Here is a 139,984-nt window from a genome sequence, read left to right on the forward strand (position 1 = left end):
TTAAAATGGGTAATAATTTAAAATGGGTTATATTTTGGCGCTAAAACGTCCAATTTTTTTCGCTTAAATGTCCTGTCAATGCGCTAAAATGTCCTCTGCCGTATTGTAAAGACTGAAGTTTTCTCGTCATTCGAATTAAAAGAAAATATCTCAAAACCAGGTCGTTATTATGTAGTAGTTATCTTTTTTGTGATATATCAGTTACCAGATTATGTATGATAAAATGCATTTAATAAAGATAAAGGAATAAACTGACTTGTCGAAGTAAAATGGATGCACACAATACCATTTTGGGTTTTTTTTTGTTCGCGTTGTCTGTTAGTGCGATGTCTAAGTCCACACATGATCCTGAGACCGTTATTGGTAACATGATTTTAGAGGATATTACTTTACTGAGAAAACAACTGACAGATCAAAGCATAGAATTGGCTTCGCAGAGAAAAATAATAGAAAAGCTAGAAAACATAGTCATGAAATTGGTGGAGAACGGTAGTATGAACCTTAAAAACATTGATGAAAATACTGATACCAAGCTTGAAATAAGACAGAACAGATCTAATTGGTATGTTATTTATCGTTATTAGGTAATTGCTTAACTGAAAAATAAGTAAATTATATCAAAATAATGGTTAGATGCTTATCACAAACAACACGACGTTTGCCATATAGGGATTATTATCCTGCTCATCCTCCTTATCTATATCGTCTTCATCCTCCTTATCATCTCTTCCTCCTTCTTCGCATCCTAATACTCCTAATCCCCCTCATCATCATCATCCTCATTATCCACCTCCCCCGCCTCCTCATTATCATAATAATCATCATTGTCGTCCTGCCTGGTTTGTATTTTAGCTAGGACTATTATGTTAGTATAATATTTTTTCCTTGGGTTTTGTCAAATAAAGGCAAAATATACTGCTTTTCAGTAGTCACCCAGCTATTTACGTTTTACTTGATACAATCGTCTATTTGCAAGAAACAACATATACAAAAATACGACGTACAATAGACGAATATGCACCACAATTAAGACAAGATAACCCAAGAGCCCATTACACGTCTAGGATATAAATTACAAGCTAGAATGGACTTTAACATTTGATTTATTTTTTATCTTGATCAACATATGATTTAACCTTCTAGACTTTTAACGCGGTATTTAGATGGACATGATATATTATTTATATTGTGTATTCTTGATTCTATTAAAAATATATTCATTATTTAACATTTATTATAAAAAGGTTAAAAATATTTCGCTAAAATGGGCATTGATAATTTTCGTTAAAATGGGTAATAATTTAAAATGGGTTATATTTTGGCGCTAAAACGTCCAATGTTTTTCGCTTAAATGTCTTGTCAATGCGCTAAAATGTCCTCTGCCGTATTGTAAAGACTGAAGTTTTCTCGTCATTCGAATTAAAAGAAAATATCTCAAAACCAGGTCGTTATTATGTAGTAGTTATCTTTTTTGTGATATATCAGTTACCAGATTATGTATGATAAAATTCATTTAATAAAGATAAAGGAATAAACTGACTTGTCGAAGTAAAATGGATGCACACAATACCATTTTGGGTTTTTTTTTGTTCGCGTTGTCTGTTAGTGCGATGTCTAAGTCCACACATGATCCTGAGACCGTTATTGGTAACATGATTTTAGAGGATATTACTTTACTGAGAAAACAACTGACAGATCAAAGCATAGAATTGGCTTCGCAGAGAAAAATAATAGAAAAGCTAGAAAACATAGTCATGAAATTGGTGGAGAACGGTAGTATGAACCTTAAAAACATTGATGAAAATACTGATACCAAGCTTGAAATAAGACAGAACAGATCTAATTGGTATGTTATTTATCGTTATTAGGTAATTGCTTAACTGAAAAATAAGTAAATTATATCAAAATAATGGTTAGATGCTTATCACAAACAACACGACGTTTGCCATATAGGGATTATTATCCTGCTCATCCTCCTTATCTATATCGTCTTCATCCTCCTTATCATCTCTTCCTCCTTCTTCGCATCCTAATACTCCTAATCCCCCTCATCATTATCATCCTCATTATCCACCTCCCCCGCCTCCTCATTATCATAATAATCATCATTGTCGTCCTGCCTGGTTTGTATTTTAGCTAGGACTATTATGTTAGTATAATAGTCCCAGATTTTAGACATTTGAAATAAGATTTATTTCATATCGGTTGAGAATAAGATTCTCTTATTAGATAAAAAGGGGTCACATGGCATTCATTATTTTTCAGTAATAAATTCCATCGGTCATTAACAGAAAAAACGGACCAGAAAACCGGTCGTTAACGAACTTTTACATGCTAATGACCGGTGGGGCGTGGTTTCCGTCTGATAATGACCGTTGGGGCGTAGTTTTCGTCTGATAATGACCGCTGGGGCGTGGCTTCTCTGTTTAGAGAGATTTACCTTTTATGAAACATGTTCCTGATTTTAATATTATAGAATGAAATTCAAAACAGTGTGGCTGTGGCCATTGATTGACACATTTTAAATTCATCCATTGACTGGGACAATTTAGTGAACGTTTGTATGTAACAACTACTGCTCACTATGTACTTTTTAAAGACACCTAAACTACGGGGTCACCAAAGGTTCTCAACACCTTAATAAAGTAATTCGAAAAACTAATCAGAAATAACACGATGTTTTGATTTATATCAATTATATAACCTTTGGTGACCCCACAGTTTAAATGTCTATCGTAGGTACGTCGTGAACAGTGGTCGTTACAGACAAACGTTCACGTAAATTGTCCCAGTCAATGGATGAATTTAATGTGTCAATCAATGGCCACAGCCACACTGTTTTGAATTTCATTCTATTTAAGTTGTTGACTTGTTTATTATATGTTTTCGTTAAATATAAAATTAAAGATAACTTGATTAAGTATTTATATACTGAAAAATTGCACTAAAATGAATGGCAGTATTACTACGACTGGTCTTCACTCTTTGTCATAGAAATCGTACAACTACCCGAGTTCGCTTTAGGCATTTTGAATTTACGAGAATTTTCCAAAACATGGTTTCTCAATGAAATAAACATAATAGTTCTTGAAAAAACTGGTCATTATCGTGATACATGGACTGCCCGTAGGACAGTGGTATTGACTGCGACAGCGATAATGACCTCGCCTTTGGCTCAGTCATTATCACTATCTTAGTCAATACCATTGTCCTGTGGGCAGTCCATATATCACGATAATGACCAGTTTTTCAAGAACTATTATATAAATATCATTTTTTTTCATAAAGTTTTTTCATTTAGTGCTATGCGTTTGCATGATTAATTAACTCTTACGAATGAAACAGATACATGTGTAGCCATGTGAATTCCTGGTCATATTATTCATTTTCGCGATTGAATGTACTGTAATCAACTTCAGAATGGGCTTAAAATCTTTGCTCTCTTCATTATTAGAAAGAAATATTCATTCATAATTGTAGGTCTGCTTCTTATCAGAATTCTAGTTTTGAAGATGTAATTGAAAACGACATTTTGAATAGAGATGTTGATGGTGAAGGAAATGTCAGGCAAAAAAGGCTTGCAAATTCAGGTAAGAAATGAAAACACTTAAAAATTGCATGCGTCCATAGCAAAGCCAAGGATGTATAAGAACCGAAACATGCAGTTGATGAGCAATGTGAATATCAAAATCTACTGAAAATAGTTTTTTAAAGGTTCACACTCTCATGGCAATATTGACCTTATCTTTTGTTTTCCTTTCTTTGAATATATGCAACTCTGGGTATTGAAATCAATGTTTATAACCAACACTTTAAAATTCAACAGATTTGGAATGTAGTTTATTCATTATATTGAATTTAAAAAAAATCGAAACTTCCAAAAAGTATTAAATTTACAATTAATGTCAAATTATAAATATATAATGTTAAAATATCTGATTATAAATCGTTTTAAACATTTCCCAATTTGAATTTTTCTTTTTTTAAGTAATCTACAGCATTGTAGAAATACTCTGAATAATATTAATATAACCACAACAATTATCAACGCGGTACTGACATTTCTATAGAATCAATGAAGATATATCTTTATTCTCGTAAACTAAAGTACAATGGTAAAGAGACATATACAAATAGATTAACAAACATATTATAAGTTTCAAATACAACTGTAAAGTATAGGGACATAAGTGGTTACGGCTAGTGTGTTTAGCTCGTTCTTTATTTGATCTGATAAAGATTTCAAACCATTTATATTTTCCCCCCGTCACTGAAAATTCGTGATTTCACATTTTTATACATATTGAAAATAGTGTTATACATCTTCCCATTCACTGTATGTAAAATGAGTTTTAACTAAAGACCAGATCTCCAAACTGTATCGAAAGCTTTAGCAAAATCAATAAAAGCACATTAAAGTTTTTTTCTTTTTTGTCTCAGTAGTTCAAATAAAATATGCAAAGTAAATATGCTGTCTTTAGTGAAATAGTCCTTTCTGAAACCAAACTGGTTTTCAATAAACAACAAATATTCTTCCAAAAAATTACTCACTCTTAAATTCAAAATTGACGTCAAAAGTTTACCCATACAGCTCAATATAATTATTGGTCTGTAGTTTTGGGGATTTGAATGGTCACCTTTGTTTTTATAAAAAGGTATAACATTACAAACAAGCCAAAGTTTTGGGCACTTTTCGTGTATCAAAAACAATATTGAGCAGTTTTACCTAGATTGGCATGAAAATCTGAGTGGTGCTAGATCTTAATATGTCATCGCCACAAGCTTTGTCATTCTTGACATTTTTGATGCATTTAAAAAATTTCATTTTTAGTATTATAGCACTGCTTAATAGTGAATTAAGTTCGTTATTCTAATCTATAATAGTTTCTTCACCAGCTTCAGGATCTGACGAATTTAATTTTTTGAAAAATTCAAAAAGTATAGTGATCAACAGGAATATTATTCCTTTTATTTCTTTATACGAGTTCAATATCTTCCAAACTTCTTTAGAATTACTATTTTTTAAAACATTCATCTTTTTTTTCATGGCTTTTTTATGCTTGTTAATAGAAATGTTCATTTGCCTCTTGTATTCACGTTCTGTATTCTTCATCTCCTCTCTTTTTGAACATGTTGTATTGTATTTATATCTTCTTTTTGCTATTCGAAAGCGCCGCCTTTTCCCCAACATATTTGGTCAAACAAAGGTTTAATAACTTTTCTTCGACATTTCTTTTCATGTCGTTTATAAGTAAAAGATCGAAACACCTTTTCGACTGAATCCAGCTTTAAACCATTTACAGATTCAACTATCTTATTAATATTCTGTTGAACAAGTAAACTGCTATTCAACATAGTAAAATCATTATTTAATTGATCGATTTTATTTCTATCGATATTTCGCAGAAAGGAGTAGGTCCGGTAAGGACCGATTTTGGCCTCAAATTTCAGGTTCATCTGACAAAATATTTTGACCACTTTTTAAACACTTAAGTGTCTATTTCATTTGATTCAATAGACCACTTTCGAGTTCATCCGTCACCGGAAAAAACTCGTCAATTATACGCGCCTTTATCATCGTCATTTTTGCGTTTAGGGGCGTCGTCACTTCCTTCCAATGTTGAGCGAGTGGTTGGAAAACTATAATTCTATTTTGTACGAATTATTCGGCAAATTGAATTCTCAAAATTGACAATCAACACTGCTGTCATTAGGGAAATGTCAGTAAGTACCTACAGAGCAACCATTATTTCTAGTTTATCCTGCACAGAGACGATCACTAAGACGCTTGATGAACGTAAATAGTGCAGGGATACAGGCGAGCCCCTCTATCTGGTAAATGACGTCATAAAGGCGTGTATAATTGACGAGTTTTTGCCGGTGACGGATGAACTCGAAAGTGGTCTATTAGTTTATGTGAAATATTTTAGCTGAATTAGTCATTAAAAACGATCCGATTCAAGCTCAAATATGAAAAATCTACCAGATATGCAGAAAAATGTCACTTTTCAGATGGTTTTTGTCAAAAATGAAAGTGGCCGCATCCGTGTTCATCCTCAACCTTTATATATGTTATGTATTATCATTAAATACAACTTACATTTCAATATTAAGGATGAACACGAATGCAGCCACTTTCGTTTTACACGGAAACCGTCTAAAATTTAACTAAAATGCTAGAATTGTGAAGATTTCAGTAATTTAGCATGACTTCATGGTGCTACTACCCGATATATGTGCATTGTATTGTCAAAAACAGCCCATATTTATGTAGCAGAAGCATTCTTCTGTCCAATAAATAACTAAAAGTTTACATTTGAACAATTTTGTAAAACTGCTATATTTTGGGGCTAAAAAGGGGTCTTACTGGACAGGACCTACTCCTTTCTTTTTCACAATCCTATTGTTTTGAAAGAAACAAATCAGATATACATTTTTAATGAATCTTTACATAATTAATCATGTATATTTTTGTATATACAGATGGCCAAGTGGGATTTACAGCCTTTTTGCACAGTTCGATATTGGTATCTTCAGGAAATGCTATAATTTTTAATTACGTGATGTCGAATGTTGGTTCAGCGTACAGTGAATATAATGGTATTTTCATTACAAAACAACCAGGGTTGTATGCCTTTTATATTGACATCGAATGCGCTCCGCATACTAAAGACGTTTACATTGAAATCGTAAAAGACGGTACAAGAATTGCAGACACATATTGCCGAGGAGATGATTTGCACGACAACAGTGGAACTATGTCGGTTGTCCATCTGAACATTGGCGATGCTGTATGGGTCCGTCCTTATGATACCACTGAGGCTATTCATCTAGGTGCAAAATCATCATTTTCTGGATTTTTAACTGGCCATGTCACTCAGAAACCTTAAAAACGTTATGTACCTTATACAAAAAGACCAAATTTAAAGTTTTTATGATAAGTTGTTTTAGTACAACGAATAGAAATATCTAATGCTAGTATATTGCATTTGAAAAAACTATGAACTGCCGTTTTTTTTTTTTTTTTTTTTAAATAATTTAGTATTGTTTTTGACCAGAATTATGATTTGACCATCTATTACTTATAGGGTGGGAGAGGGTTTACAGAGTAGAGAATAATGGGCATATAAAGAATAGAGAAAAATGGAACAATAAATTAAAGAAAAGAGAAAAATGGAACAAAAATATAAAGAACAGAGAAAAATGGACCAAAAAATTAAAGAATAGATAAAAATGAGGTGCTAAAATATAAACAGTTGAGATGAATGAAAAAGTAATTAATGTATGAACAAAAATGTTCGGTTCTTTTGAATAATAAAAAACGACATTTCAATTTTACGTACATACCATTAGAATGATTCCATGTTATCTTTAAAGAGAGGTTATCGATACCAAAGGGACATTCAAACTTATAAGTCCGAAAGAAAATGACAACGCCAAGGCTAAAAATAGAATCAAAGAGAAACAGACAAACAATTTCAGTACTCAAAACACAACATAGAAAAATAAAGACAAAACTGGAGTGATCTCAGGTGCTCCGGAAGGTTAAGCAGATCCTGTTCCACATGTGGCACCCGTCGAGTTGCACATGTAAGAACAACCCCGGTGACTATTAACTAACAATAGGAAATTCAGGTTCTTAATTAAATCGAAATTAAATGGTATGCTTATAAAATACATCAAGTGAGAGGGGAAAGATACCAGAGGGACATTCAAACTCATAAGTCAACACAAACTGATAATGCCATGGCAAAAAAAAACAATAAAAAAAATCAAAACAACATAGAAAAATAAAGACTTCAAATCAACACTACTCCATCAAAATCTCGGGGAGATAGCAATAAATAAATAGCAGATGGCGTACTCCTTGACACTGTTAAAGGAATAATTGATTATGCTAGGTTTAATTGCGCATATGGTCCATTTATGCGACAGTATTGCAAAATTTCAAATACTGAAGATAAACAATTTTTAAGAAGACAAAATAGAAACAATATGAACACTTATTCAGCATTTCATATAGAAAAACAATTTAAAAAAAAACTTGATGCGCACAAAATAATAAATATAAATTGATTTTAATCAAATGACAATACTGAACACGGACTTAAAAATGAGGCGAAAGATACCAAAGAGACATTCAAACTCACAAGTCCGAAATAAACTGACAACGCCATGACTTAAAAAGAAAAAAGACAAACAGCCAAAATACAGTAAATAAACTGACAACGCCATGACTTAAAAAGAAAAAAGACAAACAGCCAACATACAGTAAATAAAACACAACATAAAGAACTAAAGACTGAGAAAAACGAACACTACCAAATACCTCATTCGAAAGGTTATCAAAAGAGGAACAAAAGGTATATATGTCTGTTTAAAATAATTAGGAAAATCCACTAGTTTATTCTCCGAAACTTAACAAACAAATAAAGAGTTTTGATTTTTTTCTCTTTTTATTTGAATATTTGTTAGATAACACCAAAATGACGAATTCAGAAATACGGGATATAGTACTAGTGTCACAGTCAAAAAATATTTTTTTTATTTCATTATTCACTTTTCAACTTGAATACTGAAATATAAACTATTTCATTATGCATTATTCATCACTAAACGTTGAATAGTAAATAATGAACTATTTCATTTTTCATTATATAATTTTGAAAATTTATAATGAATGTAGGCCTACTTCAGCGTGGTTTTTATTTTGCCTTTTTTTTTTTTTTTTTTCGAGCGAAACTGATGAGTCTTTGTGGACTTGATGTCTGGCATACAACATTTCAATCCTGGTATCTTTTTATATATACATATATATATTTTTATATAAAATTTGGAATTTGAGAGTATGTTCAGGTATTCATAAAACTTCTGAAATAAGATATTCTACAAAAGGAAGTTTTTCCTGTAGAACATTTGGATTGATTTTTTAAGTAAAATTGTTAATGTTTGTTGAGACCAAAATAAGTGTGTATATAAGAGGTCCCAATGTGATAGTGTGTTACATCAATAAAAGTGTACAAAACATTCTTATAAATTGCATGCCACAGGGTTTCACTTCACATCGAAATATAAACCTACATCTAAATTGAGCACAGGCAGCTTCAATAACGAGTTGAGAATGATTGTAGGCACCCAGAAAACAAAATATGAAGATATGATAGATAAAATAAATGCATCCGAATTATAAAGCATGCTGAGTGCCTAAATTTATACTGCGATTGGTTTGTGCAATTTGCATTAGACATCCGGTTTGTAGAAACTGGGATTTGCTAAAGGTATATCTACAATACGGATAGCAATTCAATTATCTTGCAAAATCATACAAGTATCTCATGTATGCATGCGGAACAAAATAACCGTAAAAGGTGCATTATCTGACTTGTATACAGTCAGCAAATATTATTTTCTCCAAAGCTTATTTTAATGATTGTTTTATTCTTCAGGTATCCAAGATGGATTTACCGTCTTTAGACCAATGGAATTTCGTTAGTTTCAGAAAATGTTTTTATATTTGAAGATGTTAGAACAAATGTTGATTCTGCATACGACAATCATATATATGCGGTATATTAACAGCAAAGCAACACGTAGTGTGCCCCACATAGCAGTGGCATTGTTATATGGACATCATCAAAAATAATCATAGTGTCCAACGTGTATTGCAATAGAACAAACAACAATGATAATACTGCAAATTTGGCAGTTATTTCTTTGAATATTGGTGATAGGGTTTGTATACGTCCATGGGGGTCAAAGGCAGCGTTCAGTTAGGTGCGAAAACCACATTCTCTGGAATTTTAACCGGTTTTGCAACTGACTCCTCTTGATCTAATTAGGGGCTGAAGAGTCACAGCAGTCCATTCCATTATTCAAAATATCTATTTCATTATTCAAAATTAACTATTTTTTAATTTTCACGCATATTTTGGCATTTAGGTCCTCCGTAACCCCTCTAATGGTCGTTGCGGCACATCTTGTTTATTCGCAGTTTCTTCCTCTATCAATAAGCTTTAATTAGGTGTATTTTTTTTTCCTTTATTAGGAGCTGACAAGTTGCAGCAGTCCATTCCATTATTCAAAATAAGCTATTTCTCAATATTCACGCGTAGTTCGATATTCAAGTCCTTCGTTACTCCTCTAATATACATTGAGGAACATATTGACTATAAACTTTTTGTTCCTTTCTTAATAAGCTTTCGAATGAGATATAAGGTATATCTGTAATCTGTAATTAGGGGATGAAGGGTCACAGCAGTCCATTCCATTATTCAAAATTAACTATATTTTTATGTTCACGCGTATTTTGGCATTTATGTCCTCCGTACCCCTCTAATGGTCATTGCTGCACAATCCACTGGTTATATCTATAATCAGAGGATGAAGAATAGCAAAGGTCTAGTGAAAATTAAAAAAAGACAACGTAGAATATTCTAATTCAGTTGATATATATATATTTAGGTTTTGGTATTCAGATTGTCCATACATTTAACCAAGGAATTTCTGTTAAAAATAGTTAGGAAACCCACTAGTTTATCCTCCGAAACTAAATAAGTAAATACAATTAGAGACTAAAAGATTTTTTTTGGTTTTTTTGTTAGACAACACCAAAAAGACGAATTTAGAAATACGGGATATAGTTATAGTGTCAGTCATTTTTTTTAATTTTTATTACACTATCCTACAGACGCTTGGGTATATGATACAGATATTTTTTATTTTTTTGTTGTTGATTAAAATATTTATTTTTCTATATTTATAATACATATCTATCACTTCTGTGCATATCTCATCTAGTTTCGAGTGATTTAAACGACTCATAGAAAAACCCCAATTTTAAATGTTTTTTTAAATGTTCGTCAAACCATTCTGTGAGAAAGTGTACTATATTTACAAGAAACTAGACTTGTTTCGTCATTTATCACAAAAACACAAGGCATCTCGAATACCCTCGGCCACCAGCGTTGTCGTGAAATAATGCACAAATTAGTTTTTTTTATTACAATAATCAGATTTGCAATAAATGCAATTGCTGGATAAATATTATTTATAGATTTTAGGTTTAAGGATATTTATTGATTGACCTTTTGAAATTTATTCTTCACATTTTGTCTCTAAATCCTAAATATCTCGAGAAAAAAATGTTTCAGAAAATGAAAGTGTTTCTTTGATCACATCGATATCATTGGTTTAAAAAAAAATCGTGTTACTGTAAAGTATTAATTTGGTTTTTTTTTATATTGAAGTCGGGGGAAAAACGTTTTTCCTAATAAAGCCACATGCTCCATCCCTCAAAAGATGAATGATCGGTACAATGCAGGATAAATCCCATCGTGCCATGATGGCTACAATGCAGGATAAATCCCATCGTGCGATGATGGCCACATATTTGAATATTTAAAAAAAATAAATTCCCACCAACAGCTATAACAGATACTATAACATGTATAAAAGCATCCCTATTCAGACTAGTACTTCTGTCTCACAGTTAAAACATTCGTCTCAACTCGGCCAATTCCGTACCCTCATCTGATAGAAGGAGAGTAGCGGATTCTACCGAGGATTGCCGAATGATAGTTAAAAGCATTGTCAACAATTCATCTTTGATTAATTGAACGAACAAGTTTGTCCCAGTCAAAATATTCCACTCCATCTAAACAGATAATAGTACTAAATCTGTCAGCAGATACATCAGTTGATTCCAAGATAATCGGAATTATGAAATTGTCACGTTTATTGGTGTACGAGTGAGATTCGGCTAAGTCTAGACTGTGCATGCACCATCTGTCCTGGTAGAATTCTCTAGTTAGAACCACTAGAACTCTATGACAGTTTTCAATGAGATGGCTAATGCTTTTGAAAATGTTGTCACCTGGTATTGCGTCTCTGTCATTTATAGCGCCTTTAAAACCGTAGACACCTTCAATTTTTTGAATTAACGAATACAAAACCCATTCTCTTTGGTTTTCTGGATACACGACGTAGAAATCATACTTATAAATTTCGTTTCTTGCTTTTTCGGGAGGTTCTGAATAAGAAAGTTTGTTTGTTAGATTTCCACAAGCTGGGCAGGATGCTATTCCGCTATGTTGACTCAATTTACTTCGACGTCTGGTCCAATATTCCATAATTTTGTTCCATTCGACGTCTTCAGTTGATTTGAACGAAGCACTTTGTTGGATCATTTTTGAGATTCTGTCCGAATAGCTTTCTGTTACTGATTCAAAATAAGCACAAAGATGTGCCATGGCTGTCTTGTATTCATCACAAAATCTTCGGGTATGTTTTTCAAAAAGATTTGCAGCTTCCTTTGCTTTAATATCAATAGTACTCGGTACGATTCCTATATCAGTCTGGACACTATAACTTCTTGTGAATTTCGGGTCCGGCTTTTGTGCTTTAGAAGCCTCTGGATGTTCGTCCTTTTCCTTTAAATCTAAAACTTTGTATTTTTTCACAGCGAATCGGAACCAGTAAGCTATCTCGAACAACAATCGATCAACTCTTAATTCTACTTTATGGTCATTTTCATCAACACTTTCACTACTACAATTCGGAAGATCTTGTACTTCTTCTTCGTACATTTGGAGAAACGTTTCAAATAAATGTTCAAAGCTTTTAGTAGGTTTGTTTGCTGTGTCGATTTCCATAGCTCGCTTAAAACATTCTATTGCTTCTCTTTTGTCTCCAAGATCTCTAAGAAATCTTCCGTAACACCTATGGATTTCGGGCCATTTTTGTGTTCCCAACATTTGCACGGATTTCCAAAAGTATACACATGCTTTGGTTATGTATTCATCTTTGTCCAGATCAAGTTCTGCGTCACTCCCGTCTCTCAGTGCCATTAATCGATAAGCATTTGCTAGCTGGCTAAAAATTCTAGAAGTATGGTGAAATGAGTCTGCGAATTCCCAATCACGTATAGCACTTTCTAAATCATTTTTGTTCTTGAAGAGTTGATATTTACTGAAATATATACTCGCCTTTGTAATCCTACCAAACCAATTGGCTTCCGAATCGTCTAATGACAGGGAGTGATTAACATGCTCGAGTGCTTCGTCGAGGCGCTTTCGGTTTTCTTCGGTTGCTTCTTCTTTTTCATTTCGTATATCTCTAAGATAGTTAGCATAACGAATTCTTACTTCCCGATTGTCTGGGTTTTCTTTCAAAGCCTTAATAAAGCAGATTCTGGGGTCTCTAAATTCTTCTGTTCTCCCTGTCTCCTCTACAACCGGTGGTATTATAGTTTTATCAACTTCAGTTAGTCCTTTCTCATTCCACTTCGTATCTGGCTTTTTGAAGAAGAATGTTCCTAAATATGCTTGTGAAACTGCGGCAACGTTAATCACAGTCTTTGTGTTTCTGCAATCTTTGAACTCATCAGTTCCTAGCGCCTCTGTAATCTGATTGATAATATTCACGGCTTTATCAAATGTTTCTTGGTGCTTAATTTGGTCCCTAACGTCCGTTTCATATCTTTTTTGATAGCTCTGCATGGTCCAAAACTTAATTTCCAACTTTATTCTCTTCTTGATATCTTTAACAGATTCTAATTCGTGCAATGCTTCTTCAAATGTAGATGTACACCTATCCCATCGGGGTCTTACATTGTTCATGTAGCAATCAAAGAGATATGCAAACCCACATTCTGCTTTTTGTACTGCGACAGCAAAAGCATTCATAGAACTAAGTACCACTTCCAATTTTCTGTATGTGTCGTCTGCTTTTTTTGTTCGAAATAATCTTTTATACACAAACACCTGATTAGCAAGTGCATTAAGATTTTCTTGGTCATTCTTTAGCACGTCTTGGAAATACTTCAGTGATTCCTCTGGTGCTTTGTTATAAAAGTAGAAGACCCCAACAAGATTCCGAATAGCGTTTGCAGAAAATCCATCCACGTAATCATCTAGAAGAGACTTTACTTTAGCAATGGTGTGTGATAAAGTGGCTTCTGACTGAACTTGTGAAGCGTTCAAAGACAGAGAAAAGTGTCCAAAATCTGTTTGCTCTTCCATTTTTAGCCTTGAAAACCTGTTAATAAAATAAAAATAAATTTAGCCAAATAAAGGTCCAGTTCTTGAAAATTACACAATTCCATCTTTAAACTGTTTTGTTTCATTGAAGTTTGTTTACCTCGCATTTTATCTGCAATCCAATTCATTTTTTTTATTATTATATGTGTGTATGTCTAATTATAGTAATTTGTGTTTATCTTTAACAAATATAATGAATGAGGTGTTCTTTATTGCGTAGATAAGCAAAACATAATTATATCATAGTGTTAGCAATGTCGGTTATTTTTGTGTCGACAGACATGGATATCATATTGACCGAACGTTTTTGATATTAAGCCTCCACCGTGAAGCCTTATGGCTGTCTCAAACCCAATCAATTTATCAAACCAGCTATCCATATCCTAGCTTTCCTTGATGGTTAAGTAGCCGTCCTACGAGTGGTTGTGGCCAAGTTTAGTGAATATTAGTCCAGTAGATTCCGCATAGAAGAAGATTTCAAAACATCGTTAACGGACAAACGACTGTCAACAACAACTGGCGAAAAATATCACAGACAAATTTTGCTCACGTGGATTACCCATGAATCTCACATGAAATTCCATTAAAAAATTTCAACAAGCTTATTCATGAAACCAACGATCATGTAAAATGTTCATGTAAATTTCACGTAAATTGAGATTCAAATGGAAAACTGTATTCCCCAAAAAAGTTGAAACAATTGTTCCCTTCTCTTGTTTAGCCTGCTTTGAAATCTTAAACAAGTACTAGTAATTATTTTTCAATGACAAGTTTCAATGACATCATATATCGGTAACATGCCCCTATAACTAACTGAAAATATTCTTTCTTTAATACATTGATAGGGGTAGGCAGAGGTATGGAAACATTACAATGAAGGACGGGAAGAGGGAGTCAGAGCAGGGACAAGGGGAACAGGGAGGGTAAAACTAAGATAGGCTATTAAGGATATGCTGGAAAAGTTTTGATCGATTTTCGTCCTGGAGTAAGGGGTGGGTGTGGAAGTAGGAGTACGGGTAAGGAAGTGAGAACCAGTAACCCCCAAGTGGCGGATCCAGAAATTTTCATAAAAGGGGGGTACTGACTTCTAAAGTGGGGTCCGTTCCATTCATGCATATAAATATACAAGCAAATGTTTCCTACAAAAGAAGCCCGGACCTACTTCCCATCTCTAAGTTTGCATCTGCTCCTGTTCATCACATTGATCATTGATATAATAAACAGTTATACTTTACCAGACTATAAACACTTAAATGGCTATATGTATTTTGTTCTTTCTATTTTGTATTTTATAAATGATCTTAAATTGTTTTAATTTTCTGAGTAATTGAATGTCATAAGTTAATAGTTCAGTATGGAAATGAAATAACTACGATGAAATGCATTCAAATGTATATTTACCTGATTTTGAACTCTTCAAGGATAAACGATCTTGTTGATTCTCTTCCGGGTTATTTTGACAATCAAGGGAAATAATTTTAAAAATCGATCAATTAAAAAATGATCCTTTAAGAGTATTTAAAATTGAAGAATTTAGTTACAGTAAAAAGCATTTAAGCAAATGATAACTAGATGAGTGTTCAACTTGATAAAAAAAAAACAAAAAAAAAAACAACAAACACCCTCCCCCCCCCCCCCCCCCAAAAAAAAGAAAAAAACCACCAACTAATACTAATAAAAACAAAACAAAAACCTGTAGGCGTACGCACTGTTTTGAAAACAATCATTTTTAAAAGAGTTGAATGCTTCTTTTGTAAATTCATTGTGGTGTAAAAGCGTTGACCGAAGCACATTGTCCTTAAAGGGCAATAACATCCTTAGTTAAGGGGTCAATTGACAATTTTGGTCATGAAACTTTTTTGTAGATCTGACTTTGCTGAACATTTTTGCTGTTTACAGTTTATCTTTATCTTCAATAACAATGACTAATATTCAAGATAATAACCAACTTGAAATCGCAAAATTTCCACAAAATAACCAATCTAGTGGCAGCAATCAACAAAATGTCCTTAAGGGCATACGATACAGTTACAGGGAAGGTAATGACGTTGCTAACGTAAAATGTTATTTTCGCGACGTCAAACTATTGTGACAGTGCAAAAAGCAGCTTCGTTTATTATTTTGGACTTTAATTTAAAATTCTCAATTTTGATATTTAAGACTTTAATTCTTTGTGTTTTATAATTCATTTTATTTTATAATTTCGTTTCTATTTACATTTCATATCCAGGACTTAAAATCAACATGCTTTGATATGCAATTTAATTCTTAGTTTGGACATTGAGTGACATGTTTCAATTTGTTAGCTAATTAGTGACATTTTACCTTATTCATAATGTATGTTCTTAATTGTCTTAATCAGATTATCATTTAATATCTATTCTTCAAGTTCTAAAAATAGTTTAATCTTTACCAGTGAACAATATCACTCAAATTAATTGTTATTTGTGATGTTTATTATTGTCATTTCAATTGTGTATAAATACTTGCTTATAATTTTAATAAGCAAGATTCGGACTCAGGACTTTACACTGAACACAGTCCATCTGTAATAAAAGTATTAGTATTCCATGCTGAATTATTGGTTTATTCATTCGCTAGTTCCAAAGTCTCAAGAGTTAGTTTTCACCAGAGTTTCAGTATCAGAGTTCTCATTGCTATTCAGAGCAATCATTCGTTGTGTGATCAGGTGCATCACACAGTTTCAGTAACAAGAGGCCATTCATTCAGGCTCTTGTTACACACCCGACAAGTCACCTTGTTTCCCCGGTGACAGATTGGTGGACGACGACGGCGTGCTGACTTCTATGCTCAGCACACGATCCAGAGACCTCAAGCAGCCAAGCGAGTTCCCAGACAAGTAGCGTAAACAATATTCAGTGATGGAGTACAGCTTCCGACCACAATGGAGACCATGGAACATCCAGTCAGGTTATAGTCCAGCATGTGGAAGGTGTGGCAAATTTCACAAACATTATATTTGTAACTCTTTCAATCAGAGATGTTACTCGTGCGGAAAATTCGGACATTATTCTAGTAAGTGTTTTTCGAAAGCAGCAAAAGACAACAAAAGTACACCAGTGCGTGTGAAATCTAAAAAGCAGAAAGAGCGCGATACAGCGAGAATACACAGCTATATTCAGAGTAAAAATGTTATACGTGCTTTACCGTTCTCTGGTATGAGAAATTCACCGTTCATTCAATATTTGGATATTTCAAATGTGCTCAAAACAGAATTAAAAAGTGTGAAACAGAAAATTATCAAGGAAAAGAATACAAATCTAGAACATCAAAAGTGCATCGAGGCACTCAAAACTCAATTAAAGAATCAGCAAATCATCGAATCAGAGAGAGACCAGTTCAAGCAAGAACTTGAAAACCTTAGTCAACAGAAAGAAGAAAGTGTTGCGCGTATAAACGTACAGGAATATGTCAATCAAATTCAAGAATTACAGGAGCAATTAATTGAAAAGGACGGAACTGTGAAAATGGTCCAAGATCTATACTATTTACGTTCGACCGAATTTACGGATGAAATCCAATCATTAAATAATGAAAAACAAGCATTGGAAAAAGAAAAGGCAGACCTATGTTCAAAGGTAAATTTTCAAGCGGATTCGATTTCTCAATTGACTTTTCAACTTCAGGACCTTAACCACGAACTCCATCTTGTATCCCGCCAAAACCAACAGCGTCCCAATAACAACAACAGACACTATAACAACCGCAGAGGAGGCCGATTTAGATAGTGCTAAGTCCGAGGACGGACTTAATTGGGAGGAGAGGCATATGTGACAGTGCAAAAAGCAGCTTCGTATATTATTTTGGACTTTAATTTAAAATTCTCAATTTTGATATTTAAGACTTTAATTCTTTGTGTTTTATAATTCATTTTATTTTATAATTTCGTTTCTATTTACATTTCATATCCAGGACTTAAAATCAACATGCTTTGATATGCAATTTAATTCTTAGTTTGGACATTGAGTGACATGTTTCAATTTGTTAGCTAATTAGTGACATTTTACCTTATTCATAATGTATGTTCTTAATTGTCTTAATCAGATTATCATTTAATATCTATTCTTCAAGTTCTAAAAATAGTTTAATCTTTACCAGTGAACAATATCACTCAAATTAATTGTTATTTGTGATGTTTATTATTGTCATTTCAATTGTGTATAAATACTTGCTTATAATTTTAATAAGCAAGATTCGGACTCAGGACTTTACACTGAACACAGTCCATCTGTAATAAAAGTATTAGTATTCCATGCTGAATTATTGGTTTATTCATTCGCTAGTTCCAAAGTCTCAAGAGTTAGTTTTCACCAGAGTTTCAGTATCAGAGTTCTCATTGCTATTCAGAGCAATCATTCGTTGTGTGATCAGGTGCATCACACAGTTTCAGTAACAAGAGGCCATTCATTCAGGCTCTTGTTACACACCCGACAAGTCACCTTGTTTCCCCGGTGACACTATGACATATCGGGAAAAGATGCATTTTTCGACTGATTTTTATCATTCAAACTGATTTAATTTGAAAACGAGTGCAGGGACCCCTATGTTTTAAAGCAACAATTTGTTTCATTTTGCAAGGAGATTATGTGACCCAAATTTTATAAAACTGTAAATAGCGCATTTTTTTTAATTTTGATAAACATGCAGCAAAAAATTACGTGTTTTCCTCTATTCATGAACATTTGATAAATATAGAGTTATTTCGGAATAAAAATTACATAATTTTCAATGATACTTATAAAATACAGAAATTACCGATTATTTAACAAAAAACAATTTGTGTTTATCTTTTAAAGCAAAAAAGTTACGTCGTTCTTTCGAAAAAGAAAATACGGACACAAATCTGAATTTTGAGCAAATATACAAATTTCGACCTCATTTTACTCAAAAAGTAGCACATGAAGGTATATTTTTTATGACATATTTGATTTAATCAGGTAAAAAATAGCCTATATGCAAATTTTCATCAACTTGTAAATACAGGTTCAAAACTGTATCGTATGCCCTTAAAGTTCATGTGGACCCTATGGCTAAAATTGCCGTATTTTCACCTCAAAATTTACTCTGAGTACAGACAAACCTGCGCATTTGTTAAAAAATTCAGGCATAGCATGCCCTAGATAAATAAATTTCAAATATGTTTTATGTTTTAGAAAAATAAAAACTTACCAGGATTTTGCTGTGCACTTTTTTTCATTCCTCCAGAAGGTGCCAAAATAAACTAAGTTGGGAAACAGGTTTGAGAACTTCCCCACAGGTAATAATTGAAGTGAGCTGTATTGCTTGACAGGACATGAGATGGACAATAGATACCTGACAATAATTGGTTATTTAAACTGTGTACATGAGTGGACCATATCAAGGTAAACTCAACTGTTTGTTAATTTTATCATCTTCTACAGGGACGAAAAAAAGTGTACGGAAAAATCCAGTTAAGTTATGAATTTTCTAAATCATACAATGCATTTGAATTCTATTTATCTAGGGCATGCTATGCCTTTAAACTTTTCCAAATGCACAGGTTTGCCTGTACTAAGAGTAAATTTTGAGGTGAAAATGCGGCCATTTTAGCCATAGGGTCCACATGAACCTTAAAACACCCAATTCAGTGGCAGTAACCCAACAATGGGTGGTTCAGTTTGTCTGAAAATTTTAGAGCTGATACATCTTTTAAACTTTTGACCCAATGTCAGATTTACTGTAAATGCTTTGATTCTGAGATATAAGCCAACAACTGTATTTGCCCCCTTTGTTTTATTTTTAGCCATGGCAGCCATGTTTGTTGATGGATCAAAAATTCAGATACACTAGATACCCTAAGAAACCTTTAGTTAAATAGTTTACGACGACAGACGACAATCGACGGACGACGGCGGACGCCACTGAAGTGATGGCAAAAGCTGACAAGGGGCCCTTTGGGGCCCTGTGAGCTAAAAATGGATCTATGAATACACATGCTACATCGACCTTTAATGACCCAAATGCTATTTGCATCTGTCCTCGCTCAATGATCAACTGAAGTTTACAATGCTAATAAGGAGTTTGGTTAATTCTATTGTTCAGTGGCGGTCACCTTGTAATTTATCTTACTGCTTGATTGATTCCATTGTTCAGTGGCTTTTGGTTATTTATCTTACTGGTTGGTTATTTCCATTGTTCAGTAGAGGTCTCCTTGTTATTTATCTTACTGTTTGATTAAGACAGTCTCTTTGGAAGGGGGTTTTTGAATTTAATTGTTCTACTTCGTATGACAGTCGGTTACTTGACATAATTCATCCTTGATATCTATTCTATTTTTGGTTGCAGTCTCTGATATTGATTCTTCTTATAGTGTCTTTCTCCTTGATATATATTTTCCTTTGGGTGGGTGTCTCCTTTCTACTTAGTATTTATTCTATGTTGGGTGGCTGTCTCCTTGATATCTTATCTACTTTGGGTGGCTGTCTCCTTGCTATTTATTCTATTTTGGATGGCAGTCTCTGATATTCATTCTTTATTTTGGATGGCTGTCTCTGATATTCATTCTTTATTTTGGTGGCAGTCTCTGATATTTATTCTTCTTAGAGTGGCTTTTTCCTTGAAATTCATTCTATTTTTGGTGGCAGTCGTCTCCTTGATATTAACTTATTTGACAGTCTGCTGGATATTAATTCTATTTTAGGTGGCTGTCTCCTTGCTATTTATTCTTCTTAAGGTTGTAGTCTCCTTGAAATTCATTCTATTTTGGATGGCAGTCTCTGATATTTATTCTTTAGGGGGCAGTCGGCTCCTTGATATTTGTTCTACTTAAGGTGGCAGTCTTTATGATATTAATTCTATTTTGGGTGGCTAGCTCGTTGCTATTTATTTTACAAAAGGTGGCAGTCTCCTTGCTATTTATTCTACTTTGTATGGCTTTCTCCTTAGAATGTACTATACCTTAGGTGGTAGTCTCCTTGCAGTTTATTTTACTTTAGTTTTTTCATAGATATTTTTTCTAACAAGGGTTCTTTTTGTCTTGATATGTATTTTACTTTTGTTGGCAGTCACATTTTATTCACATTGATAAAAAAATGTCACCATAATATTGGACTGTACATACTTTCCCTTGATAAAAAGTTAATGTTTAAAAATGGTACATCAAGAGATTACTGGTCTATTGTGAAGGTCCAGAGTCACAAGTGTTGCCCAAAACATACTATGTTACAAAAAAAACCCACTCATTTGTGAAAATGTAAGAAGTTTAAAGACCTAACGCCAAATTATAAGACAAACCATCAGGCTTATAGTGTTTAAGGCCGTACTGTGACCTACAATGTATAATGGTTTACTTTTACAAATTGTTACTTGGATTGACAGTTGTTTCTCTGAAGCTCATACCACATCATCTTATATCTATATATAATTTCTTATTAACAACTGAAGAATTTTATTTGGTATTTTTTTTTCTTTTTCTATTTTAAGATTGTTGGGGGCATCAAAGTGGCTTTATACCTTCTCATTGAGTGTATTTTTATCTCTGAATAAACAAGAGTGCACTCACTGAAATGTCTAGCCTGCTTTACTTTTCATGGTTGATATAATGTAGATAGTCCTTAAGATAAATTTTACTTTAAGTATCAAAATAATCCTAATGTTATCAATAATACAATAAAATGAGGTCAAGGTAAAATAATCCAAGCTAGACAGACATATACACATAACCATCATTGTAAACACCAATTATAGTTTACCTACTGCTAATAGAATCTGAGAAACAGACCTAACAAGGAACCTTAATATTGACCAACCAACCATGAAAATAAGGGTCAAGATTAGATAAACCCTGCCAGACAGACATCTAAACCCAACTACATATTTGCTCCTGATCCAAGTCAGGAGCTTCTGGATTTGTTAGTCTTTTCTATTTAAATTTTATTTCATTTATACCGTATACCAGTAGTAGGTTATTTTTGCGGGTGTAAAATTTCGCGATTTTCATTGACTAAGGTATACGAAATATTTTGGCAGTTGTTATTTTGGCGGATTTTTTGACACATTCCACATTTCTACTCTGTATTGTATGTACACCGTGCAATCATTCCCTACCCCAATTATAGTTGACCTAATGCTTATAGTATCTGAGAAATGGGCCTTATCATGTAATTTAAACCCTGGATCACTGATCCATAAATGGTTGAGGTCAGGTGTACCCTGTTGGACAGACATGTAGATATTGTAAGAAACCCATGTACCAGAATACTTAATCTATTGCTAACAATAAGTTATAAATTCACATTTTGCAAAAAAGAACTTTTTTCAAGCAGTTTTCAAGGACAACACAGACAAATAGCAGACAGAAACGTCATTACATAAGGTAACTATATACAAAGTTAATCAAGTCTTCTACCTGAGCACATGAAATCTACCACGGTTTTCTGTGAGGTTTGTGATGCTCAGTTTTTAGTTTTCTAAGTTTTGTACTGTTGTTTATCTGTTGGTCTTTTCTTTTTTTTGCCTTGAAGTTATCATTTCGTTTTCGACTTGTGAGTTTGAATGTTCCTTCGTTTTTTTTAGCTTCTCTTTTTTCTACTCTCTGAAATATAAAGCTCATTGCAACTATAGACCTTGACATGGTACAAACACTTATGTTCAATGTGTTGATTGTTTGCCATTTGAATAATGTGGTCAGAAGGTTTTGAACACATTAAGTGCAGGATGATTTGGGTCTTATCTTTGGTCCACAGAATATTATGTTTCTTTTCCAAATGGCATATACATTAAAGAAAAAAGAGTGCACACACTGAAATGTCTCACCTTCTTTAGTAATCATTGATATTATGTTGAAAGTCCTAAATATAAAGCTTTACTACAACTATCACATAAACTCAACATGATCCAAGAAAATGAGGTCAATGTTATATTTATATAAACCCGACAAGAAATACATGTACACCTTACAATCATTCAATATACCAAACACAGTTGACCTATTGTTTATAGTTTCTAAGAAGCAGCCCAAGAAACCAAGAAAACTAAATGTTGACCAATGAACCTTGAAAATGAGGTGAAGGTCAGATGAACCATGCCAGGCAGACATGTACAGCTTACAATCCTTCCATACAACAAATATAGTTGACCTATTGCTTATAGTTTAAGAAAAACAAACCAAAACATAAAAACTTAACACTGAGCAATGGAACGTGAAAATGAGGTCAAAGTCAAATAAAACATCATAAAATATTTCTATACACCAAATATAGTTGACCTGTCGCATTTTGTATTAGAAAAAAAGACCAAACTCAAAAACTTAACTCTGACTACTGAACCATTAAATGAGGTCAAGGTCAGATGACACCTGCCAGTTGGTCATGTACACCTTACAATCCTTCCATACACCAAATATACTAGACCTATTGCTTATAGTATGAGATATGGACTTGACCACCAAAACTTAACCTTGCTCACTGATCCATGAAATGAGGTAGAAAGATTGATGGATGGATGGCTGTTAAATGTCCAGTGGCAAATTAAATTGTTTTCAAAACGAAGACATCTTACTGCAATATGAGTATGAATTGGTTATGAATTTTAAGACCAGCAAAGCAAGATTTTTAAAGTGCTAGTTCACATGTAACAGTTCATAAGAAGACATGTCATTCTTCCTACAGAAGGAAGGACTGAAAATCTAATTCTTACAAATCAGATGATAAAGAAGAAAAACTTTTTAAGATTAGCTGGATCTAGCCAGAATTTAATTACCAATATAAAACAAATATATAATGAGACACAATGTCACACACTACAAATCTCATACGTCTACCAGACATCTACATAATCTATTTTACGTGTATGGGTAGACACTACTACCTCATACAAAATCACAGATAATAGCTTTAATGGTTTTGATACTCAGTCTTTAAACAAAATAGTGGAATTACTACAGAACTGATTCCAAGGGAGACAAATCTTACTTCAATTTCTAAACTTGTATGTAAGGGGACAAATCTTACTTCAATTTCTGAGCTTTTATGTAAAGGGAAACAAATCTTACTTCAATGTCTAAACTTTTAAGAAAAGGGAGACAAATTGTAATTCAATTCCTTAACTTTTACATATTTCTTTTTAATCAGTCATGGTAGATCTAAAAGATCCATGTTCTGATAATAAACATTGTATATTTCAAAACATTGATTAAGATATTTTTACTTATTGTTTAAGAAAATAAAAAAAAAAATTAATCATCAGGTCAAATTTCTTGTCCTTATATTCAGTTCTGTAGAAATAACACCATCTTCTATGACCTTTCTATCAATAAAAAAATATCAAACAAACGAAAAAGATGTAAATACTGGTGATCCATAATATTTGTAGCACCTAACAACCTTCTATTCTTAAATAATACAACATTCAAATGATTATCTACTGTTTCTCACTTTGAAAAATAATACAAGTTTATGTGGACATTATTTTGTGTGTAAATTTCTTATACAGATTCTAAATATACTAAAAAATCAATAAATCATGAAATTGATTTTAAAATGTTTCTACTGATTCTTAATTTTTTTTTTTAAATAAAAATTAAAAATATATGTGAACATAAGTTTCTTAAAATAGCTTGTAACTATAATACAAATCAATAAATCAAAAACTGATATTTAAAATTATCAATTATTAATATAATAATAAATGTTTGCAAAAAAAAAAAAAAAAAGCTTAAATAATAAAATATAAATAAATAAAATTGTGAGAAATAAAAAACTGGAATTCAGTGACCAAAAAATAGTAAAATATTAAGAATACTGTTTAGGCAGGGAATAAGGAAATCCTAACTAACAATGCTGATTTATATCATTAAATTGATCTATTTTCCCTTTTTCACAATAAAAATGGACAGCCTATATAATAAAATTTACTTCATTAGTAAACAAATGAACCATTTAAAAAAAGGTTTTAAATTTTCAAATTCTAGACATTAGAGAAATTAAGATTTGCTGCCTTATTATAAATGATAACAATTTCTTGATAAATGTTACAAATATCGGTAGAAGGAAAAACCTTAATTTAAGAACAATACCGATATTTCTGGTGTAGATTTGATCCCTTACCCAACTATGTTAACATGATAATCTACTTCCTTGTCTTGATAAACTGTCATGATTGAAACAAATATAACATAATATTCACAAACTATTATTTCAACTAATTTACCATATCTAAAGAACAAGGCAAACATGTTCCTAGTACATTATTTTTTTTCCTCCATAAATATTTAAATTACAACAAAGTGGTTAAGATATACATATACATGCTAAAATCTTTCTTTTAAAAAATAAATAATAAATTTTGGACGGCTTTCAGCACTTTGTTGTATAAAACATATATAAATTGCCTAAAATCTACTTTATCCATTTAAACAATAAATAAAAAGTTCCATGAATATAATGTGGACGGAATGACAATGAAGAGGATGGACTATCGTGGTCGGATTGGACTAGAGATGATACGGCTTTTCTCTAATTGTCCAGATAAGTCACGGACTTTGTCTGCCCAATAATCACTGCTCTGTTGTAGCTGTATAGACAACTGAAAATATAAAAACAAAAAAATATGATACAAGTGTGAGGTTTAGCTAGCTATAAAACCAGGTTTCATTAACATTTCTACAAAAGAAAATGTTTGTACCAAGTCAGAAATATGACAGTTTTTATCCATTTGTTTGAAGTGTTTAAGTTTTTGATTTTGCCATTTGATTAGAGAATTTCCATTTAGAATTTTCCTCTGGATTTGGTACTTCCATAAAAAAAACATTTAAGATTCAATTAAGCCAGTATTAGGAACATATTTTTTTTAAACCAATTCATATTTTTTTTTTTTTTTAAAAGAGAGCAAACAAGTCTTCCTATAGGTTAGAATGTTGTCCTTATTAAATTTCAACAGGAAATTTCTACAAAAGCTGTAAAAAGTTGTAGCTTTGATAATCTTTTTTCTTTGATAAAATCTTATTTAATCCAAACCTGACAACAGTTGACACTTCATGTGAAAAATTGTTCTACGGATTCACTATCATTTGTTGAATACAAATTATGTGGAGGTAAAGATAGAATTTGAATGTTCAACAAAGTATGAATCTCCCATAAGCTTGCATAGAAATTTAAGCAAATCTGTGAAATACATTCAACTTTAATCCACAAGAATTGGTACCACAAACTTAATGAATCAACAGAATGTCAAGTTAGTCACATGCAGAATTAACACTATAATCATCTAGTCCACACAAACTTAACATAAGTTATAACAAATATGCATTAATTATTTCACATGCTGACATAATGCAAATATAACTTGAATTAATAAAACCAAAACCAAACCAATATTTTTGAATAATTAAGATTATAATCTAACAAAGTTGTTAAATTTCGTAAAAAAAATAAAGTTATAAAAACCAAACTAGCTAGTCAGCCATTCAGCTTGTTCTACCTTTTTGTAAAACCATGCAGCTTCATATATATTAGTTACAGAACTCATCAAACAAAAAGCAGGTTTGTCAATAGCAAATTAAAGCGATTATCTCCCTTGATTAAAAGAAACAAACCTATTCAAAACTGCTGGGATATCTCTGTTTCAAAAAGGAAACTTTCTGTCAGTAAACAAATTAAAACCATTTACTTATTGATTCTTAAAAAAAAACCGGTTTTTCCTTACTTTTTGTTAAAAGTTTAAAATGTGATTTTTAAGTTTCAAACACATTTAATGATTGTTATTTTAACTGCGGTTTACTGCATTAATTCATTCAAATAAATAAAAAAAAAAATCTTGTAGCATGATGTTTAAAAATTGTTTTTGGTTTTGCAGGATTAAACTATTGTTATACAAAGTGAATAATTATATCCACTATATCAAGACATAGGTCATGTAAAATTTGAATAACAAATAACCACAAACCATGCTCTTTAATAAAGCTCTGATCATGGAATGTGAAATTAATTTTCAACTCATTATTATGTTATTACCTCTCCAACTCTTTGTATCCAGTAATTTTTATCTAAAGCCGCAGCGTCCGATATTCCTGCATCTTCAATACCTTTACTGTAGGCTTTTTGCTGAAATTAAATTTAACAAATTAGCAAATGAAAAAAAAAAACAAAAAACCCCAACACATCTAAAAGATTGGTTTCTGTTTCTCAATTGCTATTTTTTTTAATTTTTTTTTTGAAAATTCATGGTTTTTTGAAAAAAATATTTGGCTTGTTTTGTTTAGTAATATCTATCTACACAATTTTATGTCCTTAATGCAAAAATCAAACTACAAAATAACAAAATGCTATGAAAATTTTAAAATGTTATTCATAAAGTATTCTAAAAACTTTTATTTCAAGATACTTTTAACTCTACAAAGCTAAAATAATGATACAAAGCTATTCTATCCTGATATTTCTTAAGTTAGTCAGAGAAATCCACAAATTTTAGCAATGTTGTTTTAATTTTGACAATAAAGATTTGACAACTTGAACAAACGATTTAAAAGTAATTTATTCTACTTTAAACACAATGGTAATTGATTTTTTTTTATATGAACTTTCTTTAAACAAAAATGAAACTTCTAATAATTTTTTCAAATTTTGAGTAAGCAAACCATTGCCATGTTTTACTATGTATAACAGCAAAAGTTGAAATTTTTTAGAGAATTCGAATTGCACATCTTTCTAGATTCATAGAATTTAAAAGACTTAATATATTTGAATTATTTAACTGATATCCAATAGAAAATTCATAGATTTCCCAGACTCATATATAATACATGTATATTTATAAACATTTAAAACTTGACAAATATGTACACACCTCTCCCAATAACAAGAGAATGAAGAGAAATGAATGACTTTACTGATTATAAAGAAGTTAAAGACAAGTCTAGAAACTTAGCTGTACAGAGCAATGTTAAACTTACTAAATGTTAATGTTCTTAAATCAAGTAGTTATCATAGTTTGTTTGAAAAATATTAGTGCATTGTTAGCAATGAAAACATTAGTTTTTTTCTTCAGAAAAGGCTTAAATATCACAGTATAACAATTCTCATTTATATGTATAGTTGTATTTAAGATAAAGCTACAAATAAAAGCATCTATTCTGTGATAAAGGTAAATGAGAAAAAGGAAAACTATTCTAAAGACTATGTAATGTCTGGGTAATACAAGAGTTGTGTCCCTTGTTACCTTATCAATATCTACATCAGTGGACCCCATCTGAAATGTGTACTTTAAATCAACATATGCTTCATCTTATATTTTCTATGTAAGTTGTTCGTCAACTCTAGTTAAAACTTAAAATTAATCATGAGCATAAAATACAGCAGCATTTCTGTCACAGCTCTAAACAATAAATATCAACTCATCAACATTTCTAACATGACATCAAATTAAAGAAATACTGTTTTCAAATTGAATGAACTTGCTCCAAGGATTCTTTGAGAGGATATTTACCACATTGCTTTCCTATTGTAAATTGTGATTAACATCACACATATTATTTATTTCCCCATGTATCAAGATTTTTCAAGAAAGTTCTTGGCAAATAGATTTGATTTGATTTTTGGTGTTTTAACGCCACTTTTAAGCACCGCATTCAGGCTATTTCAAGGTGGCCAGTTTTTATTGGTGGAGGAAACCAGAGTGCCTGGAGGAAACCACTGACCTTTGAAAGTTGGCAAACAGAATTCAGATCCATAAACTACTGCCATAAGGGGGTTCATATAGCCTAGGTTTCACACAAAGGATTTAAAGTTATAGCTAGCACTCTAAAACATATTAAATGAAGCAAACAACTTGTGTTACGTTGCAAATCAATTATTAATCTACCAAAAAATAAAACAAAGAGAATATCAACACTGAAGAATGATTGTAAGTCCACAAATATTCACCAATCTGTTAAATAAGCCATTTCAATTTGCAGGAAATAAATGTTTGTGGACTTAAAGTTTTAAAAATGAAAAAGAAAGTTTTAAATATGATTTCACAAATGAATGATAATATGTAGTATGAATTACTGAAACCCCAATGTAAACATATAAACTTTATAAAATCTGAAACCAGAAATCCCAGTACATTATTTGTCCTAACCCTCATATTACTGTTAGTTGACTTTCACCCTAAGACACTCAAAGCTTACTAATGGGACTCTAGGACCTGCTGGACTAACACATGGACATGATGGTGACCGCCTATGGCCAAGTCTTGTCGGCCGGTTCTATTATTTGTGTATAACATAAGTTTAGCAATTTTGAAATGGAATAAGTACATCAAGAATTATTCTAGCTATGAGAAAAACAATCCTATAGTTGATACAATTTGTATGTCCAGGAAAACAAAAACCACTAGATGTTGAAATCAGCTGACATGATTCGATCTTGAAATAACTTGAAAAAAAAAACTTTTAATTGGTAGAGCTCTGAATGAAGAGAGAATATTTAAAAAAAGGTGCAAAATTAAAATAATAACAAAATCTAGTTTACAAAATCTTATTTATACATACCGGTTTTTCCTTTAAAGGTGAACTGTTTTCTATATGTAAATGCCTTCGAGCTTCCATCTGAGATTTTAAACTGTTAATTGTTTGTTCTTTGCTTTCTATTTGAAGTTCTAAAGTTTGTCTAGAATGTATTTCTCTGTCTAAATCATTCCTTAGTCGTTGGTTTTCCTTTTGTAATGAACTCATCTGAAACAAACATAACCAATGTTACTTTAATAAACAGTTAAATATATATTTCAGATATACATACATTTCAAACTATCTCATCATGATTATAGGTTGGAATCTTTTCAAAACTACAATAACAATTACTTATACTGGAGTCAAAAACAAACTGCAAATTAAAAATAAAATTCAGACATTTTATCTTTCAAACCCTGGTTTGTAAAACTCAAAACACATAAAAACCTCAAAATATTTTTTTGAAAAATGCATGTTTAAAATGAAATTATATACGACCTTCATGCATTGTAAAATTAATTCACTGGGTAAAAAGTATGCTCATGACCATCAAAGAAAATTCAATAGTTAATTATTCCTGAAGAATTTGATTCCTTAGTTTGAAAACTTTACATAAAATTTGCAAATCGGATAATTACATGTACAGACCAAAGAAATACAGGTTGTCTCCCCTTAACTATAACACAATATATCTGGTTAAAAAAGCTGATAAACCTATGATAAAGGTAATTTATGCTTTGACTATCTAGTACCTGTTGGTTAAGTTGTTGTATATTGTCCACATTAATCTTCAATCGACTATGTAAATCTTCAATTGTTGCTACTTTAGCTTGAAGTTCATGGTCCTGGTCACTTCTATATAACAAGAGGAAAATAAAATAAATATGTATCTTTATTTTTTATTTTTTTTAAATGTTATAGTGTATAGAATATAATCTCTTTTTATGCATATTGTTAGCACAAACATTTTATTGAACTTAAATTATTCAAGATCCTTTTATTTATTTTCTCATATTATAACAATACTATCAAATGAGCTTCCTACTTTCTTTTTGAATTTACACAAATATCATGCACAAAAATAAACAAACATAATTCTTCTTTTGACTTCCTCAAAATGTCCAAGGTAATTAAATCAGGTTTCACAAAAATGTACAGTAGAATAAAGAAACTTACGCATTATCTTCCAGGCGATTTCTAAGTTGATTTAATACTACTTGTTGATGAGCTGAATGATTCTGTAAAGCCTGATAAAATATAAACATGACAAATTAATTAGGTTTATTTCTTTTATTCATATTTAGACAAATGAACTTTTCTTGTTTCTTATATAGATTAGACCGTTTGTTTTCCTGTTTGAATTGTTTTACACTGGTCATTTTTAAGACTCTTTATAGCTTGCTGTTTGGTGAGAGCCGAGTTGAAGGCTGTACTTTGACCTATAATGGTTTACTTTTACATATTATATATACATCTATTTGGTTATTGAAAGAGGTATTTGAGCAACTATTAATAACTGACTATAATATGAAAGACCAATCTGAACTTTTACACATGACAAAATAAATATGTTTATAGAACTCATTCTTGGAAACATAGTTTAGTCCAATTTCATTGAACACATTAATCCTAGTCTCCAACCACTGTATAAAGGACCAAAACAATGACTTATTCTGACGTGATGACAATGTTTTAGAGATGAGAGGGAAGTTTTTTCATCATAAATGTATAATTACCTTAAATTTGTCAGACTCATCTCTCCTTTCTTCTAATTCAATCTTTGCTTTATTGCTGAATTTCTGTAATTTGGTTACTTGCTCTAAAAGTTGTCTGAAAAACAAAATAATTATTAAATGACAGTTCTGTACTTTTTCAGAGGTCACTTTACTGCATATAACTGACAATGGCCTCTCTCCCTAGGCTGCAAAAACTTCCTTAATTTGGATGAATATAATTCATTTAAAAAAACACCAAGATAATGAATGGAACTAAAATTTTCAAACATTTATTTCATTTTGGTAAACTGCACCAAGACTTCTACATAAGTACCTACATTCTTCTTCCTAGGAAAATTTTAAGATGTAAAATGAACAAACTCACTATTTCAGTGGTTCTGAATATATATTCTTAAACACATAAACCTTTGAATAAAAGTGTGAATATATAAAACACTTACTCTTTTTCAGCAGTGAGAGTCATAATGGCTTTACTTTGTTCTCTGATCTTCTTTCCAAGTTTCTCATTGGCAAGTCTAGTAAAAAAATAAACATAACTTTCAAATAAACAATAAAGCTATAAAACTAACATTCATACACGGTCCATGTTTCACAATAATAAATACATACATCAATTTCTGATGTACAGTATACAAGTCTTTTTCAAACTTTAAATGATTTTTTTTTCCATAAAATTTCACAATAATTTTATTCTGTCAAGAAGTAAAAAATGTCCACTGTTGAATAGCTTCATCATCATATCTTATTTAGTACTCATAGCCTGAACATATGTTCATTGTATAAATCCAGGCTTTCCCTTTGTGGATATTTTTGATCATTGTTTTATTTCCCTTGTGGTTGTTCCTAATGTTTTATTGGATACCTCCATTGATTTCTTACAAGTTACAAATTTCTTTTTTGTTTGTTTTAAGGTTCCATAAACTGTCAGCATGCATAAAGGAACCAACAGGGTTATTAAAAAATAATACTTTGAGGAAAGACAGACAAAACCAATATCAAAATGAAAGTTGTCAGACAAAATAGATAAAGCTACACATTAAGCAACACAAATTCCACATGAGAATCCAGGGGATTGCAGTTCCTGCTCCACCAATGAAATTTCAAGAAGCACATGACATAGAAAACTCTCAAATATTTTAATACCTCCTCATTCTACCAAATTACTTACTTTTGTTCCTGGACCCAGGTATTGACATTCTGAACAACTAGTTCACTCTCCTTGTGAAGCCTGTCACCATTTGACCTTGATTCTTCAAGGGCAACTCTCAGGCCTTGGATTTCATCATTTGCACTCCTGTAGTTGTGGTTCATTAACTCAAGTTGGTTCCTCATATTTTCACTCTGTAATACAAATTTTAATAGCATTTAAAAAATATGTATTATTCAGATAAAAAGGGTATACACATAAAAAGATAAATAGGACATTTGTAGGTATCATTACTGATGACATTTTTACTTGCCCCTTCAATCAACATGTTTATGAATAATTGACAGCCTGTTCATATAACAATTTAGTAATAAGGAACACAACTAATGGTTAAACTCTAATTTGCTAATGAATACTTCAGAAATTATAAAAGTAATAGAAAAACAAAAAAATAAATAATGTTAGAAAAATCTAACTATATTCAAAACACATTCTCTACATTTAGTCATTTTTCAAATTATTTTGTTCACAACACTAAGCACTGACCTCATCTAACTTAGCTTTATATTTCTCCTGTATATTACTAAGTTCTACTTTATACACCACTAATTCCTCCTCCTTAGCGGAGAACTCCTGTAGGCTCTGTCTATGTTTATCCTGACTGTTCAACAACTCCTGTTGGGTTTCCGAAAGTTTCATATCCATGTTCTGAAGCTAAAATAGAAAGAAAAGTTTACAATTTAGAATACAATAATAATTCATCTCTTTCTAAACATATTGATTCAAGCAATTTTTCACACTATATATTTACCCTCATCTTCCATTACTGTAGTTTTCTAAGATAATATTGATAATAGAAATGGGGATCTTGACAAGAAGACAACAACCAAAGAGCAGAAAACGGCATAAAGATGTTTGCTTTTTTTGTTTTGTTAATAAAGTTGTATAATACAAATTAACAAATCAATGCATTTATTTATAATGGTGAACCATTGACCACTGGCAAAAATATGAAATCTAGTTAAGGCGATTGCAAAACATTTATAAAGGAAATTCATAACTGATATCATGATGGGGGGCTTATCATAATTTATGAATTTATGATATTTCTCTTTGTGTGGCTTTTTTTTTTTATTTGTATGTTGGGTTTTTTTTTGAAGATCTGTGACTTAGGAGCATCCTTATATCACCATTCTTATTTCCTTAACTAACTTAACCTACAGCTGGTTGTAAATCTTATAAACTATATTTAAATCTGACCTATCTTTGAAAACATGCCTGCTTTCCCTAATTCTGTGACATAAGAGTTGATGAAGCTATAATTATTGATTTAAATTACCTCATCTTCAGATGCTCGGTTTATTTCCTGCAGTTTCCTAAGCTCGTTTGTCATTGATCTCATCTTTTCTTCATATTCACGGAGCTGTAAAGAGAAAGTCCATAAATCGTAAGATTTAAATCTATTGATGCAGAGGAAATTACTATTATATTACATCATAGCTTGGATTTTAGAAACAGATTTCACCGTTTCAGAATCAATAATCAATAAACTCATTTCCTTTTTATGCAGAGATTTTCATTTTGTTTTCATGTACAGTTTGAAAGATGACAGATTTAAACCCTCAAAATACCTGTACAAAATCATTGGAAGCCATTATATATTAAAATAAGATTGACATGCATGCTTACAGCTTATAAACCTAATTACGATACTGTGATTTCATTATAATTCGTTTGATACCAATTTTTGTGGATGTCATGGTTACCCAGGAATGACAAATTCCAATGTACAACAAATCATAAATTTTCAATAAAATTGTATATAGACTTTGACAAAACTATGAATCAAATATCCACCAAAATGCAAGTTTCCACTAATCCATGAAAGTTAGTACCCACAAAAATAAATAAATTCACAGTAATAGATTTTTTTTTCAAAATTATCTTAAACTAGTCATCAATAGTACCTCTTCTGTGATTGCCATGTTTTGTTGCTGAGATTTGTGAAGATCAGTTTTGAGTGCTGCCAACTGTCTGGAATTCTCTGACAACTGATCCATGGATTCCTTGTGATGACCTTGAACTGTGGTTAATTGAACTTTGAGGTCATGTGTTCTCTGTTCCTGGTCCATTAACTTTAAAAATTCAAAACATGACAATAGACGACAATCATTTTTACATTTATTACTATTTAATATCAGATTAAATAATTTTTACTGCTAGATGTGTAAATTCAATAAAGTTCCATAACTCTAGAACAAGAATTGAAAATCATTAAAACTGTATTTAAAGATCATAAAAAATCATGAGGTTTGGTCCAAGCAATTCTTAATAGTAATACAACTATAAAACCAGGTGCTCCGCAGCTGCAGCTTTATACGACCGCAGAGGTCAAACCCTGAACAGTTGGGACAAAACATTCAAGCGTGATACAGCTCTGAATTTGGATTGTGATCAAATTTTTGACATTACATGGTTTTTTTTTACACAAAACAAATGTCAAGATTTTACAAATCAATTAAAGATTTCTTCTTCAAACTTTTTAAATCTAAAATTAAATAGTTGACACAGTATAGGTTTCTGACACAGAATGAATGTGGTCTAATGAACTTAAAATTTTTTTTTTGCCTTTGAGCAATTCACTATGCTGTTGAATATTAATCCTCTCAAAAAAATGTTTGAAGAAATTTTCTTTTTATTTATGAAATCTGAAATGAGAAAAATTTAACCCCCCCCCCCTTTTTTTTCACATCCCCGTTTCCCTTTTTCCAAAACTGATATCAATTCAAATTTCTCATGGAGTTTGCAACAAGAACTACTCTTTTAAATACATCATAAAATATTAAAATGTAAAATAAAGTGCTTGTTATCACTGAATGGTAAAGATTGGTTGGTAGTAAAAGTGAATATACATTATTATTGTATAAAACAATAAAAAAAACTTCATCAGCAACATTTTATATTGGCAAATTTCCAATGAAGTTATTTACATAAAGTTATTGGCAAATAAAAATAGAAAATGACATCATAGTCATGTCTGGCAAATGTCCAACATACATTATCTAAAAACATTTTAGATAAGATAAGGAAAAAAAGCTTCATCAGCAACATTTTATATTGGCAAATTTCCAATGAAGTTATTTACATTAAGTTATTGGCAAATAAAAATAGAAAATGACATCATAGTCATGTCTGGCAAATTTCCAACATATATTAGCAACTACTATTCTATACAAAGAAAGATAACTCCAATTGAAAATTAATTGCTATTGCACAATATTGGCAATTAGATATTTCTTGCTATTGTGCAATACTGTGCAATTGAAAATTTCTTGCTATTGCACAATACTTGATATGGAATCCTGATTTGGACCAACTTGAAAACTGGGCCCATAATCAAAAATCAAAGTACATATTTAGATAAAGCATATCAAATAAGCCCAAGAATTTATTTTTTGTTAAAATCAAACTTAGTTTAATTTTGGACCCTTTGGACCTTAATGTAGACCAATTTGAAAACTGGACCAAAAATTAAGAATCTACATACACAGTTAGATTTGGCATATTAAAGAACCCATTTATTCAATTTTTGATGAAATCAAACAAAGTTTAATTTTGGACCCCCATTTGGACCAACTTGAAAACTAGGCCAATAATTAAAAATCTAAGTACATTTTTAAATTCAGCATATCAAAGAACCCCAAGGATTCAATTTTTGTTAAAATTAAACTAAGTTTAATTTTGGACCCTTTGGACCTTAATGTAGACCAATTTGAAAACGAGACCAAAAATTAAGAATCTACATACGTAGTTAGATTCGGCATATCAAAGAACCCCAATTATTCAATTTTTGATGAAATCACACAAAGTTCAATTTTGGACCCTTTGGGCCCCTTATTCCTAAACTGTTAGAACCAAAACTCCCAAAATCAAACCCAACCTTCCTTTTATGGTCATAAACCTTGTGTTTCATAGATTTCTATTTACTTATACTAAAGTTATTGTGCAAAAACCAAAAATAATGCTTATTTGGGCCCCTTTTTGGCCCCTAATTCATAAACTGTTGTGACCTCAACTCCAAAAATCAATCCCAACCTTCCTTTTGTGGTCATAAACCTTGTGTTAAAATTTCATTGATTTCTAATTACTTATACTAAAGTTATTGTGCGAAAACCAAAAATAATGCTTATTTGGGCCCTTTTTGGCCCTTAATTCCTAAACTGTTGGAACCAAAACTCCCACAATCAATCCCAACCTTACTTTTGTGGTCATAAACCTTGTGTTAAAATTTCATTGATTTCTATTTACTTTTACTAAAGTTAGAGTGCGAAAACTAAAAGTATTCGGACGACGACGACGACGACGACGACGCCGACGACTCCAACGTGATAGCAATATACGACCAAAAAATTAAAATTTTTGCGGTCGTATAAAAATAAGTAATATAGTCTGACAAAAGTATATTCTTGTATGAAGAATCACTTAAAGAAAGTTCAGAAATGTAGTTTTTTTTAACACTTTAGGTAGCTATGATGATAACTTACATCAGCATGTGCCCTCCTATACTGTTCTTGTGTTTTCTCATATTCAGCCTGAATCTGGGCCAGTGTTTCTTCATATCTTTCAATCTGTAATTCATAAATAAGCATTACTTTTAGGGCAAAAAATCCAGTATTAGAGTGGACATGTATATAGAAATACATGTGGATAACTTACAGTATTGTCATGTAAACCAGATACTACTGTTACCCAATCATCAACTGATTGTTTATTGCAACAGAAGAATTCTATGCAGGGTATCAGTTACAAGTTTTCAACTACTTTTTTGTTTGATTGTTTTGTGTATGTCTCCACTAGCATCAACCATTTCAAATACTGTTGCTGATATACCTTGAAATTGTTTGGCAAAGCAATAAGATAAGGATGTCACTCAATCAGCTACAACCAGACAGATAAGGAATTTTTTTCTTTTTAACTAAGGTACCATTATATAAATCATTTTTTAAAAACTATTGGATTTAAGAAACATCATTCAATCAATCTAGTGTAAACAAATTTGTGTTCTAGATTTTGACCCCTACCTCTTGTGCATGATGATGAGACTGTTTCTGAGCAGTCTGTAAGTTCATCTTAGCTACTCTCAACTGTCCTTCCCTCTCTGCTAACTCCTCCTTTAATGCCCTTTGTCTCTGTTGTAAGGATTCAATTTCCCCTCGGAGCTTGCTGATTAAATCATCTTTTTCTTTAATCTGTAATTTGTAATAAAAAAAACATTCATATCAACAATGGAAGACTGTTATTTCATTTCCTGAAATGACCATATCTTTTCATATAACTTTATTCTTCTCTATTTTAATATAAAAATTTGCTTCATAAATTTTCCCTTCACTGTCTTACTTAGACATACAGCCTCTTTATCAGATAATCATTAGGAATACACTTTGGTATAAACCAATGCTTCTACAAGTACTTACTAAAACAATAAACACCAGTAATAGAGCATAACATATTCAAGTCTCAACCAGGTTTTCTTGAAACTGGTATATTTTATCACAAAGTCCTTAGCTTAAACATATTTGACTCAGACTTAAAATGCACATCCTCTAAAACATTTTGTTACAAACAGCTTTTGATAGTCTTAAAGAACTGACTAATTTAGGGATTATTTTAACCCTGAATGATGCATGCAGTAATTATTCCATGATTCAAGTCTTGATTGGTAACTGCACAACAATTATTTCATATTTTGAAACCTGACTTACATGATTAGTGAGATCCTGAACTGATTTGTTATAGTTATCAATATCTTCCTGTAGATCAGAATTGATTTTCTTGGCCTGATTATATTGTCTGGCAGTTTCTTGGTGACGTTCTCGTTCAGCTCTCAATTCTTGTTGAAGCTGAGTTAAAATCTGATCTTGCTGTTCAACCTATGGTGGAAAATAAAATTAGAATATTTTTTCATAATAAATATCATATGCATTATACATTTGTACCCAAATCCCAATGTAGTGGAAATTTTTCAAACCAGTCAAATTTTGTTCTATTGTACATGTATGCATTCTGATGTGAGATTATCTGGTAATGTTTAAATCCATTTTTATAATCTACTTCTGTTTTAGTCCAATGTTTCAAAGAAAACCTAATATGCAATTTAGTAAAATGATACATCTGTGCATATAATTCATTATTAATTCGATTCCAAATTTTGTACTACTTAGAATTCATACCGTATTCCCTTGATGTCAATATATGTAACTTTTGTTATCTCTTGAAGCATTTGCACTTTTCAGGTGCAGGTATTGTTATGAACAAGAAGAAAAATACATGAATCTGAAGTATTCAACCCTTACCCTGCTTCTATATACTTTTAAAAATTGTTACATCCTAATAATTTTAAGAACTAATGAGTTAACATACCTGTTCTGACAACATTTTCTCCTGTTCCCTGGACCCCTCCAACTCCACCTCTAACTTGTGAGCCTGTTGTTTATAAGCCATTCCCTCTTGGACAGTAGCATGATGCTCTTCTTTGACCTTCACCATGTCTTTACGTAACTTATCAATAATGGTTTTCTGCTCAATGATTTCTTCTTCGAAACTTGTGCTACGTTCCCGTAGCGTCTTAACTTCCATCTGTAACTTCCTGTTGACCTGTTCATGCCGGACGACCTCGGTCACACGCTGACTTAGTTGATCCTGAGTGGTCTGTAGAGATTGTTCCATCAACATCAACTTTTCTTCATGATGTGCCAACTAAATATATCAACATGTAATTTATCAGTAATAGTCATATAGTAATAAATATAAGAAGATGTGGTATGAATGCCAATGAGACAACTCTCCATTTAAGTTACAATGTGTTAAAAGTTAAATTTTATAGGTCAAAGTATGGCCTTCAACACATGTCTTACCTCAGGACGAACAGCAAACTGTAAAGGGCCTATAATGAGCATATGCATACTAAAATATGAATTACAAAATAAAGATTTGTTAATTGAAAGATCTAGTTGAAGATCTAGTTGAAGATCAATTGTTTTTTTGGTTGCTTGGCTAACTCTGGTCAAGCCTAAGAAAAGAGCAATTATGAATTTTGGAGAAAAGTTGAGCTAAAATTTTAACTGATTTCCAATGCTTTCTTCAACTTTTACAGTCAAAGCACTAATGTACCCAACTTCTCTGTTACTCCTCAGGGGTTTAATTATCTTTCATGTTGACTGGTACTTTCCACGTTTCCAGGTGGTACTTTTCAATTTATTCCATGAATATCTTATATAAAAATTCCTACATTTAGGCGGTACTTGTCAATAGCATAGGAGGGTATAAGTACTGGGTACTGCCTCCTAATGAATGGCCTGACTCCTATAAACTTAACCCCTGGTTGATTTATTTTACCAATTATTGATATTCTTGAGATAAAATTTTACTACTTTGAAATTTTGAACTACTTTGAACTACACTGAATGCTCTTTCTTTCTTGCATCCTACTTTTTGGTATTACATTTTAACACTTTGTGTGGGTCTTTTTTATTTCCAATTTATCGATGATAACTATCTTGACCCATGGTGATACAGACAGTATTGTTTTCTAGTCTGCCCTTGATGTCGTTTTTACATCAATTATTCATGTAAAAAATTTGTTTGAACAACCCTTTAAATCTATCTGTGTTCTAAATGTGTTGTAATTAAAAATAATCAATTATAATTCTCTTTCAAATAACGCTTAATTTCAGTAATTTTCTGTCAATTTCAAAAGATGCTATCATTTTCGAATCAATTTCAAAGTATGCTATCATTTTCTGATCAATTCGTGTACATAAAACATGTGATAACAAGATATGATTTTTTTTAAGTGATTTTATCTTTCTGAAGATTGAATCTTTTAAGCAGATATCTAATTAATCTATTCTCAACACAAAAAAAACGTATCGTTCAATTACACTTTACAAAAAACTGTTTCCTAAATTAGAATTAAATACCAGATTAAAGTGTCAAAATTAATTTTACAGAGATATAAAATACAAAGTTGGAAAAATATGTAATGTAAAACTGAATAATTGCTGACTTTTAATCCAGTAACAGCTTGTAATTCATCTCAGACATTATGAAAGAACCATTCGTGTATTTACCTCTTGTGCACAGTCTTTGTACTGTGCTCGAGCTTCTGAGAGGTCATTCTTAACATGGTCTACCTCTTGTTGTAGTTCTGATACCTACAAATAGTACATTTTGTATTAGTATTCTTTCAATAGTATATTTTTTCCAGAAATTATAAATTACTTTTTTATCAGCATTTTAGTTTAAATTGTACATAAAGTCATTTATGCATAGCATTTTAAAACTTCCTGAAAAATCCCTATAATCAGCCTTTTTCAAATCAAATTATTGCTATACAGATGTGAAAAAAACACAATTTTCTAATTTATCTTGTATCCAACTCATAAAAGCTTCATAATGACACTAAAGTACAGTTTATCAAAATCATTAAAGTATTAAAATTATCTATTTGTGAATGCTCTCAATAAAAACTATAACAATTTGTCAAAACTAACAAAATTAACATCATTTATTTTACAAGGACTCCAATACATATATAATACAGCAATTGTGGTTTTCAATATTTAACAAGATTAATTTTATTCATAAACATTTAACGAATTGAATAAAATTAAATACGTTTAAAAATTAAATGAAATAAATTTTTGACAACAATGAACATATTTGTCCCTAGGTGAAAGTGTATTTATCACAGTTTATTACATTGCCGTCAATTCTATGTAATCCAGTGTACGCATTATATCACTTATAATAAAGGTACTATCTACTATGATTATAACGACTTTGATCACTTGTCAAAACACATGCTTTATAACCCCTTTCTTCAGCATGTCTCTTATCTTTTTTAATCCTTAATACAAACTGATATGCATTTACATTGACTTGAAATATCTTAAAAGTAATATTTTAATTTAAACATTTAGCATTTATGGCCAATGTTTATGTTAAGGAATAAAAATTTACTTCACATTAAAATAATATACAAAAAGATATTGTGTTTTCGATTCAGTTGTTCTTTATACTTTATAACTTTTGAAGTACTTCTAAATGTACAGTTACTTTGCAACTCAAAAGAAAGACCCAGGAATTTTAATATATGGTAGAGTAAATCTAAAACTGGACCAAGAAATTGCATTATTACCAGGAACTGAATCTTTGTTATATGAATAAATAAGAAACAGAAATTGAGATTTATATTCTTAAATAACACTATTAATTTTCATGCTCAAAATGGTTTCATATGCATGATCAAACCTAGAAAAATTAAGATTAATTGTACCATTATCAGCTATGTATAAATGCATTAAAGAGAAATCAATTAGAGACTGAATTAGCAGTGGCAATTTCTCTTCGAAATTGTCTGATGATAAAACTAAGACAGAATTATAAAGTATAGTTACACATGCATTATTGTATGTTCAAATTAACAAATGACAGCAGGTATTGAGATAAAAATTGGTTAGAAAATCCAAACAAATCTTATAGTAATTCCAAAGAGATCTGATCTTCCTTATAATGTAGACCTTAGGTTTAAAGACTGATCTTAATTTCAAATTCACCCTTGGAAAAAAATTGGAAAAATACTTTCAATTAAAAAATGCCAAAAATGACGCCTATATATATTGTCTTACCTGATTTTCCGCTCTCTGTTTAGACGACTGTAGATGGTTATTCTCTAGTCTCAGATCTTTAATGTTAGCCTCATGTTTCTCTATCTGTAAAAGTGCATTTTCATACTCTCTTATAGTCATTTCCATACCAAAGTTTAATCCACTAGAATCATGATGGACACTATCAGACAGGATACCGTACCGCCTGTCCATTTGATTTAAAGCTGTTGTGTAAGGGTAAGCCATTTCTCAGTCTATTTTTTTTATTTAAATTTAACCCTCAAAAATACTATTTAAAAATGCCATATTTATAAAGTAAATTCAATTTCAAAACATCGTCATTTTGAGTCACTTATTCCATCTATGAACTTTCATACTGCCATTTCAATTAGTACCAAAATGTTTAATTTGCACATTTCTAAACCACATTTTAGAAAAATTGTTCACAAGCTTTTCTTAGTTATAAATAGACACTTTTGCATTATTTTTTTTTTTCTCTCACTTTCCAATTATGAAATTAATACAAGTATTCCTGCACACAAATAAATGTTAAATCGCACAGTATGGAACTTCCAATATTAATCGACCAAAGTCACTGATGCATAACAAACTGTCATCTAATTTTTTTTTTACCTGAACAAGTCAGGTAACGTAACACTAACACCTATACAGTTGTTAATCAAAAATGTCAACACGTACTTAGTGTTCAAATTGTAAACTGTTAAAAGTAATTGTGATTTAACTTCAATTTACAGGTACTGTTATATTAATTCCTCAAATACCAATTAAAAGACAGCTAGCTAGCTATAGGAACTGGGTGTATTTCCTAATCATTCAATAAAAGGTTATCAAAACAGTTTCATATCCAATTCAAATTTGAACATTTAATTTCCTTTCACAGCAAGTATCCACAAATGATTTTAAACAATTGATTTTTTTTTCAGAATTTAATGTCAATTTTAACCTATCCATACTATTTACAAAAAGCTTTAAATATCATATCTCTGTCCATGCAAATATATTCGTAGAATTAACCTGGATTCTGCCAGTACTGACTTCAAACATCAGGCACGAACAGATTAATCAAATATAAAAAAAAATCCATGACAAAAAGGTTATCACAGGAATACTATGAGCTCCACTTTAATCCAGAAAATTAAATTCTGACATTTTCAATTTTGATAATCTACAATTCCGTAGAATGATAGTTTGTCAAGCCGATTCACTGGAAACTTGACAGCTTAATATTCCATCAATATTGATAATAGCAATTCCTTTTCATTGATAAATGAACATAAAATCCTTCGAAGGAAGTAAAAAAACTTGATGCTGTAATATTCTTTTTCCTATCATGAGAACCATAGACTATCAATTCGTCTTACAAATCAACACTAAATAGAATCTATTGTAGATAGCGATGCAATCGCACTAATCCCAGTAACAAAAGATGCAACTGTTACAACAAAAATCAATGTTATCTGATCTATATGTCATATATCAGAGCACTCATATGAATAAAAGAGCGGTAAAGGGCAAATCTGATACACACCAATACAATATTTAAAGACCCTAGATGAATTTTTACTTATCATAGTACATGAATAACATTTTCCATAGAATGTATTGACGACCTTCCAAAAGGAAGGTTGTAATTTTACGGCAAATATAAAAGGACTATTCACAAACTTAACGATGGTTCTGTAGTTTAACAAACACGTCCAAACAAAGATTATCGTAAGTGAGAAAAGACCTGGAATTTTAATTTCCATTTAAATGTTACCGTTCTGTTACATTAATTTCAAATCATCTTTATTAACGCTTATTACTCACGGTCAACTTTTTATATTCAGCGAAATAGATACATACAATTAAATTTGTAAAAATCGAAGTTACAGTAATTTAATGTTATTTAAAATCAAAATTGATAATGGCTTTGAGAACAGAACTCATTTTCCTAAGTTATTAAGTCAATCTTTTATGCTTAAGCTAAAAGCTATATATCATTTAAATGAAAATATATCGTTATCTAGTCCTTAATGAATTAAAAATGTCTTTTAAAAAGTACTCTAAAACAGTTTAAAGTTTTAAAATACAATTACATTTACTGTATATCATATTTTATGACTGTTTTAAACATTCATATGAAAATCTTCCAAACTTTAAATTCAAAATTTTATTTTATTTTATTTTTTTTCAAGGGGAAGGGGGGTTGTACATTATTGCCAAAATCTTAAGTCTGTCATATTCTATCGAAAAACAGTCCAGGTTTAAACGTGAACAAATATATAAATCATACTTAAGCCGTTATAAAATTCAAATTTCAGGACCTATAAAATATGCAATTCCACTTAAAGATCAAACAACTACCAAGTTGCTAAAATCAAACACTTAAACTTTAATACTAACTGTACACAATATAACTGCAATGTTTGAAGATTTGAGGTTTTAACGATGGCAAACATTTCGTATAAATCAGACACCTTGATAGGGGAAGTCAATAAATTCTTGTAACATTTAAATTTTAAACACCTACATGGAAGTTTGGCTCCTACCGAAATTAAATAATTTGTAATTACTATTTGGACATTGTAGTACTGTACTAATCTCATTACTTATGGTGTAATAAACTTATTAATTCTCATAATTAAATCATTATAAAATTAGATTTCCCATGTATTTTGTTTATTTTTTAATACTAGTGATATATATCTCGTATTGTTTTTGTGTCATGTGTCAAATGTTCTCCTTTAATTAATTGGGTTTATTTAAAATGGGGAAGTTTCCCAGCTTGTCATATCAAAGTTATTAGGATAAAAATGATGACATATTGTTTCAGCATACAATGATTATGTATATTCAAATCGATCAATTAATTAAAAGTATAAAACTTCTTATCCACTCTCTGGTGTAAACAACTGCTTTAGACCAGTAGAAATTAACACATATGACATTAACAATTGATTTAGAAATAAATAATTTGGCCTTTACACCCTAGAAGCACAAAAAGACCTACATGGAATATGTGATATATGTGATAACACAAATGAATTTCAAGGAGATTGGACAGGATTCTAGAAACATCAAAATTAGCCTGCTCTTTTTTTATGACTACTAAAGTGAGAGCTTTTAAGGTTTCACCTTCTTATGCTTTAGGCCCAGGCTTTTTGTATAAATGCAGAACTAATTTGGATGATGGTATCCCCTATCTGTCCCTCTACTGATCTATGAGTAGAGCTAATGATCAATATAAGCCTAAATATGGCATTAGGAAAATGGAATCAAAATTGTACTAAACTGCAAGATATATTCTTAAAACTTAATATTCATATAAACTGAAAAACTCAGGTCAATCTCTGTAGCATGTTAAAATAATTGAACAAAAAATTGAAAAATTCAGCCATGTATTATACATCATATAAGTGATTAAGAGAGAGAGAAGCTGGCCCACTTCAATGACTATATCTGATCAAATTTTTTAATAAATTCTAACTGTTTATAATATACTAATTATATTAATAAAAACTTTAAATATTTTATTTGTAATATCCAAATAAAGACAATATACACTTTAATTTTAAAATAGCAAATGCTTCATTTAGTTTATATTTGTTGTTTCCAGATAAGGACAATATCCATTTTAGATTTAATTTTCACTATTCTAAGTTTAAGTACACAAATGATAGAATTTCACTTGAACTATTCCACACAGTGATTTTAAATATTATCATTTCGTGTTATCTATAGTAAACCAGCAGGTCATTTTAAATAGCCATTGACAATTAAGTAACATGTTACTACAAGTTACAGGAAGAGGCAAAACTTTGATCATGGTTCAGGGCAGGTTTATACTTGCATTGCAGTCAATAATAAAATAGAGTTATTTCCCTTTATTGACAATAGACAGAAAAGATTTACCTCCCTTTTTGTCAGACAAATGTTGATTTAAAAAAAAAATCAAAAATCTTTTATCCAATTTATTTAGAAAGCATCCTCTGATCTTACCAATCTTATTATTATCAAATTATCTTTCAGACACACATTTAAATTCAATTGTATATAAATCTTTATTACTTTTTATAGATTGTTCTTTACCTTATGTCCAGTGGAAAATGATTGGAATGATAGGAAATTTGGAATGCCACTGGAGCATGAGGACTTAGTTTATAATGACAGAAATCAAACTATCTTATTTTGCAACAGTATAAAGGCATATTTAGAAAGTATTTTGTGTTTCAAATTTGATAATAAGTCTCAGAATTAAAAGTCTCACTGCAACTGTGGACCAATTACTCTGATTTGCCCAATAAACAGTAAATCAAATAAACTTTTGTTAATAAAATAGTTGAAAATATTGAGTTTATGAATAGATACATGTATATAAATATATAAATATATGAACTAATGTTATATTTTACTATACATCAATGAACATTGATCAACAAATTATTTTAAAACCAACTTTAAGCAATCACATTCTTGGCAAAAGACGTACAATGAATATCGATAGAAAATACTGTGATGTTACAAATTTTAACCAAAAAATCTCTAACCTGAGCTTTCCAATAAATCTGTTTTCAACTTGATTTGACCACCTTAAACCAAAACTTTTAACATGATACAGGGAAGACTGACCAACAGACAGACAGGAATACATATTCTAATGCAACAACGTTTTGTAACGTACATTGTGATTGGATAATGTCACTTTCTTACATGGCTATGGGACATACGCACAAGCACAGACGGCATATGACAGATTTTAAATATGTTTTTAACGTTGTTTTCTGTCAGTTTCATTAGACTGGAGATAACAATATTGTATTTTAAGCTCTGACTGCATCAATTTGTGATTTGATGGTCGCAAATACTTGTTTACTGTCTCCGATAACGCATTGCCAGTAAACTTAATTTGCGACTATCAAATCCCCAACTGATGCCGTCGGAGCTTAAAATACAATATACTGTGGATTCATTTATTTTCGTGGGTATCAATTTTCGTGGATTGCTGAAAACTTGCGTTTTCGTGGATATTTGATTTCGTGGTTTAGTAAATCTCTGTATACAAAGCCTATTGAAAATATAGTATTCGTTGAATATTTGAATTCGTGGTTTATCTCTTCCCACGAAACACACGAAAATTGGTATCCAACGAATAAAAATGAATCCACAGTAGTTATCTCCTAAATGTCCCGATCTAACTTAGTAGGAGTTAAGGAAAACAAATAAATCCTATTACAGGCACTACTTTATCAAGAACACATGGATAAAATTAACTTATTATCTTTATTTACCCTCAAGATAAAATCTATTAAAAAGTCTAAATAAAAAAAAAAAGATATGGTAGGATTTCCAATGAGACAACTCTCCACAAGAGACCAAATGTCACAGAAATTAACAACTATATGTCACCATACAGCCTTCAGCAATGAGCAAAGCCTATTCCATAAAGTATGCTTACCTCCTCCATCTTGTTTACGATGTCATCTCTACAAGATTTAATGTCAGCCTCATTCTGCTTCAGTTGATCTTCTCTTCGGTTAAGTTCCTGTTCTAAGGCTTGACCTCTAGCCTGGGTTTGGTGAAGGGCAGATTCAAGGGTAGATAACTGTTCCGACATGTTATTAGTATCGTGTTTATGACGTTGATGAGAGCTGGCAAGATTTAACTGAAGCTGCTGAATACTCTGTTCTAATCTGTCAATCTGTAATAAAGATATTTTGTTAGCTACAATTAAACACATGCTGTAAAAAGTTTAAATCAGCCATAAAATTTAAAATATAAGGCTTAAATTACTTTTTTGTCCTGCTTAAAGTTGTGCAAGTTATTTCAAAGACATTACACATGTTTTAAATACATTATATTGGCAAACAAGCGAATCGATATGTTCCTTAACATATGATCTACAACAAAGATTTGTAGATTTGACCATTACTTTTGGCAATATCAAGTTTCGAAAAAACCTCTCAGGAGTGAATAACAGGAAAAGAGATGTTACGATTGGTTTAAAATTCAAAATCTGGAGATTTATATAAAAAAAAACTAGATAAGAACTAAACTGAAAAACAAGCGAAGTCATATACAGACTGAAAACTGGTACAACTTCAAGTTTATGAAAATACAAGCTCCCAACAAAAACTGAGAATTAGTAAAAATAAGCATGTTTGAACTACATTTTCCTCTTGCAAATTAACACTGCATGATCCAATTTTTCTAGGTAATGTGAGTATTTCCAAAATTAAACTGCATACCTCTTTCATGGCACTGTTTTTCTGTTCTCTGACTGAAGCAAGCTCCACCCTGAGGTCATTAATTTGATCTTGATGATCCGAAATTTGACGGAGCTTGGCACCAAGTTCAGATCTGGTTTCTTCAAGTTCTAATTCCAAATGGGCGATTCTGTCTTCTTTCTCTAGATACTGAAATACGTGAGAATAAATTGTCAATTTAATTGATAAAAATGTTGGGTCTCATTTTGTACTTTTATTCTTAATTCTTTTTGGATGAATAAAATTGGACTTATTGTGCATTAAAGCTTATCACTGACCTTAATATTGAAGAAATATTTTTAATAACAATCTTAAAATCAACTTCCTACAAATTACATGAATATGCAGATAACAATTTCTTCTTTCTCTGTCAGATATTCAAAATATATATTGCAAGGTAACAGTAATAAGGACTAAAAATCTATAAATTGTATACTGTACCTCAGTATCTGTATGACTATGTTCTCCTTGGTATGTGAACAGCTCATTCTCTAATTTCTTTGCTCTTTCTTCATTCTTTAATGCCTGTAAAATAAAAACAATTCAGTCAAATGATGAATATTGTTTCTGAATATGATAAACCACTTTACAACTATACCGGCAAATATAAATATGTATTTGATAATGTACTTCAAAAATCTTTTAAACCTAAAAGAGCATCTTTATTATGTTCTGTTAACATGGAAACATGTGTTATTTCATGTACAAATTCACTTTAATCAACCCTTTGGTAAATGTGTTAATACATTGATCAACTTTAATAGCTTTTCAATTTTTTTATCATGTCAACATGTATAAAATCTTATGCAAAATAATGTAAATCTAAAATTATCTAACAGTAACACGCATTGATGTTGCTGTATATCATATTATTTCTGGTTAATCATAAATACGGCTGATGACTTTTCTAGATTCAATTATTTACATTTCCCATGTCTGGGCCTTTTATACGTTACAATGAAATACGGATTTTGCTCATTTTAAAGGCTGTAATGTGATCTATAGTTTCTATAAACATCCATGTCATTTGGTCTCTGGAGTCTAGCTGACTCACTGGGAATCATACATCACCTCCTTATCCCTTTATTCGTACTATAAATATAAATGCATACCTCTGCAGTAAGATCCTGAACTCTATCTTTGAGATTCCTAATATTGTCTTCATTCTCTCTCATTCTAGCCTGAGCGACAGACAAATCCTCTTGTGAGGTACTGAATTCCTGTGTTAATTGTTCGATCACGTCCTCACATTTCTTCACCTCGTGTTTAGTATCTGTGTACATCCTATCTAAATTCTCCATGTCTGTTTTCAGGCTGTCGATCCTCTGGTCCTTGTCCAGTTCCTTGTTACGACTTTCGGCTAGTTTTTCTTGCAATGTTTTTACCGTATTATCTAAGTGTGCAAGTTCGTTCATGCTCTGATTGTATTTTTGTTTCAAACTGTTCAAATTCAAATCTAATTTTTCATTTTCATTCTTAGAAGAATCGACTTGGTCCTCTAAGACAATAACATGCTGTTTAGCATCAGATAATGATGTGTCCAATTCCTGAATTGTCGCTGCCTGGCGGTCAACCTGGGGGAAAAAAATGGAATGAATTTTATAATTTGGTCAAATGTAATCCAAAATAATTTTATAATTTGGTCAAATGTAATCCATATTAATTTCTATTTAATTCCAATCATAGATGTTTTTTAAAAATGCATTCAAACCCCTCTACAATGCATTCTGGAAACCTCAAAGCCGTCATTCATTTATTTGTTCATACTTTGTAACAAAGAATTTCTTTTTGATTTCTTACTTTTTAAACTGGTAGTAGATTCAGTCTTTTTAATTCTAATAAAAAAAAATCTGATTTGGTGAAGAAAATAAAATGAAATCATTTTCATCTTTCCTATTTAACAATATATCCCAAGTCATCACAAATTTAATCTACTGGTACCCACCTCCTGAGCAGTATCTGACTGGATCCTTTGTAATCTCTCTAGCTCATCATTCAGAGCTGCAATGCTAGCCTTTTGTTCCAGAACCTGGACTTGTGTTTCCTTCAACTCGTTCTTTGTAATATTGATCTCATCTCGAGACATGTCCAAATCTTGTTGCATTCTATTCACATCCTGCCCGTGACTGTTTCTTGCCATTTGCAAGTCTGTTTTCAGTTGCTCAATAGTTCTCATATAATTTTTAACCTGAAAACAGTCAAATTTGTGGATTAACATTTTGGCATATATTTCTAGCTAAATAATTCATCAACCTTTTTTATAGTACTTTTATTTAAAACATTTACATAAGGAAATACTTTTTTTTCAAAATCATAATTTCTAAATAACATCAAATTTTGATAAACATTTAAAAGTGACCTCAATAAAAGTGGCAACATTTTAATAATCAAAGACAACCTAAGTGTTCAAAAATGGACAATATTTGATATATAAGTTGAGAAAATTGAGAAATTTTATGTATATCTACGACTTTCTATCAAGTATATTTTGATATATTTTGCAATGTACATTATGAAAAAACTGAGGAAAAGCAAATACATTGGACACCAAAAGCTTGAGGACTTTTAAATTCATTGCAATACCTTTACAGAAATCTCAACTAAACATTTATTTATTTCTTAACAATAAGCAATGATGATTATTTATATTTCAAATGAACTGTTCTAAAATTCAATGAAATTATCCTCCTCCCCCCACCCCCTCAAAAATGCAAAAACACAATCATTCTAAATTGAAATTAGTAAAAACTGAATTGAGCAAGTTATATTATACTATGAAATAAGAATTCCATGCTTTTGAACTTCTAAATAAACCTCTTTTCATGCTTTCATTTTATGATATTTCCTATTTAAAATATTGAAACAGACATCCTCTGTGCAAAATTCCTCAAAACAAATCAAAATGTCACCAACCAAACAAAAAATAAACAGAAACCCTCATGCAAAACAGAAATTATAAAAGCCTTGGTGTATTACCATGGTTACCAGGGGAGACAACTCTAAGCTAACAATCTCATTCCCTGCCTCATGCAGATAAGAGAGCTGTTAAAGAGTTACCTGTTTGTCAATTTCACAAAGTACCAGAAAGTATCGCAGTCATTTTGAATTTCAGATGACTTCTAAACAACTAAGTTAAAACTACTTTTGGTTTTACAGCTATGTTGATTAATAAGTGTTTCCCATTTTGGATTATTTTCACTTAATTATATGCAGATCTTTAAAAAGATGTGTTTTTCAGTTAGAAAGAGAGTTTAAATTGTTTGGATAGTGTCACAGTCTGTACAAATGACTCTTACAATAACCCTGAGAAATACATAAATAGGTCACCTGTTGCAAGGTAATATTTCTGCCCCTACCAAACATACCCTCTTTTCCAGTATAAATCAAAATGTCAAGCCCATATCACTGAGACTCCATTTTACAGAACCTACTTACTAATCTATTGTTAAATTTGTTTTTCGTCCTTAATATGCATGAAATACTTGAGATAACATTAATAAAACAACAATTAATCAATTTTAAATGTTAGCATTTCCCTTTTAAATTTGTTTTAAAAAATTAAAACAGGAGTCAGGTGTCTCAAAGAGTAGGGCTTTGCCTTCTGAATGTATAATTCAGATTTTTTAAATGCTGTCATCATAAATTCACTGATAAAAAAATAAATATCTTCCAATATCTTTTTATTGCAAACATAACATGAATATAAAATATATAAATAAGTCCCACAACTAATAATAAGGCGTATAAATAGTTTTAACAAAAGCTATCATCTTTGGTATAGGGAAAGATGACAAGGTGACTGAGATAAGTTCTGGTCCTTTGTGTCTTTTGAAATGGTCCCTACATCAAACAGAAAAATCTGTTCAGTCTTTGTCATTTATATGCTTGTTTCACTATTCTAAGAAAGAAAAAGACCAAAACTTTCTTAAGACTCAGATAATAGCAAAGCTATGTGGTCATAATTTGCTGTGATTTTTCTTGTAAATAAAACCATGGGAAAAAAGAAAATGTCAAAACAATTAAATTTTTGGCAATATAAACTTAAAAAGAACAAATCATTAACAAGGGAACATTTTTAATCACCTGCTGAATCTAAAATTATTTATAAACCAATAAAGTATTTCTATTATTTGACAAAAAATAAACACAACCAATCTTTTCTCATCTGTTAATTCATTTAATAAAATCTGTATTTTTTATTTGTTATATTGTTCCTATCCACAGCAAATATTAAGAAGTGTTTCTGTCTTTGAATACTTTTAATCTTAACTATATATGTTTGAGCAGAAATTTAATAACTGAAGGTTATTCCTACCTCAGAAAGCTGGATTTCTTGATCATGTTGTAGATTTTGGATTGTTTTCCCATCACTTGACAGCTGAAATATATTATTGATACTTTTTATTTCTGTTTGTCATAAAATTGAGAATGGGAATGGAGAATATGTAAAAGAGACAGCAACCCTGCAAAAGAGTAGACAAGAGTTTTTGACATATATGTTTAACAATATATGCATTATGGCATCTCATTTTATTTGTGTTTAGAAATAAGAATTATTTATTCTAGAATAGACTATAATTTTGCAAAGTCTAGAATAGACTATAAATTATGTCAGTAATTTTTTTTTTATTGAAATCAATTTCATTTGTAAATTACAATTAGACAGTAAAAAAATTTCAAGTGGCTTCTCCATGTAAAATATCAACTGAATTTTACTTTGAAAAGTCACTGATATATATTAAACTTTGAAAAGCGTTACCCTCTGTTCATCTTCATCTATCCTGGCATTAAGATTCCTCATTTCTTGTTGGTATTCTTTGATCTTGTTATTCAATCTGATAACTTCATCTTCTCGTATGTTTAACTACAGAGAAAAAAACAACATGTATCAAACTCTACATTTCTACCAGTCAACATCCATCATAGTGATAACATTTACACAAATTAACAGTCATCATAAAGTTCAGAGAAATTTTATCGTTGAACCAAGTACTATAATGCTTTTGTCATTTCAGGAAATGCTTCATACAATAAATGCTGGCAAAGTTAAAATAAAAGTTTAACACTGTTTAGTGACAATTTTTGCAATGATAAAAACATTGCAAACATTTCTGAATTAACAGTAATGTCTAAGAGAGTAAGTATCAAAACTTCTACACTTCATAATAAACTTGAAATCTATTTGATATTATCTCATTCTAAAAATGTTTAATCTGATTTTTTAACCCTAACATATATTTTTCAGTTTCATTCATCCTCTCTCCAAATGAAAGTTCTCTACATAACAGTCTTAATTTTTTAATTTATTAAATGAATCAATCTAAAATTTAAAATTTGACTTACCTCTTCCATACAACCCGTATATTTTTCTTGGGATGTGTCTAAGTCTGTCTGTAATTTCAGAATCACTTGATCTCTACTTGCAACCTAAAATACAAATTAGCTATTGTTTTACTTTACTTATGGAACTAAGGGAGCTTTACAACAACAATTTAACTTAAATAAAACCACTTAAAGAAGTTTAAGAAACACGGTATTTCCAACATACCCCAATGAATGAAACATCTTTATATTTTTTTTTTTGTTGAACATTTTCTATTACAATTTAATCTCCTGTGGTAAAACATCATATTTACCTCTTTCTGGCATGTCCTGTGTTTTTCCTGTGATATGGTAAGTTCTAACTCCATCTGATTGACCTGTTCTGTCAGATGACCACACTCTTGACCACTATGTTGATTATTACTGTTTAACTGAGAATTCTCAGCCTTTAGATTCTGTATGTCATCTTCCGCCTTCAACATCTGAAATTGTAAACAACCTTGCTAAATCAAAGTTTGGAGACAAACATACATTCCAATTCTATATTATGCTTACGGTACTAAAAACTAAAATTTTTACATCTTATAGTAAAAGGTTTTCCCCTAAATTGTTTATGCTCACAGTTCATTTTTCGTAAAAAATATTGAAATTTTCAATAAACAAACACAAATCCACTACATTTGAACTTTGTGAGATAGTTGTTGCATTGGCAATCATACCACATCTCCTTAATTTTATATGTTTATATTTAGTCAAATATTCAATGGCAGCCTCCATCAATAATAACTGACTGCCACAAAATAGCACAATAGTGTTTAAAGTGGTGTTAAACACCAACCAATCAATCAATCACAATGACAGCATTAACATCCTGTAACTACAAGACTTAAAGTTAACAAGTTAAAAATTGTATGGATAAACCCTAATCATTTAGGAATGAAAGAATATACTGACCTCATTGTAACAGGAGCTGTATTGTGCTTGGGATTCCATCAAATCTTCTTGTAACTGTTTGATAGTCCCATCTCTCCTCCTCACCTGAAAATTACCAAAATCCATCATGTCTATTTCGTCCATGTCAAAAATCAAAACTTGTTAACTGTGATTTATATAAATTAAGCTTATCGTTTTCACTATATTAAGATAATTGAAATTTAACATAAACTTATTAAAGTTTCTTCAATCTCATATGCACTTCTCTTTGAATTTGCAGTCTACAAATCAATAAATAACAGTAAGTAATTGTACGTATACTTATATAGTATATAATCAACACCATAATAATGTGTTTCAACAACAAATATACAAAAGTTTTATTAAACTCACAATACAGTTGTTACAATTTTAATAGAACATATTAAAATTTCAAATAAACAGCTGCGCCATGAGCGCATGATACGCCCGACGTCTTGTGTGGAAGTTTTATGCAATAATCATAAATAGTTTCTGAGAAAGTTTTAACCAATTACCATTTATTGCTTTTGAGACACGGCAGGACATGTGAACCCCCCCCCCCCCCCCCCCCCCCCACCCCACCCTGTTTTTATTTTTACAAATATCACTAAAATAAAATTTTGAATCAAACCAAAAACAATTTATGATTATTGCTTGAAACTGATGATTATTGCTTGAAACTGTACACACTTCTTTGTTATATTAATCTAAAGATTTGTATACTTTTGAGATATGGCGCGACATGTAAAAAAAACCTCCCCTTTTTTACAAAATACTCAATAACTCAATAAACAGCTGCGCCATGAGCGCATGATACGCCTGACGTCTTATGTGGAAGTCTTATGCAATAATCATAAATAGTTTATGAGAAAGTTTTAAGCAATAACCATATATTGTTTTAGAGACTCGGCGGGACATGTGAAACCCCCCACCCTGTTTTTTTTTACAAAAACTAAATATTACCAAAATAAAATTTTGAATCAAAACCAAAAAGTATACAGATCTTTAGATTAATATATCAAAGAAGTGTGTAAAGTTTTAAGCAATAATCATAACTTATTTTTGAGATACGGCGCGACATGTAAAAAACCCTCCCCTGTTTTACAAAATACTCAATAACTCAAAAATAAAATTTTGAATAATCAATAAAAAGTATACAGGTCTTTAGATTAATAGAACAAAGAAGTGTGTAAAGTTTTAAGCAATAATCATATATCGTTTTTGAGATACGGCACAACATGTAAAAAAAAACCTCCCCCTTTTTTACAAAATACTAATAACTCAAAAATAAAATTTTCAATCATCACCAAAAAGTATACAGATATTGAGATTAATATAAAGAAGACATGTGTAAAGTTTCAAGCAATAATCATAAATAGTTTTTGAGATATGGCGCGACATGTAAAAAAAACCTCCCCCTTTTTTACAAAATACTCAATAACTCAAAAATGAAAATTTGAATCCTCACCAAAAAGTATACAGATATTGAGATTAATATAAATAAGAAGTGTTTAAAGTTTTAAGTCATAATCAAGAATCGTTTTTGAGATACAGTGCGACATGTGAAAAAAACACACCCCTGTTTTAGTTATAAAGTGCCATAACTCAAAAAGTTTAAATCTTATTTTCACCAAAAAGTATACAGATCATTTGACCATCATAAAAAACAACTATATTAAGTTTCATGAAATTTAGATAAGTCGTTCTCAAGTTACGGTGCGACATGTTTACGCCGGACAGACAGACAGACAGACACCGGACATTTGTATACCATAATACGTCCCGTCAAAATTTTGACGGGCATATAAAAAGAGAGTTAACTCTACTTACTTCTTCATCAGACTGTTTCTTTATCTTATCTAAATCAACATGAGTCCTAGTTAAAGCGTCTTGAAGTTTCTTCACAGTTTCAGTTGTTTTCTGGATTTCTGTTAATTTGTCTTGATGTTTTGCTTTCAACTTTCCAATTTCAGAATTCAACTTTTGGATGGTTTCATCTCTCACAATCATCTGTAATAAAAAGAAATACTTTCAATTTTGTCCTGGACTGGTAATATCAAACCACTCTAATACAACCTTATTTGTAAGATCAATATTGATTGGACACAGGCTAGTAGCTTATTGATGTTGTGAGAATAAGGTTTATGCAAGAAAATGTGTTAAAATCGATGAAAAAATAATTATGCACTACTTGCTCCAACTTGTGTATTTGTCATAAAATTGTTTAATGGACAAGTATTGCTATACACATACACATCAGCACGTTACTTGAATATCTGAGTAAATATAATTAATCCACTGCTTGATATAGGCAAGGCTAGGTTATAAAGAGTATTAACTCCATTGCACTATATTTTAATCACTCACAAAGGTAGGAAGTAGGCCTGAAAATCTGGCTAAATATAGATCGCAAGCCATTATTTCAATGTGTACAAATTATACCCAAAAACATGTTTTCTACAAGTCTTAAAGAACTTATTTAAAATTTACCCCTTTCCATAGCTTTCCTACAAATATCAATTATTTCCTAGATTTCTACTGCTTTTTTAGAATAAGATAAAATAGTTACCCTCACAATTATCTAACTTACCTTCCCTCCCATATCCTTTCTCTGTTTCTGCAGACCATCAATATCTCCTTTAAGTTGCTGAATCAACTCATCTTTTGTTGTATTCTAAAAAATACATAAATATATACAATTTAATTATATAAAGTCAACAAAACATCATATATGTACCATATTTAATATTCTTTAAACTTCGAACTTTAGTGGATTATTGAAGACTCATACCAACTCTTTGTAACTTTTGATCTCTCAAAAAAATATTGTTCACTGGCACAAATATCTTCTAGTTCAACAGAACTTCCTATGTGTTTTTTAATTCATTTTTTGGAAAGACCCTTTAAAAGTCTTTAGTAGTCATCTCTCTACCAACGTTTTCTGACTGTACAACTTTATATTTAGCCATCTACTTTCTCTGATTAATATATGATCCTGTCCAATTTTTATAATCTTAGAGATGTTAAGATTGACTTACAGGTAACATTAAGTATAAACCATATGAAGTCCATAAGAAATATTTCAAACTCTCACAAAATAGAATTTAACAACAACAAAAACAAAAACAACAAAATTGGCTTGAGTAAAATTGTATCATTTATGGATATTGAAAATCCTTTACTTTTCCTTTAATTAACCCTTTCACCGATTGCTGCCCAGACAGAAGCTACTCTGAGACGATGGCTTCCCTGGCTACTATTGCTCAAGTGGGAGATCTTCATAATAAATGTCAATAAAAACTTGTTTGTAGTTATTTGTGTATTTATTTCATTCACTAACACCATGTTCACAGTTTTATTCATGTTTTGATAATTTTTTCCTCATAAAATATTCAAATTTTCAAATTTTCGGCATTATCTAGGTGAAATTCTCAAAATTCTGCTCTTTGACCCCAAATCGTAATTTTTTAACCCAAAACGGCAAACTTTTGAAAAATTTTATGAGGCTGTACAAATTCCTCACACTGAACGATGTCCATTCCAAGTGTTTTGTACATAAAACGACATTTTATGTCAAAAAAGTATACTAGTTTGGCTTCAATTCTTCCATATTCTTTCAAAAAAAATGTTCCCTCATTTCAAATTCTCGTAAATTCCGTAAATTTCGTCTGATTTTGACACGGTTTTCAACAAACGGAAGCCCCATGTTTACACTTTCATCCGGGTATTCATCAAAGAAAGATAACTCATGTTTGCACTGTTTTGAGTGGGAAACATAAAAGATGTATTCCGATCCCGGTAAAACGGGACTCATCGTCAGTTGTCTGAAGCGTGAATCATGTAAACCGGGACTCATCGGCGAAAGGGTTAAGAAACAGAATCTACAAACATCACAAACTTTTTTGTATAGCATAAATTGTGAAAATGTATGATTATTTTTTAATCAGATTATATTCAACTACTAAAAAGGTATACTGCAGGCTGAATTTTGGTATATTTTTAAGCAAACAAAAATATTGAAAGACAATAATATATGTATTTTTTCAAACTTTCAAAAAAAAAAACAAAAAAAAAGCGTCTTTGTACATCAGAGGATTGCAATTATTAATTTATATGAAGCAAGGAATTGTTATATTCAGGTAGTACAAGTTAAACAGCAAAACCTAAGAATAGGAAACCAGTTCAGAGATTTTTGAGAATGTTTTAATCTCTTTTTTTATTTTTTTATTGCTATTTATTATTTTTTTAAAAGAATTATTGGTCATCTACTTACTTTCAGTAATATTTTAAAGACCAATTCATTTGATGCTACATTTGTAGAACAATTTGGTGCTATTTCATTTTAATATTTAAGTGTGCACGGGTCGAAATAAGAAATACTAATTGTATCATATTTGAAAATAGCAGAATACAGAAATAACAATATACAGTTATAAACTCTGTATAGAAAAAGATGCAAACTTGTCCAACATCTTACCTCAATCTCTAAGCCAGTTACCCTGGCAGGTACCTGTTTATTATAGGGGTATAACTTTAATTCTGTTTTTCAAGATACTTTAGAACAGTATCTAAGCTTTTCAGCATTTCAGCATTTCAACTAACAACTATCATTTATTATTCACGCCTTGTAAAAGTTGTTTTGGCTTATTACTAAGATTTACAACAACTCCTGTTAACAGTTTATACTTCCTTCAACAAAGGCCTTTTTAGCAAAACTGAATGTACACGATTACCAATATTATCCAAAGGTCTCATTTTTTTTGTGGAGGCAATTGTTTAAAACTCACTGCTAAAAGAACCTGAAACTTGATATTTACATTTGAACAATTATTTCTTAGGTTCAGGAGCAAGACTAGAAAACACTTATATCTTGTCTAATCCTCATACAGAATTTGAATAGGATGTAAAATTTACTACAAGTTTAGTCAAAAACTCCATCATGCATTATAACGTGATGTGGTATCCATCAACTCACCAATCAGAACTAAAAAAATACACATATATGCAAAAGACCCATTTCCATTTTATAAGATATTCTAATTAAGATCATACCATATTCATGAATATAAATTCATTATAATACATGTATTCTCAAATATAACCCCTGAACTATAACTTACATTTTGATGAAGCTTGTCAGCTTGTGACTGTACAGAAGCAAGCTCTACATTGAGTTCCCGTACTTGATCTTCTAGTTTCTGGATTTCATCAAACTGATGAGAAGTTCTTTTCTTGGACTCGTCCAGCTGACGTTCCAAATTACTTATCATGCCTGATTTGGTGTCAACCTACAACATCAAATGACATTTTTATTTATAATAATATATAGAAGCTAACTTGCTGTCAAAAATATGGACACTTGAAACAGGTACTGTAAATTCAGAAATTATTTTGAGGTTTTTTTTATTGCAATAGCAAAAAAAGGATTTTTCTCAAAATTGTAAAAATTAAAATAATTAAAGTCTAAAATGATAAAATCGCAAAAATAAATGCACGCAATAATTTTTGAATTTACAGTATTAGTTTTCGCAATTTAACAACTTCAACTAAATTAGTTTATACTCAAAACACAAATTAACTACAATGAAAATTATTAAAGCACTCTCATCATGCTTATAGAAGAAAATGGTTTAAATTCAATTAGTTGAAAAATAAATTATTTTTTTTTATTGATTTACCTACATTGACATGTAAACTTTTTAAATCAGTACTTCAAGATTTTAAGGCAGCATCATTTGTAATGTTTATTTTGATTGGACAATGTCACTTATTTTTATGATATCAATTCACAAATTGATGCTATCGAAATGTACATACAACCACAGACAACATGTGGCAGATTTTAAATATAAGATTTGACGTTGTTTTCTGTCAGTTTCATTAATATAGAGATAACAATATTGTATTTAAAGTTAGATGGCATCAATTGGTGATTCCGAGGTTGCAAATTCAACTTAATTTGAGCCCATCAAATAACAAATTGATGCTGTCAGAGCTAAAGATACAATACATATATCTGTTAAGTATACTACATTAACTTATACTTGATAATCATACCTCAGCCTGTGTTGTTCTGAACCTTTGTTTCAGTTGGTCCAATTCTCTCTCTAACTGGTTAACCTAACAAAATATTGATACTCATATTATCAACAAATATATATAAACTTATGTATTATATCAAGAAATGTTTTCACATATAAAATTGTATGTGTCACCTAGTTATTTCTGAGTAAATGAGTTATTTTGGAAGAAAAACAAGAATGTGTCCCAAGTACACAGATGCCCTACTCACACTATCATTTTCTATGTTCAGTGGACCGTGAAATTGAGGTAAAAACTCAAATTTGGCATTAAAATTAGAAAGATCATATCATAGGGAGCATGTGTACTAAGTTTCAAGTTGATTGGACTTCAACTTCATCAAAAACTACCTTGACTAAAAACTTTACCTTGAAGCGGGACGAACGGATGGAAGCAGAGACCAGAAAACATAATGCCTCTACTATCGTAGGTGGGGCATCAAAAATCAAGCAAAGTTTCCTCAAAATGTAAAACCAAAAGTAATGTTGAAAACTAGTGACAATCTCCTAAATACTTTATCAATTGATTTCATAGAAGTATACATTCCCAAAATCTATATCTGATCCTCAATGTCAATACTTTCGATCTTAAGGTATTGTATTGATCCAAAAATGTTAAATTTTGATAAGACAAAAATAGTCTATAAACAATATAACTTGCAATGGATTGATTTGATGCTTGTCACTGAGTTTTTTTCATAAACATCAATATATGCTATTAAATACTGAATATTTTTAATTATTGAATTACCTTCTCAGCAAATTTGCTGTTTGACTCTTGTAGTGAAACATGTTCCATCTTTAACCTTTTGATAGCATCCTCTCTTCTCTTGACCTACAATATATATCATTATAACTACATGCTTTGTATCTTTCAAGTCCTCATTACATGTTTGAGTGTAATAAAAGTCTGATAATAATTGATTGATTGTTGGTTGCTTAATGTCCAGTGGCAAATATTTCATGCATATTCAGGACGAGAGCAATTTTACAATAAATACTATAGGTAGGTCTTGAAATAATAGAGGCCATCTGGGATAATGGTTGGGGAAATTTGGACTGCCACTGGAAAATGAGGGTATATTGGATAAGAACAGAAATTTTGCCTTCCAACAAGCCACCTACGGACCCCTCAAAGAGTTGTTGCAAGGGTTCTAAACGTGCAAAGAACGTGGCACTCTCCTTACACGAGGCATCGGAAAGTCTGATAATATAACAAAGTAACAGGAATCTTTTTTGAATATATAAAACATAAAACATTATAACGACCATCCATATTTTCTTACTATTATTTGTATGGATAATTTTGTTTGTGCAGTAAAATTTTCTTACATCACCACTAATTAGATGCTCTTTGTTGAATACTTTAAAACTAGTCAGAAATAAACTGTTGAAATGGCTTAACTATCTTTCAGAATGAACATTTATTTCAAAAACATATGACCACCAATGCACCATCCTCATAGGTAGTCAAATACAACTCTAGTAGCAAATAAAAGAACAAAAAACAAATTTCTATTTACCTCAGAGCTAAGAACATCTTGTTCACTCTGTGCATTTATAGCAAATGCCTGAATCCTTGCCTCCAATCTGCCATTCTCTTCTACTGCTTCCCTGTACTGTTGTTTGACTGTTTCCAAATCATGTTCTTGCTGCTGGATAGTTATCTCCCTTCTTGATAGCTGGAATAAATAATAAACCAGTTATCTCCCTTTCACTTATGTGATAACAGCAAAAAACAGATACCTTGCTAGACACTATTTTTTTCAGATGTTCATTAAAATACCGGGTAAACAAATCAATTTTGCTGATAAATCTTTTTCCTGTTTTCTACTTTCGACTTTGCAGAATTCTTTCCTATACATTTTCAAACTTTCTAGTTGTATTTGTGATGGGGAAGCTTGACAAAGTTTGTGATGGGGAAGCTTGACAAAGTTTGTGATGGGGAAGCTTGACAAAGTTTGTGATGGGGAAGCTTGACAAAGTTTGTGATGTGATGGAGAAGCTTGACAAAGTTTGTGATGGGGAAGCTTGACAAAGTTTGTGATGGAGAAGCTTGACAAAGTTTGTGATGGGGAAGCTTGACAAAGTTTGTGATGGGGAAGCTTGACAAACTTTGTGATGGGGAAGCTTGACAAAGTTTGTGATGGGGAAGCTTGACAAACTTTGTGATGGAGAAGCTTGACAAAGTTTGTGATGGGGAAGCTTGACAAAGTTTGTGATGGGGAAGCTTGACAAACTTTGTGATGGGGAAGCTTGACAAAGTTTGTGATGGGGAAGCTTGACAAACTTTGTGATGGAGAAGCTTGACAAAGTTTGTGATGGGGAAGCTTGACAAAGTTTGTGATGGGGAAGCTTGACAAACTTTGTGATGGGGAAGCTTGACAAAGTTTGTGATGGGGAAGCTTGACAAACTTTGTGATGGGGAAGCTTGACAAAGTTTGTGATGGGGAAGCTTGACAAAGTTTGTGATGGGGAAGCTTGACAAAGTTTGTGATGGAGAAGCTTGACAAAGTTTGTGATGGAGAAGCTTGAAAAAGTTTGTCAAAGTTTGTGATGGGGAAGCTTGACAAAGTTTGTGATGGGGAAGCTTGACAAAGTTTGTGATGGGGAAGCTTGACAAAGTTTGTGATGGGGAAGCTTGATAAAGTTTGTGATGGAGAAGTTTGTCAAAGTTTGTGATGGGGAAGCTTGACAAAGTTTGTGATGGGGAAGCTTGACAAAGTTTGTGATGGAGAAGCTTGACAAAGTTTGTGATGGGGAAGCTTGACAGATTGTGATGGGGAAGCTTGACAAAGTTTGTGATGGGGAAGCTTGACAAAGTTTGTGATGGAGAAGCTTGACAGATTGTGATGGGGAAGCTTGACAAAGTTTGTGATGGGGAAGCTTGACAAAGTTTGTGATGGAGAAGCTTGACAGATTGTGATGGGGAAGCTTGACAAAGTTTGTGATGGGGAAGCTTGACAAAGTTTGTGATGGGGAAGCTTGACAAAGTTTGTGATGGAGAAGCTTGACAGATTGTGATGGGGAAGCTTGACAAAGTTTGTGATGGGGAAGCTTGACAAAGTTTGTGATGGGGAAGCTTGACAAAGTTTGTGATGGGGAAGCTTGACAAAGTTTGTGATGGAGAAGCTTGACAAAGTTTGTGATGGAGAAGCTTGACAAAGTTTGTGATGGGGAAGCTTGACAAAGTTTGTGATGGGGAAGCTTGACAAACTTTGTGATGGGGAAGCTTGACAAACTTTGTGATGGGGAAGCTTGACAAAGTTTGTGATGGGGAAGCTTGACAAAGTTTGTCAAAGTTTGTGATGGGGAAGCTTGACAAAGTTTGTGATGGGGAAGCTTGACAAAGTTTGTGATGGAGAAGCTTGACAAAGTTTGTGATGGAGAAGCTTGACAAAGTTTGTCAAAGTTTGTGATGGGGAAGCTTGACAAAGTTTGTGATGGGGAAGCTTGATAAAGTTTGTGATGGAGAAGCTTGACAAAGTTTGTGATGGAGAAGCTTGACAAAGTTTGTGATGGGGAAGCTTGACAAAGTTTGTGATGGGGAAGCTTGACAAAGTTTGTGATGGGGAAGCTTGACAAAGTTTGTGATGGGGAAGCTTGACAAAGTTTGTGATGGGGAAGCTTGACAAAGTTTGTGATGGAGAAGCTTGACAGATTGTGATGGGGAAGCTTGACAAAGTTTGTGATGGGGAAGCTTGACAAAGTTTGTGATGGGGAAGCTTGACAAAGTTTGTGATGGAGAAGCTTGACAGATTGTGATGGGGAAGCTTGACAAAGTTTGTGATGGGGAAGCTTGACAAAGTTTGTGATGGGGAAGCTTGACAAAGTTTGTGATGGAGAAGCTTGACAAAGTTTGTGATGGAGAAGCTTGACAAAGTTTGTGATGGGGAAGCTTGACAAAGTTTGTGATGGGGAAGCTTGACAAACTTTGTGATGGGGAAGCTTGACAAACTTTGTGATGGGGAAGCTTGACAAAGTTTGTGATGGGGAAGCTTGACAAAGTTTGTCAAAGTTTGTGATGGGGAAGCTTGACAAAGTTTGTGATGGGGAAGCTTGACAAAGTTTGTGATGGAGAAGCTTGACAAAGTTTGTGATGGAGAAGCTTGACAAACTTTGTGATGGAGAAGCTTGACAAAGTTTGTGATGGGGAAGCTTGACAAAGTTTGTGATGGGGAAGCTTGACAAAGTTTGTGATGGGGAAGCTTGACAAAGTTTGTCAAAGTTTGTGATGGGGAAGCTTGACAAAGTTTGTGATGGAGAAGCTTGACAAAGTTTGTGATGGAGAAGCTTGACAAAGTTTGTGATGGGGAAGGTTGACAAAGTTTGTGATGGGGAAGCTTGAAAAAGTTTGTCAAAGTTTGTGATGGGGAAGCTTGACAAACTTTGTGATGGGGAAGCTTGACAAAGTTTGTGATGGGGAAGCTTGACAAAGTTTGTGATGGGGAAGCTTGACAAAGTTTGTGATGGAGAAGCTTGACAAACTTTGTGATGGGGAAGCTTGACAAAGTTTGTGATGGAGAAGCTTGACAAAGTTTGTGATGGGGAAGCTTGACAAAGTTTGTGATGGGGAAGCTTGAAAAAGTTTGTCAAAGTTTGTGATGGGGAAGCTTGACAAACTTTGTGATGGGGAAGCTTGACAAAGTTTGTGATGGGGAAGCTTGACAAAGTTTGTGATGGGGAAGCTTGACAAAGTTTGTGATGGAGAAGCTTGACAGATTGTGATGGGGAAGCTTGACAAAGTTTGTGATGGAGAAGCTTGACAAAGTTTGTGATGGGGAAGCTTGACAAAGTTTGTGATGGGGAAGCTTGAAAAAGTTTGTCAAAGTTTGTGATGGGGAAGCTTGACAAACTTTGTGATGGGGAAGCTTGACAAAGTTTGTGATGGGGAAGCTTGACAAAGTTTGTGATGGGGAAGCTTGACAAAGTTTGTGATGGGGAAGCTTGAAAAAGTTTGTCAAAGTTTGTGATGGGGAAGCTTGACAAACTTTGTGATGGGGAAGCTTGACAAAGTTTGTGATGGGGAAGCTTGACAAAGTTTGTGATGGGGAAGCTTGACAAAGTTTGTGATGGAGAAGCTTGACAAAGTTTGTCAAAGTTTGTGATGGGGAAGCTTGACAAAGTTTGTGATGGGGAAGCTTGACAAAGTTTGTGATGGGGAAGCTTGACAAAGTTTGTGATGAATTATATTTGTATTATTTTTCTACTTGTTGAAGTTAAAAAACAAGAATGTGTCCATAGTACACGAATGCCCCACTCGCACTATCATTTTCTATGTTCAGTGGACCATGAAATTGGGGTCAAAACTTTAATTTGGAATTAAAATTAGAAAGATCATATCATGGGGAACAAGTGTACTAAGTTTCAATTTGCTTGGAGTTCAACTTCTTCAAAAACTACCTTTACCAAAAACTTTAACCTGAAGCGGACGGACGAACGGAGGCACAGACCAGAAAACATAATGCCCCTCTACTATCGTAGGTGGGGCATAAAAATAACTGCCTATAAATGAAAAATATTTTTAAAATGTTATTTCACTTATATTAGAATTCCTATAATGCATATGGGTAATAAACAGAATACTGAAAATAACCAAAAGTCAAATAAATTGAATGCTAAATTTTTATCACAGACTATTATTTCAAATCTTCCTACATTATCTTTTATTTGGACTTACTATATCCTCAGATTTTCTTCTTTCTTCTTTAGCAATAGAGAAGTCCGACTCCAGCCTCTGAATTAGGGCATCTTTGTGTTCAAGCTCCCTGTGAATATCCTCCCTGTTCAGACTTAGTCGTTGAATCTGTTCTTCTCTTGACATCAGCTGGAAATACAAAAGATAGGTTTAGCTTAACAGTCATTTGAGAATAAATGGGTAAAAAATGGATGAAATATTTTGCATATAGCAATCTGCTAAAGTCCCTTCATTGCATTTGCAGATTTGTTTAATATTCAGCAATACATTTCCTAAGTGTTTTTCAGAATCACACTGGTATAATTCAGTGTATTTTACACTGCACTTGCTCATTTAAATTTTTTTTCTTTATTTTTAATCTTGAATTTACCACTCTCACCAACTTGCATAGACCAATTCAATACTTTTGTCTATATTAGACTTGGAATATAGAATGGCATCGCATTTAGCTTTGGAATTTTTAGATATCTGCAGGTTCAAAATACACTACATACCTGACCAGAACTCTGAGACAACTTTTCATGGAGTACACATATTTCAGCCTTCAGTCTATGGATGTCTTCTTCTCTATCAGCAAGCTCAGACTTCAATACAGTTTCACCTTGGCTTTTTGTCAGGTCTTTTTCTTGTGACTCTGTTTGGAGACGATCAATCTATAACAAATAAGTAAAATTTGTGTTAATTTCCAGTATTCCACTTAAAAAAAACTATTTAAATAAAAAAACATCAAAGTTTCAGAATTTTCAAGAAACCAGAATTTTAATGGGTACATGCAAACAGTCATTTTAATGTCTTTGTCATTTTGGTCTTTTGTGGATAGTTGTCTCATTGGCAATCATACCCCATCTTCTTTTTTATATATTGAGTAGAAATGAATTCATGCTTTTATTTTTTTTATTCAGTCTTTTAAACTTTTTTAGACTGAGAGAATCATGCTTTTGGCGAGACTAAAAAGTTTGAAAATAAGTCTCATATAATTTAAATTGAGCAGTGTATCAGACATATTATTAAGTTTAAGCAGTTAATAATCTCTTTGCATACCTCTCTAGCCTGTGCAGTGTATCGACTCTGCGATTGCTGTAGGTCTTGGTTCATAGACTCCATTTTTCTCTGGCTTTCTTGTAACTGTAAAATATTAAATTTTTCTGTTAAATTGTATACAAGTATATGAATCATAATAAAAATGGTCAAACATTTCCTTCTCCTTAATATTCTCTTAAAATGTCTTTCAGGTTTGTCTTTGTACCTTTCTTATAGTTCTGTGGTTTTATTATTCATGTATTGCTTTTTTTATTACTTTTTTTATTTGCCACTAAATGCACGTGTTTTTGCAATCTCTTTGTATAACTTTTAAAAACATTATCATCAATTTAAGAGTTCATCAATTGATATTCTTTAATAAAAGTAGCAAAACATCTATATAAGAAGGAGGTTGGAGGGGTCCTGATCCCAAAATCCTGAGGTCCCGAATTTAAAGAAATTTTATTCCTGAAATCCCGAAATCCCTCCCCCCCCCCTGAACTACACTCACTCTGACTTGATATTGTTTGACTTCATCCCTCATTTGTTTGACAACATCACCCCGGTGGTGAGCAGATCCGAGGGCCTCTCGTAACTTCTCTTCCAAATCACGATTCTCGTTCCTCATTTTAACAAGGCTGTCGTGTCTATCAGCAACCTATTAATGTAGATACAGAAAAATTCTATAACTTTTATAAGATCATTTTTGATGCAACAGCTGATGGATGCATGCAAATGTGATTGAAATGACAATGTGAAGGACTAGGACTATTCAAAAGACCAATTTACAAAATAAAAATACAATGAGAAGAAGGATATTAACACATCTAGATTTAAACTGTCAATGCTGTTTAAAACAAAGTGAAAGTAGAAGACCTATCAACATAGATATTTTAAATTTTCAAAGCATCGACATTTAGCACTGGGATTTAATCTGTACATGAAATAATAAGAGGGCTCTTCACATCAAAAGTGTTCATTTTTACAACTTTTCAGGCAGACAAATTTGAATTGATACATTTGAATTATTATAATTTTAAAACTAAATATTTTCCAATTTAATTATATATAGATTGTGCATATACTTGTATACAGACAGGATACTATTATAAATAACAAATGTAAACTTTATATGTCAAATCATTGATCCAAAATCAGACCTTATAAAATCCTTCATCATTATTGGAATATAACATGAAGTTTTGAACAAAATTTGTTTTATTACAAACTTCAGGCTTATTATTGAACAAAAAATGTTGGGATATACATAATAAAAGACATCCTGACTTGTTTATTTTCATTCATCTTTCAAAATTGAAGCAGATTTGTTATAACACACTATAGGTTGTTACTATATGCTGATGAGGAGTTATTTATATAGGGGAGAAAGCATACTAGATATACATAAGGTACTGGTATGTATGTTTAAATGACTGTTTATACATCTATAGCAAAAACAAAATAGTATCTTTTAGCAAAATTAAACAAAAAAACACCAGATATTCATTTTTACATAAGATAGTTTTATCAAGGTTCAATTCTCCTTGATTGCATAATACTTTTTAAACACATTTTAATATGTTCCTGTTTTACATGTTTTTTAACCAACTTCCAAAAATATATCAAAATGCAGCTAAATAATTCCAAATAGTTTAGCATGTTAAAGTATAAACAGCCATTAAGGAAAAGACAACTCCTTTCTAATTGTAAGGGTATTCTATTACTTCTAACTCTTGTTTTAATATTACATAAATAGGAACTTATGTCTATTAATTGAAACCGGAATCCCTGAAAGCCAATTCCTAAAAATAACTACAGCATTATACATAATGCTTTATTCCTTTATAGCTATTGTTCAGATATATTTATATATTCTTAGAATCTTATGAAATAAAAATCTCATCTGAAACAGCTAGAAATCCTTAATGATCTTAAAAGAAAACATTTAAATCATCATTAAATTGAGTTTTCCATGTGAAAAAAATATATGTAAATTTTGTAAAATTCAAATGAGGATTAGATTTGTTGACAAATGATTTTTTCCCCATTTCTTTAAATTTCTCTTTTTTTCATTATTTAATCCAATTGTTATTAAAGTGTAAAATTGAATATGTGCATATAGTAGACTAGCTTATTTCTTAAACACTGTCAATTTGCTATAGCAAGCTATTTCAGATGAGATGAAAATGTAAGAAAGCAAAGTTATGGCGTATTATTTGTTCTGTAGAAGTAACTGTAAGCCAAGCGAAAGAGAAGAAGTGACCACTTACACCATACTGATGAGAACCATACTACGAAAAAATTGTCAAATTTGTTAAAATATTTTTTCTATTAAAATATATTAAAAGCATTCTATTAAATCATTAACTCAAAAATAAAACATTAAAAAAACTGAACTATATTAATCTTCTGTAATTTAAAAATACATCAAAATTCATATAAAACTCAAAAAGATACTACACCAAATATCTGGTTATATTTGACATTAAAAGCAGTTAAACTAGACACATAGCAACAACAAGGAGCTGCACATCTGTAGTAAATACACCAGCAATCAGTCATGTAAACAAACTTTCTTGCAAACTAAAATTTTTTAAATTGAAATCAGAGTTATTCAGTTTAAATATATTGTTTATGAAACCTAAATTCAAGCAATTTTAAGGTAAAATCAATCCATTTTTTAATAATCTAAAATAAAACTAAGCTGACAATTTGCAAGGAAGATTGTTGCATGCAATGTATGAATGTATTCTGTGTTGACTTTTGAGGAGTCCAAAATGTTTAAATCTGTACAGACCGAGAGAATCTTGAATGATGTTTACCTCAGCAGTCAGAGCATCTCTAGTATCTTTTGAAGCACTCTGTAATTTATTCAAAGAAGTTGTCAGTTTCTGGACCTGAAAACACAAAACACAAGATATTAACGTTTTGCGATGATGGCAGGTCCAGATTATTAAACATGTGAAATGTGATAAATTTGAATTCAAATAAATTATTCTTTGAAATATTATCCATAGCTCATTTTTAAAGGCGTTAAACAAATTTCTATACTTTCATATTCAAAAACTTTTACGAAAATGCAGAATCAGGATTGCCAGTTGTTCAAGGTCTAAATATAGCAGACATTGCCAGGTAACATGCATGGCAAGGGAATGATTCCACAGAAGACACAGCTGAAAAATATGTCGGCAACATGCAAGCTGGTGTTAAAAGGATAGATGGAATCAAAAATCTATAAAAGGTAATTATAATCATTATTGTCAATATAATTAATGTAAAATATTAAATTTTCCATTATGAATAGTTTTGCATGCAATTAGATTGGAGTGAATTATCTCCCTTGTGACAACATTTATCTCCCTTTTAGTGATTTCTCTAAAAGAGATAATTTTAAATAATAACATGTGAACACTACACCCACGACAGTTAACAGGGTGATGGTTAAGACTATTAAACATGCATTAGTAAATTAAATAAAATAAACGTGCACATGTGCTCAATCTATGCTCATCTGGCATAAGGTGACAAGCATGAAAGCTAATTTTATCACAATATAATTTAGGAATCTGTATTTTGAATTTCTATCTTTTCTTATATATCAAATGTTATTTTTAGTTTAGATTTGACTGTGAAATTTGTAGCTTATTATTTTCTTCTCTTCAATATTCATGTTTTTCTTTATACTTTTTACTAAAATAAAACTAGTAAATAAATTTCCACTTGGCCTAAATAACTTACTTATTCTTTTGCCAAAGTAAAAAGACTACTGTTGCCATATTAAATATTAAAATTAAAAAGTTTTACAATCAAAAACCACATCAATAGTTGAATCATGCACCCACAACATAAAAAAGCTATAAGCTAACTACACTGAAGCTGTGTGAAACACTCTATATATTTTTCTACCTGTGCCAAAGATTCGGCATGTTGGGCTTTCAACGTTTGTTGCTCCGCCTCTGCTCGAGTTACCTTGGTTACGTTTGCACTGGCCTATGTAACAAATTCTCACTAATTATAATATCATTTCGGTTTTTAACCAAAAACAAATTTAACACAAATTTTCATCCTAGGTTCGTGATTTTTTAAGTACGAGATTACACAAGATATAGAACAAATACTAATTGAGGCATAAATAAGGAAAATTATTAAAAGCAATAGTGGGAAATAAATATTATTAGTCTACATTTTAAGATTATAGAAGGTATTCTTAACTAGTTTTAAGATTTTAATTTACTGCTTTCACTTTCCCCCCCCCCCCCCCCCCCACAAAAAAAAACAACAACTTACAACAGAAACAATTTATGTGTTTAATTTTCTTCGGATACAAATGGTCGCGGACCTCAATGTAAATTTTATCACAGAAACAAAGTTACCTTTCTATACCCATGGCTTTTTCTAGCATTCCCTAAAAGTCGGACAAAAAGTTCTTTCCAATAAGAATGGAAAATAAGTAAGCAGAATTTACAATATCATAAAGATTGCCCTACTAAAATTGGTTTCAAATAAACATAAGTTTTGTGTCAAAACTCCCAAAATGGCATTTAAAATAATGATTCCCAAACCATCCTAATAAACCCTTACGGATATCGATCAGTCTGGCTTCCCAAAATGATGTTAAAGTCATAAGAAACCTCAAATCAAAAAAAAATAATGCATATGATTTTTATAACTCAATGGATAGTTTTCATTATAAAACTTATGTACATATACTTTTTTCTGAAGAAAATTCTTTAATTTATTCATATTTAGAAGAAGTTTACTTTATTTGAATAGCTTCCTTCCAGCAAGCTATTCCCCCGACATATTTTCCGTATGCAAGGTGACCTCAGTGTGACCCATCTCGTAAAAATCCGGTGACCACAATACGCATGGATGTCCTTAAAATAAACTATTATCTGAATTTACATGTTAAACACGTGCTCAATTTCCATGCTTTTTTGTTTATTTTTCGTCAATTGTTGACAAACAGGTGACAATCGTTAAACTTCGGCTTCAAAACACGAACTTTAATTACCTGCCATATTTTCACAACAACACTGACCGATTGAGAAAAAAAATTGACAATTATACGAAATTTACACGAAAAAAATGATAAATTCGAGCACAGAAGACGAAGTTTAGGATGTTTGTATGCATTAGTTCAAGAATTGGAAGAACATTATTTTTCACCGGTCACTCGTTTCTTATGACTTTAAGTTGTGATGGGTAAGTTTAACTTTAGTTAGTTCCACCCTTACATAGAATCTGGGAAAATAATGTTTAATTATCTGTACACTAATATATGCTATGGTAAGTATGCATCTAAACAATTTATAAAAAAAATACAACACTCGAACACATCCATGCAGTGTTTAGAAACTCTTTCTATAGGCTCATTCTAATACTGAGCCAATATAATTTTTAGATAAATTGTTAAAATTATCAACACAGACTAATTAGGTCTCTCAAGGGAATGAACAGGAACCAAAAAAAAACTGTTATAACAAACAAAACCATGCAGGACCTTAAAACTGGGAATTCATAACACAAAACACAATTTTACAAATAAATGAGGTATTAAGCAAATGCTATTTTACTAAAGTAATTGTGCAATCAAAGCTATGTTGTTCCCAATTTATTCAGGATAATTTGCACCCACTTAAAGCTATGAATTCCCGGTCAATGCATATCATATAAATAAATAATACAGTGTTTTGCAAAGTTTTTCAAATGGTCTTGTAAATTTCTACAACAGTAATTACTTATTGTTACATTAAATGAAACAAAGCTGGTCATATATTTTTTTCAATCAAAAGTCTTTTATAACAGAATGACTAGCAAAGTAAAAAACCCTATGACTAAAGTAATAGATCTACAGGGAAAACTTATTTAAGCATATATTTATTATGTAAAAAGAACTTTCTACTTCAAACTGTGGATTTTATTATTTAAAAGTCAGAATACAGCATCCTTTTTAAGAAATTTAGGCTATATTAAAAAACAAGAAATATGTTATAATAAATGAAGTAAATGTTTCATTGCTTTCGTATAAATGTTGTTTCTAGTGGCTAAATAGCTGAAGAAAAGATATACATTTGCATCCCCTTTTTAGAGAAGTGTCTCTGTAAAGACTTGTTTGATATAGCTGTAATTTTTAAATAGATCCACCCCTGGTCATACCCAAGCTAAAGTCACATTTTTACTGTTAAAAAAAGTGGTGGTCTAATAGTGAAATTTCTACACTTTGGTTTCCATTGCGGTTGCAATACACAGGTCTATTTACAAACAAAAATGTTGTGATATTGTATTCTGACTTGGAGTAACAGCTTTAACATGTTATTATATATGGTCATCTGATGGTCATAGTGATTTTAAGTATATCTATAAAAGTGATATTGTGTGATTGCTTACATCAGATTTATAATTTTCGTTCATTCTCCTCAGTGACTCAATTTCTTCTTCTGCAACCTTGCATCTTGCTTCTAATCTGTGCATCTATAAATAGAACAACATTATTCCAAATCAGCAAACTTCCTTATAATTCACTTTAATAGCAATGAGACATAAAAATTGTACATGTTTACTAAAAAATAATACACTTATTTAACAAAATGTTTTAAATAATCCACCAAATACATTATTTGTTTTAACGATACAATGTTTAAGGGGGTAGACCTTGGTTCAGGGAGATAACTCTTTAAATCAGTAATGCGTTTGTAAAAGTCAAGTTTCGTCAATGAATTTTTAGCATTTACCTGAAACAGATTGGAAATAATCTATGTATCCAAGAAGCTTAGAACATATTTATGAAAATGGCTGACACAAACGTACTGATGACTTTAAGAGTTATTTCCCTTAACCTAGGTCTACAACCTTAAAATGGTAACAACCTAAATGTCACTGAGGGACAGCATTTTATGAACATGCACATTTTGTTTTTGCCTCTTTCAAATTCCATGTGTAGATATTTTTTTCATAATTACCTGATCAGCACACATTTCAGAATTAAATTACAAATAATGTATAAACAAAACTTGAAATGATATTAAAACTAAATATTATTAAACATGTATTTATTGAGTGCTTTCAAGTTGTATAGCATGTGTTTGTTTCACAAGCAGAGACAAAAGCTATTTTGATTTTATGATGGCAAATGCAATGTAGCATTTTAAAACTTGTGCCTTCCTGTAATTTTATTCATCTTAAAATTAATTTGGTGATATAAACAGTAAACAATATGAAATAAATATATTTCTTACATGAAATTAAAAGGCAATAAATGCTACATGTAGGTTAAGAATTTCTCGATAAAAATACCTAATTTTTCAATGTGTTACAGCTGTGTGCATGTATTAAAGAACTCAAGGGCAAATTGTAAACAATTCATATCTGCATACCCAAGCAAGATATTTGTATGAACTTGTTTAGATCCAATTTATATAAATGCATTGTTGATAAAGATCTAAATAACACTATACAAAGACAACTATACATCTGGTTAACCTACAAAATTAACATGTAATCAATTTCAAAATAGAAATGGACAAATAAACAACAGAAACAGAATCTACCTTTTGGTGAATTGTAAAAGGGACCTTATCCCTTCTGTCCTCCATCTTGTTTTTTATGCTTCTGGTTGACAACGTTGTTAAGATATTTTATCTATACCCCCACCTTACAATTCATTAATTAAATGGCCCAGTCAATTAATGCTATCTATAATTGGGTCAAAAGTATCACAACAGGTAAGTTAATTAAGACTCCATAAATAAACAAAGCAATTAAAATGAATCTGACAAGTTAATACTTATAAGTTATTTCCATTTAATTATTCAATGTACTGATTAACACATATTTATCTTTTGACAGCATTTTTTATTCCTGTACAAATATGCTCTAGATAAATAACTTTCTGAAAATTACTGATTTCATTTTGAATAACTTGTTACATGTATAAACCTTTATAAAATTTTTATATAAAATCATGTATTCATAAATAAAATGATAAATTTTGGATATATTTTTTTTAATAATATTCACTTGACTCTCACAAGAGACAGTTTTGATAAGTTAAATAATTTTCACAATATGCAAACCAGTAGCACAACACTTTTTTTTATTTTAAGGTAAAACAAACGAAAATCTCAAAATACTACAAAGATATGTGCAATATCAGTTTGGAACATTTCACCTTTTCTCTATTTATTAATAGTATTATTTTGTCTCACATAAATTGAACAAAAGTTCAGGGTTCATTCTATCTTTTATTTACAGGAGCCTGTGATGTTATTGACCTATCACAAAAATGTATACTTCATTCAGACTTTAAGAGAAACATTTCCCCAACTAGAAGCTCATACATGATAATTATTCAATTTATAATTCTGTCTACTGAAATGGGACCAAAGTTCACAGACGTTTGTCCTTCGTGTGATTTTTCTTGATCTAAAAACCATAAAGTTTCTTTACAAGATATGATATCTGCATTTTCTGCACTGATTAAGGAAAGGTATTGAAGATTCATTTATTATTTCGCGGAAACTAATTTTTATCGATTGATGAAAAATTTAGTTTTCATGGTTATTTAATTTGCCAATGTCTGCATAAAAGGCTATAGACAATTTGTTATTCATTCAACAATTGAATTCCTGGTTAATCTTTACCCATGAAATCCATGAAAACTTGTATAAGACAGGCATTAAACTAAAACCAGACAGAGCAGGAATTTTAAGAAGTATAAAGGTGCAGTGCAATGAAGACTATTAATATGAAGCTGCTGTGCAAATAAATCAGTGAGTGGTGTGTAATTTAATATTGGGTTAGTCTATATAAATTAAAACAAAACAAAAAGTAAAAAAATGTTTAACAAAATCTGTTGGAAAAAACAATCTCTGATACAGATCATAATATCTCTTCACCTGTTATTATTTATACCGAGAACCTCTTCTCAAAGGCAGACATTGTTTAAATAATGTTTGAAGGTATGGGACATGGAACATTTACCACTTCAATATGCCAATCAAAATTCATCACAATATAATATTGGTTATATAAATATGTCAAATAATTTCATGACAATGAATACGACTTGACCTACAGAATGTCTACAAAATAGATTAGATGAGCCCTAGTGTTTGAGTAGGTGGCGAAAACTGCTTCTGTTTTTCTGATACCAATAATTTCCACTCAATTCTCCTAAGGATCACTGCTCTAATCCAATGTTTCAAAGTAATTAGAATGACACAAGGTGCAAAATACAAGATCACACAGATTAATATATTTAAAATGGTGCTTGACTTGTGAGAGAATTTTCAATTATTTTTTTAATTGACATCATTATTAAATTTGAAACAAATGATATTTTTTTTATTTACACTATATTGTCTATGGTTAAAAATTAACATGTGCTGATGCATGCATTGCATTTTATATATATAGTGGTAAACATACATTATTATAACTTAATATGTTCATTACCTCTGATAATAACTGTTGAATGTAAAACAAATCAAATTTATTTGATAACACAAAGATCATGTAGCACAAAAACTATTAAGAATTTCCTTCCTTTTCTCATTTTAAAACAGCATGATTTTGTAACTTGAAATCTTGAACTTCATAATTGGATAAAATATCCACTTAAAAAATTATCAAGACTTAATCTCAAAAATTAGATTTAAAAAAAAAACTGGCAATTTTATTGCTTTTATTAAGTAAAGCAAGGTTCCTGACATACATTGTCAGCTAGGTTTAAACAGGTTTAACTACAATAGAAAAACAACCTATATTCAGAGATTTAACTACAAAATAAATGACCAATTAGTGATTAAAAACCAAACCAAAAAAGTTTCAACTTATGACTGTTTCAGAGATTGAAAACTACATGCATCATAATTCAAGGGAGGTAAGTAAGCCAGTCTCCCAGCCATGTGTTAGGTGCAGGAAAAGCAATGTTTTTCTGGTTATAAATGTTGGTTTACCTCTTCCTCCTTAAGTTTTTTCTGGTCCTCAGTCTGGTTAAGGGAGTGTATTTTTGAATCCAGCTATAATAATTAGGCAATAAATGTCTAGCAAAGCTTATCACAAAACGTTCAAAACAATACATAAGCTATTGTATATGTGTATAGTACTTCTTATATCATGAACAAACATGTCACGTTTCAAGACAAAGAAAGCACGATTAATTTGCAGGTACATGTATAAAAAAGAACACATATGAATGGTTATTTACACTTTTAATTATTGTGGATTCATTTATATTCAATGGTACCAATTTTCATGGATTTAGGCAATAATGTTTTTTGGAGGATATTTGTTTTCATGGTTTTGCCAAAGTCAAGTACAAACTTTTAATTTTCATTTAACATTTAACTTTGTGTCCAGCTATACCTGCAAAATCCATGAAAATTTGCATTCCACCAATAATGAATCCATAGTATATACTTTTTATATGTATAGCAAACTTTCAATTTTTTAATATTCATTATTGATTTTTCATGAATCTGTATTAAATACAAAATACAAAAAAAAAGAGTTAAAAAAAAATATACTTGCTTGATCATTTACTGACTAAAATTAACTTCATGTGTAAAAAAAAACAACCAAATCCTATAAAATGATTTTCTATTACAATTTTTGGGGCAATATTTACATATTCAAGAAAATGGTATTCAGATCTAACAATAGTGTTTGTTTTTATTTGGCATTGCATTCTTAACATAATTTTCTTTAAAAGGTGAAAGCTCTACTGAGAGACATACTGGTCTCTGCTTGGATTTAAATTTTAAGTTAAAACAATGAAATACTGAAGTTTTCTTACATAAAAAAAATAAAAATAATTTTGTTCTTCATCATTCTTGGATTTTCTGATTTTTCATAAAATATTTAATTCATGTTGATAGGTAGTCACAGAAACATGAATTTATGCATCATATACATCACTGAACTTTTCTACACTAAAATTACATTTCAAAGCAAACTGCAAATATATATTATGTATTATATAATTGGATTCTAAAAATTCGTAAAATTATACCTCTGAAACTGCGGCATCTCTTTTCTCTTGCAATGCAAGGACATCCCGTCTTAATTTCTGGATAGTCTCGTCTCTTCTTGCCAACTCAGATTTCAAAATGTCATGGTGATCTTTCTTTGAGACTTGAGAATCCCTTACTCTATCTTGCAGAATTCCAATCTGTGAGGATAAATGAAGATACAATGAACTTCCAATGGTTGAGTTCTGATACTATCAACCGACTTATTTTTGCTCCTTTCAAGAGTAGAAAAAAAAAAACAAATATAAATTGGTCTCAAAAATTTAAAACTTGGATCTTTCTTTATCTATCTACATCTAGTGGATTTGAAAATCGCATTAAAAACTGCTGAGTGGGATAAATAGGGCTAAATGTGAAATAAAATATCTGCATATAAATTAGTTGCGGTATATTTTTCAAATATTCTGCCTCATTTCATTTATGTTAAACCTGCCCAGCAAAAATTAAAACAAAATTCATCACACCTATACTAACTGAGAGGTATAAGCTGCATGGTTTTGTTGCAGCAAAAAGAAATTTAAATTAAAATAAATGTTATTAGTAAGATTACCTCTTCCATTGCTTTTCTCCTATGTTCCTTGGATTCTTGAAGATCAGCTTCCAGTGATCGTAACCTTCTTTCATAATGGGGGATCTAAAAGGATTAACAAGTTTACAATGCTGTTTGATTTGTCTTAAAGTTATACCTATTTAAACATATTCTGCAACTGGATTATATTGAAATTACAGCAACAAACAGCTTAACAAATGAACAGAATTGTACCTATCTTTTTCTGAATTTTTTTGGGCAGAGTCGATGTCAGGAGTGCAAAATGTACAAATGAATATAATATATCTTAGCATCGATTATGCATTAAATAAAAAAAAATATCCTGCAGTTAGCCAACTATTGAACAAATAACAGGTATACAAATAAATTTTTGCTAATAAAGTCTCCTGTTACCCCACTTCAACGTTGAGCAATTTGTAATATGAATATTTCTGTTTCCTAACCAGTTTATTTTGGGGTCCTCTTCGCGGTACGCTGAGCCTCACTTTTCGTCCTGTTTCTAAAGCTCATACAAATAAATTATATATTTCTAACAACATACATATATTGTATATATATTGACTCTAACAGCAAGAAGTTATAGCATAAGCACCAATCAGCTAAAAATTTCTTTGCATTTTAACAATTTCTCAGTCTTACCCAGAAAAGAGATTGATCTTGATGAAGATATTCCCTCTCACTCATTTCATATAAACACTGCCATTGTCAAGTCCCAAAACATGTCCTTCAAACCACCTTAATAATATCTACACTGCCATTTTAAGTTTGTCTTTAACGTTAGTCTATTCATCATGTTGCATGTTTTAATCACATCCTGTATATTTTTCCCATTAAAATGATCAAATATTCATTTTAAGTAAATAGTGGTTGAATTTTAGTAACTTAACCCATTCTCAAGTTTAATTCACAGACTCATGAATGGTTTAACTGTATAACTATTTTATTACTATTGATATATTTGAAGTTATACTGGAGTATTTAAAAAAAAATGCTGCATGTGGAAATATAAAATTAGGTGACAAAATTAGATTGGATTTTAAAGAGGTGCAAAGAGGGATTTTGGAAAACAATTCTTAGGAATAAATGGAGTTTCTTTATACTGTAAAATATATATCTTTTTTATGTCATCTTCAGCATTTAAATTTAACAATTTCAATTATCGCAGATTATAAATCAGAAACCGTTACAGGCAAAGTATTCACAAAGAGAAAATTTAATGAAATTATAAGGTAACCTATACTGTCAACAGAGATAACACGATATGAAATTTAACCCAATGGCATTAATGATTTAAAACTCTGATAAAATTATGGAATATTTGATCAATAAAATAAATTTATCAACAATGATATTTTTACAGCTTTAAAATGCCAATACACTAAAGGAAACAATGTTATGTCCTGTCATTGAACAATACTATGATATGGTTCAACAAATTCAATATTAAATATTAAATTAATATTTGCCTGACTTTATATATTTAACTAACCAATTCCTCATTTTCACAGACTACTGCTAATAGGGTATTGTTGTGGGATTATGTGTTTGTTAGATGTGGCATTTAACTGTCTATGAACAGTTCTTTATCCAGAATGACAGCTGGTTGTTATTAAGTTATTAGATTGAGAACAGGGAATAAAGATATCTAAAATTATCAAAAATTAATGTAATCATAATTTTTATTCATTGAAGGTTTTAGATATTAAACAAGAATGTGTCCCAAGTACACGGATGCTGAATTCGCACTATCATTTTCTATGCTCAGTGAATCGTAAAAATGGGGTAAAAACTCTAATTTGGCATTAAAATTAGAAAGATCACATCATAGGGTACATGTGTACTAAGTTTCAAGTTGATTGGACTTCAGCTTCATCAAAAACTACCTCGACCAAAAACTTTAACCTGAAGCAGAACAGAAGGACACACAGATGAACAGACAAACAGACGAAAGAACGGACAAAAGAACAGACGGATGCACAGACCAGAAAACATAATGCCCATAAATGGGGCCTAAAAAAAATCTCAGCAATAAGCATGCAAGTAGGAACTGTTCCAATAATTCCTCAGATGGGATAGATCTAACGCAATCAAATCAATTAAATATGGATGGTACCAATTTCTATATAACTCCTAAAATTATGATAAAGAGAAAATCTTTAAGTTATGGGTATTTGGGGGTCTTAAAAATTGCCCCCTTTGTTCCTATATATATATATGTTTAATTTAAATTATTGTAGAAATTGACTGGAGGAAAAAAAATGAGGATTGTCAAGATTTTGCCACAACACCTTAAAACACTTTATGACAGTAAAATTCATCAAGCACCTGCTGTGTAAAATAAACATTACATTACCTCTTGGCTAGTTTGACTGTATCTATCTTTGTATTGTTGTACATCCAGCTTAAGTTGTCTCATTGTTTCTTCAGATTTTGCCAGCTGAAATCATAAGTATAAATCATGAGTATTTACTTGTTTTCCATACTTTTCCCCTTTTCTAAATTTGCCACTTAGAAAATGTCCATCTTTTTTTGAAATCTATTTATGCCTTCTTTTTTTCTTCTTCAAAATTAAGCCCTCCACCAATATTCAGGTATATTTCTTTTATTCTAGCACCAAATACATTCTATATTCTACTTAAATTATAACAGTTTAAAAACCAGAGATCCAAACTTTAAACACAAAATCCACACTTATCTAAAAGCATTTAAGTCTACTTTATATCTTCCTTTGGTTCTGATTGATAAAATTAAACATTTACATGCAAACTAAAAGCAAATAATAATCTTACTACACATACTACACGAAACCAATTAAAACACCACAAAAACTATCTTTAAAAAAAAATTAAATTCAAATAATCAAAATTGGTGTGCTTCTTTATATCTAAATGGCAATGCTTTTGTAAATTGACACAAACATATTAAAACTTGTAAACTAATACAAATATATTTCTTTTTTTCATCTTCCAAATAAAATATATAACATGTAAGCCACTGTATCAAGCTGTATCAAGCTAAAAGTCAGACAAGTTCTAGCTGCCAATCTAACAGATTTATATTTGTCAATTGTTTATTACCTCCCCTGCAGAGAAACGATGTTTATCCTGGAGTGATTTAATGGTCTGCTGTCCTGCTCCTATTTCTGCCTCCCTTCTAGAGACCTGATTATGGAGGTCACTAAGTTGTGCTTGGAGGGATGAAATCTTGCGTTCCCGATTTGAGACCTGATAGCCAGAGAGAGATGAAGCATGAGAGTATAAGAATGAACAAACACCACATGACTAGCCATTCTTTACTGCATACAAACACATATGTCTTATCAATTCGTAGTTTCAAAATCTAATGCACTCTGGGTAATATTTTGAAAAATCTACACCAAAATGTTGTGATCTGGTTTAAAACGTTCTTAACAATGGAAATACAACCAATGATGTAACGTTATTTCCATTTTGGTGTACGAACAACACGATTACCCATAGTCCTTTAGATTCTGAAAAGAGAATTCTTATAAATACTTAAGTCTCACATGATCAAGTTTAATCAGTGAATGTCGGGAAATGCTATTTACATTTAAACTGCAAAAAAATATTGCTTTTGAAGATTAAGGAAGAAATCAATAATTAATTTTCATAGAATGTCTTTTATATAGAATTTCTTTGAATTTCACATGTAAATTTCATCATTTTGTCTTAACTACTTTTCATAAATCATATTTTCATCCTCTTAAACTGCATTGTATCAGAAATGAAGAATAGTCTAATAAGAAAAATCACAAACAACGGTTTGAGCTTAATTCAACATTATTTCTGAAGTACTGTATTTGTCTTATGTCCCCCTTGGGATGAAGTGGATTAAGTCAAGTCACTGTATTTGCAATGTTTCCTTAGTTTTCAGTCTTTCACTTAACTCTTAGTTACAAAGATCAGTCAGAATAACCCTTGGATTTAAAGTTTGTAAATGTGTACAAAAACAGCACTTTCTGCCAAAATTTCTTTTAAACTAGTTTCATAGTCAGACAGACTATGGACATATGAGCAAAATTATTGAAGCAACTATGAGCAGTATGCAGTAAACTGGCTTTTAAAAAGCAAACAAATAAAGCAGTTGTGAGGTCACCATTTTGCCTGATTATAAACATTATCCAACACCATTTGTTCTATATATAATAATATCTGAAGATCCCCATTCCTCTTTGAACTTATACAGCAAATCTTTTAAAATTAAAAAAACATGAGGATGAACATGAAATGGTACTTATTACATACTAATTGAATGTAAACTTGTACTGAATTTAAAGTAAAATATTGAGCATGTTGAGTGTACATGTGTAGACTTCAGCATTAGGTTAATGGAAAAGATACTTTTTGATAATTTAGGATGAAATTTAACAACATATCAACTTCAACTTATTTAGTGGCCCCCTACCCCATCCACATCAAAAATTTGTTCCTAGACTTAAATATAATTAAACAGGTCTCTATAAATAAATTCTTTCTTAACAATAATATAAAATATCTTTTCCTTTTCAAATGCCAATTCAAATCATCAATTTTGTGGTCAATAATGATAAAATCTTACATCAGCAGTCAGATCTTCTGATTTTTGTTCCGCTCTACGTAAATCGTTCTTCATCTGCATAATGGTAAAGTCACGTTCAGCTATTTGTCGAAATGGATCTTTTTCTCCTGTTTTCTGTAAAACAATTTTACACAGATATCAATCTATCAATCTCAAATCTTAGTCAATAAGGTTGACTTTGAACTGCCGGTTACCACATCTATATAAATAGGGTGCAAACATTAATCCACCATTCTGCCTCTGATGAAGGTCTATTTGGACCGAAACAGGTCAGGCTATGAAACATCCCAGGCGCTGTTAATTATGTGTATTGGCATATATACTATATTTTTACTCAAATCTTAGTTAAATTGCTGATCCTTTAAGAAGCTAAGAATCATAAACTATCCACCGCTACCTAATCTTTCTATTCTTCTGCTTCTAAAGTACCAACTTACTTATTTGCCTCATGATCACAAGCAGTTCTAATTTTAGACCAGAACAAGGATAGTTTTGAAAAGAACAAATATTCTTGCAAGAGATATACAGTTATTTTGACTAAGTTGCATTTTATCTAGATATTTGTGTAGAACTGTATAGCAGGTTATTTTTGCGGGTGCAAAATTTTCTATATCGTTCAATAAGGTATACAAAATATTTTGGCGATTATTATTTTGGCAGATTGAAAACTTTTATCAATACCTTTGCATGTACACTTTTAATTTGGCGGAATTTATTTCGTCCATTTTGTTTTATCTGCAAAAATAAGCGAAAATGACCCGATATCTTAGTGTTTTTCTCTTTCTCTTTTTCTTTAGTTGTATATTCATTATATTCAAATTATGAATATTTTCCTCTTTCTTTGGAATTGGTATATCAAGGAAACAGATTTTTTTATAATGATATATTTGTAAAGATGACCAATAAATATGTCTGAACTAAGCAAACTGTAGAAGAAATAGTGTTCACAAAAAAGTTATAACATGTATAATGCTCCTATATGGTTGATTCATGGTCAAACAAATTTACAACACAATGTACTGTGGAGTCATTATATTTCATTGGATACCAATTTTGGTGGATTTTGTGGATACAATGGAACCATGAATTTAAAAGTTCAACGAAATACAAATTTTCTATAGGATTGTATGCCGACTGTGCCAAAACCATGAATTTAAATATCCATGAATATGTAAGTTTTCCTCAATCCACGAAAATTGGAACCCACGAAAATAAATGAATCCCCAGTATGTGTAATATTTAAAGTGACTATGATATTTATAACTTTTCATACTTCATCTTGGGAAGCCCTGACTGAAGTATTTTGTGGTTGAGATCTTTGTAAGGAATCTATCTGCTCATCTTTCCGCCGTAATTTTTCATTCAGTTCTCGAATTCTTTCTTCAAAGGCACCTTCAGAATTCCTTCTAAAATACAAACAATATGAAATTTGAGTTCATTATGCATAGAAATAATCTGAAGGACAACTTTTCTTTTTAAAGAAAAAGAATTTTCAAATATCAATTTGAATAGAATGTGTGTTTGTCATTATTTTGACAATGTTTTGTTTATCTTCTATACAAAAGTCTAGAAAACATATGAGTAAGGTTAGGGGCCAGTTGAACATATCTTTAATCACACTCAGCATTTTATCAGAATGTATTCCTGTAAATTCAGAAATAATTGTGTGCATTTATTATTGCAATTTTGTCATTTTACACTTAAATGTGATAATAATTTTTACGATTTTGAGAAAAATCCTGTTTAATTCATATAAAATATTTCAAAATGAGAGTTTAAATTATTGTGTTTACAACTCTGTCGCATTTTTCGCAATAATAAAAACCTTGCAATAATTTCTGAATTTACAGTAGTCCTTTTCATCTAAAAGCAAATTTTGATAAAAATAATATCTATCAAATTTTAAGAAATTCAGGCTTCCACCACTTTTGTGATTGTAAGGTTCTTTCTTTTTAATTTTTTCTTATTTCTAAATAAAACTTACATTCCAGTTAACTGTTCATGCAGGGAACCAAAAACTTGATCCATAGACAGCTCACGAAAATTGCAATTTATTGTCTGAAATAAATAGAAGCAATGTAATTAAATACGCTTGGTAAAAAAAATCTTCTGTGGATGTGAGATTTTATTTTCATGATCCATCTATTAAAATGCTGTCTTATAGATGGTGCTACATGAAATCTGTTTTAAGTTCTGCAGGACTAACAATTTTTATTGGTAACTAGTTAAATAATTTAGATTCTTGGAAAGATTTTAAATTTTTGCTTCCAATATCTTCCTGCCACAAAAATTTAAATCTAAATTAAAAAAAAAATCTTTTAAACTGAATTTTACTGTGCATATAAAATGTATAGCTGTTTGTTTGTTTATTCTAATTTGGCTACACTGGGGAGGGTTGACATATCACAAAACATGTTTAACCCTGTACCCTTTTATGCACTTGTCCAGGGTGTCCTAAATCAGGAGCTTCTGCCCATACTAGTCTTGTATATTTTCTTAAAATTTTAGTTCATTTATATCTTTCAGAGTTTAGTGTGACATCCATTTTCACTGAACTAGTACTCTTTTTGTTATGGGCCAAGCTGAAGCCAGTCTAAAGAGTGCACGGTTTTCTCACTGAATAAAGCCCCATTGGTAGCCTTGGACTGTTCTCTGCTCTTTGACACATTCTCCATTTCCATTCTCAATAATGGCCTCGGTGGCAGACATGGGGTAATCGTAATCAGTAATCGTAATCAGCTGTAATCAATTACATTTTGCAGAGTAATCCTATGTAATCAGTAATCATGCAATTTCTGATTACATGTAATCGTAATGTAATCGATTACATGGCAAAAAACAGGTGTAATCGTGATTACTTTTAGATTACTTTAAGATTACATTCATATGATTACTTGCTGATTACAAATCTTGCATATATATGAAAATAATTTTTGATATACAAGATGAAAATAAGAAAATGTAAAGCTTGAATGAAAAATCATGAAACTAGTATTCCCAATGATGGGACCTTGTTTAATGTGATAAATTGTATAACAAGTTTGTTTAACCAAGTGTTTTATTTTGTTAACAGTTTACTAAAGAAAATTGCCTCTCCAATATTTCTTTGTGAGATTGAGCTCTTATGATACAAGAATATGCCTTGAAAGCATTTATTTTCTTTTATTGAAAACTTCTGATATTAACTCCAATCTCATAAAAGTTTACCCAATATTTTTACATAACTACATTGAAATTCAAATGCAGAAAACATTTAGTTCCTATTTGACTTTGATGGTCGACATAAATAAATGAGCCCACTTAATTCAAAATGGAAGTTAAAACCAGATTTCATTTATTGATTTTTTTTTAGTTTTCCATGAATTTGTGTATAATATGTGCTTTCTAATTTTTATTCTTTATTAACTTTGAGTCTAACGGCTCATCAGTATAAACAAGTACATGTTCAGTATATACATATGACATAATTTTACAAACAATATGCACAGTAAACAATAGCAGGTGATGTCAGAAGTTTCACCAATACAAAATATCTTTTATTACTCTAAACTGTTTCTTAATTTAAAGAGAAATGTATATACTTTCCAAGTTACAAAGCTGTTTTGTGCTTTCACCTGACAATAATTCTATTAATTAGATTAAAAATAAAAAAAATTCAAAGAAATAATGACAATCAAGCACTTTTAACTTTATTGATATTGTTATAAAGACATTGAAATTTTAATACCCAAGCTCACCTATTGTTTGTTAAAAATTAGGAAGTAGCGATTAACACCTGTAAAAACATTCATGGATGTGTCAATTATGTCCCAACAGACAATAAAACTATACTTAATTAATTTTTCCTTATTTGTTCAAGTTTTTTGTTAATTGGGGAGTTGGTTAAAATTTGTAGAAAAAAAATCAAGTTATATCTTTTACATAAAGAAATGACACTTGTCTATAGCTATTTTATCAAATACAGTGGAGTCCCCGGTGTCCGCGCGGCCCTTGTTATCGCGCATTAGCTAATTTCGTCATATCAACACAGTAACACATAAAAAATCGTTCTTGTTATTGTTTTATCCTTCCGAAGGGATAGAAAAGAATAAAATTGATAAGTTCAAGAATTAATTAATAATTAAAATCCCGTGATTTACCATATTTGGCCAATTTCCATTAAAAAAAATTACATCATCAGATAAAATTAGTTTTATTTACATCAAATTAATATTAGATTGAAATAATTTTTGCTCTGCATCCTTGGCAGTGTGTTTGGTACAAACGGAGCTATATTTCGTAATATAAAATCTTTCCTTTATTCCAAATAAGCTATTTTTGGAAGGCATGCGCGAAATCACCGGACATTGGAGGAACTCTCAGAACAGGGGCTTCCCTAATTTTGGACATACATTACACAAAATCCAGAGGATGAAACCATACAAACAGAAGATTTTATGAAATAAAAGTATATTATGAATGTGTTAACACAAAATTATCCAATTATTGGTTTTATCAGTTGAATGAAGTGAAGTCATAAGTCTTAGGTGCGCGGATACACCGGACTGCACCGTACACATGTTACACTGTACTTGTCTTAATTCTTTTAAATAAGATGAATAAATTAAGGCTTTACAAAAATCACCAAAATTAGCTTTTTTGTGAGGATAAAAAGTTATAAAAAAACTTTGTTATTGCAATATACAATGTAATCATAAGTAATCTAAAGTAATCATGATTACTTTGAAGAAAAGTAATCTAATGTAATCGATTACATATGAAATAGGGTGTAATTGTAATGTAATCGATTACATTTTATTAGCAAAGTAATTGTAATTTAATCGATTACATTTTAAAGTAATCGACCCCATCCCTGCTCGGTGGCCGAGTGGTCTAAGTAGTTACTACTGTAATCACTAGCCAGTCAACACTGAGGTTGTGAGTTCCAATCCTCGCTCGTGTGGATGCACTCGACTCCAATCTTAATTGACCAGGATTGTCAGTTTTCCTATCAAAGGTCGTGGTTTTCTCCAGGCACTCCGGCTTCCTCCACCAATAAAAACTGGCCGCCAAGAAATAGCCTAGATGGGGTGTGTAAAAGTGGCGTTAAAACACCAAAAATCAAATCAAATCCATTCTCAATAATAACCTTACCTCCCATCGTCCTGTGGTTCTAGCAGTACTGATGACAGATATTAACTGGTTAATGTCATGGTTCAGGTTAGAATTCTCATCTCGTAACCTACTAAGGTTTTCATCCTGTCTCCCTAATCGATCCTGCATTTCCTGGTAAATATAAATAGCTATCATTCAACTACCATTGTTATTATATAATAAACATTTATAATTAACCATTTTAACCGCAGATGGTACAAACAAATTCCAAACTTAATAGTATTTATGATGTATGATGATGTATTAGGCTGTTAAGAACATTTTTCATAGCGGACTATGCTGTATGGGCTTTGCTCATTGTTGAAGGCAATAGGATGACCAATATCTGTTAATTTGTGACATTTGGTCTCTTGTGGAGAGATGTCTCATTGGCAATCAACATCTTTTATATGTAATGAATAGGTTGAAGAAACACTTGCCTGCTAGCACATAGCTACATGTATACAATTTTGAAGACAGTAAGTACATTTTCTTTTAAATCCCCATTTTTCACCACTAAAAAATAATTTGAGAACTAACACATTGGTATTGGAGGAAAGATAAAAGACCAATTAAATATATGATGAATATGTATATACAATGCATGATTAAGTACATGCGAATATAATATGAAACATTGAGTATACATTTTGTAGTACTAGTGCAACAAACAAATAACTCAACTGTCCAAAAATTAAAATCTGCTTTTGCTCACACACTTAATAGCATACAGTCCAGTCCACATTCATTTTACTCATGCTTTTTTAGTAAGAAAAGTTCTTCTTAGTGTAGCAAAGTTAATATCAAGGATCAATGCAATAATATTGAATATCTCTTTTAAATATAATACCAGAGGAGCACATTTTGTTTTAATACCTTTTTAATGAAATATTTATTTTAAAATCTAAAATCTGTCCAGACATATTAAAATTTCTGTGTTCAACCATTCTGCATATATTTAGTTTACACGATATATTTTTAACGATTCTCACAAAACATTGCAAAGCTTTAACTTTTTCTACATACAATAGAAAAATGATTTTATCAGAAGTTTCATTGTTAAACTGTTTTTACTAATACAATTTGCAATTTAAATGAATGGAATAGCTTTCCCGTGACATAAGAGTGATTTCTAATCTGAGTGCAGTGGGATCCTTTAAAGTCATGTTATCATTCTATTAACGGACAGCTAACTTTTGACTTGTATAAACATCAGCATTTAATGTGTTTGTTTCTAAATCAAACAAAATCAATTTTTCATGGTATTTTAATGATAATATTGTCCCTATCTGAATATTAATTATACTCAAGTTTAATCCTGTTTAATTCTATTACTGGTATACCGTAAAATTGGGATCAAAGATAAAAAGTCAGGAGATTTTAATCTTGTTTAATCTATTATGCAGTAAAATTGGGATACATATAAAAAGTTAGCAGACAAAACCAAAGCCAACAAAAATTAAACAAAGTGTAAGTTTACCAAAGACAAAAGAAAAACCATTACGTTTTCAGCCCCCTCTAAAGTTTTTTATTTTTATTTTTTTTCTACAAATGCTAAATCACAGCATATATGTACATGTATTTCCTGTAAACTGCTTTAAGACATGTGCTCAAAGGCAGATTTAGAGGGGTTTTCAGGGGGTCCGAGGCCTCCCCTTTTCTGGGAAAAAATTGGTTGATTATATAGGGAATCACTGAAGCATGACTGAAGCGGGCCCCCTTTTAGGCAGTCAGTGGGCCCCACTTATGAAAATTTCTGGATCAGCAACTGGTGCTTAACTATACCGAACAAAGTTGCAGTGCTGTTCAAAATGCTTAATGTAGGCATTTCGATTGTGGCCATGTTAGTTTTCTTTACAATTTACTTTAGTAAGCAGTGTACATGCACAAACATTTTTATCACAATTCACTGAAATATGCACTATTATAGTAGACAGCCAAAGTTTTTCATCTGATAGCACATTTATAAAGCAATGGTGGTGTATTAATTTTGATGTTCAAATCTTTTCTGTTAATGTAAATAGTCATGTGGCTTCATTGACTATACAGTTCAACGCAGCATGCCAATGTTTCAGCCAATCTGTAAAATCGATCATGCGCTTAAGAAAATATTTCACCTTATACGGAGACCACTGAGTTTCTATCCTAAGAGTCCTTCGTTCCTGTGGTAACAGAATAAATCTGACACTAAATAAATACAAGAAGATTGATGCTGAATGACTGATTCAATAATTTTTTTCAAGAATACTGTAAAATTGAGATGGAAATAGGGAATATTTCAAAGAGACAACTAAATTGCCTTCAAAATCAAACTGAACTTTTAATTTTTCATTTCAATGTGATTTTTTGTTTTACTGTTTAGTGTGTATGCATGTCATGCTGCCTACCAAAGGCCCTTGATTGGAATAATAAATATTCTTATTCTTACTACAGCCTACCTCTATCATTGCTTCAGCTCTTGTTTTCTCTATAGTTAGAGCTCTCAACTCTCGTTCTAAGTCCCTTGCTTTGTTTACATATTCCTGAAAATAAAAGTATAGGGTTTAGATTACATCTATGTTATATTAGTCTTTTATTTATAATTTCTCTGTATACTTTAATTTATATATATTTGACCAATACAAAAGGAAAGTAAACTGACCGACAAAGTTATATGACACTTACTGAAATAAATAGATCATACCAGAATCTTATGTTGCAGTTTATGGCAAAAATAAATTATAAAATAATGACCATTTTGTGTAAAGAAAGCAACAGATAAAAAAAACTAGAAAGAGGTTCAATAGATGCCTGTGAATGTATCTATATTATTCAAAGCAATATATCTCAGATTTCACAAAGCTAATATCCAAATTATCAATTATGTATGAATGCTGTTAAAAGTCAATAACACTATAATATTATTAAATATCATAAATTTTTGAAAATAGACCCTTTAGCAGAATACAGATTAGTTTTCAGACAAATCATCTAAGAATTACCATTCATCATACAAGTTAACCCCTTCAGATACAATCAATAAAAGAGGGTCTGGAAGGGAGTCCTTAAATTAGCCGACTAAAGGACTATGGGTAATTTCTTTGTTCATATCCCAATATGTAAATAAAGTTAAGTGGTTGGTTGAATTTCTGCTAAATTTCTGATGTTCAGAACGTTATTAAGGTTACCCATCATCATGTATTCTTTTGAAAATTTAACCCAGAATGCATAAGATTCTGAATAGGGATTTTGTATTCTTTATTTTTTTCATCAATTTTTCTCAAATGATTTTTAAGCTCATTCTTGTCTATTCTAATTTTTCAAGCCCATTTTGTGTAATATTAGCCCAAGATTATTCTGTCAACCCCCACAGATTCAATCAATACAAAAGTCTGATCCATAATAATGTAGTGCTTTATTAGTAACAAATGTCATCACAGACAAGGAAGGTACCTAATGAGGCATCAGAGCAGGTATCTGACTATCTCACAGTAAAATTAGTCTCATGATAAACTGCTAAATCAATTCTTAGAAAAAGATAATCCATAAAGAGTATTGACTGCTAAAACTTAAGATTCACCATGCAAATTTTTAACAAATGTTTTTGATGAGAGGAACCGCTGCTTTTCGTGACATTGGTATTACTTTTATTTTTGTACTTAACTCAATAACTGTTAACATGCAAGTATATCCAAGACTTGGTAATGAATTATGGTAAAATCTTATTGCTTAATGTAGGCTATTAAGAAACATACATGTAGATGTGTATTTTTTAACTGATAGTCTGTTGTGTGATATTAAAGTACTCTGCATAAAATGAAATTCTCAAATTTGAGGTAGTAGTACATTGTACTGTTTTACATTTCTCAAAAGTTGACAAAACAATAGCCAAAATATATCACGACATGTAAATATCATTTTAACGTAACATCGTTTGTAACATTCATTTTGATTTGATAACATCACCATTTTTCATGGCATCAATTCACAATTAAGGGGGAAAAATAATACAAAAAAACAGCACAATATTTGAACTCAGTGGAAGCGATTTAATTTGAAATTCACTGAGTACGTTTACATTAACCAATTTCATTGAATATATTTATTGGTCAAATATTTCTTTACATCAATACCATGTTAGTATACATTAAATATATAATATAGATAATAATTTCTTATCATCATGTCTTTCAATAGCAATTCAAGTTTATCAAAATTCTTACAGGGTTTAAAATCTTGAAATAAGGATTTAATTGTATGAAGAAATGACTTTGGTGCAGTTTTATGAAGAAATGACTTTGGTGCAGTTTAACAGGTTGAAATTTGTTCACAAATACATGTATAGTCTGAATAAAGAGATTCATTTTGACTAAACTATATTTGAAATTTTGAATAGGCTCATAACCTTATTACTGTATCATAGAATTCACATTCTTAGGTAATTTCTTTACCCAGATCTAGACACAAAATGAAACAATGTGACAAAATTAGTCAATTCACTTTATCAAGGCTAGATCGAGGTGAGTCTATAGCTAGGACATTGTTCACCAATCACAATACTTTAGTGTACTCTTTAGAAAGTATAATTTAGGAGTTGGAATGTATAGAGAAAATAAAATATGTACCTTCATTTGAGTACAACAAAAAATATTACATATATACTTGAATGACAATAATCAGTCTAATATTTTGGTCTTAGTTCAACAATGGCAAAAATAAATGCACCCAAAAATATCAGAAAATACAGTACTCAACTCGTTTAAAGTATAAAGACCTGGGAGAAAGAAAGCCATTTTAAAATATTCCAATTACACCTTCATGACCTTGAATTGTAACAATCTAAAGGGTCAGCGAACCAATCTGATTTTAATAATTAGATATTGTCGTTAAATTGCAATTAAATTTCTAGTTTTCACAATAAGTATTTTTCTCATTCAAACCCGATACAACTTAATCTACTATATAATGTGCATTGTTGAGTAACTTAAACTAAGTATAAGCCTTAATCAATGTTATGCCTGTTCTAACATGAAGGTGATGTTTACTTTTTAAAGTATTAAATCCTTCCTTAGTCATTTTATCTAAAATTATTAGGTTCAAATATTTTTGTCAAAACTATTAGGTAAAGATATTGGTACCGTAACCCTGAAAAAAAATAATAGAATCCAAAGTACAGAACTGTGGATCAATCAAAAATTTTCCAAATTTACATGAATGCATTGATGCAGCATGGCTCAGAGTGCATTTTGTCATATTTATTTTTTACGAAAATTGTTCTGTTATAAATTAGGTCATTAGTTTTCTCGACTGTATTCAGTTACAAATTTTTCATACCTGGACCTTTCCTAGCCGACCATACAATATTGTTGAAGGCCGTACGGTTGCCTATAATTGTTTACATCCACTTCATTTGAACTTTGGTGGACACTAATGTCTCATTGGCAATCATACCACATCTCCTTATTTTCATATAAGCCAGTATATAAAGAACAATGCGATTTCAAAAAGCATAAAATTATAACACCCCATTCATAATTCATACAGTGTACTACATGTATTATAGAAATCTCACAAAAATAGCACCATATTTGGTTTTCTTTTAGTGAACTTTGACATAGGCACTGTCAAATCTATAACCAGTTTAATTTTACCTAGTTTATGACTTTAACTCTTCGAAGTACAGGCCACAACTTACAGGAATAAAGATAATATGGGGTAGTTGTTGATTAGGCAGCAACCTAACTCAGTGGCTAACAACATAAAAACATTTTCAGGTCAACAAGCCCTCTATATCAACAGACAAGTGTATGCAAGTAAAATGTTTATGGCCAATAAAACCATATAAAATTTTCATTTAAATTTCCCCCCCAACAACAAATTACCTTAATAATATCCATAGATAACTCAGCCAACAAGTGTAATATTATGGAAATTTAATGTAAGCTTATGTATGGTCTTGTAATAATATTAAAGATTTTATCCTCACTTTTATTGTCCAAAATATAATGGTACATTTCTTTATTGCATTTTAATACCGTGGAAGAATAAAGGTTTGAATTGTTCCAACAAATTCCAGCCATGTTTTCTTTTGTCAGACTGATAATATTTATGAAAAAGACAAACTGACCATCTAATAAAACTTGAATAAAGATTTCATGATAGTAATAAAGTTAAAATAAATATTGAACCAAGTAGGAAATATTCACTGAAGCTTTGAAATGAAATTGACAAGCCTAGGTTATAAATGATGAATTTGCATGCTGAAATCAATTACTTAAAATAAAGATTATGAATAAAATATCATTTTCTCTACTATGGCATGGAATAATTATTAAAAATAAGATTTCTGCACCATTTGTAAATAGACTATTCATGAATTTTTAATGTATTGTTTTTCTATTTCCTGTTTTTTTTTAGATAACTGTAACTAAACATCTTTTTTTAGATTTATCTATGATAATAACTAAAATTGTTTTTATTCTTATTCTTTTCCCTAGATATTTGCAGTTTCTAAAATTTGTAATTTCAGAGATGGTTATAACCAGTGGGACAAGAATTTTTCAATAACCACTTTGAAGCTTTTCTAGAGCAAAGTTGGGATTCCTAGGGAGACATAGTCCCTCACCTAGCCTGATGTGGTTACCACTGGTATAGATCCTGAATAATACCATATTGCAGGTTATTTTCGCAGGGTGTAAATTTTCGCTTTTTTTCGTGGATAGAACAAAATTGTCAAATTAAATTCCGCCAATTTAAAAGTGTACTTGCAAAGGTATAGATAAAAGTTTTGAATCCGCCAAAACAATAACCACCAAAATAATAACCGTCAAAATATTTCGTATACCTAATTCAATGAAAATCGAAAATTTTATCCCCGCCAAAAATAACCCGCTATACAGTATACTGATTCAGACTTTTACTGTAAGCTTTCTACTGATTGAAAATTTTGGTTTCACCAATTTTGTGGGTATAAAGTAAACCATGAATTTAAATATTCAACAAAGTATTCAATTATCTACAGCTTTGTAGGCAAGCTTTGACAAAAACACCAGTTGTAATATCCAGGAAACTACAGGTTTCCTTTCGATCAACGAAAACTGGTATCCACGAAAAATAAATCAATCCTCAGAATGTGAAGTAATATATTTCGATGCCAAATTCAAAAAAAAATTAACAATGTATCAAAGGTACAGAATAATGACTGCCCCTGCAAAAAAATGGGTGTATGGGATAGGGGCATCATAAGGACCCCTACAAGAGTTGTTCTTAGTGTGCCTAGAGCATCCCACACCAGGTCATGCTCATGTTATTGTCAAAAGACAAAATAAAGCTAAAAAGTCAACTTAGCCACTTATCTAGTAGTAAACAATGTCAAAACCACAAAATATCCCCCTCTTACTTTTGTTTTGTTTTCAAACCACTAATTCTTATTGTAAATTTTGACAAATAAAACATACATTTGTATTTAATTCAAAGTTTATAACAGTTTTGCTTAAAAGGGAAATATAAATATTTTCTGGATTAATTCAACTGAAATGGCCCATTTAAAAATACAAAGAATTTAATCGTAAATTGTTATCAAAAGAGGATTAAATATTTAAATGCATATCTATGCTGTCTTAACTTATTGCAAATAAATGTTAAGTAGTTGTTGGTTGGGTCATTAGTTGTAGCTTGGTTTCAAAGAGGGAAAATTTTTACATGTACATGCACATCTCACTTGTAATTTTTTTTTAAGGATATCAGTAACTGATAACAAAAATTTCACCAATGATTCATTGCTCTGCCTTTTTTAATAAGTTTGCTCAAGCCTTTTCTTACCGATTCTGATAAAGATATAAGATATTCTTTTAACGTCTAAATTATGATACTTTGATGTTTAAATTGAGAATGGAAATGGGGAATGTGTCAAAGAGACAACAACCCAACCAAAGAGCAGAAAACAGCCAAAGACTATTTCTCTCCCAAATCCTGTTTTCACTTCAACTTTTCTTTGATAAAATATCCTTTTTTTAGTCAGAAGTTTGGTCTAACAAGCTAACTGTGGAAATGTAGCTGCTCTCTTGGCCCTTTTGATATTTTTAACAATTTGCATGTGTCCAAAGTACACGGATGCCCCACTTGCACTATCATTTTCCATGTTCAATGGACCGTGAAATTGGGTAAAAAATCTAATTTGCCATTAAAATTGGAAAGATCATACCATAGGGAACATGTGTACTAAGTTTCAAGTTGATTTGACTTTAACTTCATCAAAAACTACCTTGACCAAAAACTTTAACCTGAAACTCTCACTTTCATTTTCTATGTTTATTGGACCCATAAATTGGGGTCAAAAGTCTAATTTGGCTTTACAATCAAAAAGATCATATCATAAGGAACATGTGTATTAAGTTTCAAGTTCATTGGACTTCAGCTTCATCAAAAAATACCTTGACCAAAAACTTAAACCTGAAGCTGGACAGACGGACGAACGAACGGACGCACAGACCAGAAAACATAATGCCCCTCTACTATCGTAGGTGGGGCATAAAAAATATCATAAGGACCATTATTGTAAGCTTTGGTTTTGCAGCTATTCCAAAACAGGATCGAGTCATGCATATTCTTAGTCTTGCATAAGATATGAAAACTTAAATTCAATGATCATGACCAATGGATTAAAAGCGAGAATAATTAATGTGATATTAAATAATTTATCTGTGACATACACAAGTAATAATGTTAAAATAGAAAAGTGAAGTTTAACTATTGTGAAATACGTCTTAATTGCTGTATGTATTGGAACTTAAACTGAATTTACTTTATTTGCGGCTTACTTGTAAAAAACATTCATTTACTAAAATTTATTTTTACTTTAAAAATCACTTACAGAACTGACCACTGCATAAATATTTGAATTGAGTAAAGAATACAAAATCAACACTTCACTGTTATATCAACAGGGTAAATGTTCCTGAACAAACAGCTAAATACACAAAATCTTAAGGTGTAAAAATATTGATATGCAGTGGCTCTAATCAATTTAAAATGAGGTCTATGAATGCAGGCCAGGTCTAGGCCCTCGGCATACTAGTCTACAATTTGTGAAAATTAGATAGGGTATGTAAAGAAAACTTCAAAAGGACTTTAGAGGGAAACATTAGCTTATTACTATACCCTATCAAGAGCCGACTTTGAAGAATGTACCCAAGACTTGAGAAAAATATGTTTGAGAACATCAACTGTTTCTTCTTAGTACTTTATGTCTTCAGTAAGTTTAATTGCGGCAAGAGTCAGGACTATATATAGCTTCATGTACCTCCTTTGTCTACACTGCTTAACATTATATATATATTTGAATGTGTTCGCTTAATACAGATATTATTTAAAGCAGTCTTTTCTTTTATAAGTCAAAGGTCTTAATGGAATATTTCTGCATGGATATTTATAAATCTCCAATCAAAAATATGCAAATTTTACATATATATGCATATTATAAGTGTAATTGTTTGTACATTTGTTTTTGACAATTAGTGCATATGGTTGTTATAAACAAAGTAAAATAGTAGGTATTTTTTTTCTTTTAAAGCAGTTAACCTTCCATGAACTTACCGAGTTTGCTCCCTCAACTGGGTCCTTCCATGTGACTTTTTTACTCGACAGCGGGCTACGAGGACTAATTGGACTACGAGACAAATATTCCCCTCGCCTCTCCATTTTTTGAAAGATATTACTTCACACAAACTAACACACAAAATTCCACTTCAAATTATTGCATGCCAATCAATTAATAATCCAATATTCATTTATTTCCAGTTTATTTCATATTTCATTAAACTTCATGCATTTCCTATAGTATTCTTAGCTTCATTAGCTACCAAACTATTTTACTAATTACAGGCAGTGTTTTAAAATATTGACACATATATCCCCTGTCTACGATCTAATCCAATACATGAACCCCTCCGACTTCTTTCCGATGATTTTTTTTACATCCTTTGTACAAATAACAATAGGCTAAGTACAGGCCATAGAAAGTTTGTTGATAAATATTAGAAATTATCCACACATTTATCTATAGCCTATCAAGCGAGGCGGGAAGTCTGAACGTGTAATATACAACATGCTCTCACATGCCCTTTACCTACCATCAGACATATACCTGAGTTTTACCTGAGTGACTTAAATATTCAATCTCGTTAGGACTTTGCCTATTGTTTGCTAATAACTCTAGTGTTTCTGTAAACTTATCATTTTCACATCTTTTTGTCTTTAAACAGATCAATATCTAAATTTTCAATGAAAATAGGTTTAAAGTTGTAAAAGACGATTGCTTTAAATTTATCTTGAATGGTCAATGATCCATGTAAAAGATACCATTATGTTCTTAAATTGATTGTATTATAAAATATACCAAAAGAAACCAGCAGGTTGGCTAATTTTTTTAAGCGGAATGTACATTTGTATATTGCCTTTTCAAATAAAAAATATTTAAAGAAATTAAGTGTTTATTTTTCACACTCTTGTCACAAATGTAATCTATTTATCTATCTATATTCAATTCATTTCTTAAATATTTGATAATTCATTTGAAGATCCATCTTAACCTTATTTCTTTTCGAATAATTTTCATTTATAAAACGAGAAATAAATCATTGATTACCAGATGTACATCTGCTTACATAAGATTTAACATATTTGGGCCAAATTTTTACAATGCACCAGAGATTACCGGTACAGTATATAACATTTTGTAATGTTTCAAACAAAGTTGCCAAATTGATCTTACACCCCTAACAATTACATGTACTCTAAAAAATATAAATAATAATAAAAGAACAGAGTTCCAATGTCCCCTGCATTGCACATATTTTATATTTTCAAGGGTCATAAACTCTTAAAAGAAGACGATCAACCACCACTATAAAACTCGTCTGAGATATTGCTAAATTATATCAACAGACAACCTACATTTGTATTGTACAAGTTTTATAAAAATCCAAGTCCATGTATTTCCATATCCCCCACAATGAATCCCTCTTAAAAAAAGCAATTGTGTGCTAAATAACAAATAAAACTTGGATAATAATGTTTACTTCATGAAGTCTAGTAGGAGCCTGAAGTTTTTTTAACAATTGTTATTGGACATCTGTTTAAAAAATTACATGTACACCAGGAACAAGATGCAGCACATCAAATTTGCCTGTTCAAAGTAAAATAGTGGCATCTAATCCAAAATCCATATCTGGTATTGATTTTTTTTAATTTTGAGTGAAATCGAGTGAAATTTTCTGCTGTGTATTCACTAGTTTGGATAATTAGGGTTCTCTACTTAAATCTGTATTTGCTCATAGAAGGAACAATATTTAAATATTTTACATTTTTAAAAGTGCACAGATTGAAACCAATTAAAATATAACAAGGAAACTATTTATGTATCAATTTCAAAACAGGTGTACATAATAATATGACCTGTCACAAAAACTATTTATAATGAGGAAACATACATGTAATTTACACCTAATACACTCCTGCTTAACTCCAAGCAGACAAAAGGTATTAAATTTAAATCAACAATACTGTTTTGTATAATCTTGATGAAATTCAAATAAATATAAACTCAATATTTAAAGTGTATTAATGAAAAATTCTCATCGGGCTCCAATATTAAAGGGACATAACTGCAATATCTTTCGACATACTGTTGAACTGATTTACAAAATTTTAAATTTTTTCGAAAAACTAAGGATTTTCTTATCCCAGGCATTGATTACCTTAGTCGTATTTTGGCACAACTTTTTGGAATTTTGGATCCTCAATGCTCTTCAACTTTGTACCTGTTTGGCTTTATAAATATTTTGATATGAGCGTCACTGATGAGTCTTATGTAGACGAAACGCGCGTCTGGCGTACTAAATTATAATCCTGGTACCTTTGATAACTAATTACAATAGTGTTTACCTCTTCCCTACTGTTGCAAATATACATACAGTGTAACCTGTGTTATGCGACACACTGGGGGACCAGAAAAAAATGTTGGATTAAGTTGGAGGTCGGAATACTGTGGATTCATTTATTTTCGTGGGTATCAATTTTCGTAGATTGATGAAAACTTGCATATTCGTGGATATTTAATTTTGTGGTTTTAGCAAAGTCTGCATACCAGTACATTTCTTTAGACATGTTAGACATGAATTTGTAATTCACTGAACATTACAATTTGTGATTCCCTTGTACATGTACCCACGAAATCAATGAAAATTAGTATCCAACGAATATTAATGAATCCACAGTACGCAGGTTTTTTCAGCAAGGATAGACATATTTTGGGACAAGACAAATGTGTCCGTTAAAGCAAGATGTTGGCATACTCAGGTGTTGGATAAGGCAGGTTACACTATATGTGCAGTGCTATCAGTTGCTTAATCACATTGCTGGTAATTGAAGTCAATGTTTATGTAATGATCCTATGTGATGAAAACGTTGGTGTGTCAAGATTTTCATACATGTACATGTCTGGATTCATGGCAGGTATATTTTTCCCTTATTTTTGTGGGTACCAATATTCAAGAATGAAGGACAGGTGGAAAATATGTATTTTTCCTGAATACTTAACTTCATAGTTTAGACAAATTCTGCAAACAAGCATATGGGAACTATATGTACTTTGTCATGTTTGTTGAACATTTAAATTCATGGTCAACCTTACCCATGGAATCCACAAAAATGGTAACCCCAAAAATTATAGTGAATTGACAATGGTTTAGATCTGTCGGATGGCTAGTAAAATCTGAAAGCTAAGAAACAGAAAGATCTCTCAAGTAATTTCACATAACTCTTGCCAAATTTACCAACATCTACATGTACATCTAGAATGACTACTTTCATAAATCAAGTATATATTACCTTAGTTGACCCAGAAACTTGTTTTAGTTTGGACTCCAGGATGTTGACCCTTTCATTGGCTTCTCTTTCTAATTCCTCTACTGTCTGGACTAACACTTCATTCTGTTCTGTCAAATCATTTACATAGGCTTGCATAATTCTCACCCTCGTCTGGAAAAAAAGGACTAATATAATGGATTACATCATTAATTTACCTAAAATAACACTGTTACATTTTTTGTAGTTACATGTACCATTAAATTAGAAATTATGCTGCATCATGGGAAAAACTTTGTTCTTTAGTTCTGATTGGGCAAAGTATACAAATGTGAAGATCTTAGACTGATCATCAGCAAGTCATGAATAAATTGCTTCGCAGAGTGCAGATGGATACGACCGCAGATGTCCAAGTTGGGGCCAAAATGGACACAATATTCATTGGTTGATACAGGTCTGAATTTGGATTGTAATTCAAATTTTGACACTTATTAGGTTGCTGACACAGAATAAATGTAGTCAAAGAACTTTCTTTGGTTATATGATTTGAAATTATAAAAATATATTTAATTATTTTCTTTTGTGCAATACACTATGGCGTTTGAGCCATAACCCCCCCCCCCCCCCCCCCCCCCAAAGTCAATCCTAACCATCCTTTGAACAGTGTTCTAGGATTCCCATTACCCGTTACCCGGGGTAAGTGGATTAGGACAACGGGTAAGTCATTTTTTAGCCTTTGTCATCCGGTGGTAAGTCAATTTTCAAGTTCGGGGAAGCCGAAAAACTCTTGAAATTTCCCGGTCCTCTTCAATTTTCCCATATCTGCTAGGTGTAATCAAGCGCAAAAGAGACCACATTCTTCTCCTATCATTCTAAAAGTCGGTCACGGTGTCGGTAAAATCGGAAAATCCGGATTGATAACGGGTGCTTAAATCGGGACATAAACGATTTTTTTTCTTGTCATCGGAGGAAAATAAACTTACAGTTGCATTTATTATAGCTCTTAATAAATGACATAGTAATAACTATAAAATATTTGTCAAATTTAGTAAGAAATCGTTTTTTTTAAATTTTGTACAAAATTCAATCGTATCCGAATCCAGCTTTGTTCCCAGTCCCCCGGCCATAAGGGCGGCGAGCTTGCTCGCCGCAGCGGACGGCGCTTTGCGCCGTACGCATTGGTTGGCGGATTTAACTTTTAGATGTGGGTAAGTAATTTTTTTATTGATCTTACCCGGGGTAAGTCAAGGTGCCAAAAAAATCCTAGAACACTGTTTGAAGTATGGAATCTTGTGGTATAATTTCAGAGAGATTCATACACTTTAACACAAGTTATTGTCTGGAAACTACAAAATGGCTTATTTAATTTGGGCCCCTTTAGGCCCCCTTATTCCTAAACAGTTGGGACCATAACCCCAAAATCAATCCCAACATTCCTTTAGTGGTTATAAACCTTGTGTTAAAATTTTATTGATATCAATTTACTTATACTAAAGTTATTATCCGGAAACCATCTGTCTTTGGACGACGCTGATGATGACGACGTGATACCAATATACATGATATATGACCAAAATTTTTAGTTCATTTTTGCGATCGTATAAAAATGCTTTAAAAGCAGTCAGAACTTTACAGAAATAGTTTTGCAGCATTGGTTGACAAATTTTTAGTTCATTTTTTACTCAATGACAATCTGACTAATGTTGCGCTCCTACTAGAATGTTTTTTTTTAACATTAGCTGAGTCCATCTTCTGCTACATGTATGTCTGTGAGCAGTAAATAAATGTTCATTTTGTAGGATTCTTTTCTCATTGCTTGACAATTGTATTAGCGTTCTATACAAATTTCCCATGACCTGATTTTCTAAACAAATTTATTTTAAATAAATACAACTATCATTAATGCAAGTTAACTACACTTCACAAAATGTACTATTCTATAGTATTTGATTATACCATTCAGGTAGGAAAAAATGTAATTCATTGTTCAATTCTTTGTAAACTTTATCCATCCATTTCAAAACCCTTTTATAAACTGCAAAACTTCAATTACAAGGTAATTGTAGAAAATAATAATTATAATATCCTTTATTGAAAATGTATGAAAGATGTGTTTCTTGATAAATCAATTTTGATTGTATGCAAACTTGCAGATATTATTTCCATAACAAAGTAGGATTCATTTTAATTCACTTATAAAAACATTCATTTATACTGTCTTTATAATCTACACATAGGCAGAACCAGTGTACAAATGGCGGTGGGAGGCGTCCCCCTCTTTTGTCAGAAAAAATTGGTTGATTACATAGGAAATCACTGAAGCATGAATGTAGCTGTACCCCATTTATATGGCAGTCAGGGGACCGCCTTAAAAAAGTTCTGGATCAGCCGTTGGTACATGTACTTAATTACCTTGTACTGGCTGTTCATTGCATAAGTTCAAAAATATGTAAGACACAGCTACAACTTACTTTTTTCTAACCCTGTACCCTCATAATGCCAATGACTCCAACTCAAAATTGTGGAATAGACAATAAAGACCCATTGGTGGCCTTGGGCTGTTGTCTGCTCTTTGGTTGGGTTGTTGTATCTTTGATACAATCCCAATTTCATTTCTCAATTTTAATAGAGGCCAACCCATTAAATATAATCATCAATTGTTCTTCCAGTGATACTGTTTGCCTTAAATTAGTGGAGAATAAAGGCTTTTTCCCCTAGAGAAGATTCCCAATTTGAAAAAAAAATGGCTTAAAATTATTCCCAAAAAGACAACTTTTCCCCCCAACAGTGCAGTCTCAGTAGTAATTGTGCATTATTTCAAACTGAAAAAACACTCATTTATACATTTTTCATGCCTAAAATGACTATATGTGCAAATTTGAGGGTCTATTTATGTATCATCACTGACAAAAAGGGGTCTTATTTCAAAGCAGGGTTTGACCCTTGAATGGGGGTCTGTAAATTGAAGTTTCAGTCAAATTCATGGTTTATTCTAAATTTCCCAATTTGATGAAAATAACGCATATCTTCCCAATAAAAAAGGGTAGAGGTAGTTTTGAAAAAAGCCAACAATATCACTGTCTTCAGTATTTTTTTCAAAGATTATACATGTACTAGAGGTAAATCCACCCTTTTTAAAATATCTACATGCATGTAATAACAACTTGAACTTTTTCTCAATCTGTTAAAAAAAATGATAAATTTGTGCTGTGTGCTTGATTAAGATGAAAATCATTATTGATCCTTAAGCATTTTTTTTTTACTTATAATAAAAATAATATACCAGGCTTCTGACGTCCCCAGTGTTGCACATATTTTACATGTATCTGCCAAGGGGCAAGAACCTAAAAAAAGTCCTTTAACAGACTAACAACTTTTAGATCAGTATATTTTATATACATGTTTACAATCATTGATAATACAAGAAATGACTAGGTAAAAGATTGCAAACAATTTTATTTTCCCTATATTTCCATTTCCAATTTGGCAGAAACTCCTGTCAAAATAGTCTGGGCACTCTTCCAACATCTTGCTGATATCAGCCTTTGATATAAACTTGATGAATATTTTACCAGATTATAGATTTGAGTGTGCTTGCAATGAAATGTTTGATATAAATAACATTTCAAAGAGACAAAAAAAAGAAGATCTGTGCTCACTTAAGTCTTAAATTAGGTTGATGCACGTTTTCGAGTAACAAGCATCGGAAGTGCATGAAGTGATAAAAAGTTGTCTTTTTATTATATAACAGTTACACACTGTAAAGACAATGCTTCAACCTCTTTTCTTAAGAAAATGAATCATTTATGTCTGAATTTCTTTAATTATCAATAAAAAAAATTATGTTTCATCAACTTGGTAAAAATTGAAAATGTCTGATGACGAAATCGTCTGAAAGCGAGTATCGTAAATAACAGGGCAACTTGTTTTCGCTTTTGGGGGTCAGGGAAAGCGAAGTGAAGGTTGGGAAAGCGACTTCTTCATCCCAGTTGCCTGGTAGGGTGAGCCCTGTCTACTTTACAAACACGCAAGACTTTCACTAGGAAATCTTCTATAAAGTTCATTGCATATCAATCAGACATGACAAGATCACCCCTAAATCTACTGATTGTACATGTACTTCATACTAACTTAATACATTGTACATGTACATGTAGTTACATTTAATTTGTAATTACAAGTTATGTGATTTGCTTACATTATGAAGCTACATGGCTAATAACAACGGGATTTGACCCCCACCACTCTCTGAATCTTGCAGACTGAGCCAAAGATTAAAGTCCCTCTCTGAACCAATTAGACTAAATATACTGACACAACATAATTTCTTGTTACTCATCGCCTCATGCTAGCTGCGGAACCGTAGCTCTTAGGTCCTTATGTTATACTATTTGCGGACCATCTGCTAGCTGCGGAACCGTAACTCTTAGGTCCTTATGTTATTTGTTGACTATTTGCCGACCGTAGCTCTTATAGGTTCCGCAGCTACGTCTCATGCCAGGGCTGAGGGGTTGATCTCCCAGGTTGATACATTGTACCTCCAATATTCAATAACTGGGACTCTTTAATATTTGAAAATTTGTGTTGATATATCATACCTTTGCTGTGTCTTCTCCTGAATGGTCAGCTTCATCTAGCCTGCGAAGTCTTGTTTCGTAGAGCCCTTTGAATTCTCCAAGCAAATTTTGCATGCCACCATTCCTCTTATTGGAACTGAAAGATTCAGACATTGTAAGGCTTCCCTCGATTTAAACAGATGGAAATCGATACCTGATACTAATTAAATGTCTCAATTCATGTGTCCTTTATCTTTAACACCATCTAATAAAGAAACATTTAAATATTGTCGAACTGTTGCAGCGGAAGAGGTTCCCTGGTAATCTTGCTCTAGCTTGACCTAAAACATACAATTTCATTGGTTCCTAATGAAAACACTTTCTTATTCGGTCCAATCAAAAACGTCGTACTTTCACTGTTTATGTTTTTATTTAGCAGGCACATGTTTTATCTGTCTAATATGTCAAACTGCACAAAATTTGAGTTTCTAAACTTCTCTTACGAATTATTTAGACATTTCGATCATTAAATCCAGTCAGTCTTTATATCTATTAAGTTGTTTATATAAATAGTGTTAAAATGACAAGTGTTTATCCGGCCGGGAAACAAGTTTTGACTTGTGGCATGTTTGTATACAAAGACGGTCGATAATTTGATGAGATCCTATTCACATTTTAACACTCTTTATAATAAGTCAACAAAGCAATACACATTTATTTAGATTCTACTATCTTCAATCTTCCGAAATTGTACATCACACGTCATCGGGATATGTTTATCATGGTTGGCCATGTTGAATTTACAATTGCGGTTTACATCATACCTCTAGCCAGGGAGGGAAAAGGGGGGGGGGGGGGGGGGGGGGTCGGCACTGTTAAAGTCAACGTTTTTTTTTCTTCAAATTGTGACTGTTAAAGTCGAGTTCATGAGTCCAACGACCCCCCCCCCCCCCCCCCCTTGGAAATTCCTGGCTATACGGGCCTGTACATGAAATACTTTAAATGATAGATAAAATAAAAAATGCATGTAACGGTAATAACCCTAAAGTTACAATAATATAGATTTAACCAGAGACATATATACACAGTATATGTGTATATATGTCTCTGATTTAACACTGCACATTTTTGGTTAATAGTTTTAACATGTTTAACTTGTAACTTTTTTTTTGCCCTCCCCTTTTTTGCCTAAATCCGTTTTCCCCCGATAACTTGTACTTGCTATTACCTATCAATTCCAAGTTTACTATCCACAGCGTTCACTGACATATTTGTTTCAGTTCGTAAATTAATTTAATGTTTTGTTATAAATTAGAGCTGACCGTATATATATATGCGGGTGGTAATTAATGCCTTTTACCATGTTTACCGTCAGGCGTCAAACGGTCAATTTCGGCTACCGTTAGCGTCAAATTCAGCTGATTTTTTTTATCGTCTTAAAGAAAGTGTCATTTTATCGTCATGCACTAAAAATTACCGTTAACGTCATTTGGCAAGAATTTTTAAGGTACCCCCATTACTACCCTCGTATATACATACGACTTATATATCGTGATGATATTATACAGTATCGGGTTTTCCGCTCAATATTAAAAGCTGCACGGTTGCCTATGATTTTTAAAACATCCACTTCGTTTGAACACTGGTGGATAGTTGTCTCATTGACAATCATACCCTATCAGTATCTCCTTATTTTCTATATTTTAATGCACAACGAACTTAAGTCGAATACTAACTTGAGCCCACCGCCTTCAAACATGTCCTCGATCTTTACTAAAAATAGGCAATTTTACGATTCAGTCAATAAACAAATCTTAATTTCTAGAACACAGTCATAGATCTAGACTACGCGTTACCAAATGGCCATCTTTAATGAACTGCTTACCCTTCCGAAGCACTTGAATTCTTGATCACCACCGTGTAAGGAGTTTGTCTTGCGCAAGCATTAGTTTTTTTTAAGTTCTTTGTCTTTTTTTTTAGTTTTATTTTTTACCCTGTTGTATTTATTTGATTATTTTTTTTTAGATTCTTTCAGTTTATAAATCATGATTTACTGAATTCGAACATAAGCGCCATCAAAACCACATATGTATCCGTTTCTGTATGAGTTACAATTTATGACTAAACTCAGCAAAGACCCATTAAAACAACATCTGTTTCAATCATTTTTAAAATAATTCATGCACTTTTAGATATTTGGGTGATATATTGGTTCTCAATAATGACGACTGCAGTGTGTATGTGTACTAAAGGAGATTTATCCTGTTGAACTGACTTTCAATACATTAAGCTAATGCCACAATGGACACTGCCTTTTCCTTATCTTGATATCTATATCATGCCACAAACGAGAAGCTAAACGAGAAGATTAATACTCAAATTTATAATAAAAGAGATAATTTTTCATTTTCTATTGTTGATTTTCCTATTTTAGATGGTGACGTTTCCTTGTCACCTTCTTATGGTGTTTATTTATCTGAACTTGTTCGTTTCGCTCTTGTATGTAACAACATATTAAATTTTAATAAAAGAAATCTATGTATTACTGAAAAATTATTACACTAGGGTTTTCGATATCATAAAGTAAAACTAGCCTAAATTTTACTAAATTTTATCATCGTACAGTACAAGGAAATCATTCATAAAATTAATATAAATCAACATGCTCCTATACGTTCAGGTATTTCACATCCACTCTTTTATGGTAAAATTCCTCACAATGCACAAAAATGTGCTTGATATTCATATGATAAAGTAATTATCTTATAATCGGTTTAATTGAGGTTTGGAGCTAACTGGCATGTCAGTAACTGCTAGTACTCATTGATAATTTATGCATCATTGTCATTTTGTTAAGTTTCTTTTGTAACCTCTTCTTATATCGGACTTGGACTTCTTTTAACCTGAGTTTCAATGTGCGTATTCAAGGGGGGGGGGGGGGGGTCTACGTCATCACGCAGGGTGTCGGCGATTGAAATTGGACCACCATCTTGTCGCTTCAAGGTAAAAATTTAACTTATTATGCCAGTTATATGAGGGTTATGATTATACAAAATAGTCCACCAAAGACTATATAAAGTAGGAAAATAAATGAGCCATCGATCAATATTATTGGTTATCTCAATTTTGCAAACTCTTCGATACCAGTTTTAGGAATTAGTTCAAACATGCAGGATATCGGCAAAAATTTTCATAACAACATCTTGATTATCAAGAACCGCCTACTTTATCAACAAATGAACATGTCCAAATTCTTTATTGTACTCGGGAAAATACTTGTTACTCACAAATATCCGTCATTATGGCCGAAAAACGTCTTATTTTTAAAAAATGGAAAAAGGATGTCGGCAACACATCGAATATCGAAGGATGTCGGGGACACATCATATACTATTTTTAACACATATGTTATTCAACATGTGACTAGATCTAATTTCTTATTTTTTCAGATAAAACTATAATGGTCATGACAAGACGCAAATCAAACTTAAACTTGTGCAGGCGGAAACGATCGCGAATACAACCTGATGTTGACCAGCCAACCAGATCGCCTACTAAACCGCCATTCATAAAAAAATTAAAACCATGCAAATCCTCATTTGTCATCAAAATAAAAATGCCTGCCAAAAATATTAAGTTTCACCCATTTTCAATTACTGAAGAAATTTCAACAAAACCGCCAGTAGACTTGAGCAAAGGTCACGATAAAGGACCAACAGGACCATGCATACGATTGTTTAATCCACCATTTTTTTTCTTAAAATGTTCTGTACCAAGTCAGGAAAATTGTCATTTTTATATAATAGTTCGTTTCTGTGTTTGTTACATTTCAATGTTGTATTTCTGTTGTGTCGTAGTTTTCCTCTTATATTTGATGCGTTTCCCTCAGTTTTAGTTTGTAACCCGTATTTGTTTTTATTTCTCGATTTATGAATTTCGAACAGCGGTATACTACTGTTGCCTTTATTAAACACCCGGTAGATGTAGGGCTAGATGAAATGTCATATATATATATATATATATATATATAGTATCAAAAAGACTTGGTCCAATAAATGACTCCTGTGGAACCCCTGGCTTAACTGAAACGAAATCAGATTTTCACCTTCTAAAACTATTTTCTTTCTCGAATATTTACAAAAAGTGAATCCTGAAATTGAGTGCATGAAATGGAAGCAAGCAAGGAACACTAATCCTGGTTTTTTTTTATCGTATCTTCATAATGGTTGATAAAATCAAAGGACAATTACATTAATAGTTTATTAGTGTGTCCCCGACATCCTTCGATATTCGATGTGTTGCCGACATCCTTTTTCCATTTTTTTAAAATAAGACGTTTTTCGACCATAATGACGGATATTTGTGAGTAACAAGTATTTTCCCGAGTACAATAAAGAATTTGGACATGTTCATTTGTTGATAAAGTAGGCGGTTCTTGATAAGCAAGATGTAGTTATGAAAATTTTTGCCGATATCCTGCATGTTTGACCTAATTCCTAAAACTGGTATCGAAGTGTTTGCAAAATTGAGATAACCAATAATATTGATCGATGGCTCATTTATTTTCCTACTTTATATAGTCTTTGGTGGACTATTTTGTATAATCATAACCCTCATATAACTGGCATAATAAGTAAAATTCTTACCTTGAAGCGACAAGATGGTGGTCCAATTTCAATCGCCGACACCCTGCGTGATGACGTAGATTCCCCCTCTTGGTATTGCCGTGGTTTTGGTTTTTTGTTTGTTTTGTTTTTTACATTGGAGAAAGGTCTGGGGGAATGGTTGAGATCTCACAAAACATGTTGAGCCCCGCCGCAATTTGCACCGTTCCAAGTTGGGAGCCTATGGCCGTTGTTAGTCTTGCATGTATGCATTTTATTTTAAGTTCATTTATATGTTTCGGAGTTTAGTATGACGACCATATTATCACTGAAATAGTACACATTTATGTTTAGGGGCAAGCTGATGTACAATACTTCAGGCTAATACCTGGAACAATCTTCCAAAATTGTTTCAACTATTACTGAGATGGAAAATTTGACAAGAAAATTTAAACGCCAAATTATATGCAGAACTAATTGCGTATAAATTCTCTTTTAGAAGACTCATTTTATTCTAACCAGCTGTAAAACAGGACACTCCTACAACAACTAATAAGTTTTTATAGATTTTGATTAAATTTAAATGCAAGAACATATCTGAAACCTAAGCATGTGTATGCATATGGGTAATTGCTTTTGCAGATAAAAGAGTAAATACGTTTAATAAATTTCCAGAGCGTTCAATGATTCGTTAGACGTTCATCAGCCATCTTTTTTCTACCCCAAGTAGAAAAGCACTGATTTGTTTCCATTATCATGAAAAATACGGATATTGTGTTATTGGAATTTGGAATTGCTGCATGTTACAACAACAACAACAACAACAACAACAAATATTTTATGTTACAAGTTTTTGGAAATTAGGTTAGATTAATGAATATATATCCCTCATGCAAAGCTCTGATTCCTTTCCCAGCTTCGGTTATAATTTTTGAGCTTTTCTTGTTTTATCAGCACTGCATGGTTTTTTTTTTATATCAATCTTGTATCTTCAAATATTTTGACCTTGGGCATCACTGAAGAGACATTTATTGTCGAAATGAAGATGCAGTATATTATTACTATAATTATAGTTCCGTTGATGTTGTACCAAATACGTTTTTTTCCTAGTGCCATATAAATTTTACTGTTTGTTCTTGATTCTCAAACTTCCAAAACTTCACTAAAGCAGAGATGTCACTACAGTCGCCATTGACAGGGATCAAAAGGATGATGCAATTTGTAACTGGAAAATCTTCAGCAAAAACGTTTCAAAGATACCAAGCTTATAGTCTGTACGTCATTAAGGCATATGGAGAAAAAAGTAAAATAACAAAAATACTGAACTCCGAGGAAAATTCAAAACGGACAGTAACTAACCAAATGGCAAAATCAAAAGCTCTAGCACATTAAACAACTGTAATATATTCTTCACTTGGTACATACTTTTTATATGTAGAGAAATGGTTGATTAAACCTGCTTTTACGGCTAGCTAAACCTCTCACCTGCATGGCAGTCGCATACACATTTCATTATATTGACAATGATGTCAAAACAAACAGACATTGAGAGTTGTCTCATTGGCACTCATAATCTTAATCATAATAAAACAAACAAATATGTAGAAAATGAAAAACAACGGCATATATAATAGAAAAAGCACATTAGCAAATACGAAATACGAAAATACAAAAAAAGTACAATAGAACACTAGTACAATGACGGGATGTATAAGTACCGAGCCACGTCATTGAATATTACAAAAAAAAATATATAGAATAAACATGCAGTTAAAGTAATACTTTACTCAGACAAATCAAAAAAATGCATTTGATTAAGATGATAAACAACGTCAATACCTATAGAACTCATCTATAGAAACTATACTTCAAAACCCACATCGTGAACCTCATGAGTTGTCAGGATCTATTTCTATATAACATTTGATATTATCAAAAACAAGTTTTAAAAGTTTAACTTTTCATCATACTTTTAATCGCATCCTTTAGACTAGTTCCAAGAATCACATGAAAAGACACAGGAAAATACTAAATATATGATCAAGAACGAATATATATATATTATTACAAAAATTTCAAAAATCGTTTTCCTACTATGATCACTTGTTTCCAGTAACTCCGGCTTCCGTACCGGATTTACAGTTTAAATTTAAAAAATCATACCAGTTTGAATTACAGGGCTCCATTCATTTGAGGTGGATGTACAAGTACGTAGCCACGTTCAATTATTTTACATTAATAAATAAATTTTACTTATTTTGCCACATTATTAAACTGCTATTCGTTTGGAAGGCTTAAATATGCAGTTTCTGCTGCAATTGATATACCGTTGTCAAATTTCAAATATTATACCAACTTGGATCGGTTAAGGCATTTTTTTTTTATTTAAGGACTGCTATCCATGCAGTATTTGTAACATCTCAACCTTTGGAAATTTAGAGTTATGTCAGTTCACATCGCAAATAACTATTTTTATTTTGGCATATCTTTGTAGTCTTTTAGTGTTCGGAACTTTCAAAATTGTACCAGCGTCTGTGATGTTCGCTTAAAATTTATAAATTTTCAAGATTTTGATAGTGTCTCAGTTTGAATATATTGACATGATTCATTTGACATCGTGCTATTATTGAAGAAGGATATCTATTATCCGAAATATCAAATTTTTGTTCATTTTATAGTTATTATATGGCGATGTTGTACCCTTTTTGACTTGTTATATACATGTATTATATTTTGTAGTGTACAGTATCATTACATGATCCCCTCGCCCTGTGAGATTAATCGTTGACTATTGATTCAGTCATTTTATATATAATTAGATATACTGTTCTCATATATGATGATATTTAGGAATTCAGTTTTCATAGTTATCAACAGTTATGTCAGTAGTCATGTTAGATGGGACTAAGAACGGGGAATGTTTGAAATTAACCTACACAGAAAACTGATTTATCATACCTTTATTTATAATCTATTTTTGTATTTGAATATATATATAAATAGATACATGTACACCGTACATATTTAAATAACACATGAGTCAGTGAATCATAATACTATACAGGTAGCAATACATACACAGGTAAGTATATCCGGTGATTTCAATCCGAAATCATCAGCATTGAAAACTTCCTGGTTAGCACAAAAGCTTCCTTAAAAATGGACCCAAACGACTGTACAAACTGTTCTCAGTTGAAGCAAATAAAGGCTCTATCCAGGCAAGTTCTAAAGAAGTATGACGAGCTGCTGCATAAGTATAAAGAAAATGAGGATCAATATAATGAGATTGTCCAACGACTCAAAGAACGAGAAGGTATGTTGGAAGATATGAAGAAATTAATTGAACCGGCTATGTCCGAGCACGAAAGACTTATGATGAAGTACGATATTGAAATTGGCTGTAGAAACGAGGCTGAAAATGTTGCTAGAAAAATGACATTTCAAAACAAGGCCCTGAAACGTCAATCACAGGCCTTACTTGAACACATAGGGAAAATTGATATCACTCAAATTCCAGCAGAAATATTAGAGGAACCAACAGAGGGAGAAAATGATTCTTACAAGGATTATACTGACAATCTTAACACTACAATACAAGATCTAGAGGAAAAGGTATCGTACTATGCCACAGCACTTGCTGGAAGCAGAGAAGAATTGAGCACCGAACGCGAGGATAATATCAGATTGAAAAAGATTAACTTTAACTTGAACAAAAGCCTTAGTCAGACTAAAGATACCTTGCTTCAATATCAAAATGCAATGGTAGAACTGACATCTATGTCAGAATCTGCATATGAGGAGTATGAAGAATTAAAGAACAAATGTGAAATCGAGGCTAATAAGAGGAGTGAAACAGAGAAGATCATGCTTAAGATCAAAACTCAGAATGAAGCAATGAAAACCCAGAGTACCATCTTGCTTTCCAATGTAGCTAATGATCAACAATTGACCAAAGCTTTGTGTGAAGTAGAAGAGCTCAAGACGGACAAATCAAATTTGGAACAAAAAGTGAATAACCTTCAGAAAGAATTGGAGAGTTCATCTGATGTCAAATCGATAGAAGAACTGGAAACCGAGAAATCTAATCTCTCAATTCAAGTTGACGATTTGACTAAAAAGGTAACAAATTATGAAAACCTGTATTCAAATCTTGACAAACAATATAAAGAACTTGAAGAAAAACTAGAACAGGCCCTGAGGCCACCTCCACCGCCACCGCCTCCTCTTCCTCCTCCTCCTCCGACGGCACAATCAAAAGGATTTTTGTCGAAAATGGCTAGTAAAAAGAAGAGAGCAAACATGCCTACCCAAGCAAATGCAGCCGAATTTGATCAACAGAGCTATGGACAAGCCTTGGATGAAATGATGAAAAGAATAAATTCAGGGAATGCCCTGTCAAAATCATCACGATCTACGAGACCGAAGCCGTCAAAAACAGAACCGTCCGGAGCTATGAAAGAGTTACACAGCGTACTAAATCGTTATAAGAAACCACACGATGAAATTGATGGTGCCCCTGAAGAGTCAAAAAGCTCAATAGATCCAAATTCAGAACTGTCTAAAGTCTTCAAGAGAGTAAAGAAAGCAAGTACAGACGATGTGTTTACTAAATAGTTCATTAGTTCAACTTTGTACAGCCTGTTTTACCATGTATCAAACTTTAACACGCTTTTATGCCAGATTTTATATTGTTATTGAAATACCAACCTTTAACTCATTGCATTTATTTGGTATTAAAACTCCTCATATTCAAATTTCAATGTTTTGTTTTTAGTTCCTATTACTAAAAAGTAAAATCATAAAAATATTGAACTCCGAGGAAAATTCAAAACAGAATGTCCCTAAACAAATGGCAAAATCAAAAGCTCAAACATATAAAAGCAATGGACAACAACTGTCATATTTGTGACTGGGTAAAGGCATCTTCTTCCATAGAAAATGATGGATTAAACCTGGTATTATAACATAGTACATATGTATCACACTTTTGTGGCTTTGTTACTTCTAACGTCCAAATTATTAGTTGAACTTGGAAATAACAAAAACTGAAAAGTGCATTTGCCTAACTAAAGATACAGATGTTTTTTGTGTCACATATAATAAATACATAGTTCATCGACCATATCAAAATTATCGTCCTATTCACATCTTTTGATTATGTTGCATTACTTCTCGTAATGAAAGTTGTATTTAAATGTGAAATCTGTTAAAACAACAAATTTTCAAGATATCAATTAGGCCATGTGAAACATTTATTCGACAATTAACCGACCAATATCTCATAAGACACACAAAACAAAAGCATACAGAAAATTAACAATATTCAAGCAAAGTTAAATGACACAGCACTTATCGGTAGTGTTATAAAAAAAAGCAGTGATTGTTGTATTCATTTTTTTGTGATATAATTTTGAAATCATATTAAATAATAAGGACTTTATTCCCCTAATGCATAGCTCTTATTCCTTGTCTGGTTTGGGATTTACTTGTGGTCCATTTTTGTTTAGTTTTGTTAACTCTTCATGCAGTAGTGATCTATATATTTTTTCAGTCATTCAAATATGTTGGCCTCCCGCACCACTAAATATATGAGCATGTTGTTATAAACCATGATGGTGTTGTGTCATATTAACTTATAAAAATGAGAATCTGGTGCAATAAAATGTTTACCTTTAATGTTATTTATTATAGGACTAAAGTGAATAAGTAAATGTTTTTTTTTGCGTATCCTTATTCAAAGACATGTACTTTCAATGGAAATGTGCAATGCATAGAACACTATTGCATGGGTAATCATACAAAAAATATTGATTGCAATGCAATTTGGTCTATTTGTTGGATTATTGTTTGCTTAATGTCGAACGACCAACCAGACAAAATAACAGTACATAGGCTTGTTAAAGTGGATAGATCTGGATGGAGTGCGGGGAATATGAATTGCAACTGCAAGAAATGAGTATTAGAAAAAGATATAAATGTGTAGGCTACCTGCAGACCATCCGGAAAGTTGGCGCAACTGTTCTTTATTATTCTTAACTGTACACGAAAGTTTGCACACACTCAACACGGATTTAAGGATTTGAAATCCCTATTCCAATTCGTCATGATCGAGTAATAATATCTTTCACACAGTAAAATAAAAAAAACGGCTCTGAACATCGCTGTCAGATAGTAGAAGTTCTTTCAACCATATTTCTTTAATTTAATCAACATCACTGTGCTTAAACGGCTGTGGGTAACTTAAGTTACCCACAGCCCAAGATGGAGCCGCCTTGCGTCGGTTAGATACTTCTCTTCTACAGAATAACAATACCACGAATGCATCAATTAAACAACTGAATTTAAAAGTTGTATTAATCGTTTAGGGAAACCCCTAAACTGGAAAGGTGATTAAATTCTACAAAATAAACGATCACAGCACGATTTTAAAAAACACTTAGGCTGTCCGTAACTTCAAAACAACTTGTCCGTAACTTTTTTCATCATACCAATAGAGATGTCCGTAACTTTCAAAGAATCGACATACGCGGATGTAATGTTTAAACTGATGATAGAGATTGCATCGAATACATATTCACAAAACGAAGTAGATGTCTAGTATGATATAATTCATTGTATCGATGGAAGACAAAATTGGGAAAAATATGAAAAAAATCAAGATAAATCCGCAAAACTCGGGTCTCATTTTGTATAACGTCGGGGTATCCGAATCGCCAAGTTCGGAGGGTTGTTTCCGATCATAGCAGTATGATAAACTGTTGAAACATATCATTGTTCGTTTTTATTTTTGAACAAGTAGACTACACAAGTATTGTTTACACATACATGTAGCATGTATACACTTACTGGTTTTCCACCAGCAACGACAAAGGGTAGCGTGAATCCGGGATTTTGGATTTTGGAGGGGAACCCAAATTGCCCAGGCATGTAGTGGATAGACTATTCGAGACTTAAGTGAACAAACTTTTTCCGTCTTTTTGAAAAAGCCAAAAACACTTTTCTCTCATCCCCACAAAAACCAAGATTTACAGTAAATGGGAAAACTTAAAAAAAAAGGACATTTTGTATAAATGAATAAACCTAGTTTTACAGCAGCTGCATATTTCATTTGTATGCAAGTTGCATTAAATCTCATTAAACTGAATAAAACTAAAAGACACAAAGGGTAAAAGTCAGTGACAATAAAAGGAAAAGAGCAGTCAACATAGTGTAACAATTTGACATAGTATATAAAAATATAAATAACTACGTAGGACAACAGGGTAATTTAATAGTCTAACAACCCCTGATAACATACAAAGAGAGAAAAAAAACATACTAGGAAACATCATAACACTATAACTAACTGGTGGGATGTATAAATACCGAGCCGCGTCAATTTGAAAGATTATTCATCAAAATACACATAGAAAGAAACATAGAAAGAAACAGAGGTGAAGGTAAACCGCAAACATATAATTAAACTCAAAACATTAAAGAGTATGGAAAAGCCTTGGTCTGACAAGCGAAAAACGTCGTTAAGACGCACATCAGTAAATAAAAGTTCAAACCATAACCAGGATGGAGTACCACAAACCCCACATAAAACTTCTGTGGTGTAAGTATGATGCGTTAATAAAATCTTATTTGGTGGTGAATGAGTAGTATAAACGGCCGCGAAGGTTACAAATATGATGTTAATTGTCTTCTAATTGTTGAAATTATAATTCTTAAAATTTTAAATCAAAAGTTACCCACATCTAAAAATAAAGTTACGGACAGTCTGCTTAGTTTCGATCAAAAAGTTACGGACATCTTATGCATTTTTTAAAGTTGACCTTGCGCTTTAGTGAACTCTATATTAACAAATTTTTGGTAATTGTTAGTCATTTCTTTATTCAATAATCCTATAAATATTTACATTCAGCATGAAAAACGTCGCAAAAGGTACATTTTGTATGAATTTTAATATCAACGAGTTTAGAGTCCGCCATCTTGGGCTGTGGGTAACTTAAGTTACCCACAGCCGTTTAAGCACAGTGAACATTGGGTCGAAAGTCAATATGAACATTAAATGCCTAAACACAGCCTTGTGCACTAACATACGATTTCTAAATGCTGAAATAAACCAAAAGTAAAAAGACAGAAAAACATAGAACTCCATGGAAAATTCAAAACTGAATGTTCCTTAACAAATGGCAAATCCAAAAGCTCAAAAACATTAATCGAATGGATAACACCGTCATATTCCTGACTTGGTACATGCATTTAAATTGTGTAGAAAATATTGGATACAGACCAGTTAATGGGTATGATTCTCGTCTTATAAATATGTATATATACTGTATATTTTTTATATTTCTTTATGTAGAACTATATTTTGTATTTTCTTAAAAGATAAAATGCAATCTTCGTTGACGTTTACGTGAAGAGTGCTTTCTTTCACGTCCGCACTTCTATCGAGTATGGCATGCCAAATAAACATTTTAAAAGATAATTATTACGGATCAGAAATAGACATTATGTATTCAGACGACATAAGACACCATGTGACAATTCTAAGAGAAACAGAGCTGCTTTTTTCCCACATCTACAATGGGAAAAAAAAAACAAAAAAAACCAACAAACCAAATATCTTTAAATCAATATGAAAGCCAGTAAATGATTTGAATCCGTTTTCAATATTCAAGATATATATGTAACTTTAATATTAATATAAATCTGATACAGAATTTAACATGTTTAATACGATTTAACAATTATGCAAGTAGTCATAAAAATTGCTCTGCATAATGAGTTTAATATCATATTGCACAAGAAGAGAAAATAAAAGTATGACGTCGTGTGAGAAGGCATCGCATATAAATATATAATGTCCATTAGTTATTAACAACACCTTGTACGAATATTATTTTCGAAAATAAAAACAGTTTAATAAAACAAACAAAACTATCCAATTTATGAGAGTCATGAAAAGAGGAGTAGGTGAAGATGTTCTATGTTTCTCTATTCAGTAAGAAATATTTTCTGTGAAATTCTGATCGTGCATATGGAAATTTCCTTTCTGTATCATGATTTTGACATGATAAATGATGTGTCTGGATCAACGACATATGTATGACAACAATAGATACCAGTAGTAAATTGTAAAAATAGATTTAAGAGAAAAAAGACATTGATAAGCCCAACTGTCAAACAAAATATAAAAAAAAATTGCCTATCTATCATCTATTTTGGAGCATATATTTAAAATTTATTGGAAGTGAACAAAAAGAAAACAAAAACAAAAAAATCAAATACAATGTAATTATTCGTCCTCGGGTATCAGTCAAACAGCCCTTACCAAAAAATGTTGTGTTAAATTGCAATGAATTATGGATCTTACAAAACTGGAACTTAAGACGTAGTAAATATAAAAAAGAAGATGTGGTATGATTGCCAATGAGACAACTATGCACAAAAGACCAAAATGAAACAGACATTAACAACTATAGGTCACCATACAGCCTTCAACAATGAGCAAAACCCATACCACATAGTAAGCTATATAAGGCCCCGATAAGACAATGTAAAACAATTCAAACGAGAAAACTAACGGCCTTATTTAGGTAAAAACATGAAAGAAAAACAAATATGTAACACATAAACAAACGACAACCACTGAATTACAAGCTCCTGACTTGGGACTGACAGGCACATACATAAATAATGTGGCGGGGTTAAACATGTTAGCGGGATCCCAACCCTACCCTAACCTGAGACGGTGGTATAACAGTACAACATAAGAACGAACTATAAAAATCAGTTGAAAAAGGCTTAACTCATCAGATGGACAAAATTACAAGTGGACGTGGCTGGGTACTTATACATCCTGACACAAAAAGACACAATGAACAGATCTGAGAGTACTCGCAGTTATCTGACAGCTAGTTCAAAGCCACTAACAACTAATAAAAAAATCATGCATCTAAGACTAAAATCAATCCGTATACATCCAACATCCTAAACATGCTGGCGAATGTGAGCTCAGACTTTTTTTATTCTGTAATTCTATATTTAAAGTCATAATAAACAAGTGACCGGTGAAAAATAATGTTATTCCAATTCTTGATTTAATGCATACAAACATCATACACTAAGTCTTCTGTGCAAGATTTTATCATTTTTTCCCCATAAATTTCGTATGATATTCAATTTTTTTTTTTCAATCGGTCAGTGTTGTGAAAATAATTTAGCAGGTAATTAAAGTTCGTGTTTTGAAGCCGAAGTTTAACGATTGTCACCTGTTTGTCAACAATCAACCAAAAAACATGGATATTGAGAACGTGTTTAACATGTACAATCAGATAATAGTTTATTTTATAGACATCCATGCATGCCGTATTGCGATCACTGGATTTTTACGAGATGGGTCACACGGAGGTCACTTTGCATACGGAAAATATGTCAGGGAATTGCTTCCTGGAAGGAAACAATTAGAATAATGTAAACTTCTTCTTAATATGAACAAGTAAAAGAGTTTTCTTCAAAAAAAGTACACAAGTTTTATTATGAAAACTATCCATTGAGTTATAAAAAACATATGCATTATTTTTTTTAATTTGAGGTTTCTTATGACTTTAATTACCGTTAGTTGTTCATTTATAAATTTTGAAAAATCTAAAGAAACTGAGATTTCAACTCGGGCAAAGTTGACCTTCGTCTCTTTGCCATATTTCTGATTTGTTGTTTTCAATTTGTTTTCCACTATTACAGTGTTTTTGTCAATGATCATATTGGTCTGATCTCTGACACGAACTGTTTTATTATGGTGTTATGTTTGTGTAATTTCTGACACAATGAAAAGAGAAGGATGTTAGGTTGACTTTGTCTGTAATAGTGGACGAAATAAAACGTCAAGATTTGTTAACTCCTGCTGCAAGATCGTGACTTTTTAGCAAAATACTGATGGTAATGGATGTACAGAAATTGCAATGCTTACGTACATCAATTGACCAATTACGATTACGCCCAGTTCAATATTTCACTTGTTTTACCTTATTCTTAATTTTTATATAAGAAAATTGTACAATTTAGCACCCCATTTTTCAGTCTTTTTTCAGTTTATTAATATTTTTTTTGCACATTTTTTCTTTTTTTTGGGGGGGTGGGGTGGGGGGTGTATTTTCTTTTTTGTTAATCGCCTCGTTTATTTGGGTAATTCCTGAGAAAGATCAGAGATGCAAGCGTCAAGCGGGATATGTTAAAAGTGAAGAAGTATCTACAATGAGAAGCTGTTAAATTGCTTTTTTTTGTAGTATTTTTTCAAATTTGGTAAGATTAATATGGTACAACCAACTAACAAAGATAGGGTTATCAACTTACATTTTTAATTTTCATATACTTTTACAGAATTATGAGACATATATCAGTCGTTTTACCTTACTCTTATTTTTTATGTAAAAAAATGCACATTTAAGCACCCCATTAATCAGCTTTTTTAGACAACATTGATTTTGAGTATTCATCCTAAAAAGTGTATGAAAAAAATATGTTAAGGAATAAAGATGTTTATGTTCCTTCGGATAGAATTTGATTTGAGGTGATAAGTGAAGTTCTTCATTGCAAATTTTAACAAAAACACTATCAACATTTGTAATTCTATATCAAATTACCTTAAAAAAACATTTAAGATTTTTTTATATACTTAAGTATGGTTTTGGCTATACTCAAATATTTAAGAATATTCTTAACTTTGAGTAAGAAAATATCTGAGAATTTTTTTATGGCGGTGCATTTTGCTGAGAATGAAAAAATTGAGAAAATTCTCAGGCTGAGTAAAAAAACTTTACTCAAATAGTTTTATGGCGCCGGGGCCTGGCCTTATAATCTCGCTTCTTTTGAATTGACTCAGTTCATGCGATTCACTCAGTTATTTTTTGTAACCTTGATTCGTCTGACCTTTGATAAACTACTGTTTCAGTTATTGTCTTTGATTATTCATTGGTATATTTTTACATTTTAAACGTTTAACTTGACACTAGTATGTGTTCAGATATGCCTGTACATATTGAGCAAATGGTTGAGTTCATATGTATATATTTAAAAGTCATAGATATAGTTAGCGTTTCGTCCTGGTTGACTTACTTTGCAAGAAACTTTTTCCTATAGATGCAAAAACTGCTTTATAAATGCGCTCGAAAGACAACTTAATTTGTTCAACAACATCATACCATTTTGAAAAGATAGAAAACCCCAAATATAGTTGGTCATCTTGGCACCAATAATATTAGTACTTTGTATTATTTCCACAAATGTTGCTGAAAGCATCAGCGGCACGGCTTCGAAAATGACTGTGATTACTACAAACAATTAGATAACATTATATGTCTATCCCAAGTTATAATAGGAGTCTGCTATCTGGTTATCGTTGATAGTCCTAGCCGTTTCCAACTGATTTATTCCGGTACTTTGTTCTGATGTTGTGCTGTTACATAAAAACCGGATTTAAACCACCATTATCTAAATAAGTATATGCCTGAACCAAGTCAGGAATATGACAGTTGTTATCGATTCGATTGATGTGTTTGAGCTTTTGATTTTGACATTTGATTAGGAATTTTCCTTTTGAATTTTCCTCGGAGTTCGGTATTGTTATTATAAACCACTTTCATCTGCATATTGGATATACATTTCCCAACTCATTTGGTAATCTGCTACTCAGACTTTATAAACGTCACCAGTCTCTGAGTGAAAAGTTGAGGAACCAGTGTTATGCAAAAGAACGTCTCGTCCTTTTTTCTTAAACGTTAATCGGAAGATTTCAAGACCTTGTTGATAAATACTTTGTATCAATTACACAAATATACGATGGCCTTGAAGTATATATTTTAGGTACTGCGTTGTTCATTATCTGAATTACGTGTATTAGTGTTCTTTTATTTATCTTAGTGAATTATAGCTTTTACTGTTAAGACAATTTTTGGTTTTATCAATTTGAAATGGCTCGGTATTTGTACATCCCGTGTTATCATGCTACGGTACAATTCTGTATTTTTTGTCTTTCGTTTTTGCTTATATACTTTGTCTATATGACTTTTCGTTTTTCTTTGTTGACAACTTTGCTTATTTTTGATTGATTAAGATCATAACAAAATGATGACTTTTGTACCACTATTTTTGACAATTTTACCTATTTTGTCTGTTTGTTTCGTTCACACATTGTTGTATAATGGAATTTTATGCGACTCTCAGTAAGAGGTTTAGCTAGCTATAAAACCAGGTTTAATCCACCATTGTCTATATCAGAAAATGCCTGTACTAATTTTGGAATAAGACAGTTGTTATCCATTAGTTTGAGCTTTTGAATTCACCATTTGATTAGGGACTCTCCGTTTTGAATTTTACTTGGAGTTCTGTATTGTTCTATATTGTTCTTATTTAATTTTTTTCAACTTTTACAAGCATGTAAAACTCCGCCGTATTCTTCTGTCATTCAGTGGTTGTCGTTGGTTGCTTTTGTTAAAAAAAAATTTGAACAGAAATCATTTTTTAATGTTTTACATTTGGTCTTGACTATGTCTTTTTTCCCTAGTGTTTGAGGCGATGCCCTATGAACTTTGGCATCCTGGTCCTTTTGGTGGATCTCATTGTCAATCTGTTTTTCATCTCCTGTATAACCAAACTGTTTCAATTCTTTCCTGCAAAGTTAAAATTAAGGTATATTGAATTTGGTTTATATTGTTATCTGTTTTGATTTGAGGAGTCATTTAAAAAAATTGTTTGATTCTTCTCTTTTTTTTTTTATTTTACAAAATGCAATTTCGACAAAGGTGAAATATGTGAGAGTACTGTCCGTTACATCCAATGTGCACAATGTAAAAGTGTGATATTGCGTGAATATATTCTTTATAAAAATATAACCCAACACGCACGTCACAAAGCCAAAATCAAATACACATTCAATGCTTTTATTGCGTTTTTTTTTTATCTTGACGTCACAGTAAGGTAATTATAATGGAGCATTAATTAACATGGAGCAAAGGCCTTTCAATCTCCCATCACACTTTATGCTATACTCTTCAGATCTTTTGTTTCATGCTATGACCTTTCAGACTTCAGTAAACAATGAAACCTTTTAGTTAGAATAAAATTTTCCTTTTCCAGGTATTGTTTAATATATAGCATGAAGGGGCTTTACCTTTAAGGGATTACCATAGATATGTGACCTATATTGTAATAGATCAAGTTTTTTTTTTAAATGAGGAAGAATTATATCAACTTCAGTCATTTAGGCGTCATTCTATCTCTAAATTCATAACAATGGGGTAATTGCAAGACAATTCACTACATTTTCTTTAATTTTTTCATCGACAAATCTTTAATTTCGTGCAAATTAATTTTCGCCAATACAAAGTGTCAGTCCTGGTATCTGAGATTAGTTGATTTTCAATGATCATGTTGTTTCTAACAATAATAATCGTGTCTATCCTAAGATTAGAACAACAACAAAAAAACACAGTGTATTCATTTTTAAATTTCACATTAGGTCAAACTTTAGGGCTTGAGAATATATATGATATTATTCTTTGTGAATTATGAGACATCTTGGGGTTAACCAAGATACGTTCAGCATTCATCAATCCGCTTTTTAGCTCACCTGGCCCGAAGGGCCAAGTGAGCTTTTTTCATCACTTGGCGTCCGTCGTTCGTCGTCCGTCGTCGTCCGTCGTCCGTCGTCGTCGTCGTCGTCGTTAACTTTTTACATTTCGAACTTCTTCTAGAGAACCGCTGAAAGGAATGAAACCAAACATGGCATGAATGTTCCTTATGAGGTGTTGACCAAGTGTTGTTACTTTATAGCCAATCCATCATCCAAGATGGCCGCCAGCGGGGAACTTAGTTTAACATAGGACCCTATGGGAAATGCATACAAATGACTTCTTTTAGAGAACCACTAAATGGAATGAAACCAAACATGGCATGAATGTTCCTTATGAGGTGTTGACCAAGTGTTGTTACTTTGTAGCCGATCCATTATCCAAGATGGCCGCCAGCGGGGGACTTAGTTTAACATAGGGCCCTATGGCAAATGCATACAAATGACTTTTTTTAGAGAATCACTGAATGGAATGAAACCAAACATGGCATGAATGTTCCTTATGAGGTGCTGACCAAGTGTTGTTACTTTGTAGCCGATCCATTATCCAAGATGGCCGCCAGCGGGGGACTTAGTTTAACATAGGACCCTATGGGAAATATATACAAATGTCTTCTTTTAGAGAACCACTGAATTGAATGAAACCAAACATGGCATGAATGTTCCTTATGAAGTGCTGACTATATGTTGTTACTTTGTAGCCGATCCAACATCCAAGATGGCCGCCAGCAGGGGAATTTGTTTAACATAGGACCCTAAGAGAAATGAATACAAATGACTTCTTTTAAAGAACCAGTGAATTGAATAAAACAAAACATAGCATGAATGTTCCGTATGAGGTGTTGACCAAGTGTTGTTACTTTGTTTGCCGATCCATCATCCAAGATGGCCACCAGTGGGGGACTTAGTTTAACATAGGACCCTAAGGGAAATACATACAAATGTCTTATTTTAGTGAACCACTGAATGGAATGAAACCAAACATAGCATGAATGTTCCTAATGAGTTCACTCAAGGTTTTTTAATTGGTTCGTGTTTTGTGTCGTTCATTTTTATATTTTCTGTGTATTTTTTCTGTTTTGTTTGTCTTGTCGTCATTTTCAAAGATTTTTCAAATGTCATATTTATTATTCGTCGATATTATTTGCCTTATGTCCTTAAATAAAATTGGTACCGATAGTGTTTATAGACTTTTTTCTTGTGCGGTCAAAAAACTGGAGAGGAAAAATGACATTAAGGATATGTATATACAAATCTCTGATGAAGTTATAGAGTTTGATCATTCAAAACGAAAGTCTGAAGAAGTAACAACATTAACGGTACCAATTTTCCTGCACCAGATGCGCATTTCGACAATACATGTCTCTTCAGTGATGCTCGTGGCCAAAATATTTGAAATCCAAAGCTTATATAAAAGATGAAGAGCTATAATCCAAAAGGTCCAAAAAGTATAGCCAAATCCGTGAAAGGAATCAGAGCTTTGCATGAGGGAGGTACATTCCTTAATTTATAATAATTTCTAAATTTCTAAGACTTCGTGAAAGATGAAGCTATTCTTTCGAAACTGATTTTAAAGACGTTATCGTGGGTTGGTTAGATAAAGGCAAAGTTGTATCCTGCTGTTCAAAGACCATAAATCGATTGAGAGAAAACAAACTAAAAACAAAGGAAACACATCAACTATAAGAGGAAAACAATGACGTGCAATAAAAAAAAACGACAATGCAACATACATAAAAACGGAACTATAAGATAACTGCCATTCTCTTGACTTTATATAGTCACAGAATATGTTACAGAATATGTGTCCTAGATGACTGGTATGTTCCAATTGTCCTCTTTCCCCGAATAATCACATTCAGAATGGTTTATCTCCGTATTTGTACCTACATAAGAAACACGACGGGTGTCACATGTGGGGCAGGATATGCTTACCCTTCCGGAGCACCTTTGATCACCGCTGGTTTTTGGTATGGATTGTGTTTTTCAGTCTTTAATAACTTATGTTGTGTTTTGTACATTATTATTGGTCTGATTGTCCTTTTTTTCTTATTTGTAAGTTCGTTATCAATTGTGATTACCGCTTTAGTGTCTTTCGCCTCAATAACACTAAATCGCAGATGCAAACATGAAAACATCTTGAATTTAAAATGCAAAATTGGTACTGATCGTTATTGCTCTAACAAATTTGTGTTCTTTCTTGGTAAAAAAAAAAGGAAGCCTATACTGGTTCTAGTATAATCGGATTAAAAGTTCAAAGAATCAACCAATATCAATATTGGAAAATGTCCTGTGCCATTAAAAAAATAAAAGCTAAATGGAGGCAACATATACAGTTGGTGTGTTTCCCTTGGTTTTAGTTTGTAACCCGGATTCTCTAAATCAATTAATGACTTTGGAACACCGGCATACTACTGTTTCCTTTATTTAGGTTTTACTTTTGAATGAAAATAAAAGTTGCATATGTATTATATATTTATTATTTTATCATAGTTACCCCATCAGGACCATCTGCTATCATCGTCACTGAAACTTTCATATCAGGTTCCTACTCTCTTGAAATTTGAATTCGCCTGTGATATTATGTCAGTCGTTCAAATGTAATTTGCAAAACGGCGAAAATCCTGCAACACTCTGAAGAATGCTTTAGATTTTGAGATATTTATATTTTGATATTCTAAACTATTTAGCAGTTCCTGCTTTGATCCGTTTTTGCTTAAAAGGCTATGTTAACGTCTTAAGGGCATACGATACAGCTTTGATCCTGTATTTAAATTTTGATGAAAATTTGCATGCAGGCTACTTTGTACCTGATTAAGGTAGCACAATACAAAGATTTTATAACTCCAACTCCCAAGTTTTAAAATGCTGTAACTTTCTTAATTATGCTTGAAAATTTATAAAAGTGGTAGTTTTGGATAGCTAACAGATTACTCTTTCAAATTAATGCAATGTTAGCTATAGTATTATGCAACAATTATGTAACCAATTATAATATTAACGGTGTCTAAAATATTTTTCACCAAATTTCCACTTTCAAATGAAATTAGCTTCTTCATAGGTATCCCTAGAGGGTCGATTTTATTATATGTTGTTCTTATTGCCATTATTTACAAAAGGGTGTCTCAGATTTCAGATAGAATGTATAGAACAAATTTTACACCTAATTAAACATTATCTTCTTTTATGTGGTTAGGATGTTTACACTAATTAGAGATTTATGAGAGAATGGAATACCATTGAGACAATCTGAGACACCCTTTTGAAGCCCATGATGTGTTGATTAAGATTTCGGTAAAATTTTCTGTATAGTTAAAAAGATGATAGAGCTAAATTCATTCAAGTGAACTTACCCACATTTTGCCACTAATTACATAATAATTGATTACATAATGATTGCATAATAAAAATATTGCATTCATTTAAAAGATTTATCTTTTATCTATCTATATATACCTCTTTTGTTATTTTCTATGCATTCATAAGAAAGTTACAGCATTTCAAAGGTTAGTGATTGGAAGTAAAAAAATCTTTGTATTGTGCTACCTTAAATCAAATATGTAATAAAAAATATACCTTCATGTGCTACTTTTTGAGTAAATTGAGGTTCAAATTTCAGATATTTCCTCAAAATACGGATTTGTGGACGTAATTTTCTTTTCGATAGAATTACATAACTTGTTTGTTTTAAAAGAAAAACACGACGTTTTTTTTATTTGTAATTTATGTGTTATATAAATATTGCATAAATTTGTACATTTTATTTTTACAAATAACTCAAATTTATTAAATGATCATGAATGTAGGAAAAAAACGCAATTTTTGCTGTTTTAATCTAATTTTTAAAAATATGCACTATTTACGTTTTCATAAAAATTGGTACACACAATCTTCCTACGTAATCAAACCAAATGTCATTTTAAAAAAGAGGGGTCCATGAGTTCGTTTTCAAGGTAAATCAGTTGGAATGATAAAAATCGCGAAAATTACAATTTACGTTAGCAACGTCATTAGATCCCCTTTAACTGTATCGTATGCCTTTAAAGGGAATATCAACATATGTGTTCTTCACCTATGCATTGATAGTGATTCGTATGTTTCTGAAAATAAATTCTGATAATGCCCTGTATCAAGTTTGAACTATCTTGCTACCATAAAAATGTTACCGTAATATTATGGTAACAACTTGTTCAATGCTTCGCTGATGCTTCTATAGAATATTTCTCATACAATTAGTAGACGTTATGATGTCTGCTACTAGATCTATTTACAAGTAATTTTTTTGTGCATTACATGCTTTGACTGTCCTGTAGTTCCCATCTTCTTTGGACGTTGTGACAATATAAATACACAAAATAAAACTCAATTGTCTATAGTTTAAATTTTTCATATAACATATCAACTGTATTCCAGAAATGTTCGAGTAGTTGCCCTTTAACTGTGTAAAGTTGTTTTTTAAGCAATTTATGTATACACGAACAATCGACAAAAGGGACCTTGTATATTAGAGTAGAATAAACCATGAAGATTAAAAGTTCATTTTAAATGACTGATTGTGTCCTTATACCTTTATAATTTATAATTTACCAAATTTATTAACCAAAAATATAAAAAAAAAATATATAAATACCTTGTAAATTATAGTGACTCTGAATATTTAGCAGGCGACTCCCCGAGTATTTCCAGTGTTAGGACCAAATCTTAACGTCAACCAGGCAGTTGGGGACAAAGTTAAGTCTGAATACATGCGCAGCTATATAACCAACTGGCATAAAAAGTAATAGCCAAATAATCTCAGGTAAACTTTGACGCGGTTGCAGTTGAAACCTTAGTTTTATAAAAACATTTTAAACTGAATATGTTATAAATCAAAGCCAATGTCTGAACGTTTACTAGCGAATACCTGTCTTGGTCGACAACAGTCAGCAATAGTGGTGGTCAATCAAAATAAAAGAAAAACACAATATTACACAAAAGAAAAACAATATGTCGCGTTTGTTGTGCATGTCTCACCAAGAACCAGGGTTAACGAATCAAAAGTCTAAGAGTGTGTAAGATGATCAAATACATGTGGAGCAATGTATAAGCAAAAAGGATAGCAACCGTTGTTTTTTTTTTATATATACTACCAGATTACTATGAATATTAATCAGCAGAAAAATGATCGAAAAGTAAAAACAATTAATCACGATATGTCGACCAACAGAGGTATAGATAAATGAAGGCAACAGTAGTATACCGATGTTCAAAAGTCATAAATTGATTGAAAAAAACACAAACCCGATTACAAACATAAACTGAGGGAAACACATTAACTATAAGTGGAAAACAAAGGAACAACAGGAACACCGAAAGTGCAACAAAAACAAACTCAAATACACATAGAAACGAAATATTTGATAACAACTGCAATATTCCTGATTTGGTACAGGACATTTTAAGAAAAGAAATGGTGGGTTGAACCTGGTGTTATTGCTAGCCAAACCTCTAAATTATGTATGGAATGTTAAAAGTACCGGTAAAAGGACAACATTACGTGAAGGTAAATCCGTGATAAAAACTTCGAAGACGTCCAATATGCAGTGTTGGATGCATAAAAAGTAAATTAGCAAAAATACGGAAATCCAAGGAAACTTTAAAACGGAAATTCCTTTACAAATTGGAATAAATCAAAAGCTCAAAGACCTCAAACGAATCAAAAACAATTGTCAAACTCTGACTTGACATTTCCTTTTGTAGAAAATGGCGTATGATCGTAGGGAAACGGGACGTTAATTCTGACACTGCACGAAGAACTACATTCTTTCAATATTAAAAGACAATTGGCAAACTATTCGAGGGGGCCCTTATGTTGTATGTTGCAACAATCTCATATAATGTTTGCATCTTTCCAAAATACTATTCGTTCTACCTACTTCGAATCCCTTTATTTTATACCTATAAAGGGAAAACATAGGACATCAAATCTAAATTCAACAAAAAACAATATACCGGGGTCTGGAAGGTGTTTTGCTTCATTTCTGTATTTTTAACTGTTTATCCCATTTCCTTTATTCTTCTATTATTGCAAATCATTCTGTACTCTTGTAATTCCCCATATATTTTTCAATATAATTTCTGCCGCCATAAAACCAAAATACACACAACAAAAACAGTAAAACATTACACCGTATGAAATCATGCTTGAAATACTGTACGCAAGATCAAAATACTATTTCTGTTATAACAATGAAATCTGATGAAAGTTGTTCCTTCACGTATCGTGTGACAGAAATCAATATAATGCGTTTATATTCTTCATCCTCAAATATTTTTGTATATATTTAAGGAATGACTGTAATATTTTTTCTGTCTTTGAAGAAATAACATAAACAATTTGGTGCACACTGAATAACGCGCGTAGCGGGTTATTTAACAGTGTGCAACACATTTTTTTATGTTATTTCGAATAGACAGAAAAAATATTACAGTCTTTTCTTGTAATTTAATTCTAAATTCCATTTAAAACCGTAGCAAACCATGAAAAAAAGTTGATGACGTCACGGTCACATGACTAAATTATGTCTATGGGTTGATAACAAAATAACGTCAGCCAAAATTAAAATTATTCGAATTTGCAAACTAACCTCATGATGAAATTTTAACAAGATAAGTGCTTCATTCTCAATAAATCCGTTTGTTTGACCTAATTTTCAAAATAAATTTGATATCTATCTGATGCGGGAGGTTTTACTGTCTCTTACATATAAATACGCGTATGGTCGGATCATGTGAATATATACCCATACGGGCATGACCATACGCGTATGGTCCAAATACTCATATGGTCTGGAACATATATACACAGGGATAAGAAGTCGAATGTTCAATAAAATGTCTACATAGACTATCATGGATGTGGGTATACTAAAAACATCAATGATAATAGCCTCAAATAGATGAAAAACAGTTTTGTGATAGTTAAAAAAAAAAGGACGAAAGATACCAAAGGTACAGTCAAACTCATAAATCGAAAACAAACTGGCAACACCATGGCTAAAAATGAAAAATACAAACAGACAAACAATAGTACACATGACACAACATAGAAAACTAAAGAATATGCGACACGAACCCACCAAAAACTAGGGTAGATATCAGGTGCTCCGGAAGGGTAAGCAGATCCTGCTCTACATGTGGCACCCGTCGTGTTGCTTATGTGATAACAAATTCGGTAAATTGTCTAATTTGGTAGGTCACATTCATGAAAGGGAAGGAGATTGTAGTTAAGACGTAAGGAACATACCCGATATTATTTGTGAAACGGTTATTACATAACGGTCAACCAACTCGTGATGGCGTCCGTGAAATTTACGAAGGGATGATTTCAACTTCACCATTTGGAACTCTTGGTTTAATAGCTTCCTTGTGAGCAGCAATCCTCTATCAAGAAAATCATGATCGGAAATGCAAGCAGGGGAATATCGTATCAATTGGGAGATATATACCCTGTATGCAGGTGCTGCTGGAATGTTGCTACTTAGAAATGGAAAGTTAACAATTGGAAAGCTGAAATCAACTCTTTTGTCGTAAAGTTTTGTTTTCAACCTACCCTCATTGTCAATTTCTAGATGTAAATCAAGATATGAGATTAACTGTATCTGTTGTATCCTTTATCTCTAGTTAGATGCGTTCAACATAGTCGCCAAAGTTTGAATTATTCATTGAAAGAACATAATCTATATAGCGAAAAGAAGAGTTAAAGGATACTGCTAACTTCTTATATTTCTTCCTAAGAAGTTCCTGTATGAAGTCAGCCTCGTAAAAATAAAGAAACAAGTCGGAAAATGGAGGGCATGATTTGTTCCCATTGGAATGCCGACAGTCTGTTGAAAAACACGTCCTCCGAAAGTAACAAATATGTTGTTAATCAAGAAATCAAGCATCTTAATAATGTCAGTTTCAGAGATTTTTTTGTTTAAATCAGAGTTATCCTTTACAAAGAAGGATTTATTCCTTCCTAGGATAAGATACTTGTATATACGTTGGCCATTCTTATTTATGAAACAAAGCGGCAATACCAACTGTTTCAATTTTTTTGAAGTTTGGAATGTTGAATACTTGTGTAAAGTGTAGAAAAGTCAAATGTTTCAATACTATTACAAGATGAAAGAGAGTTAGATTGTATGTACTCTCAAAGAAAGCAATACCAACTGTTTCAATTTTTCTTGAAGTTTGGAATGTTGAATACTTGTGTAAAGTGTAGAAAAGTCAAATGTTTCAATACTATTACAAGATGAAAGAGAGTTAGATTGTATGTACTCTAAAAGATCTTTGGAATTTTTAAGTATCCATATCTGGTATTATGCCATTTGTGTCGCCAATGATCGCAAATGGTTCTGATCTGCCCAATTTTTATTAGAATAAACAAGTTCAGATGTAGGATTACAATTTATTTTTCAAACTTTTCATTTACATTGCTGATTTTTTTTTATACTTTTGGTAATATCCAATGGTTATATTTTTCGTGTTTCTATGATATCAGGAGTGTGGTTGGCTAAAATGTATGAACAAATTTGAAGATGAAGAAGAGTGGATATAGTCAACACAGCTTTGAGCGGAATTCTTTGCAAACTGATTCGGATAGACTCTGTAAGATGTGACATCACCAAATTGAACATACTAGAAGTAAAAAAAAAACCTACTGGAAAGAAGTACATATTTGAAACAAAATAGTTTCTACGATTATAAAACTATATAGAACTGAATGTAGTTTGGCAATGATAATATCAAATGAAATACGAAGTACTGGTGATCCTTGTAGAACATATAATGACTAATAATTTTGAGTTAAACAAAATGTATGAATCAATTCTTAAATTTATGACATAAAATGCCTGTTTGGTGTATCAAAAGTTTCGAAAACCAGTATATCCGTTAACTGCTAGTAGTCTGATGTTATTTATGTATTATTGTCATTTTGTTTATTTTCTTTGGTTACATCTTCTGACATCAGACTCGGACTTCTCTTGAACTGAATTTTAATGTGCGTATTGTTATGCGTTTACTTTTCTGCATTGGCTAGAGGTATAGGGGGAGGGTTGAGATCTCACAAACATGTTTAACCCCGCCGCATTTTTGCGCCTGTCCCAAGTCAGGAGCCTCTGGCCTTTGTTAGTCTTGTATCATTTTAACTTTTAGTTTCTTGTGTACAATTTGGAGTTTAGTTTACTGAACCAGTATATATTTGTTTAAGGGCCAGCTGAAGGACGCCTCCGGGTGCGAGAATTTCTCGTTGCATTAAAGACCTGTGGGCGACCTTCTGCTGTTGTCTGCTCTATGGTCGGGTTGTTGTCTCTTTGGCACATTCCCCATTTCCATTCTCAATTTTATAGCCTGATTTATAAGTAACAGTATATTGACCCCCTCCCCTATTATTTTTCTTTATCCTATCCAACTTTCTTAGCTTAGCGAAGACAAATCTTTTCATTTAACGCTTCTTTTATTTTGCCTTTATTGACAATTTTTTCATTCATCAAATCGAGATAACAGAAGAGAAGACATATAGAAACGGTGAACCCATATAAACATTATGTCAAGAAATATATAAAAAAAAAACGTTGAACCCATATAAACGTTAACATTATGTCAAGAAATATAAACAAAAAAACGGTGAACCAAAATACATTATGTCAAAACATGTAGAAACGGTGAACCCATATAAACATTCTGTCAAGAAATATATATATAAAAAAAAACCCGGTGAACCCATATACACATTATGTCAAGACATGTAGAAACGGTGAACCCATATAAACATTCTGTCAAGAAATATATATATAAAAAAAAAGGTGAACCCATATACACATTATGTCAAGACATGTAGAAACGGTGAACCCATATACACATTCTGTCAAGAAATATAGAGAAAAAAACGGTGAACCCATACACACATTATGTCAAGACATAGAGAAACGGTGAACCCATTTAAACATTTATATGTCATTAGAACGGAACATTTTATGGTCGTAAATGTAGCTTCAACTGGTCACTTTTCGATCAGTTTCTTAGCAGGTTTTCGTGAAAAGTCAGGAGCCTCTGGCCTTTGTTAGTCTTGTATTATTTTAATTTTAGTTTCTTGTGTACAATTTGGAAATTAGTATGGCGTTCATTATCACTGAACTAGTATATATTTGTTTAGGGGCCAGCTGAAGGACGCCTCCGGGTGCGGGAATTTCTCGCTACATTGAAGACCTGTTGGTGATCCTCTGCTGTTGTTTTTTTATTTGGTCGGGTTGTTGTCTCTTTGACACATTCCCCATTTCCATTCTCAATTTTACTGTTTAATTTCTTTCCAGTCTCATGTTCTGTCAAATAAAAAAATGTAATATGAATAAAAAGAGGTGTGATTAAAAATCGGTACGTCAATGAGACTGCAATTCAAATTCCCAACACTGAATACTAGGGGCGGATTCAGCCATTTATAAAAGGGAGGTTCCTACCTCAGGATAAAGGGGGTACCAAGTAAGTGTTTCCTTTCAATCAAAAACATTGTTATTAGAAAGTATGATTCCACCACCCTCCCCTGGATCCTTCACTGAAGACTTTGTCAACGGTTCCATAAGACATATAGTGTCAGTATGATGTGTCAAAGGACGATGCAAATTATTTCATACCTATTTGACAAATATGTTATTTAAATTTAAATTAATGTGTGGGTTACGCCAACGAAACAGCAACGCAACGATACAAATCAAACCAAAGAATAATGACAATATAATATATGTAGGGTTTTTATACATAATTGAACTATATACGAAATTGATTATAAAGAATCGAAAAGTTCAGAGGATAGAGTTTGGCATTTTGTTTTATACAATATTAGATTTTTTCTCAGTTTTGTGATTGTAAAAAAAGTAACCTCGTCACTACTTTTTTTATTTTCAGGAATGATCGTTAAGTTGAAGGTCACTACAGACCAGTCAGAAGTTGCCTTCGGATGGTATAAGGCAAACCCATGGAGTCCAAAGAGATGGGGATTCTTTTGCAAATCTACAGAAAACATGGACTAAACATAAACACAGAAGAAATTGATTATTTTTTGTTAATGTTATTACAGCTGCAATTGTTTTTTTTAATTGTGTTTCATTATTGAGTTGTGGGAGTACATGTGTTTCGGTCTGTGTGATTTAGAGAATGCGTGTCGAAGCAAGAGAAGGGAGTTTGGGAGTATGTGAGAGAACCTGTGTGTGTGTGTGTGTGTGTGTGTGTGTGTGTGTGTGTGTGATAACAGATCATGACAGTCTGGAAGTGTATGTGCGGTATGTCAGTGTTAAATATATTTTAGTTTAAAGAAGTTATTTATTAAATAATTATTTTTCATGAATTGGTTTCATTCATTATTCCTAAATACAAGGTATTTCTATTTGTACCAAATTTTCTTCATTCTATAAAGTGATAAACTAATATATGTTGTGTACTGGGGTTGTATTCACATGAGCAACACGACGGATGTGGAACATGATATGTTTACCCTTCCGGGGCACCTGATATTATCCCTGTTGGGTTCGTGTTGCTCAGTCGTTAGTTTTGTATGTAGTGTATTGTGTAATATTGTCTGTATGTTGGCCTACCTTTTAAGGGACGACATCAAAAGATCGATGTAGGATAAAAAAAACTTAAATCAAATAGTTTGGGGTTGGGGGGGTTGGGTGGGGGGGGGGGGTTAAATTTCTGAAAGTTTTGTATATCTAAAATCGATTTTTACATATATCCCTATTGGTAAATCAATTTTTCCCAAATTAAGTTAAGAGGGTTTTTTTTTTTTGGGGGGGGGGGGGGGTGGGGGTGGGTCAGTGATAATGATATGAATTAAGTTTTTATCCTACATTGATGTCGTCCCTAAGCCATGGCTTTGATAGTTTATTTTCTACTTTCGAGTTTGAATGTCCCTGTGATATATTTCGCTTTCCTTTTCACTTGATAAATGCAAGTATATCGGATCATATCTTTAAAGACAGGTAATTTGTTGATGATATTAGGGCTGCGATCGTTACTGATTATTATCTTAGCTAGTCTAGACACGGAAGGAACTGCATCTATAGGTAGAAATATTTATTTACCGTATAGATTAAGATTTATGCTTATCGGTTTTTTTTTATGTCCATTCAAACAGGGAGAGCTACATACCATAGTGGAACTCGTTCCTTGGAGATAAATATTGCCCTGCATTGATTATTGAGTTTACGCCCGTTAGGGTTGACCTAACTTACATTGTATTTCAATCTTCGGAATAATATTCATACTCTGTTTTTATTTTACTGCAAAAGACCAGTTATATATATATTTGAGTGACACTTCATGGTTTGTGGTTATTTTCCAAACAATATAAAAAGAAGATGTGGTATGATTGCCAATGAGACAACTATCCACAAAAGACCAAAATGAAACAGAGCATGTTCTTGGCGACTTTTAATTTCCGTAATTGGAATGCAACATTTTATTGAATGTGCATTTCTCAGCTTATTTTGAATCTGCTTCTTACAAGATATGTCTGGGATTTTTATGATGTACCATTTGTTTCTATAAGTTTTAAAAGTTTACTAAAGATGATTAATTTAGGATTTTATGCATCATATATGTTTCTTTTTCTTGAATTATAGTATGGAGCTTCGAGACATTTGTAAAATTTAAATAATTTTTTTCGTATATAAATTATATTTCTTAATTCGATTATATAGTTTTCGTTCTGGTAACACAGTCGTGCTCCTTAATAAATATGAAAATTTCGCCAACAACGTGAGACTCATAAGTATATACTTTTTTTCATATTTTTGTATACCACAAAATAAACAACATTTTTTCAAAATATAAGAAATCATGAGTGTCATTGCTATCTTTATTCTCCAAAACAATGTATTTACTACCTTTTGTGGTTTTACACATAAGGATGTATTAGTACTTTTGCATCTAAGGATGTATTAGTACTTTTGCACCTTATAGTGGTGTCAATCCGGTATATGTGTACTTACAAATTAAATAAAAGATCTCTATTGGTCAATAAGATATCGGAATGACATCAAGCCAATAATATCAACGAAAAGAAACAATACATGGTTGAGTAAAGAGGTGTTTTTTTAACCGCTTTAAAACGTGTGGATTTTCAACATCATATGTTAAATTGCGTCGTTATTCATTTTATAAAAGGAGAAAACAAATAAGACTGGTACGTAGTTATACAAGAATAATCGCTATTTTCAATTGATCTGCTACAATTGATCTGTTCCTGCATTTTCGGTTTGCTTCCCTTACAACTAATTCTCTAGTTGCTCAATACAAAATTAAGACCAATTACTTGAAATATTTTTTTCTAAAAGAATTCATTGCTTTGCAATTATTGCAATGTTCTTTTAGATATAAGAAGATGTGGTATGAGTGCCAATGAGACAATTCTCCATCCAAGTAACAATTTATAAAAGTAAAGCATTATAGGTCAAAGTACAGTCTTCCACACGGAGTCTTGACTCACACCGAACAGCAAGCTATAAAAGGGCCCATAAAAGGAATACTAATGAAAAACCTTTCAAACGGGAAAACCAACGGTCCGTACTAATCTATCACAAAAAAACAAGAAACGAAAACACTCATAAACCACATCAACAAACGACAACTACTGAACATCAGCGGGTTTAAACGTTTTAATGGTACCAAACCTTCACCCTTATCTGAAACTGATGTCTATTTTGGTATATTCTTGTTATTGTATCAATATTTTGCTTCAGGATGTATCTTAATGATATATAAGAAATACATTAACGTTGTGAAAATCGTAACAGCCAAACTTCCAAAATCAAATCATAAATTCGTGTATGTTTCTCAAATGACTGCACGTAAAAGAAATCTCCACAGAATGGGGTATAAAATAAGTGAGCAGTAGCTCATAGTTCATCTTATCTGAAATACTTATCGTCTCCTTTCTATTTCCCAAGGTATGTCGTATGTCGATAAATGTGCGGGGTTGTGTGGCGGGTGTGGCGGGGGTGAAAAAACATAACCTAAAAACGTATGATGAAGACCCTTGAAGGATAACGTAACTCCATTCTATCTGGATCTTGGTGGAGGATTCTTCATTTCTGTATTGTTTAACTTTCTGTTTCCAACCATATGTACCCATTCAAAAGCATCCATTCAGATTGTCAAAAGAGGGGTTCAAATCCCTGGACCCCCCTTTTTCCAATGGATCCGTAAATGTACTTTTTCTCTATTCTGTATGTCTTACAATCCCATTTTTCTGAATTCTTTTTGTTTTTTGTTTTGGTTAATTAGAAGACCACAAATACACTGAAAATAAACAATAGTATACCGAATAACACTGCATCAAATCATGCTTGCAATACTATACCCAAGATAAAAAGATTTGAAATGAAACGGGATGAAAGTTGTTTCAAAAATCTCTTATCACTATGTGACAGAAACGGAAATAATACGTGTTGATTCTTAATCCTCAAATATGTTTATACATCTTTGGTTCCTGGTTGAAATCTTGTTAGATAAACAAATCTCAGTCACTCCGTGTGTTTGACTTAATTTTAAATTTGAATTTGGTATCTGACTAGACAGAGCCTGGTTCTTATGCCTAAGTTCTTAAACATATATGTAGGGGAAAAAGAAGGTGAATGCATCCAATAAAATGTAA

At 31.6% G+C, this 139,984-nt stretch overlaps 4 protein-coding genes across 47 annotated transcripts; 2 read left to right on the forward strand and 2 right to left on the reverse strand.

Moving 5' to 3' along the window:
* The first annotated feature begins 1,534 nt into the window (after window positions 1-1,534).
* On the forward strand, window positions 1,535-7,272 carry LOC139524317 (uncharacterized). Its single transcript, XM_071319066.1, has 3 exons — window positions 1,535-1,846; window positions 3,481-3,590; window positions 6,484-7,272. The coding sequence occupies exons 1-3, from the start codon at window positions 1,554-1,556 to the stop codon at window positions 6,888-6,890; spliced, it is 810 nt and encodes a 269-aa protein (XP_071175167.1). The 5' UTR covers window positions 1,535-1,553; the 3' UTR covers window positions 6,891-7,272.
* A 3,439-nt stretch (window positions 7,273-10,711) lies between these two features.
* LOC139524318 (tetratricopeptide repeat protein 22-like) lies at window positions 10,712-15,501 on the reverse strand. The gene is made up of 2 exons (XM_071319067.1): window positions 15,438-15,501; window positions 10,712-14,034 (listed from the first exon to the last, which is right to left on the reverse strand). The coding sequence occupies exon 2, from the start codon at window positions 14,016-14,018 to the stop codon at window positions 11,598-11,600; it is 2,421 nt and encodes an 806-aa protein (XP_071175168.1). The 5' UTR covers window positions 14,019-14,034; window positions 15,438-15,501; the 3' UTR covers window positions 10,712-11,597.
* An 8,238-nt stretch (window positions 15,502-23,739) lies between these two features.
* Window positions 23,740-106,721, reverse strand: LOC139524252 (uncharacterized). 44 transcript variants are annotated; one of them, XM_071318940.1, is made up of 56 exons: window positions 106,132-106,441; window positions 101,558-101,707; window positions 91,129-91,212; window positions 88,691-88,822; window positions 85,542-85,615; window positions 84,831-84,963; window positions 83,558-83,671; window positions 82,057-82,203; window positions 81,333-81,416; window positions 78,980-79,063; window positions 78,411-78,569; window positions 77,356-77,418; window positions 73,787-73,870; window positions 71,303-71,386; window positions 70,219-70,293; window positions 69,667-69,687; window positions 67,908-68,054; window positions 67,418-67,501; window positions 66,871-67,029; window positions 66,359-66,505; window positions 62,202-62,360; window positions 61,430-61,513; window positions 60,656-60,718; window positions 59,719-59,886; window positions 59,076-59,108; window positions 57,189-57,272; window positions 56,429-56,608; window positions 54,599-54,682; window positions 53,959-54,126; window positions 53,666-53,749; window positions 53,082-53,186; window positions 52,638-52,700; window positions 50,268-50,510; window positions 49,435-49,896; window positions 48,764-48,847; window positions 48,305-48,472; window positions 47,515-47,757; window positions 42,078-42,161; window positions 40,518-40,601; window positions 38,809-39,144; window positions 38,151-38,318; window positions 37,470-37,637; window positions 36,933-37,016; window positions 34,356-34,523; window positions 33,728-33,811; window positions 32,935-33,102; window positions 32,410-32,582; window positions 31,682-31,756; window positions 31,242-31,335; window positions 30,682-30,752; window positions 30,258-30,360; window positions 29,548-29,730; window positions 29,185-29,262; window positions 27,029-27,118; window positions 26,611-26,634; window positions 23,740-25,601 (listed from the first exon to the last, which is right to left on the reverse strand). In XM_071318940.1, the coding sequence occupies exons 1-55, from the start codon at window positions 106,261-106,263 to the stop codon at window positions 26,611-26,613; spliced, it is 6,867 nt and encodes a 2,288-aa protein (XP_071175041.1). In that variant the 5' UTR covers window positions 106,264-106,441; the 3' UTR covers window positions 23,740-25,601. The 44 variants fall into 44 exon arrangements, with proteins under 44 accessions (XP_071175041.1, XP_071175036.1, XP_071175042.1 ...); XM_071318935.1 differs by having other exon boundaries at window positions 26,611-26,655; XM_071318948.1 differs by lacking the exon at window positions 29,185-29,262 and adding an exon at window positions 28,233-28,262 and having other exon boundaries at window positions 25,464-25,601.
* Window positions 106,722-113,852: 7,131 nt separating this feature from the next.
* On the forward strand, window positions 113,853-115,307 carry LOC139525196 (shootin-1-like). The gene has a single exon (XM_071320387.1). It carries the CDS (start codon window positions 113,853-113,855, stop codon window positions 115,305-115,307), a length of 1,455 nt encoding a protein of 484 aa, XP_071176488.1.
* Window positions 115,308-139,984: the final 24,677 nt, after the last annotated feature.

This window comes from Mytilus edulis, chromosome 5, assembly GCF_963676685.1.
Source record: "Mytilus edulis chromosome 5, xbMytEdul2.2, whole genome shotgun sequence".
Taxonomy (NCBI): domain Eukaryota; kingdom Metazoa; phylum Mollusca; class Bivalvia; order Mytilida; family Mytilidae; genus Mytilus; species Mytilus edulis.

Bases quoted from the DNA above. Each gene is read 5' to 3' on its own strand.
- LOC139524317 (XM_071319066.1), top strand. From the start codon at position 1,554: ATGGATGCACACAATACCATTTTGGGTTTTTTTTTGTTCGCGTTGTCT. The intron at 1,847-3,480 runs GTATGTTATTTA...TCATAATTGTAG, and splicing joins AGACAGAACAGATCTAATTG to GTCTGCTTCTTATCAGAATT. The intron at 3,591-6,483 runs GTAAGAAATGAA...TTGTATATACAG, and splicing joins AAAAAGGCTTGCAAATTCAG to ATGGCCAAGTGGGATTTACA.
- LOC139524318 (XM_071319067.1), bottom strand. From the start codon at position 14,018: ATGGAAGAGCAAACAGATTTTGGACACTTTTCTCTGTCTTTGAACGCT.
- LOC139524252 (XM_071318929.1), bottom strand. From the start codon at position 106,263: ATGTCTGAATCTTTCAGTTCCAATAAGAGGAATGGTGGCATGCAAAAT. The intron at 91,213-101,557 runs GTAATATATACT...TTTTATTTTCAG, and splicing joins AAGTTTCTGGGTCAACTAAG to GAATATGTAAACAAAGCAAG. The intron at 62,361-66,358 runs GTAAGTCCAAAT...TATTTATTCCAG, and splicing joins GAAGAAAATCTGAGGATATA to CTATCAAGAAGGGAGATAAC.
- LOC139525196 (XM_071320387.1), top strand. From the start codon at position 113,853: ATGGACCCAAACGACTGTACAAACTGTTCTCAGTTGAAGCAAATAAAG.